Genomic DNA, 116,233 nt, shown 5'->3' with positions numbered 1-116,233 from the left:
GGATGGTAGCCTCAGATGGGAGCCACATTGTGGATGGTAGTCTCAGATGGGAGCCACATTGTGGATGGTAGTCTCAGATGGGAGCCACATTGTGGATGGTAGTCTCAGACAGGAGCCACATTGTGGATGGTAGCCTCAGACGGGAGCCACATTGTGGATGGTAGCCTCAGATGGGAGCCACATTGTGGATGGTAGTCTCAGATGGGAGCCACATTGTGGATGGTAGCCTCAGACGGGAGCCACATTGTGGTTAGTAGCCTCAGACGGGAGCCACATTGTGGATGGTAGCCTCAGATGGGAGCCACATTGTGGATGGTAGTCTCAGATGGGAGCCACATTGTGGATGGTAGTCTCAGACGGGAGCCACATTGAGGTTGGTAGCCTCAGACGGGAGCCACATTGTGGTTAGTAGCCTCAGACGGGAGCCACATTGTGGATGGTAGTCTCAGACAGGAGCCACATTGTGGTTAGTAGCCTCAGGCGGGAGCCACATTGTGGATGGTAGTGTGACGCCCAAGAGACCGGGGTACCCAGCACCGGACCAATGGGGTCTGTCTCTTAAGGGGGATGTCACGGGTGGCTTGACCCGGTGCTGTGGCCTCAGGCAATGCACAGTGTAAGGGGTATCGTGAGGGGACAGGCACTTACTTGATCAGCAGCAGGTTCTCCCAGCGGCGATGATCCCGATCCTGGATAGATGGCTATTGTCCAAATGAAAGACTGAGGCACTGAAACGTTTAACCAGTTTACTTTAACATAAAAGGATTTACAACCAGTCCTGTCACCGGAGTCTGTATGGGAACTCTGAGTTACTTTGACCCTGCCGGGGTCTTCGCCTCTTATTGTGCGCAATTTCTGTGTGGCCCTGCTGCTGTATGTGAACTGGCTGCCGGCCCAATCTGTCCCCTCCGGGTCCTGGTTCGACGGGCAACCCGAGTCCTTTTATCGGCTTACCCCCTCCGGGAGTACCGCTGAACCCTGTGTCTGTTGCTGCGTCCGACCCTAGTGAAGCTGATATCACCTCACGTTTTTCCGGTTGCTGTATTATATATAATGAATACAGCCACGGATCCGGTATCCGTCTTTGCGCCTGTTCTGGGTAGTCATTAATGCTACCCGGTTCTCACAATGTCCCTTTTCTCTGTCCCTCTTCTCCTCAGGCCGGTGATTTGGGCCTGGAAACCGTCATAGGGCTGTTAGAAATTCAGCTGTATGACCTCTCACTATCAGCTCCTTAGCCCAACTGCCATTTCTTCTCTCAGACCAGAATGGATTAAGGGGAGTCTCTGGAGCTCCCCCTTCTGGCCGGAGGTGGTAGTGCAGTTTTGCTATTTTAGTATTTGTGTCTAGTGTCAGTAACTATTTTTGTGGCAAATACCCCTAGGGGTGCCACAGTAGTCTCAGACGGGAGCCACATTGTGGTTAGTAGCCTCAGATGGGAGCCACATTGTGGATGGTAGCCTCAGATGGGAGCCACATTGTGGATGGTAGTCTCAGATGAGAGCCACATTGTGGATGGTAGTCTCAGACAGGAGCCACATTGTGGTTGGTAGCCTCAGACGGGAGCCACATTGTGGTTAGTAGCCTCAGACGGGAGCCACATTGTGGATGGTAGTCTCAGACAGGAGCCACATTGTGGATGGTAGTCTCAGACGGGAGCCACATTGTGGATGGTAGTCTCAGACGGGAGCCACATCGTGGATGGTAGTCTCAGATGGGAGCCACATTGTGGATGGTAGTCTCAGATGGGAGCCACATTGTGGATGGTAGCCTCAGATGGGAGCCACATTGTGAATGGTAGTCTCAGACGGGAGCCACATTGTGGATGGTAGTCTCAGATGGGAGCCACATTGTGGTTGGTAGCCTCAGACGGGAGCCACATTGTGGTTGGTAGCCTCAGACGGAGTCACATTGTGGTTAGTAGCCACAGACGGGAGCCACATTGTGGATGGTAGTCTCAGACGGGAGCCACATTGTGCTTGGCAGCCTCAGACGGGAGCCACATTCAGGTTGGTAGCCTCAGACGGGAGCCACATTGTTGATGGTAGTCTCAGACGGGAGCCACATTGTGGTTGGTAGCTTCAGACAGGAGCCACATTGTGGATGGTAATCTCAGACGGGAGCCACATTGTGCTTGGTAGCTTCAGACGGGAGCCACATTGTGGATGGTAGTCTCAGACAGGAGCCACATTGTGGTTGGTAGCCTCAGACGGGAGCCACACTGTGCTTGGTAGCCTCAGACGGAGTCACATTGTGGTTAGTAGCCACAGACGGGAGCCACATTGTGGTTGGTAGCCTCAGACGGGAGCCACATTGTGGTTGGTAGCCTCAGACGGGAGCCACATTGCGATTGGTAGCCTCAGACGGGAGCCACATTGTGGTTGGTAGCCTCAGACGGGATCCACATTGTGGTTGGTAGCCTCAGACGGGAGCCACATTGTGGTTAGTAGCCTCAGAAGGGAGCCACATTGTGGTTGGTAGCCTCAGACAGGAGCCACATTGTGGTTGGTAGCCTCAGACGGGAGCCACATTGTGGTTGGTAGCCTCAGATGGGAGCCACATTGTGGTTGGTAACCTCAGACAGGAGCCACATTGTGGTTGGTAGCCTCCGATGGTTGGTGTACCGTCACAATTAGCTGCTTCCTAGACCTCTGAGCAGATTTCCGCTGTCTTTTTATAGATTCTGTGCATAGTGCTGGCATTTTGATCATGGTGATCAGCTTTGCACATTATCTTGGTTATTGTTAACAGCCATATGTTCTGCAGAACAATAACTACATGGACCCCAGCCTGGGGAATACAGTGGGCTCTGGAGCAGCTAGAGAAGTGATCATCAAGTGACACCAAATAGAGGATACCTGACAATAGTGCTGGCACAAGTAATTCTCTGCTAACACTGTGTAATGGCTGACCCTCGGGGTATGGAGGAGATATAAGCTGACGGGTGGCGAGAAACTAATCTTATTCTAGGTTTGTGGCACTGCGGGACAACTGTGAACGATTGTGACTCCAAGTCTGATTGTACATGAGCTGTGTGTGCTGAGAAGAGGTGTATAAAGAGGGTGCGGATTAGTAACGTCCGCCATTAGTTTTCCATTTGCTGCATTTCCATTTTTACCACATTCACACATCCATGTGACACGGTTTAAGCATAGACCACAATACACGGATCGGCTGGGGGTCTCCTGTCCCAAATACGAAAGCCTTGTATTTGCCTTGGTTCAGTTTGGGTGTGAAGACCCTCGGCAGGTCCCTGCAATGTGATCCGTATTTGGACCGCAACACATGGATGTGTGAATGTTACCCAATGTAACAGTCTGTGTTAGAGCAAGGTCATATTAGGTCTTCTTCACACGTTCATTTTTTGTGCCTGTATGTGTTCTTTTTTTAAGGCCCACAAACACTGACACACACACACACCCATTGTATTCAATGGTGATGCGCACGTCAGGTTTTTCACATGGACCGAGTGTCTGTGTGAAAAAAACATCGGCATGTCAAGTTGTTTTGCGCAGAACAGCAAAATGCGTTCCATACATGTGCACACTGATGACACATGGATGACATCCGTGTGTCATCAGCGTGACACATACCGGTGCCTGAGAAAAAGCAGTACAGTTCACACTGTTCTCTGGCACCGGCAGCTGAAGGCACCTATCATCATTGTCTCCAGATCGCACTGAGAACAGTCAGACCAGGAGACAATGATGAGAGTTGTATTCAACCACCGCTGCCTGGGAAAAGCAGTACAGTTCGTGCTGTTCCCCGGCTCCTGCTGCAGAAGGCAGCTCTCATCATTGTCGCCTGGTCTCCCTGTGATCAGCGTGACCATGCGACAATGATGAGAGCTGTATTCAGCACCCGCTGTGTAACTCCTGTGTAAAATAAAGAATTAAATTTAAAAAGGCGTGGGCTCCAGCTCAATTTTCATAACCAGCAGAGGAAAAGCCCGCAGCTGGGCACTGATAATCTGGGACAGGGGAACAATACCCTATAATGTTCCAAAGCTACAAATAACAGCTCACAGCTGTTTTCTTAGCCTTTCCTGGTGAATTTATGGGGACCCTAGAAAAAAATGACAGAGCCCCCTTATAAATTCAAACCAACAAAGGTTAAACAAATCGCTGTGGGTTGATAATAATAGCCTGGGATATGGCTTTTTATTATTATTGCAGTTTTTTTTTACAGGAGACGAGGGCTTCAATGGATTAGGCATAAGGTGAGTATAATGGATGTTTATTATTTTCTGTCTTTTACAGGGGACAAGGGCTTCAATTGAATAAGCATAAGGTGAGAATAACTTTGTTTTTAAATAAATGTATAAAACAAAGCGTGCATTTTTATTTCAAACAAAGGACTTGATTCTGGCTGTGTGTTTATTTCCAAACTTACTATGGGGCTAGTAATGGGGGCGTCTTATAGATACTTCTCCATTACTAACCTCTGGACAATACAAAGGTGATATCAACCTCTCAACCTTATTACCCCACTTGCTACCTCCACGGTGCAAGTGGGAAGAGAAAGGCTAAGCGCCAGATTTGGTTCATCTTATGCATGTGCCTCTTCTGAGGCAGCTGGGGACTGATATTGGTAGCCTGGGGGGGGGGGCAATGTTTCTGACCCCTTCCCAGGCTATTAATATCTATCCACAGCTATCTGTTTAGCCTTTGCTGGTTTTAAGTGATAGGATCCCCCGTAAATTCACTAGTAAAGGCTAAGTAAACAGCTGTGAGCTGTTATTAATAGCCTGGGAACATTTTGGGATGTTGTCCCTTGTCCCAGATTATTAACTCAGTCCCCAGTCATGTGCTTTCTCTCTGCTGGTTATGAAAATTACGAGGGAGCCCACACAGTTTTTTTTATTTAATTCTTTATTTTACACAGGAGTTACAAAACTGCTTCTGAATACAACTCCCATTATTGTCACCTGGTCGGGCTGATCACAGGGAGACTAGGTGACAATGATGAGAGCTGCCTTCAGCAGCCGGCGCCTGGGATCAGCATGAACTGTACTGCTTTTCCCAGATGCCGGGACGTGTCACACTGACAGCATATGGATGTGAAACACGGATACATGGATGTCACACATGTACATACGGACGGCACACGGGCACGGACCACGTAGCTCACCAGTACTGGCTTTTCCTGTACAGAAATCATCAGGATATGTGTGAGGGAGGCCTTACAGAGATATTTTTTTCTTATGACGTATTTAATAAACTACATAATAATTCTGTGCATTGCTATATAACAGGACAACAGTGCCCCAATGGCCACCTTTACAAGCTGACATTATATTGTGCATGTAAATTTATGTACCTTTAAATGGTTACCGTACATTTCGATAACCTGATGTAATTAATAGGTAATGTGCTAAATAGGTAATCCACAAATCACCTGAAAATAATGTTATCTATCCTCAAAAGAAATCATTTGAAAGTGCTCAAAATAAATCATTAAGGGATTACGGGGAGGAACATTTTCAGTTTCGGGGCAGGGAAGTCATTTGAAAGACATTTAGGGTAAAGTAAGTACCAGCCTCTATAGTGCTGTCAGAATGCCATACTTTTCTAAATCTTTTGCAATAAAAAGCCAGTTATGCCCTGTAATATGCTTTCGTACCAATGCCGGAAATATTCCTTCTTATGCTTCTGGCTGACAATATTTGAATCTACTGAACATGCAGTACAATAGCGATGGGCCTGGTGAACAGGAGTAAGACTGCACAAGGTTTGTTGTCCGTTACCATGGAGACACATAGGTCTGTTTAGGAGCTGAATGCTTAAAATGAAAATTTTTAATCAGGATAGATGATAAATGTATGACTGCTGGGAGTCCGGCTTTCATCACCGATCCTGGCAGAGGGTCCAAAGTCCCCTGTGTGAATGAGGAGGTGTTACACGGGCTCAACCTCAGCTCCAATAACTTCAATAGGATTTATAGACCGCTACCTCCCTCAGTCCTATTGGAGGTTGAGTATGAGGACCCCCACTCCATTTTTACAGGGAACTGTGTGACTTTCCTTCTCAGGAATGAATGTTGGATTAATGATATTCCATGGCGACGCATACAATATGGCACAGAGTGATCACTAATTCAAGGCATGTAAATGAGACATTATTACACACAGGATGAGCATAGAAAGCGCAGCTCAATAAAGTGGGCCAGTGCCGACACTGCGCAGGGAGCCCATACGTGCTGCGAATGGATCGTTATAAAAAATCATTGTTTTCTTTTTATGGCAAATCTGACAGCGAATCCATAATATGAGCTCACAAGGGATTTTTTTTGTTAGAAGTAAATATTTGAGAGAAACGAGGATCTTGAATTCGCAGTATTGGGGCAGGCTGCTGTTTTCTGACAGCCCAGGTGATGAGCGTCGTCTGACACAGACTGCAGACACAGGTAAGGGCTGATCTATATCATCGTCTGGCAGCCATGATGGAAGCACAGTACGCCCGCAGCTTTACAGTCCCTCAGCTATTCTCTGTTACTCCTACGTCCAGGGAATCTGCACTGTGTCACTGATGAACACCATAAGGGCTTGTTCACATGACAGTATTTTAGGTCCCAGTGATGTCCGTGAAGAAAGACGGAGCACAGCCAGACCAAGGTTATTCACTGGGGCAGAGGAATGGGCTGAATCTGCATGTGAAAAACATCATAGCATGCGCTAGATTCTTCTGTAAGTCGGTCATTCAAGTCTATGGCGGAGCAAAAAAAATCTGATTCCATATGGAGCCACATAGCATCCGATTTTTACAAATACATTGCAATTCTGTAACATAGAAAACAGTAAATGATTATTGGCTTCTGTGAGAAAAAAAGCATTGTATAGAGTTGACAAGTGAAAAAAAAATTGTCCCACAATATTTTTATACGCTGGTATGAACCTACCCTTACGCCAGCACAGAGCCGAAACACAATGCACAACTTCCATGTCGGGTGTGTCACGCTGTGTCGGTATTCGGTAAGGAAACTGTCCCTGGAACTTGGACCCTAACTATCCCAGTCCCGGGGGTACTCTTGAAGGTAGAGAGCCCCGGGTCCCTGACCCCACTACGCTCCAGATAAACCCTTATCTGTCCCCTCCCCCACCCCATGAGGCCTGGGACAGAAATATATGGTAAATAAGACACAAAGACAAAATAGGGATAACAGCAAGCAACAAACATACAAACACTCTCCAAAGGTAAAGAGGTGTATAGGGAAGGATAGGAATGTACCAACAAAATAGGAATAGGACAATGAGGAAAGCATACACCCAAAAACAGCAATTAAGAATTTCCAGTAGCAACAACGATCTCCTATTCAGCACAGCATCTCCAAGGAGCTAGGAAGCAAAGCTTTCACTGGCAAGACAGATAAGGTCTGGCCAGGTTTTATAGGGAAAGGTAATGACCAGATCAGAAGCAGCTGAAAATGGAGCTGCAAGTTTCTGACAGCATAGAAAGGGACGCTAACCTCTTCAGCACCAAAGGAAACTAAATCCATTTAATATGGGACACAACCAAACTAAATGTAAGATCTGCGATTCAGAATACGTAGTGATCTCCAAACCCCAGAGCTCCCAGGAGGACGTGACACACTTGTGACAGGATGACTGTACACTGACCAACCCAAGACCGAAGCGGGGGGGGGGGGTAGTGTTCTTTATTCTGCAAAAGAGAAGACCAAGTGGTCTGCAGATACCGCTGTATACAGAGGACATACACATTTTTAGAATCATCACTCCCCTATTAATTTTCTCACAGATTGTCAGTTATGAGGGCACAGGCAATAAATACACAGTGATTTTACAGGCATGGAACTATTAAATATCATATCACATAATAGAAGTAAAGAATTCTCTGTGAACTTTCCTCATCACTTCCTACAGCACTATGCAGAATTAATTACAGGTGATAGTGGAGCTGTCCTAATTGTGGAGATATGACCCAACATACAGATATACAGGTGCTTCTAACAAAATTAGAATATCATCAAAAAGTTAATTTATTTCAGTTCAATACAAAAAGTGAAACTCATCATATTAGATAGTCATTACACAGTGATCTATTTCAAGTGTTTATTTCTGTTAATGTTGATGATTATGGCTTACAGCCAATGAAAACCCAAAAGTCATTATCTCAGTAAATTAGAATAATTAACAAAACACCTGCAAAGGCTTCCTAAGCATTTAAAAAGGTCCCTTAGTCTCAGTAGGCTCCACAATCATGGGGAAGACTGCTGACCAGACAGATGTCCAGAAGGCAGTCACTGACACACTCCACAAGGAGAGTAAGCCACAAAAGGTCATTGATAAAGAAGATGGCTGTTCACAGAGTGCTGTATCCAAGCATATTAATGGAAAGATGAGTGAAAGGAAAAAGTGTGGTAGAAAAAGGTGCACAAGCAACCGGGATAACCGCAGCCTTGAAAGGATTGTTAAGAAAAGGCCATTCAAAAATTTAGGGGAAATTCACAAGGAGTGGACTGTTGCTGGAGTCATTGCTTCATGAGCCACCACACACAGACGTATCCAGGACATGAGCTACAATGTCGCATTCCTGGTGTCAGGCCACTCATGACCAATAGACAAAGGCAGAAGCCTTTTACCTCGGCCAAGGAGAAAAAGAACTGGACTGTTGCTCTTTTCAGATTTAAGTAAATTTTGCATTTCATTTGGAAAGATCCCAAAGTCTGGAGGAAGAGTGGAGAGGCCACAATCCAACTGCTTGAGGTTTAGTGTGAAGTTTCCACAATCAGTGATGTTTTGGGGAGCCATGTCATCTGCTGGTGTAGGTCCACTGTGTTTTATCAAAACCAAAGTCAGTGCAGCCGTCTACCAGGAAATGTTAGAGCACTTCATGCTTCCCTCTGCCGACAAGCTTTTTGGAGATGGAAATTTCATTCTCCTGCAGGACTTGGCACCTGTCCACATTGCCAAAATTACCAATACCTGGTTTACAAACAACAGTATCACTGTGCTTGATTGGCAGCAAACTCACCTGACCTTATCCCCATAGAGATTCTATGGAGTATTGTGAAGAGGAAGATGAGAGACATCAGACGCAACAATGCAGACGAGCTGAACGCTACTACCTGGGTTTCCATAACACCTCAGCAGTGCCACACACTGATCACCTCCATGCCACGTCACATTGATGGAGTAAATGATGTAAAAGGCGCCCCGACCAAGTATTGAGTGCATTTACTGAATCTCAGTAAATTAGAATAACTAACAAAAACACCCGAACATACATTTCAGTAGGCTAACATTTTTTATTTTAAAATCATTTTTCAAGCTGGTGTTATACAGTATTCTAATTTACTGAGATAATGACTTTTGGGTTTTCATTAGCTGTAAGCCATAATCATCAACATTAACAGAAATAAACACTTGAGATAGAGCACTTTGTTTGGAATGACTCTATATTGAAGAACTGAAATAAATTACGGTAACTATTTGATGATATTCTAATTTGTGAGAAGCCCCTGTACACAGTTATTCTTATAAGTACAGCTTTAGGACTGCCATACAATAAATTCACTTTGTCTAAACTAAAAACATAATATTCACACTACACTTACTGCAGATCTATACAAAAGTGGTAACATTTCTAAATCTTTCCAACATGTCTAATACGACTTCTTCCTTACTGGATAAAACAAAAAGGTAAAAAAGCAATGTAAACTTCCTAAAACTCTGGGGCGATTTACCATTGCTGTGTAACATTTACATGGAATAAACGTACATCAGGCAGCCAATATAACGGCGACGCACACTGTCGGTGCGCTTGGCACACACCGGGGGTGTACTTTACACCAGAATTTGGCACCCAACAACTGGCACACACAACCTGGTGCATTTTAGGGTTAGACTAAATTGAACCCCTTTAGGGTTTACTAAGGTGCAAACATCCGTTCTTTTAGTCCGGATCCTCATTAATAATTGTGTATTGATTGATTTGTGCCAACACATTGGCCCAACAACAATAGTACATCTGCCCCACTTTGTTCACAGTAGTGAGCTCATCAAAAATCGGGGTGGTTTGTGATTTCACATTTATACATTATAAATCTACCATCCATGCACATATACACACACCCAGGGGCACATGATGGATGGAAACTTTACTACTGCACCCTTACGACAATTATATATATATATATATATATATATATATATATATATATATATATATATATATATATATATCATTATTAGAGATGAGAAAAAGGTTCACAGGACCCTGGTCCAGCAGCCACTCTGGAAGTCCGTGGCTGCCAGATCAGAGCCCTGCAACCATCCTTTTGCGTGCCGGCACACCCAGCACCTCTTCCGATCAGTAGGCCTGGCACAAAGTCATGTGTTCAGAGGAAGCGATGAGGCTGCATTGGGCCAAGAGGTGAGAAGAGGTAAACTGGGCTCCAGTTTGGCGGCCATGGCTGCTGGACCAGGCTGCTGCGTTACTTTCTGCTCAGCTCTTTTACAGGCATTTTTGGTAAAGATGTGTTTACCCCACTCAATAGTATGAGTGAAATCTGCAGTAGAAGCGCTGAAAGAATTGACGCGGAGCAGATTTAAATCTGCACCAAATCTGCAAGTCAAGAATAAGCCAAACGTGCATGAGGCTTCGGGATACCCATTCACTTTTCTGGCATCAGGAAACCCTTCAAGTTTTGTGACAGATGTGTGCATAAAAAAGCGACAAAACACAACAAATGTGCAACTTGTGCACAGGCCCAAAAACTAATAAAAAGATTGATAAAACTAGATTTAAAAAGAATACTCGTTTGCTTGCCTGTCTGTTTTAGTAAGCACTTCCCAGAAATCAACAGCAATTTTTTGAATTTAAATAATTATTTAAAAGTCTTTTCAGAGGATAAAAATAAAAAAAAATAAAAATGAAAATAGTATTAACTGTAACTGTAGTACGTCAAATTGGTTGTTGTCCTGTTACACTGACAAAAACCATCCTAAAATGTTAATAGGATAAGGGCCTGTGAGAATGTGCAGTAGGAAGCTGTGACCTGGAGATAGCTTGACAATACATGGTACGGGTTATCTTCAGACAGCAGTGTGAGCAGCCTCTTCTTACTCCAGCAATCCTGGTACCTCCAGTATTAAATCAGATATACAGGATGGACAGCAGTGTGAGCAGCCTCTTACCTCAGTACTACTTATATTTCAGGTATTAGATAAGATAGACAGGGGGGACAGCAGTGTGAGCAGCCTCTTCTCATATCAGCACTCCTGTACCTACAGTATTAGATGAGATAGAAAGGGTGGACAGCAGTGTGAACAACCTCTTCTTACCTCAGCAATCCTTGTAACTCCAGTATTAGATGTATACAGTTTACACAGCAGTGTGAGCAGCCTTTTCTTATCTCTGCACTCCTGGTATCTCCAATATTAGATCAGATATACAGGGTGAACAGCGGAGTGAACAACATCTTCTTAGCTCAGCACCTCTGGTATCTCCAGTATTAGACCAGAGTGGACAGCAGTGTGAGCAGTCTCTTCTTACTTAAGCACCCCTGGTATCCCCAGTTTAACATCAGATGGACAAGGAGGACAGCAGTGTGAGCAGTTTCTTCTTACCTCAGCACCACTGGTATCTCCACTTTTAGACCAGACAGGGTGGACAGCAGTGTGAGCAGCCTCTTCTTACTTCAGCACTCCTGGTATCTCCAGTTTAAGATCAAATAGGCAGGTTAGACAGTAGTGTGAGCAGCCTCTTCATGCCTCTGGACCACTGGTTTCTCCAGTATCAGATTAGATACATCGGGTGGACAGCAATGTGAGTAGCCTCTTCTTACCTCAGCACCACTGGTATCTCCAGTATTAGATCAGATAGATAGGGTGGACAGCAGTGTGAGCAGCTTCTTTTTACATTAGCACTCCTGGTATCTCCAGTGTTAGATCAGATAGACAGGGTGGACAGCAATGTGAGTAGCCTCTTCTTACCTCAGCACCACTGGTTTCTCCAGTATTAGATTAGATAGACAGGGTGGACAGCAGTGTGAGCAGCCTCCTCTTACCACAGCACCACTGGTTTCTCCAGTATCAGATCAGATACATCGGATGGACAGCAATGTGAGCAACCCCGTCTTACCTCATTACTCCTGGTATCTCCAGTATTAGATCAGATAGGGTGGACAGCAGTGTGAGCAGCCTCTTCTTACCTCAGCACTCCTGGTATCTCCAGTATTAGATCAGATAGATAGGGTGGACAGCAATATGAGCAGCCTCTTCTTACCTCAGCACTCCTGGTATCTCCAGTATTAGATCAGATAGATAGGGTGGACAGCAATATGAGCAGCCTCTTCTTACCTCAGCACTCCTGGTATCTCCAGTATTAGATCAGATAGATAGGGTGGACAGCAATATGAGCAGCCTCTTCTTACCTCAGCACTCCTGGTATCTCCAGTATTAGATCAGATAGATAGGGTGGACAGCAATATGAGCAGCCTCTTTTTACCTCAGCACTCCTGGTATCTCCAGTATTAGATCAGATAGATAGGGTGGGCAGCAGTGTGAGCAGTCTTTTCTTACCTCACTACTCCTTATATCTCCAGTATTAGATCAGTTTATCCACTGAGAGCACATCTTCTTGCACATAAAGGTACGGGTGGAGCTTCTACTGCACATGCTCACAGGCAGCTAACCTGTTAGCATTCTAGGACAGGTTTCTGTCAATGTAACAAGATGGGGCCATTTTGATGTAGTAATTACCTCCCTGCAAAAAGTTATTTCCTTTCTCAATTTTTCGATTCCTCTTTAATAATAATATCCAGCAGTTCTCTGCTGACACTTCATCCAGCATTGTGCTAAAAGAAGCCCCATTACCTCTAGCATGAAGCCCCCAATTCTCCATAGAGAACAATAGCAGAAATCCCAGAACCTTCGGCCTCCAGGCTTGTGACACAGAATGCTAATGTAGGACACTTTTCTCATGCTTATGTGAACGCTCAGATCTCTTTGCTTTAAAATCTGAATGACATAAAATATTAAAATTGGAGGTTTCGGTTGTTCCTTACAATACACAGCAGTGTAGTGGACATATCCATTTCCAGCAAACAGGATATAACACAAGTTCTCAGCCTGAACTTCAGTAAAAAGCTTGTAATCCAGAGACTGGCGTAGTCCGTCAGACCTAGAATGTGAAACGTCCCCTCAATATGGAGTAGTGTACACCTGTTGTGCGTGGGTGTGAGCAGTGAAGGACACGGCACTACTGAAGCGTTACTACACACGACATATATATGGACACGTAGGAATACATATTCTCATCACTCCCGATCTCGAGGTCCTTAGTGTAAGTTGTGCTTCTACGATTCTAGACAGTCCACAGTAAGGGGAAGAGAAAGATGGAGAAATAATTGGCTTCAACATCTGGAAGAGTTTGGTCCTTTCACAATTTCAATACCTGGAAGACAGCAGTAGACCATCTTGTTAAGACCTAAGTAAGGATAACGTGGAATATTTTTGTAAGTATAGGTAAAAAATGCAGAAAAAGAGTTAGAGCTTCTGTGGCGGTGCCCCACCTCGAGGACTCGCCATAGTAAATGAATACCATATTGCCCCAATCAGCAAAAGTCACAATACCAATCTATATATATAATTGTCTAAGGGTTTTTCCATCTGTCTGTCTGTCTGTCTGTCCTGGAAATCCCGGCTCTCTGATTGGTCGAGGCCGCCAGGCCTCGACCAATCAGAGACCGGCACAGCATCGACGTAGAAATCCCGCGTCTCTGATTGGTCGAGGCCGCCAGGCCTCGACCAATCAGCAACGGGCACAGCGACGATGAAGTCATAATGGTTGCCATGGCGACGATGATGTCATAAAGGCATAGTCTGCCGCGAATTCTGGAATCATCATTGTCCATATACTACGGCAGTGTTCCCCAACTCTGGTCCTCAAGAGCCACCAACAGGTCGTGTTTTCAAGATTTCCTTAGTATTGCACAGGTGATGGAATTATTGCCTGTGCAGGTGATGCAATTATCACCTGTGCAATACTAAGGAAATCCTGAAAACATGACCTGTTGGTGGCTCTTGAGGACCGGAGTTGGGGAACACTGTACTACGGGGACATGCATATTCTAGGATACCCGATGCGTTAGAATCGGGCCACAATCTAGTCTATATATATAATTGTCTAAGGGTTTTTCCGTCTGTCTGTCTGTCTGTCTGTCTGTCTGTCCAGGAAATCCCGCGTCTCTGATTGGTCGAGGCCGCCAGGCCTCGACCAATCAGCAACGGGCACAGCGACGATGATGTCATAAAGGATGTAGAAATCCCACGTTTCTGATTCAGCGACGGGCACAGTATCGACGTAGATGTCATAATGGTTGCCATGGTGACGATGATGTCATAAAGGTTGCCTCGACCAATCAGCGACGGGCACAGTCTGCCGCGAATTCTGGAATCATCATTGTCCATATACTACGGGGACATGCATATTCTAGAATACCCGATGCGTTAGAATCGGGCCACAATCTAGTTCAGAATAAATGGTCAGCATGCCTCCATGATTACTATGCCAGAACATAGAGGAACACAAAAGCGCTCATAGGGTAATAGCGTCTTTGTATAGAACAGCAGATACTGATTAAAGGGAATCTTTCAGCAGGTTTTTGATACCTCATCTGAGAACAGCATGAAGTAAGCAAAGAGACCCTGATTCCAACGATGTATCACTTAGATTACTGGGTGCAGCTGTTCTGACTAGTGATGAGCGAACGTGCTCGGATAATGTCTTATCCCAGCATGCTCAGATGTTATCCGAGCATCTGGGTGTGCTCATACATTATGTTCGAGTTCCCACGAGTGCCTGCCTCGCCGCTGTTAGGCTACGTTCACATTAGCGTCGCGTCGCTGTTGCGTCGGCGACGCAGCGGCGACGCGCCCCTATGTTTAACATAGGGGACGCGTGCGTCTTTTTGCACGCGTTTTCCGACACGTGCGTCGTTTTAGACGCTAGCGTCGGACGCAAGAAAACGCTACAAGTTGCATTTTTCTTGCGTCCGATTTCGGCAAAAAACGACGCACGCGTCGCAAAACGCGCGCGTTTTTGCGCGCGTTTTTCCGTGCGTCGCCGACGCAACAGCGACGCGACGCTAATGTGAACGTAGCCTTAGACAGCCTCAACACATGTAGGGCGTCCCTAAAAAACAGGCATTCCCCACGTGTTGAGGCTAACAGCTGCAAATCATGCAGCCGCAGGGACTTGAACATAACATATGAGCATGCCCAGATGGTCAGGTAACTCGTTATCCAAGCACGTCCACTCATCACTATTTCTGACACAATCAGCGCTCTTAGATTGAGAAATGCAGCAGAGCTGAGAAAGCTAACCCCGCCCACACCAGGCTATATATATATATATATATATATATATATATATATATATATATACTAGATTGTGGCCCGATTCTAACACATCGGGCATTCTAGAATATGCATGTCCCCGTAGTATATGGACAATGATGATTCCAGAATTCGCGGCAGACTGCCCGTCGCTGATTAGGCGAGGCAACCTTTATGACATCATCGTCGCCATGGCAACCATTATGACATCATCGTCGCTGTGCCCGTTGCTGATTGGTCGAGGCAACCTTTATGACATCATCGTCACCATGGCAACCATTATGACATCATCATCGCTGTGCCCGTCGCTGATTGGTCGAGGCAACCTTTATGACATCATCGTCGCCATGGCAACCATTATGACATCATCATTGTCACGATTCCCCTGACCGCTGTCACCAATGGGTCAGGATTCACACCGTGACCGTCACCCCTACGTCACGGATTGAGGTGACTTTAGGCCAACAGACGGCTATCACATGTGCAGGGGGGCTTATCTTAGTTATCCCTCCACTCCACGATGTGATGAAAAACCACACACAAGGCTATTGACCTCTTGCTTACAGCAGGGGCTTATTCTAGGTATCCCACTGCTTTCAATATACCACAAACTGCAGGGATTTATGTATATCCCGCTTACAGTTCCACTTAACACTTGCAGCTCTCTGGCGCCCCCTTACTTTCAGGTCAGATTAGGTACTGCACCCTGGGTAATTAGTCGCCAGGAAGGCTGCCTGCTATGTACTGGCTATTGGGCACGCTGCAGCGACGCGGTAAACTACTCCCACTCAGGCAGGAACAATAATTATCAAACCCGCAGTTGCTTCAGCATAATCCAACAGTCAGCGCACTTTCGCTGCCACCAGCTTCGATTAAACGGGTCCGAAGCTAACCCAACACAACAGTAACAGTAGCGTTTTCCCTTCAGAAGACTTAGGGTACGGTTTTTAGAGCATGGAGAAGAACTAACATATAATAGTATATCCCATTAAAAATTAGGCAGTGCGTTATCAAAAATATTTTATAAAAAAGTTACAAATGAGACAATTGCAAATATCTACATGGGTAATTATAACATAAAGGGAATAAAAGAGAAAAGATAACACTCACATGTTAAAAGCATTGCAGGCAACCCAGGCTAGTGCAGTTTCCATACATCCCAGTCCATGGGATGTACTCAGCTCTTCCAGGACAATAGGACAAAAAGTCCAGAAGAAGAAATCAAGCAGAACCGACAGCTGGGGAGCCTGCCACAAACTTAATACCTTAAGGCTTTGACATCACAGAAGGGCTGGCTTATCCAGACCCTCCTCTCTCTACATTCTGCCTAAACTTTAAACTATTTTCTCTGATTTCTATAACTTCACTACAAAACATGTCAGAGTCCTAACATACTCCTCATTCATCTCGGATTAACGTGAGCATTCTAATGAGATCAAATATGTCCTATCTGGGGTACATATTTACAGAGAAATCCCTACTTCTTTACCAGATGGAGTTAGAAGCCCGAGTCTCATGGGATGTGTAGATACACCGAGTGAGACTAAGAATATATATTTTCGTATTTCTAGCTTAAATCGTTTGCCTAATATCTAACAAAAACTAAACAAAGAATCTTTCATGAATTTTTGGAGCCACTTTTCCTTATAGCTGAACAAGAGCTTACACAGGAAATGCCAGTCGTAAATTCCATTCGGCAATAAAACCTCTCTTCCCCCATACTCTCAGAGAAGGAAAGCCAGGAGTTTGCAGCTACAAACTGTTGCTCCAAGAAGGGGGGCTTAGCCCACGCAGGCTAGCAAGAGAACTACTTATGATATTTCATACCATATCGTGACAATCATCACTGTGCCCGTCGCTGATTGGTCGAGGCCTGGCGGCCTCGACCAATCAGAGTCGTGGGATGTCTACGTCCTTTATGACATCATCGTCGCTGTGCCCGTCACTGATTGGTCGAGGCCGCCAGGCCTAACGCATCGGGTATTCTAGAATATGCATGTCCCCGTAGTATATGGACAATGATGATTCCAGAATTCATGGCAGACTCTGCCCGTGCTGATTGGTCGAGGCAACCTTTATGACATCATCGTCGCCATGGCAACCATTATGACATCTACGTCGATACTGTGCCCATCGCTGAATCAGAAACGTGAGATGTCTACGTCCTTTATGACATCATCGTCGCTGTGCCCGTTGCTGATTGGTCGAGGCCTGGCGGCCTCGACCAATCAGAGACGCGGGATTTCTACGTCGATGCTGTGCCGGTCTCTGATACCAATCAGAGAGCCGGGATTTCCAGGACAGACAGACAGACAGACGGAAAAACCCTTAGACAATTATATATATAGATATACACAATGTCTATAGACAGTGAGCTGCTACTCACAGGAGGCGGAGTCTGGCAAGCGTCCATGTGCCACCTAGTCATGGCAATGATAATCTCCCGGTGATAAAACCTTCAGGCTAAGTAGACAACATCATACAGCCTGACATCTGACACATCATTGAAATCTGTGTTTAATCCCTACCTCGTGCTGTCCTCAGATTACATAGCAAAAACCTGCTGACAGATTCCCTTTAACACTCTCACCTTCTTGTGTGGAGACACAACACATGTCAAAGTTTAAGGGGTCCCCGGCTGCTGCTGCCAATCCTGCAGAAGTAGGGAGTCAGCGTAGTCTGTACATGGACTGGATGGAGAATTGCATGGAGGGCGGCTGGATGTGCTGCTGGGTTAAGGAGATTTCACAGTTCGGGAGTAGTGATAAGTTTTTATTGGAATGTAAAAGCTATGCGTTTTTGGGTTGGACCATCCCCTTCATCAGGTGATTTACATATCAGGGGTCGGTCCAACCCAGAGACATGTCATTTTTACATTCCAATAACTACTTCTGACTGCTCCCAGATTCAGGCTCCTTATGCCAGTAGCGCAGCCGTTCCATTCAGCACCCCCCACTCCATGCCATCCATCAGTAGTACTCCACGGGGCCCCCACAGAAGAGGACTAACCACAATGGCCTCATAGACGCCATGCTACGATTGTTCTCAGCCCCATAAAGTTCAGAAGTTTCACAAGAGCAGACATCAAAGGTCACTCATAAGTAACTAACAGCGTACAAAATGGGTGTTGTGCCGACTCTGTTCTCTGCATCCAGAAAGCGGTGAATGTTACTGTATGGTCAGCAGGAAAGCTGTGACCACTGTGTATTATCGAACTGTGAGCCATGAAACTCGTTATCTCACCTACATGCAATCATAGGAGGTCCCAGTACCACCACCAGCTTCATACTGTCTACTGGACCCCTGTGCAGCTGCCACAGGAACTACACCGTGGGGTGCGGAGACGTACCCCGGCCTGCTTCAAACCCACTAAGAGCACAGTCAGCATTCAGCAAAGCATTAAAAAATACATTCATGATCAGCTTTAACCTCAATCTTGGCTATTGTAGTGGGGGTGGACATATCATTGGTGCAGCCACACAGGGGCCCAAGAGGTAAGGGTGCCACCTCTACATCAGCAGGCAGCTTCTGTCATACACACAAATAGGGGCCGATATGCTGCTATTGCACAGTAGTCCTCTTCCTTCCGCCACTGGTAGTGAGACATTGGTAGCGGGATACTGGTAGCGGGATATTGGTAGCAGGATACTGGTAGCGGGATACTGGTAGCGGGACATTGGTAGTGGGATATTGGTAGTGGGATACTGGTAGTGGGACATTGGTAGCGGGACACTGGTAGCGAGACATTGGTAGCAGGATATTGGTAGTGGGATATTGGTAGCGGGATATTGGTAGTGGGATACTGGTAGTGGGACATTGGTAGCGGGATATGGTAGCGGGATACTGGTAGCGGGACACTGGTAGCGAGACATTGGTAGCGGGATATTGGTAGTGGGATATTGGTAGTGGGATATTGGTAGCGGGACATTGGTAGCGGGACATTGGTAGCAGGATATTGGTAGCGGGATATTGGTAGCGGGATATTGGTAGTGGGATATTGGTAGCAGGATATTGGTAGCGGGATATTGGTAGCGGGATATTGGTAGCGGGACATTGGTAGCAGGATATTGGTAGCGGGATATTGGTAGCGGGATATTGGTAGTGGGATATTGGTAGCAGGATATTGGTAGCGGGATATTGGTAGTGGGATATTGGTAGCGGGACATTGGTAGCGGGACATTGGTAGCAGGATATTGGTAGTGGGATATTGGTAGCGGGATATTGGTAGCGGGATATTGGTAGTGGGATATTGGTAGTGGGATATTGGTAGCGGGATATTGGTAGTGGGATATTGGTAGCAGGATATTGGTAGCGGGATATTGGTAGCGGGATATTGGTAGCGGGATATTGGTAGTGGGATATTGGTAGCAGGATATTGGTAGCGGGATATTGGTAGCGGGATATTGGTAGTGGGATATTGGTAGCGGGACATTGGTAGTGGGATATTGGTAGCGGGACATTGGTAGCGGGATACTAGTAGCGGGACACTGGTAGCGAGACATTGGTAGCAGGACATTGGTAGCGGGATACTGGTAGCGGGACACTGGTAGCGAGACATTGGTAGCAGGACATTGGTAGTGGGATATTGGTAGTGGGATATTGGTAGCGGGATATTGGTAGTGGGATACTGGTAGTGGGACATTGGTAGCGGGATACTGGTAGCGGGACACTGGTAGCGAGACATTGGTAGCAGGATATTGGTAGTGGGATATTGGTAGCGGGATATTGGTAGCGGGATATTGGTAGTGGGATATTGGTAGCGGGACATTGGTAGCGGGATACTAGTAGCAGGACATTGGTAGCGGGATACTGGTAGCGGGACACTGGTAGCGAGACATTGGTAGTGGGATATTGGTAGTGGGATATTGGTAGCGGGATATTGGTAGCGGGATATTGGTAGCGGGATACTAGTAGCGGGACATTGGTAGCGGGATACTGGTAGCGGGACACTGGTAGCGGGACATTGGTAGCAGGACATTGGTAGTGGGATATTGGTAGTGGGATATTGGTAGTGGGATATTGGTAGCGGGATATTGGTAGTGGGATATTGGTAGCGGGATATTGGTAGTGGGATATTGGTAGCGGGACATTGGTAGCGGGATATTGGTAGTGGGATATTGGTAGCGAGACATTGGTAGCGGGATATTGGTAGCGGGACATTGGTAGCGGGATATTGGTAGTGGGATATTGGTAGCGGGACATTGGTAGCGGGATATTGGTAGCGGGACATTGGTAGCGGGATATTGGTAGTGGGATATTGGTAGCGGGACATTGGTAGCGAGACATTGGTAGCAGGATATTGGTAGTGGGATATTGGTAGCGGGATATTGGTAGCGGGATATTGGTAGTGGGATATTGGTAGCGGGACATTGGTAGCGGGATACTAGTAGCAGGACATTGGTAGCGGGATACTGGTAGCGGGACACTGGTAGCGAGACATTGGTAGTGGGATATTGGTAGTGGGATATTGGTAGCGGGATATTGGTAGCGGGATATTGGTAGCGGGATACTAGTAGCGGGACATTGGTAGCGGGATACTGGTAGCGGGACACTGGTAGCGGGACATTGGTAGCAGGACATTGGTAGTGGGATATTGGTAGTGGGATATTGGTAGTGGGATATTGGTAGCGGGATATTGGTAGTGGGATATTGGTAGCGGGATATTGGTAGTGGGATATTGGTAGCGGGACATTGGTAGCAGGACATTGGTAGTGGGATATTGGTAGTGGGATATTGGTAGTGGGATATTGGTAGTGGGATATTGGTAGCGGGACATTGGTAGCGGGATATTGGTAGCGGGACATTGGTAGCGGGATATTGGTAGTGGGATATTGGTAGCGGGACATTGGTAGCAGGACATTGGTAGCGGGATATTGGTAGTGGGATATTGGTAGCGGGATATTGGTAGTGGGATATTGGTAGCGGGATATTGGTAGCGGGATATTGGTAGTGGGATATTGGTAGCGGGATATTGGTAGTGGGACATTGGTAGCGGGATATTGGTAGTGGGATATTGGTAGCGGGATATTGGTAGTGGGATATTGGTAGCGGGATATTGGTAGCGGGATATTGGTAGTGGGATATTGGTAGCGGGACATTGGTAGCGGGATACTGGTAGCGGGACATTGGTAGCGGGATACTGGTAGCGGGACACTGGTAGTGAGACATTGGTAGCAGGACATTGGTAGCAGGACATTGGTAGTGGGATATTGGTAGCGGGATATTGGTAGTGGGATATTGGTAGCGGGACATTGGTAGCGGGATACTGGTAGCGGGACACTGGTAGCGGGATATTGGTAGTGGGATATTGGTAGCGGGATATTGGTAGCGGGATATTGGTAGTGGGATATTGGTAGCGGGACATTGGTAGCGGGATACTGGTAGCGGGATACTGGTAGCGGGACATTGGTAGTGGGATACTGGTAGCGGGATATTGGTAGCGGGACATTGGTAGCGGGATACTGGTAGCGGGATACTGGTAGCGGGACATTGGTAGTGGGATACTGGTAGTGGGATATTGGTAGTGGGATACTGGTAGCGGGATATTGGTAGCGGGACATTGGTAGCAGGATACTGGTAGCGGGATACTGGTAGCGGGACACTGGTAGCGAGACATTGGTAGCAGGATATTGGAAGTGGGATATTGGTAGCGGGATATTGGTAGCGGGACATTGGTAGCGGGATACTGGTAGCGGGACATTGGTAGCGGGATACTGGTAGCGGGACACTGGTAGCGAGACATTGGTAGTGGGATATTGGTAGTGGGATATTGGTAGTGGGACATTGGTAGCGGGACATTGGTAGCAGGATATTGGAAGTGGGATATTGGTATCGGGACATTGGTAGCGGGACATTGGTAGAGGGACATTGGTAGCGGGATATTGGTGGCGGGATATTGGCGGCGGGATATTGGTAGCGGGACATTGGTAGTGGGATATTGGTAGCGGGATATTGGTAGCGGGATATTGATAGCGGGACATTGGTAGCGGGATATTGGTAGCAGGACATTGGTAGCGGGATATTGGAAGTGGGATATTGGTATCGGGACATTGGTAGCGGGACATTGGTAGAGGGACATTGGTGGCGGGATATTGGCAGCGGGATATTGGTAGCGAGATATTGGCAGCGGGACATTGGTAGCGGGACATTGGTAGTGGGATATTGGTAGCAGTATATTGGTAGCGGGACATTGGTAGTGGGATATTGGTAGCGGGATATTGATAGCGGGACATTGGTAGCGGGATATTGGTAGCGGGACACTGGTAGCGGGATATTGGTAGCGGGACATTGGTAGCGGGACATTGGTAGAGGGACATTGGTAGCGGGACATTGGTAGTGGGATATTGGTAGCGGGATATTGGTAGCGGGACATTGGTAGAGGGACATTGGTAGAGGGACATTGGTAGCGGGACATTGGTAGCGGGACATTGGTAGCGGGATATTGGAAGTGGGATATTGGTAGTGGGATATTGGTAGCGGGACATTGGTAGCGGGACATTGGTAGCGGGATATTGGTAGCAGCATATTGGTATCGGGACATTGGTAGCGGGACATTGGTGGCGGGATATTGGCAGTGGGATATTGGTAGCGAGATATTGGCAGCGGGACATTGGTAGCGGGACATTGGTAGTGGGATATTGGTAGCAGTATATTGGTAGTGGGATATTGGTAGCGGGATATTGATAGCGGGACATTGGTAGCGGGATATTGGTAGCGGGATATTGGTAGCGGGACATTGGTAGCGGGACATTGGTAGCGGGACATTGGAAGAGGGACATTGGTAGCGGGACATTGGTAGCGGGACATTGGTAGCGGGACATTGATAGAGGGACATTGGTAGCGGGATATTGGTAGCGGGACATTGGTAGCGGGACATTGATAGAGGGACATTGGTAGCGGGACATTGGTAGCGGGATATTAGCAGCGGGATATTGGTAGCAGGACATTGGTAGCGGGACATTGGTAGGGGGATATTGGTAGAGGGACATTGGTAGCGGGACATTGGTAGCGGGACATTGTTAGGGGGATATTGGTAGCGGGATAATGGTAGCGGGATATTGGTAGCGGGACATTGGTAGCGGGACATTGGTAGCGGGACCCCCTGGAAGAAGCTACGTTGCGAAACGCGCGTCGGGGTTCATCCTGTCCCACGGCAAGTCCTCCCCTCAGCAGGTATGCACACTATGGTGATAATATGCGTATGACCCGCCTGATTTGGCTTCCACATGGATGTATATGGCCCTTAACGTTATTTGCACTAAGCACTGACACTTTATTTGCTATCCTCTGGCCACTTTGGCACCGTGCATAGATTTAACCATATGGTTCCTACTCAGTTTACTTCAATAATTTTTAGGAGACATGTTTCCCCTCATTTGTCATTCATAGACATATAATTACATACACTATATATGACTCCTTGAGATCAATCCCATTGGCTTTTATTGCACTACTTTGTGGTCATTTTTTTCTCTGTAGTCCAGAGCCTGCTGATGCATGTGTATTGAGTTGGTGGATTTTCCTCATTCCGTTATATATATTCAACTGTACGGATTGCTGTGGGTTCATTCTGCCATGTTTCCCCTTAGTTTATGTTTAAAATTATATTTGAATTGCATTTTTGTCTTTTAATAACATTTAATAAAATTTCTGATATTTTAATTTTTGGTCTGTTACTTCCCTTCTTTTTTGGATATATAGTGGGATATTGGTAGCAGGATATCGCGGCTGCCACCTGCAGCACATGATGCAGACACAGCTTCTAAGCCCAAGCCAGCACAGTGTTTGCGGTGCAAGAAATAGGACAGTGCTGCAAACTTACCTGCTGAGGGAGGGAGCTGAACTTTAATCTAGTAAGAATTCTTTTTATGTCTTCTACTTTGGGTCTTAGGTTTGCACCTCTCAGAGACACAGCACGACTGCTGGAAAGAGCCCACCTCATGCCCACTTTGGTCACAGTCAGCTTTCGGGACACAGTCCCTGATGAGCTCTGCTCCCGTTCTGCAGTCATGATAGCAAGAAGGGCATCCTTCTCCAACTCCCTGATCCCCGCTGACAACACAGAAACAAAGTTGTCAAAACATTGTAAATTCCAGAAAAACATAAGATCAATCACTCTAGTCACAAATGACTATTCTGATTTTTCGTTAATCATCCAAACTTACCCGCGGAAGCAACAATACTAGAAGAGACGTTGAAGAGATCCAGAACAACTCCTTGGTAGGTAGGACAGAGCAAATAAAGATGTCGCATCTGTGGAATGTGAGATTTTCTATATGGCATCTGCTGTGCATAAAAGAAGAAAACAATACAATGAAGGAAACTTACAGGAACAGCCACCACTGACTCCTCCACATAATGACAAAGGTCCAATAGATGGCACATTCACCCCAGAACGTACAGAGCCGTTACCAGAAACCACTCCTTCACCCCAGAAAAGGAACACAGATTTCCCATCAGCAGTTAGAAGCGACATAGCCTCGGTCTCTTTCTCATGTTCATGCCACGGGATCTCCCACTCCCACAGTGATCCACTGGTGACTCCATCAATAACGATCACCTAACGTAATAAGCAGAAGATAAAACAAAACAGCACAAGCTACTTATCTGCACGTAAAGAGGATGTTTTACAATACGTTTTATCCAGTAGAGATGCCGATTAATTCAATTCTTTGCAAATCATATAGAAACAGATGGACGGCACCACAGCTCTCGTAAATAGTGTGAACCACTCACCTGCAATGGAAGTCCAGACTTCTGATCACGGGTGCCTTGGCTGAAGCAGTAGACAGACGATGCGGTAATAGGAAGAAAAGAGCCGGCACTCACCGATCATCCAGGACAGGTAACTTTATTAAAGTGCGGTTAAAACATCTTCACGGCCGGGGGTGCTAGATAAGGAGAGCGGCAAGCATGACGACGGCCGTTTCGCGCCTAGTATGCGCTTCTACGGGTCAATTGACCCGTAGAAGCGCATACTAGGCGTGAAACGGCCGTCGTCATGCTTGCCGCTCTCCTTACCTAGCACCCCCGGCCGTGAAGATGTTTTAACCGCACTTTAATAAAGTTACCTGTCCTGGATGATCGGTGAGTGCCGACTCTTTTCTTCCTATTACTGCTAATTCAATTCATTGCCCTTTCTCTTCGTCACAATTCTGATTATTAATATGTGAAATTGATATTAGCTCTGCCCCATCGGGCGGGGGTAACAACAGCAGCAAAGGGGTAGAGGAGGCCAGGGAGCAGCACACAGCACTGGTGAGGGACAGTGAGAAGACATGATGTGGCTGGGGAGGACAGAAAAGGGGGTGAAGCCACAGGACGCCGGTGCCAATTGTGAATTGTAGGGGTAACGGGGGCGCAGCTGAAGATCAGTGTGACTTATTCAAGAAGTTTGATCTTTCATGCAGATCGGGTCACGCTGTCAGTGTGAGTTCATCAGCTTCAGCTATATCAATCTGTGTGAAAGATCAAGCTGCTGCAGTAACTTACCATGAAACCTATCAGAGTGAGCGCAGCCCTGACAATACAGAGTCCTGCATTGGATTAATCCTGCAACAACTACAGGACATCACAGATCGTATACAGGAGAAACTGGTATAATATCTGCTGTTCCCTACTGTCCAGGACATGTCATCGCAAGTCAGTGATGTGGACACTGCACTTGGGCTTTGTTGGTTAGGATTAGTGTGCTGCATGTTTATATTGTACTAGATGGTGGCCTGATTCTAATGCATCGGGTATTCTAGAATATATATGTAGTTTATTTATGAAGATTTTAGAATAATACGATGAATACACAGAATTCGGCTGGCCAGGCGCGACCAATTAGCGAAGCGTGGTTCAAATCGCACGTCAATTCGCGGCCGGAGTGCGCCTGTAGCTGATTGTTCGCGACCGGCCACGTAGTATATAGCACAGCCATGTAGTATATAACACAGCCATGTAGTATATAGCAGCCACCATAGCATATAACACAGCCACATAGTATATAAGAGCCCACATAGCATATAAAACAGCCATGTAGTATAAAACACAGCCCACGCAGTATATAACACAGCCCACGTAGTGTATAACACAGCCAAGTAGTGTATATAACACAGCCCACGTAGTATATTGCACAGCCCACGTAGTATATTGCACAGCCCACATAGTATATAGCACAGCCCACGTAGTATATAGTGTTATGACCTGGTGGTTAGGAGCACCCGGAATGACCTGATAGTTAAACCTCATACAGGACGAGCTCTGGAATGTGGGAACTCTGCTGACCGCAAGCCCTAATCCTATCACACACACTAGAAATAGCCGTGGAGCGCTCCTGACCAGACCTAGGCGCCTCGTCACAGCCTAAGAACTATCTAGCCCTAGATATGGAAAATAAAGCCTACCTTGCCTCTGAGAAATTCCCCAAAGGTAAAGGAAGCCCCCCACATATATTGACTGTGAGTAAAGATGAAAGTCACAAACGCAGAAATGAAACAGGTTTCAGCAAAGGGAGACCAGACTTACTAAATAGACAGAGGATAGGAAAGGTAACTTTGCGATCAGCACAAAAACCTACAAAAGACCACGCAGAGTGTGCAAAAAAGACCTCCGCGCCGACTCACGGAACGGAGGAGCCACTCTGCATCCCAGAGCTTCCAGCTAGCAAGACAAAATCATGATAACCAGCTGGACAAGAAAACAGTGAACAAATAAAGACTATCAGGAACTTAGCTTCTGCAGGAGAAGGCAGGTCACCAGAGAGATCCAGGAGCGAACTGAACAAATGCAAAAACATTGACAGCTGGCATGGAGTAACGATCTGAGAGGAGTTAAATAGACCAGCCAACCAAAGGATAAACCACGTCACCTGTGCAAGGAACCTCAGAAGCCGCAGCTTCACTCATAGCCACCAGAAGGAGCCCATAGACAGAAGTCGCCGAAGTACCATTCACGACCACAGGAGGGAGCTCGACAACAGAATTCACAACAGTACCCCCCCCCCCTTGAGGAGGGGTCACCGAACCCTCACCAGAGCCCCCAGGCCGATCAGGATGAGCCAGATGAAAGGCACGAACAAGATCGGCAGCATGAACATCAGAGGCAAAAACCCAGGAATTATCTTCCTGACCATAACCCTTCCACTTGACCAGGTACTGAAGTTTCCGTCTCGAAACACGAGAATCCAAAATCTTCTCCACCACATACTCCAACTCCCCCTCAACCAACACCGGGGCAGGGGGATCAACGGAGGGAACCATAGGCGCCACGTATCTCTGCAACAACGACCTATGGAACACATTATGGATGGCAAAAGAAGCTGGAAGGTCCAAACGAAATGACACAGGATTAAGAACTTCAGAAATCTTATAAGGCCCAATGAAACGAGGCTTAAACTTAGGAGAGGAAACCTTCATAGGAACGTGACGAGATGACAACCAAACCAAATCCCCAACACGAAGTCGGGGACCAACACAACGCCGGCGGTTAGCGAAACGCTGAGCCTTCTCCTGGGACAATGTCAAATTCTCCACCACATGAGTCCAAATCTGCTGCAACCAGTCCACCACCGCATCCACACCAGGACAGTCCGAAGGCTCAACCTGCCCTGAAGAGAAACGAGGATGGAAACCAGAATTACAGAAAAAAGGAGAAACTAAAGTAGCCGAGCTGGCCCGATTATTGAGGGCGAACTCAGCCAAAGGCAAGAAGGACACCCAATCATCCTGATCAGCAGAAACAAAGCACCTCAGATATGTCTCCAAAGTCTGATTAGTTCGTTCGGTTTGGCCATTAGTCTGAGAATGGAAAGCCGAAGAAAAAGACAAATCAATGCCCATCTTAGCGCAAAAGGACCGCCAAAACCTCGAAACAAACTGGGAACCTCTGTCCGAGACGATGTTCTCCGGAATGCCATGCAAACGAACCACATGCTGGAAAAACAATGGCACCAAATCAGAGGAGGAAGGCAATTTAGACAAGGGTACCAAATGGACCATCTTAGAGAAGCGATCACAAACCACCCAAATGACCGACATCCTTTGAGAAACAGGGAGATCTGAAATAAAATCCATGGAAATATGCGTCCAGGGCCTCTTCGGGATCTGTTATGACCTGGTGGTCAGGACAATAATGGACCTGGTGGTTAAGAGCACACGGAATGACTTGATAGTAACTGATAATAAAGGATGAGCTCTGGGACGTGGGAACTCTGCTGACCGCAATCCCTAATCCTATCAGACACACTAGAAATAGCCGTGGATTGCGCCTAACGTTCCCTATGCAACTCGGCACAGCCTAAGAAACTAGCTAGCCCTAAAGAAGGAAAATAAAGCCTACCTTGCCTCAGAGAAATTCCCCAAAGGAAAAGGCAGCCCCCCACATATAATGACTGTGAGTAAAGATGAAAATACAAACACAGAGATGAAATAGATTTAGCACAGTGAGGCCCGACTTACTGAACAGACCGAGGATAGGAAAGGTTACTTTGCGGTCAGCACAAAAAACTACAAAAAGACCACGCAGAGGGCGCAAAAAGACCCTCCGCACCGACTCACGGTGCGGAGGCGCTCCCTCTGCGTCCCAGAGCTTCCAGCAAGCAAGACAACAATAATAATAGCAAGCTGGACAGAAAAATAGCAAACCAAAGAAATACAAGCTGGAACTTAGCTTCTGCTGGGAAGACAGGTCAGAAGAACGATCCAGGAGAGAACTAGACCAATATTGGAACATTGACAGGTGGCATGGAGCAAAGATCTAAGTGGAGTTAAATAGAGCAGCAGCTAACGAATTAACCTCGTCACCTGTGGAAGGAAACTCAGAAACACCCACCAGAGGAAGTCCATGGACAGAACCAGCCGAAGTACCATTCATGACCACAGGAGGGAGCCCGACAACAGAATTCACAACAGGGATCGGCAAGGGCAAAAGCAACCCACTGGCACGAGAACAGCAGGGCTTAGCCCGAGCACAAGTCCCACAGGACTGCACAAAAGAACGCACATCCCGTGACAAAGAAGGCAACCAAAAGGATCTAGCCACCAAATCTCTGGTACCAAAGATTCCAGAATGACCAGCCAACACTGAACAATGAATCTCAGAGATAACTCTATTAGTCCATCTATCAGGGACAAACAGTTTCTCCGTAGGACAGCGGTCAGGTCTATCAGCCTGAAACTTTTGCAGCACACGCCGCAAATCAGGGGAAATGGCAGACAAAATTGCCCCTTCTTTAAGAATACCCGCCGGCTCCGGAACACCCAGAGAGTCAGGCACAAAACTCCTTGACAGGGTGTCAGCCTTCACATTCTTAGATCCCGGAAGGTATGAAACCACAAAATCAAAACGGGAGAAAAAGAGCGACCATCGAGCCTGTCTAGGATTCAACCGTTTGGCAGACTCGAGACAAGTTAAATTCTTGTGATCCGTCAAGACCACCACGCGATGTTTAGCTCCTTCAAGCCAATGTCGCCACTCCTCGAATGCCCACTTCATGGCCAACAACTCCCGATTGCCCACATCATAATTGCGCTCAGCAGGCGAGAATTTTCTAGAAAATAAGGCACAGGGTTTCATCACCGAGCCATCAGAACTTCTTTGCGACAACACAGCCCCTGCTCCAATTTCAGAAGCATCAACCTCAACCTGAAAAGGGAGCGAAACATCTGGCTGGCACAACACAGGGGCAGAAGCAAAACGTCGCTTCAACTCCTGAAAAGCCTCTACAGCCGCAGAGGACCAATTGACGACATCAGCACCTTTCTTGGTCAAATCAGTCAACGGTTTAGCAATACTGGAAAAATTAGCGATGAAGCGACGATAAAAATTAGCAAAGCCCAGGAACTTCTGCAAGCTCTTCACAGATGTCGGCTGAGTCCAATCGTAAATGGCCTGAACTTTAACAGGGTCCATCTCGATAGTAGAAGGGGAAAAAATGAAACCCAAAAATGAAACCTTCTGAACTCCAAAGAGACACTTTGACCCCTTCACAAACAAGGAATTCGCACGAAGGACCTGGAACACCATTCTGACCTGCTTCACATGAGACTCCCAATCATCCGAAAAGACCAAAATGTCATCCAAGTACACAATCAGGAATTTATCCAGGTACTCTCGGAAGATGTCATGCATAAAGGACTGAAACACAGATGGAGCATTAGAAAGCCCGAATGGCATAACCATGTACTCAAAATGGCCCTCGGGCGTATTAAATGCCGTTTTCCATTCATCACCCTGTTTAATTCGCACAAGATTATACGCACCACGCAGATCTATCCTGGTGAACCAACTAGCCCCGTTAATCCGAGCAAATAAATCAGACAGCAGCGGCAAAGGATACTGAAATTTGACTGTGATCTTATTAAGAAGGCGGTAATCAATACAAGGTCTCAAAGAACCATCCTTCTTGGCCACAAAAAAGAACCCTGCTCCCAATGGTGACGACGACGGACGAATATGACCCTTCTCTAAGGATTCCTTTATATAACTCCGCATAGCGGCGTGCTCTGGCACAGATAAATTAAACAGACGGCCCTTAGGAAACTTACTACCAGGAATCAAATTAATAGCACAGTCGCAATCCCTATGAGGAGGTAGGGCACCGGATTTGGGCTCTTCAAATACATCCCGGTAATCTGATAAAAACTCAGGGACTTCAGAAGGAGTGGAAGGCGAAATTGACAGCAATGGAACATCACCATGTACCCCCTGACAACCCCAGCTGGACACAGACATAGATTTCCAATCCAACACTGGATTATGGACCTGTAGCCATGGCAACCCCAAAACGACCACATCATGCAGATTATGCAACACCAAAAAGCGAATATCCTCCTGATGTGCAGGAGCCATGCACATGGTCAATTGAGTCCAGTACTGAGGCTTATTCTTGGCCAAAGGCGTAGCATCAATTCCTCTCAATGGAATAGGATACTGCAAGGGCTTCAAGAAAAAACCACAGCGCCTGGCAAACTCCAAGCCCATCAAATTCAGGGCAGCGCCTGAATCCACAAATGCCATTACAGAATAGGACGACAGAGAGCAAATCAGAGTAACGGACAAAAGAAATTTAGACTGTACCGTACCAATGGTGGCAGACCTAGCGAACCGCTTAGTGCGCTTAGGACAATCGGAGATAGCATGAGTGGATTCACCACAGTAAAAACACAGCCCATTCCGACGTCTGTGTTCTTGCCGTTCAGCTCTGGTCAAAGTCCTATCACACTGCATAGGCTCAGGCCTATGCTCAGAGAACACCGCCAGATGGTGCACAGCTTTGCGCTCACGCATGCGCCGATCGATCTGAATGGCCAAAGACATAGACTCATTCAGACCAGCAGGCGTGGGAAATCCCACCATGACATCCTTAAGGGCTTCAGAAAGACCCTTTCTGAAAATTGCCGCCAGGGCACATTCATCCCACTGAGTAAGCACAGACCACTTTCCAAACCTCTGACAGTACACCTCCGCTTCATCCTGACCCTGACACAAAGCCAGCAAGATTTTCTCTGCCTGATCCACTGAATTTGGTTCATCATAAAGCAATCCAAGCGCCAGAAAAAACGCATCAACATCACGCAATGCAGGATCTCCTGGCGCAAGGGAAAATGCCTAGTCTTGAGGGTCACCACGTAACAAAGAAATAATGATTTTTACTTGTTGAACGGGGTCACCAGAGGAGCGGGGTTTCAAAGCTAGAAACAGTTTACAATTATTTTTGAAATTCAAGAACCTAGATCTATCCCCAGAAAATAAGTCAGGAGTAGGAATTCTAGGCTCTAACATAGGATTCTGAACCACAAAATCTTGAATGTTTTGTACCCTTGCAGTGAGATGATCCACACAAGAGGACAGACCTTGAATGTCCATATCTACACCTGTGTCCTGAACCACCCAAAGGTCTAGGGGAAAAGAAAGACAAAACACAGTGCAAAGAAAAAAAAATGGTCTCAGAAGTTCTCTTATCCCTCTATTGAGATGCATTAACCCCTTACCGGCATCGGACGTACTATACCGTCCGATGCCGGCTCCCCTGCTTTGATGCAGGGCTCCGCGGTGAGCCCGCACCAAAGCCGGGACATGTCAGCTGTTTTGAACAGCTGACATGTGCCCGTAATAGGCGCGGGCAGAATCGCGATCTGCCCGCACCTATTAACTAGTTAAATGCCGCTGTCAAACGCAGACAGCGGCATTTAACTACCGCTTCCGGCCGGGCGGCCGGAAATGACGTCATCGCCGACCCCCGTCACATGTCCGGGGGTCGGCGATGCGTCTCCATTGTAGCCATAGAGGTCCTTGAGACCTCTATGGTTACTGATTGCCCGTCGCTGTGAGCGCCACCCTGTGGTCGGCGCTCACAGCACACGTGCAATTCTGCTACATAGCAGCGATCAGCAGATCGCTGCTATGTAGCAGAGCCGATCGTGCTGTCCCTGCTTCTAGCCTCCCATGGAGGCTATTGAAGCATGGCAAAAGTTAAAAAAAAAAGTTTAAAAAAATGTGAAAAAAATAAAAAAAACATAAAAGTTTAAATCACCCCCCTTTCGCCCCAATCAAAATAAATCAATAAAAAAAATATCAAATCTACGCATATTTGGTATCGCCGCGCTCAGAATTGCCCGATCTATCAAATAAAAAAAGTATTAACCTGATCGCTAAACAGCGTAGCGGGAAAAAAACTCGAAACGCCAGAATTACGTTTTTTTGGTCGCCGCGACATTGCATTAAAATGCAATAACGGGCGATCAAAAGAACGTATCTGCACCGAAATGCTATCATTAAAAACGTCATCTCGGCACGCAAAAAATAAGCCCTCAACCGACCCCAGATCACGAAAAATGGAGACGCTACGAGTATCGGAAAATGGCGCAATTTTTTTTTTTTTTTTTTTTTTTTTTTTAGCAAAGTTTGGAATTTTTTTTCACCACTTAGATAAAAAATAACCTAGTCATGTTTGGTGTCTATGAACTCGTAATGACCTGGAGAATCATAATGGCAGGTCATTTTTAGCATTTAGTGAACCTAGCAAAAAAGCCAAACAAAAAACCAATGTGGGATTGCACTTTTTTTGCAATTTCACCGCACTTGGAATTTTTTTCCCGTTTTCTAGTACACGACATGCTAAAACCAATGATGTCGTTCAAAAGTACAACTCGTCCCGCAAAAAATAAGCCCTCACATGGCCAAATTGACGGAAAAATAAAAAAGTTATGGCTCTGGGAAGGAGGGGAGCGAAAAACGAACACGGAAAAACGAAAAATCCCCTGGTCATGAAGGGGTTAATACTTTTGGCCAGCTGTACTGTTATGACCTGGTGGTTAGGAGCACCCGGAATGACCCGATAGTTAAACCACATACAGGACAAGCTCTGGGATGTGGGAACTCTGCTGACCGCAAGCCCTAATCCTATCACACACACTAGAAATAGCCGTGGAGCGCTCCTGACCAGACCTAGGCGCCTCGTCACAGCCTAAGAGCTATCTAGCCCTAGAGATGGAAAATAAAGCCTACCTTGCCTCAGAGAAATTCCCCAAAGGTAAAGGAAGCCCCCCACATATATTGACTGTGAGTAAAGATGAAAGTCACAAACGCAGAAATGAAACAGGTTTCAGCAAAGGGAGGCCAGACTTACTAAATAGACAGAGGATAGGAAAGGTAACTTTGCAGTCAGCACAAAAACCTACAAAAGACCATGCAGAGTGTGCAAAAAAGACCTCCGCACCGACTCACGGTGCGGAGGGGCCACTCTGCATCCCAGAGCTTCCAGCTAGCAAGACAAAATCATGATAACCAGCTGGACAAGAAAACAGTGAACAAATAATGACTATCAGGAACTTAGCTTCTGCAGGAGAAGGCAGGTCACCAGAGAGATCCAGGAGCGAACTGAACAAATGCAAAAATATTGACAGCTGGCATGGAGTAACGATCTGAGAGGAGTGAAATAGAACAGCCAACCAAAGGATAAACCACGTCACCTGTGTAAGGAACCTCAGAAGCCGCAGCCTCACTCATAGCCACCAGAGGGAGCCCACAGACAGAACTCGCCGAAGTACCATTCACGACCACAGGAGGGAGTTCGACAACAGAATTCACAACAGTATATAGCACAGCGACGTAGTATATAACACAGCCCATGCAGTATATAACACAGCCACATAGTCCCACATAGTATGTAGCACAGCCAAGTAGTATATAGTACAGCCACGTAGTATACTGCACAGCCACATAGTATATTGCATAGTCCACGTAGTATATTGCACAGTCCACGTAGTGTATTGCACAGCCCACGTAGTATATAACACAGCCGACGCAGTATATAACACAGCCCACGCAGTATATAGCACAGCCCATGCAGTATATTACAGCCACGTAATATATTACACAGCCCACGTAGTATGTTGCACAGCCGACGTAGTATATAGCACAGCAACGGAGTATATAACACAGCCCATGCAGTATATAGCACAGCCCACGTAGTCCCACGTAGTATATAGCACAGCCAAGTAGTATATTGCACAGCCACGTAGTATATAGCACAGCCATGTAGTCTATTGCACAGTCCACGTAGTATATAGCACAGCCCATGTAGTATATAGCACAGCCACGTAGTATATTGCAGAGCCGACACAGTATATTGCAGAGCCCACGCAGTATATAACAGTCCACGTAGTATACAACACAGCCCACTTAGTATACAACACAGCCCACGCAGTATATAGCAATGTGGGCACCATATCCCTGTTAAAAAAAAAAGAATTAAAATAAAAAATAGTTATATACTCACCCTCCGATGGCCCCCGGATCCAGCCCAGGCCTTTCTCGCTCCTCGCGCGCCGCTCCGGTCCCAAGCGGCAATAACACGTGAAGATGTAGCGGTCTCGCGAGACCGCTATGTCATCTCCGGTCATTGCCGCAATGCATTCTGGGGACTGGAGCGGCGCGCGAGGAGTGGGAAAGGCCTGGGCTGGATCCAGGGGCTGTCAGAGGATGAGTATATAATGATTTTTTTATTTTTTTAACATTATATGTTTTACTTTTGATGCTGCATAGGCAGCATCATTAGTAAAAAGTTGGTCACACAGAGGGTTAATGGCAGCGTTAACGAACTGCGTTACACCGCGTTATGCGCGGTGTAAGGCAGTCCGGTTAACGCTATGTGGGCGCTGACTGGGGGGGAGTAGGGAGGGGGTACTGACTGCAGGGGAGGAGGGAGGGGCCAATTCGCGGCCAGACTGTGCCCGTCGCTGATTGGTCACAGCCTCGGGCCGCGACCAATCAGCGACACGGGATTTCCGTGACAGACAGACAGACAGACGGAAGTGACCCTTAGACAATTATATAGTAGATTGTTCTGATGTATGCTGTGTATATTCTGTATAGCGGTACAGACACAGATGTATGTGGTGTTAGGTGGGTTCTTCTTGTGGGACACTGGGATACTGGGGTTCTTGGGTTACAAACTGGCACTGACCTGATCTGGCCTATGGACATGGACTGGGCATGAGACCCAGGACCAGTTCTTGGGTCAGAGTGAGGCTAGGTACTGTGGGTTCAGGTGTGGAGTTTTTCATTCATAGTATATAGTTTTCATCATGTATATACATTTATATTTACATAGTCCGTCGTTAATTATCTACTGCTCTGTAAATGTGGCATGTTACAAATACAGATCAATGTTCCTAGTAACCAAAAGGCATAAAAAATATTGCTCCTTCTGGCTACTATCAGCACTAAAACAATACATGATACACTTACTCTGCTGTACTGGCACATTCATCACTCTGAGATCAGTGAAGGTACGACTACTGATCAGCTGTTACAAGCTCCGGCGGTGACCGGATGTGAACACCTTGACTTGAGACGAACTGGACTGATACAATCAATGTGTAAAGGTCGCTGCCGGGTGCTGCAGAACAGCTGTCACATGTTCACATCCAGCCACCAAGGGAGCCTGTAGAAGCTGATCAGTGGGGTGGTGCGAGTTGGACCTCTGCCTACTTCATGTTGATGACCTATCCTTTAGGACTGGTCATCCATACATCATAAGCGCACAACCCTTCTAATATTTTGGTAGTACTGCCCCACTTCACCCGCTACTCTATGACAGGCTGCTGTATATGACTGCATACACAGCAGCCTGAAGAAGCAGGGGAGCACTCTGCCCATTAACACCCCGGACTCAAGCTACGTGTTCCCTGAGGCCATACAGCACCCTTTTCGTTATATGACACGGACCCGTAGCTGTAATAAGCTGCCTTTACACAGGGCAATATATTAAGCTGACAGAATGAGTGTAGAGACAATGATGTCCTAAATCAGAACCATGGTGAAGCCAGCCATGCGTTCATGTACAGGTCCTTCTCAAAAAATTAGCATATAGTGTTAAATTTCATTATTTACCATAAAGTAATGATTACAATTAAACTTTCATATATTATAGATTCATTATCCACCAACTGAAATTTGTCAGGTCTTTTATTGTTTTAATACTGATGATTTTGGCATACAACTCCTGATAACCCAAAAAACCTGTCTCAATAAATTAGCATATCAAGAAAAGGTTCTCTAAACCACCTATTACCCTAATCTTCTGAATCAACTAATTAACTCTAAACACATGCAAAAGATACCTGAGGCTTTTATAAACTCCCTGCCTGGTTCATTACTCAAAACCCCCATCATGGGTAAGACTAGCGACCTGACAGATGTCAAGAAGGCCATCATTGACACCCTCAAGCAAGAGGGTAAGACCCAGAAAGAAATTTCTCAACAAATAGGCTGTTCCCAGAGTGCTGTATCAAGGCACCTCAATGGTAAGTCTGTTGGAAGGAAACAATGTGGCAGAAAACGCTGTACAACGAGAAGAGGAGACCGGACCCTGAGGAAGATTGTGGAGAAGGACCGATTCCAGACCTTGGGGAACCTGAGGAAGCAGTGGACTGAGTCTGGTGTGGAAACATCCAGAGCCACCGTGCACAGGCGTGTGCAGGAAATGGGCTACAGGTGCCGCATTCCCCAGGTAAAGCCACTTTTGAACCATAAGCAGCGGCAGAGGCGCCTGACCTGGGCTACAGAGAAGCAGCACTGGACTGTTGCTAAGTGGTCCCAAGTACTTTTTTCTGATGAAAGCAAATTTTGCATGTCATTCGGAAATCAAGGTGCCAGAGTCTGGAGGAAGACTGGGGAGAAGGAAATGCCAAAATGCCTGAAGTCCAGTGTCAAGTACCGACAGTCAGTGATGGTGTGGGGTGCCATGTCAGCTGCTGGTGTTGGTCCACTGTGTTTCATCAAGGGCAGGGTCAATGCAGCTAGCTATCAGGAGATTTTGGAGCACTTCATGCTTCCATCGGCTGAAATGCTTTATGGAGATGAAGATTTCATTTTTCAGCACGACCTGGCACCTGCTCACAGTGCCAAAACCACTGGTAAATGGTTTACTGACCATGGTATTACTGTGCTCAATTGGCCTGCCAACTCTCCTGACCTGAACCCCATAGAGAATCTGTGGGATATTGTGAAGAGAAAGTTGAGAGACGCAAGACCCAACACTCTGGATGAGCTTAAGGCCGCTATTGAAGCATCCTGGGCCTCCATAACATCTCAGCAGTGTCACAGGCTGATTGCCTCCATGCCACGCCGCATTGAAGCAGTCATTTCTGCCAAAGGATTCCCGACCAAGTATTGAGTGCATAACTGAACATTATTATTTGATGGTTTTTTTGTTTGTTATTAAAAAACACTTTTATTTGATTGGATGGGTGAAATATGCTAATTTATTGAGACAGGTTTTTTGGGTTATCAGGAGTTGTATGCCAAAATCATCAGTATTAAAACAATAAAAGACCTGACAAATTTCAGTTGGTGGATAATGAATCTATAATATATGAAAGTTTAATTGTAATCATTACATTATGGTAAATAATGAAATTTAACACTATATGCTAATTTTTTGAGAAGGACCTGTATGTGGTCATTTCTAGGAGTCTCACTCACCTTTTTCTCAGTGGTGTTGCTCTGGATCTGTATGAAGAAATCCAAGTTTCCATCACTGTTGAAGTACCCAAGCTTGGGATGGCTGTCGGAGGATGTAAGACTTTACTTTACACTGTACAATACACATATAATATATAACACTACTCATCAGACCCAGATTCCACTAACACCATTCTGCTGGCGGAGGATGAGCTCCGAGCTTTATGTCACTCACAGAAAAATGAATGAGAGATAGGATTCATTTAGAAAAACACATCTTTGGTCCATGTGCTGCCCGTGTGGAGAACGGACACACAAGGACTCAATGATGGCCTCTGTCCTAGTACACAGGACTTGAGGAGAGAACATCTCCACAGAAGGTACCACCAACCCTCATCAGAAGCGTCTGGCAGGGACTTACTCTGCTCACCCTATTAACCCCTTCCCGACATATGACATATGCTAGTATGTCATATGCAGGGTCCCTGTCTAAGGCCGCATTCACAGCATCAGTATTTGGTCAGTTTTTTTACCTCAGTATTTATAAGCCAAAACCAGGAGAGGAACCATCAGAGGAAAAGTAGAATAGAAACACGTCACCACTTCTGTATTTATCACCCACTCCTGGTTTTGGCTTACAAATACTGAGGTAAAAAACTCACCAAATACTGAACGTGTGAACATGGCCTTAGAAGCAGGCTCATTACTGGCACATGATTACTGTCAGATGATGGCTATCTTAGGCTAAGAGTATACAGTAATAATATAATAATAATCTTTATTTATATAGCGCCAACATATTCCGCAGCGCTTTACAGTTTAACAGTTTCAATGTCTTTGTCAGGCTGATTACGAGCAGAACCCTCCTAAAAAAGTGCAGGAAAAGCGCCCCTTAAAATCAACATAATGCACAGCAATGTCAAAACGCCATTGTTCATTGTTGTGCACAGGATCAGTCTTTTGGCACTTATTTTAACAAAACATTTGTGCAGACCTATTCCTTCTCGCATCTATAAATCTGTGGTAAAACGTAATTCTACAATGGGTTCACATTAAACCCAATAATCAAACAAAAACTGTATAGATAAGTCAAAATATTATAAAGTGTGAAAGCAAAATTGGAGAAAACTGTAAATGATCTACTACAGACCTGTACACATTGTTCAGGTTGATGCTCCATCTCTGCTCCAGATCTTGTCCACTCACCAGGGCTATGGCGTCTTTCGTTGTGACAAGGAGATCACTGAAGTTACTGAGATAGACTGGGACTGTCTGCAGAAACTCCACTCCGGCACTGTGGGGTAACACGGACATGTCATCCACAGGGCAGCATGTTGGGCCAGATACGTCCAGCCTGATATCGTCAGTCCGGGCTTATACTAGATCCCAAATATACGAGAAATAACGTCGGGATGGTTTCCCCCAAGGAAGAAGAAGTGCCAGAGATGACACACTGAGAATGGGGAGCAGCACAAGATATTTTACCAAGATGCACTATTTTTTTTTTTATATAAGTCATTTTCACGTATGAAATGGTGAAAAGGAAAATTCTTCCTTAACTTATGTGATGGAATGGTGCAAATGTGAATATTCCATTATGTAAGTAGGTACCTGTACACATTGATGAGTTTAGAATGATTGACTGATCTTTTCTTTTCCCAGTCTGGATCGATCCTCTGAAGGGGACTTGGGAAATTACCTCCAGTTTTGGCCTGTGCATATATATCCCTTAATGCAAACGCCTGGATGTTCCCTAATGGGAAAATCAAAGGTTATTAATGCCACAATGGATATAGTTGTGTCCGGCAATATATCTGAAGCTCACACAAAGAATAACCGGTGTGGAAACCCTAATAAATAACCAGGGTAAAAATGATAGAACAGAGCTAACAGGAACAATCCGTGGAATCTACAGCTATATGACACTAATCCAGAACACAGAAATAACTATAACAACATTAACAATCCGTGGAATCTACAGATATATGACACTAATCCAGAACACAGAAATAACTATAACAACATTAACAATCCGTGGAATCTACAGATATATGACACTAATCCAGAACACAGAAATAACTATAACAACATTAACAATATGTGAAATCTACAGATATATGACATTAATCCAGAACACAGAAATAACTATAACAACATTAACAATCTGTGGAATCTACAGATATATGACACTAATCCAGAACACAGAAATAACTATAACAACATTAACAATCCGTGGAATCTACAGATATATGACACTAATCCAGAACACAGAAATAACTATAACAACATTAACAATCCGTGGAATCTACAGATATATGACACTAATCCAGAACACAGAAATAACTATAACAACATTAACAATCCGTGGAATCTACAGATATATGACACTAATCCAGAACACAGAAATAACTATAACAACATTAACAATCCGTGGAATCTACAGATATATGACACTAATCCAGAACACAGAAATAACTATAACAACATTAAAAATCCGTGGAATCTACAGATATATGACACTAATCCAGAACACAGAAATAACTATAACAACATTAACAATCTGTGGAATCTACAGATATATGACACTAATCCAGAACACAGAAATAACTATAACAACATTAACAATCCGTGGAATCTACAGATATATGACACTAATCCAGAACACAGAAATAACTATAACAACATTAACAATCTGTGAAATCTACAGATATATGACATTAATCCAGAACACAGAAATAACTATAAAAACATTAACAATCTGTGGAATCTACAGATATATGACACTAATCCAGAACACAGAAATAACTATAACAACATTAACAATCCGTGGAATCTACAGATATATGACACTAATCCAGAACACAGAAATAACTATAACAACATTAACAATCCGTGGAATCTACAGATATATGACACTAATCCAGAACACAGAAATAACTATAACAACATTAACAATCCGTGGAATCTACAGATATATGACACTAATCCAGAACACAGAAATAACTATAACAACATTAACAATCCGTGGAATCTACAGATATATGACACTAATCCAGAACACAGAAATAACTATAACAACATTAACAATCCGTGGAATCTACAGATATATGACACTAATCCAGAACACAGAAATAACTATAACAACATTAACAATCCGTGGAATCTACAGATATATGACACTAATCCAGAACACAGAAATAACTATAACAACATTAACAATCCGTGGAATCTACAGATATATGACACTAATCCAGAACACAGAAATAACTATAACAACATTAACAATCCGTGGAATCTACAGATATATGACACTAATCCAGAACACAGAAATAACTATAACAACATTAACAATCCGTGGAATCTACAGATATATGACACTAATCCAGAACACAGAAATAACTATAACAACATTAACAATCCGTGGAATCTACAGATATAGGACACTAATCCAGAACACAGAAATAACTATAACAACATTAACAATCCGTGGAATCTACAGATGTATGACACTAATCCAGAACACAGAAATAACTATAACAACATTAACAATCCGTGGAATCTACAGATATATGACACTAATCCAGAACACAGAAATAACTATAACAACATTAACAATCCGTGGAATCTACAGATATATGACACTAATCCAGAACACAGAAATAACTATAACAACATTAACAATCCGTGGAATCTACAGATGTATGACACTAATCCAGAACACAGAAATAACTATAACAACATTAACAATCCGTGGAATCTACAGATATATGACACTAATCCAGAACACAGAAATAACTATAACAACATTAACAATCCGTGGAATCTACAGATATATGACACTAATCCAGAACACAGAAATAACTATAACAACATTAACAATCTGTGGAATCTACAGATATATGACACTAATCCAGAACACAGAAATAACTATAACAACATTAACAATCTGTGGAATCTACAGATATATGACACTAATCCAGAACACAGAAATAACTATAACAACATTAACAATCCGTGGAATCTACAGATATATGACACTAATCCAGAACACAGAAATAACTATAACAACATTAACAATCTGTGGAATCTACAGATATATGACACTAATCCAGAACACAGAAATAACTATAACAACATTAACAATCCGTGGAATCTACAGATATATGACACTAATCCAGAACATAGAAATAACTATAACAACATTAACAATCCGTGGAATCTACAGATATATGACACTAATCCAGAACACAGAAATAACTATAACAACATTAACAATCTGTGGAATCTACAGATATATGACACTAATCCAGAACACAGAAATAACTATAACAACATTAACAATCCGTGGAATCTACAGATATATGACACTAATCCAGAACATAGAAATAACTATAACAACATTAACAATCCGTGGAATCTACAGATATATGACACTAATCCAGAACAGAGAAATAACTATAACAACATTAACAATCCGTGGAGTCTACAGATATATGACACTAATCCAGAACACAGAAATAACTATAACAACATTAACAATCCGTGGAGTCTACAGATATATGACACTAATCTAGAACACAGCTTCTAATGCAAACAGTAATTTTAATGATTTATATATAATATACAGTATACCGATCACCTGATGTATCTCTAATGTGTGCTGTGCAGAAGGATAGGCTGAATATTCCCAACCTAACTAAAGGCATCAACTAAACAGAACACAGCCACAATATTCCTATAGACAAAAACCGCTCTGAAGATCAGGGATGCTAAGGCATCTTCCATCATCAGTTATTTCCCCCAGAAGTGACACGGGACGCCAAGATGCAAAATACATTACAGGAGCGCTTTAATGAAGAGTTAACAGGAGGAAGAGCGCCACCGGATGTTTGCTGCCGGTACTACTCCGCATGTCTTAATGCATTTTTTCATACGAGGTAGTAAGTTATTTTGTCTACATCATAGACATCGCTTTGGGCTTCTTTGCAGATTGCCCGCTGCACCATCCAACACTCCTGGACAGCAAGCCATATTACTGCTATTACTCCACACTTACCATTAGCATCTAGCAGACTATAGGATTATACTACTAAAGGGAATCTGTCACCAGGTTTGCTCCATGTATGAGGTTAGGACTATCCCGACTTTGGGTACACCTTGATGCTTTTTTTTGCATCAAAAACAGTGTTCACTAAGTACCCAATGTTATTTTTATGCACCATTGTTTTTATATATTTACTTACCGCAGGCTATATGTTTATTTTGTTTCTATCTTAGGCTTTGTCTGGGTAACAGCCAGTGTGAACATGCTCCTATCTTGCATGCATACCAACATATACTCCAGTTCATTTTTTGGGTTATTTCTCCTATGTAATATGTAGATGCAGAGACTGATTTTATTTAAATAGCAGCACGCAGCCCAGTAAATGACACATCGCTGGGATCAGGTTCTCTGCCTCTACATTATGCAGCTCTCAAATTACATAGCAAACACCTGCTATTCCCTTAAACAATTTTACGGATTCCCAGATCAACCTTTTTTCTTTTGGATAATGAAATGTGTTGGCATCCCAGCTTTTCATAATGGTTTTGTCTGACACCTGTATATGATTCTTCGTTATTATGTGGAACACTGACCGATCTGTGAATTTGAACCATTCGTTGTTGCATGCAAGCAATTGTTGCTGCTAGTAGCTCAATATTATGGCTTTGCTATGTTTCTTGATGCTCTGTTAACCTCTTCAGTTAAATTGGGATTATGGGCCATTTCTTTGAGAATTTAGCTTACACTGTCTGCATTACACCCATGAAACAGACATTGGATGATCGATAGGGAAAGACCAGCCCTGGTTCTCTGCAAGTCACAACCTTAAGATGTTGTGTGGCACTGTGGGAGGTGAAATGTACAGGAAAGTTTTGTGCAGATTGGGGTTTGCAGATTATAGCCTTGTAAGCAGGGCTGTGGAGTCTGTAAGCCAAACCTCCGACTCAGACTTTTCACTTTCCATGACGCCGACTCCGACTCCACCAAAATGGGCTCCGACTCCACAGCCCTGCTTGTAAGCCCACATAAACGTCAGGTGGCCTGGGGACGGCATGTGGCTTCCCAGCAGGAGGACAGCCACAATTAAAAAGGTGTAGTGAAGGTAGCCATACACGTATCTCCTATACACAAGCCCACTTGGCCCCGCCGAGCCTGCGCGTGTTCTGTATGGTGTGCTCCTGCCACATCCCTCCTCCGGAGAATTATCTCCAAGAAGAACTGGTATCTAAGAGGTAACGTTTCCTCTTGTGGAGAAAGCCATATCCAAGCACAAAAGGGTTGGACATGTAAACTCATCGTGCCCAATCCTGCCATCATGCCTGTGGCTAAATTTAATTAATATTTATGGGAAGATGGGGGGCTTAAGTTTGTAGTAGCCATTTTACAGAATTTTATTATGGTTACTTTTAGTATCATGTGACAATTCAGTCCTAAGACATGCACAGCTCTAAAATACCGCCTCATCATGGGTCAGATTGAAACTAACATTCAGTCCATCTTCATCTTTAAATGTCATAAACCGGGAACTATCATATAAAGTAATGATGACCCTTACCAAAGCCAAAAAGAATATAAATGGCCCCCTGGCTGGTGTAGTACGCCTGAGGTCCTAAAAGTTTTCCTTCTCCCATGATGCTGTATTTTACAATAGCACCCAGCGGATTCCCAGTACGACCCGAGATCAAGAGAAATCCAAGATCTGGCTGCAGAGGAAACATAGTCAAATTAGACATGGACTTAGTTATATCATACGACTTCAATTTAGTTCTGCAATGCACAAGGCTGCACATGTGTGAAGAGGACGATACCATCGGGACCGAAGCTGAGGCTATATTCACACGCGGCAGCGATGTAACACTTTTTCAGTGCATTTTTTACCAACCTGTGAATGACATGTGAATGGATCCTAACGGTGACGATATACCTTAGATAACTGTTGCATGAACGCTTTATCTGCCGACAGTTACAGTTGTGCTCAAAAGTTTACATACCACGGCAGAATTTTTGCTTTCTTGGTCCTTTTTAAGAGAATATAAATAATAACACCAAAACTTTTTCTCCACTCATGGTTAGTGGTTGGGTGAAGCCATTTATTGCCAAACTACTGTGTTTTCTCTTTTTAAATCATAATTACAACCCAAAACATCCAAATGATCCTGATCAAAAGTTCACATACCCCATTTATTAATTCCGTGTATTGCCGCCTCTAACATCAATGACAGGTTTAAAGTCTTTTGTCGTACGTAGTTGTGGACAAGGTTATTTTCTCAGATGGTAAAGCTGCCCACTCTTCTTGGCAAAAAGCCTCCAGTTCCTGTAAATTCCTGGGCTGTCTAGCATGAACTGCACACTTGAGATCTCCCCAGAGTAGCTCAATGATATTGAGGTCAGGAGACTGAGATGGCCTCTCCAGAACCTTCACTTTCTTCTGCTGTAGCCAATGACAGGTAGACTTGGCCTTGTGTTTTGGATCTTTGTCATGTTGGAACGTCCAAGTACGTCCCATGCATACTGATGAGTGAAAATTTGCCTCCAGTATTTACCGATAACGTGCGGCATTCATCTTTCCTTCAACTTTGACCAAGTTTCCTGTGCCTCTGTAGCTCATAGATCCCTAAAACATCAGCGATCCACCATCGTGCTTTACAGTAGGAATGGTGTTCCTTTCATCATAGGCCTTGTTGACCTCTCTCCAAGTGTAATGTTTATGGTTGTGGCCAAAAAGTTCAATTTTGGTCTCATCACTCCATATTACCTTGTTCAGGAAGTTTTAAGGCTTGTCAATGTGCTGTTTTGCGTATTATAGGTGAGATACTTTGTGGCATTTGTGCCATAATGGCTTTCGTCTGGCGACTCAACCATGTAGCCCATTTTTCTTCAAGTGCCTCCTTATTGTGCATCTTGAAACAGCCACACCGCTAGTTTTCAGAGAGTCCTGTATTTCAGCTGATGTTATTTGTGGGTTTTTCTTTGCATCCTGAATAATTTTCCTGGCAGTTGTGGGTGACATTTTTATTGGTCTACCTGACCGTGGTTTTGTTTCTACAGAGCCCCTGATTTTCCATTTGTTAATCACAGTTTGAACGCTGCTAACTGGCATTATCATTTCTTTGGATATCTTTTTGTATACCTTTCCTGTTTTATACAGTTCAACTATCTTTTCCCGTAGATCCATTGACAATTATTTTGCTTTCCCCATGACTCACCATCCAGAAAAGTCAGTGGCTGGGTGAAAGATGCAAGAGTCTGTCTGGATCGCAGAAATTCACTCAGCTTTTATGCACACACTGATTACAAGCAAATAGGTCACAAGTGAGGATGTTACCTTTAGTAGCCATTCAAACCCATTTGTGTCAACTTCTGTGCATGTTATCAGGCCAAAAATATAAGGGTATGTGAACTTTTGATCAGGATCATTTGGATGTTTTGGGTTGTCATTATGATTTAAAAAGAGAAAACACAGTAGTTTGACAATAAATGGCTTCACCCAACCACTAACCATGAGTGGAGAAAAAGTTTTGGTGTTATCATTCATATTCTCTGAAATAGGCCAAGAAAGCAAAAATTCTGCCGGGGTATGTAAACTTTTGAGCACAACTGTATGTCTTCCAACTCCACCATACACATGAACGTTGGTCTCGGCTGAGAGTTCATGTGTACTCTATGGGGGAAGTGCAGTAAGGCGCTGACAAACTCTAGAAGATCAGAAGGACGGATTCTTCCCTCCACTGATGTAATCTGTAAAGGGAGTTGGGAGCCCTCCATACACATTAGATTGTAATCTAGTCCCACAGAAGTCAACTGTTTTCCAATCTGTATGAACTATAAAGGGAATCTGTCAGCAGGTCTTTGCTCTGTAATCTAAAGGGCAGCACGAGGTAGGGGTTGAGATACGGATTCCAGTGGTGTGTCACTTACTAGGTTGTGTGCTACAGGAAAGAAATATATCTTGGTACCGTGTTAGCCAATGGATAGAAAAATATTTAGAATTGAGAGTCCTCAGTGGTTGATACCTTTTAATGGCTAACTGAAAAGATGGTAACAAATTGCAAGCTTTCGAGACTACACAGGTCTCTTGTCTTTGCCTGATGAAGAGACCTGTGTAGTCTGGAAAGCTTGCAATTTGTTACCATCTTTTCAGTTAGCCATTAAAAGGTATCAACCACTGAGGACTCTCAATTCTAAATATTTTTCTAGGTTGTGTGCTGTAATTTCAAAACAATCCTGGTCCAACCATGTCCAAAGCACAGATTAGCAGCTTACTGTCAACAAACAATGTATATAGAAAGGTGCTAACCAGTGGGGTGGGCGCGATTAGCTTTCTGAGCTCTGCTACATGTACAGCAGAGAAAGCTCGGATTTTACCACAACTGCTGCACCTAGTAAATTAAGTGACACGTCACTGGAATCAGGGTCTCTTTCTCTACATTATGCTGCTCTCAGATGAAATAGCAAATACCTGGTGACAGATTCCCTTTAATAGTGATTCTGCCATCATCAAAAGCTCAGGGTTTATGCCACATTGTGGCTCAGCTCTGAGAGGATGGAACTACAGACCTCAGCGCACCCCAGCCACCCAACCTCTTCTCCAGAATTTTGCCGCTAGCCACTTGGGTCAACTAATTGGATACTAAGGAAAAAATAAACAATGACAATGTGATTTGACTCTACCACAGTTTGAGAAGAAATTGGACAAAATGTAAAAATTAATGGAGAATTTTGGAAATGACGTAGCACCAAGTCCCCTACTAGTTTACGCACTTACCTGACTTTCTCCAATGGTAAGAACAAGCAAGTCATTTATAAAGTCGTCATCCAGATCTGGCAGAATCACAGCCGGGGCGGCTATTGTTCCACTTGACACATGGTTAAGACTCATGGTCCATAAAGATTCCCCTTGAGAACAGGCAGAAAATAGAAAGCATTATTTCTGGGCACAAGTCTCCTCATTCACTAGACTGGGTGCTGTGTTCATTATGCCATCACACTGGCACAAAATCCCATTGTTTGCACAGAATATCCCAGGGAGGATTGTTCATCGTGCAAACTACAATAGGAAACGACGCAGGATGTGTGTATTACTTGGAAGGTCCGGACTGTTCATTTTCCTACCAGTTTGCCCTTGCACTGGATACTTGTACTCAGTACAAGCCAAGATCTGAGCTCTTAGTCTTTCCTAACAGCAGCACAGCAACGGGGCCAGCTTTACACCTGTGAACTAACAGGACAGGCAAAATTATTAATGAAACTAATAGAGATGGGCGAACCTGAACAGTAAAGTTCGGCGTCCATACCGAACACCTACTGTGCGGGCACGGACACCGAACACGGAATTCACCAGAAAGTCCTTGTTACTGTTTGGGATCGGGCCCCCGAACACCGGGTGTTTGCACACTGTCATGTGCATGACAGCGCGGCAAACACAGCTTCAGATCAGCGGTAATATCATCACCTCCAGTCTTACAGCCGTGGTTCCCACGTTGTCAAATGACAGCGTGAGAGTGCCGCTACGATCAGAGGTATAAAGTTTACCTCCAGTCACTGGTGTCGGCTGATGGGACTACTGCTCCCATCAGTCGACGTCTGCTGCCGCTAATAACAGCAAGAACATAATTCCGACCCTCAGCTGTCAGCTATATCATGGCTGGTTATCAAGAATAGAGGGGTCCTCAAGTCCCCCCATTTTTGACAATCAGCCAAGCTAAAGCAGACAGCTGGGGGCTAGTATTCTCAGGCTGGTGAGGGGCCATGGATATTCCCCCCCCCCCCTCCAGCCTAAAAATAGCAGCCCGCAGCTGACCAGAAAAGGTGCATCTATTAGATGCAACAATTCTGGCACTTTGCCCAACTCTTCCCACTTGCCCTGGTGCAGTGGCAAATGGGTTTCATATATGTGGGGTTGATGTCACCTTTGTGTTGTCCGGTGACATCAAGCCCACGGATTAGTAATGGAGTAACAACCATATACCTTACTTGTCTGTCGCTCTGTTCCACACTGTAATCCATATCTGGGGATAAACAATTTTTAACCTGGACGGTGTCAAGATGCGACCATCCAGGCTAAGAACCACTGGGGAATGAGCTGCGAGCTCAGCCTCAGTGACTAGCGGTGACGTCATCGAGGTTACCGCAGGTCACTGAGACTGCGTTCCCAGCTGGGATTCTGAACTGCGAAGACCTCAGTGAGATCACCGCTAGCACAGTGAGAAAAAGTCTTACGATGCAGCTGTGAGCTCACCGGGAGAAATTTCTTTTCACCCAGTGAACTCTCTGTGCTCAGCACTGCATTGTCAGACTTTTTCTCACTGTGCTAGCGGTGATCTCACTGAGGTCTTCGCAGTTCAGAAGCCCAGCTGGGAACGCAGTCTCAGTGACCTGCGGTAACCTTGATGACGTCACCGCTAGTCAGTAAGGCAGCAATCAGAGCAGCTCATTCCTCAGTGGTTCTCAGCCTGGATGGTCGCATCTTGGCACCGTCCAGGTTAAAAATTGTTTATCCCCAGATATGGATTACGGTGTGGGACAGAGTGACGGACAAGAGAGGTATATGGTTGTTTTTTATTTTTGTTTTTTTTTACAGGAGACAATGGCTTCAGTTGAATGGGCTTTAGGTGAGTTTAACTGTGTTTGTTAATTCTTAAATAAAAAAAGAAAAAGTGTTTTTTTTTATATCAAATAAAAGACTTTATTCAAATGATAGCGTGGGAACCGTGGCTATCTGACCGGCGGTATTGATTTTACCGCCAATCAGAGGCAGTGTTTGCTGTGCTGTCATGCACATGATAGCACGAGAAACACCTGGTGTTTGGGGTGCCGAACCCGAGCAGTAACACAGACTTCCTGGTGAAGTTCCTGCTCGCGGTCCGTGCCAGAACGGTAGGTGTTTGGTACAGACCCCAAACTTTACTGTTCAGGTTTGGTCATCTCTACATGTAACCTGTGCCATCCTGCGCTCATTATAAAGTAATCACCAGGGTGAGACAATTGTGCTGATGTTCAGACTAACGGAAAACAGATTAATATTACCAATCTACACTTCTCTTATTTTGTAACCAGCCAAGAAACAATGGAGAACTAGCAAGAAACCACATACTCTTGAATGTATGAGAGCGGTCTCCACCGATCACCAATATTTTAGCCTGTATAGGTTGATAAATATACTGTAGAGTTTAAGCTCAACTGTTCAGTAAATCTGAAGTAGCAGGATTAAGACTTCCTTGAATTAAAGAGGGCGCTGCTCTAGTGTGGGCAGTAGAAGAATAAGGGGAATCAGAAATCTGGACAATAAGGCTACGGCTAAATAGCGACACGATATCACACCTACTCATTTCTCATGTGTAGCATTGCCCCCTACTGCAACTACAACACAGAGCTGGTTCTAAATGAGTTGGACTTTCTGTTGCTGGCCACAAGTCAGACACGTCGCACTTGCCATAGACATGTTACTTGCCTGCGACTTGTCTACAACTTGGCTGTTCTATTTACAGCAGATTTCCAGCGCTAACATAGCCGAACGACAGCAAGTCACCGAGAAGTCGCACAGATGTTTCTGTCACGCAACATGGCGCTATGTATCCCGAATAGTCTCACACCATATTTAATCCACTAAGGTTACTTGGGAGAATCCTTACACCATATCTAGGAATCAGTATAAAGCCTATATACACCTATATACACCTTAGATAGCCGTCAGCTATCTCTCCCGACTCTCCCAAACACAGGAGCACTTGTGTAGCCGAGCAGTGTTGTTCTTTAGAGAGAGCTGTACCTTTACACGGCCAGTTCTTTCCTCCTTTACCGAGAAATCAACATTTGAATTGATATGTAAATGAGCATGAAGGACTATGGTCAATCTGTAGAATCCGTCACTCCAGCTCTATTCCCTGATCGGCGCCACCTCCTCCTACTTGGCCGACATTTACTTTGCCTAAAGTCACACAGCATACAGGCTGTCACTCAAGCGAGAGGAGGAATAGAGCTGGAGTGACAGAAGAATCAGATATACAGATAGATCTTCAGCCTCATTTGCATATTAATTCAAATGCTGATTTCTCAGTAATGGAGGAGCGGACTAGCCATGTAAACATATTGCTGGACTTGTCTTTGAAAGAGCTACATGCACATATAAATAGTTTGAGGTATAAAATCCAACTGAGAGATTCCCTCTAAGGCCGGGATCACACACAGCGAGATACGGCCGAGTCTCGCAGGTTAAAACCAAACTCTGGCACCGGCACTCCGGAGCGGAGCGTGCGGCCGCACAGCAATACATGGAGCCGCACGCTCTGCTCCGGAGTGCTGGTGCCAGAGCTTGGGTTTAACCTGCGAGACTCGGCCGTATCTCGCTGTAGTGGGACTCCGGCCTAAATGTTATGTACATACTCTGCACATCTGGGATCTTCATTTCTAGTTTCTAAGACTCTTCTTTAGGTAAGATTTCAGTCACAGACAAAAATATTTCTCCAGTTTTCACCCAAAATTCCACTTACAAGTAAAAATCACATCAAGGTCAAGGAGTCCTGAGTGTCATTTACACAATGAGCTGAGTGTGTAATTTAAAAAGAAATAAATCAATATAATTCAAAGTTTTTACGTGTGAACAGTGTCCTGTCTACCAAGTGTACACTGCCCTGAACCCTGTATTACTAAGAGTGTTAATACATTTCCTATGGAGGATAGTATCAGAATTATAAACTATGCTTTACCCTGGTCTCAGTGCAGACGCACCTCACTAGGATACGCCATTAACGCCTGGTCAGCGGCTGCACCATTACCGTGACCACCACTGATGGCTAGAACGAAGCGCCAAGGCTACATGACCACCCCTGCTGTCAGACGCTCAGTGGAAGTATTGGGGTACCACACTGACAACCTATTTTCATTTCTATGAAGTTTGAGTCAGTAAAGATAATTCAGGTGTTGTGAGACAGCGACATTACCTGTAGATGCAGTGATCAAGCTCAGCAGCTTGTACGTTCCAGTAAGAAGACACGTGTCGTTCTGTTTTATGACCAGCTGTCCGCACTGAATACTCCGGAGATTCTCCTGAGTGTGTCTCCTCCACAGGATGCTCCCACTAACACCAGAGAGGACAGAGAGGAAGGGGCGCTGCTTCACAACACCTGCAAGGTACATAGAAGAAAAAGGACGTCCGCTGAAACAAGCGCTCAGACGCTAGGAAACACTGCCAATATGGCCGCTTAGGGCATTGTCCAACACGGAGAAAAAGGCACTGCTCACTAGGGTGGTTGGCAAACACAAAAGGCCAGAGATCAGCACATAATGGTGCTCCGTAATTAAATAGAAGGACGGCAAAAGTCCACAGATAAAAACCAGGCAGCTACTGTTTCGCATTCAGACATGCTTCTTCTGGGGTCAAAAGTAGTGTGACTGAATGCAAAATGGCCGATGCCTGGTTTTTATCTCTTGATACATACACACTTACACTCTCCTTTGCATATGCACTTTTTTCAATAAGGCAGTACTTTTTAATAGATTGGTGAGTACTGTATTATTAATTATCATTATATATTATTATAGCGCAATTTATTCCATGGTGTTTTACATATGAAAGGGGCATACATAATAAAAGACAAGTACAATAATTATGAGCAATACAAGTCACCGGCTGGTATCGAAGGAGAGAGGACCCTGCCCGTGAGGGCACAAAGTCTACAAGGGATGCGTGAGGACACCGTAGGTGAGGGCAGAGCTGGTCTTGGTGACGGCATGTTGTAGGCTTGTCGGAAGAGGTGGGCCTTCAGGTTCCTTTTGAAAGTTTCCACAATAGGCGAGAGTCTGATATGTTGGGGTAGAAAGTTTCAGAGTAGGGGGGATGCACAGAAGAAATCTTGTATGCGATTGTGGAAAGAGGACATAAGAGGGGACTATGGACTGCTTGGGGCACATTCATGTCAGCCAGGGCCCCTCACCTATCAGCCACTACAAATAGATGCCCCCATTATAGCAGGCTGGGTGTAGCCATGTATTACACTAGTCTGCCATTTATTTTATGTAAGGGGTCATCTAACAAACACCATTTTCGTCTCTTCACAGGGTGATAAATGTATGATTGATGAGAGGAACGAGAATATGCACCTCATAATCTAAATTCCCTATCAGTATGTCTTTGGATTGTGGGAGGAAACTGGAGAACCTGGAGGAAACCCACGCAAACACAGGGAGAACATACAAACTCCTTATGACCTATTTTCTGAATAGGTAAAACTATGTTGGTTGGATAATCCTAATATGGCATTTTACCTTCCAGCAAAGGTCATTTTGTTGGGAAAATAACACATTATTGTGAAGGCCGGTATCATCTTACCCTGCGATGCATTTATCCTGGAAGACAAGAATGTCAGCAGTATGTCGGGAACACCATCCTGATCTACATCAAAAAGCTCCAGAGGCGAGGAAAATTCTAGGAAACACAACAGCAAATATCAAGTAATGACTAGAAAAACAAAGTGGGAAATGTTTAGATTGACCTAACAATATAAATGTTCTATGATTATACAGATTACTCTAATCTATCACTATTGTGGAAAATTAAAGTCACCCCCCAGGAAAAAAAGAAGAAATTGCAGCTTTAGCCAGAAGGAAAGATGCTCATCTCGCCTCTAATTGTACACTAACCTGTTCTCCATCATTCCACACCTGTGGGGACAAGGTAAAAATAACTGGTCCACAGCTGCATTTTCGGCATTTTCAGAGGGGAGGGGGTCAGTCCTGATTCCCCCCCATCGGCCTACACTGGTAACTATAGGAAACCCTGCCGAATATTTTCCTCCTGCACCTGTTACTTCAGCCTCATCACATACAGCACACACAATTTATTCTCCCATTGACAGTGTTATTTTAGGTGCAGGAGGCTGATAGACAGGTCTCGTCACATTCTCCTCCTTCAGCAGCCATTACAATCGCTTTATATAAGCATTGTTTTTAAATGTTAAAAAGCATTAAATCCTAAGAGTATATGCACATGATGTCTTATACATAAGAAAAAAAATTGAGCAGTCTTTAAGGCCTTTTCTGGCTTGATCATTAAGGAGTTACGCTCATGTTATAAAATGGTACATGACTTCTCTATATAAAGTCACAGGCAAAGTGTTGGAGGGGAGATACGTTTCACTGAGGCTATTGGCATCAGTGATTTGAAACCTAGAAGTTTTCTCCCGCACACTATGTGCTGAGAGGGGTTAATTAGCCATTTAAAGGGCTGGGTTTTTGTGGACAACCATAGAGCAGGTGAGAGGTTGTCCACCTTATCTCCACCCAAGGGTGTGGCCTGGGGTTTTAATAGTCGGTCTTTAAAGGCATTCAGTGATGAGTGTGCCTGGAGAGCCTAACAGCAGGGAGGTGCTCGTGTTGGTGCTAAACTGAACAGTGTGGTTTGCTAACCCCGAGTGGGTGGATCACTGCAGACGTTTGGACTGTGATATACCACTTTTGTTATGTTTCCCTGTTTTGCCCAGAGGGCCTTGTTTATATCTACTTCACCAAGGTTAATGCCTCTTGTATATAAAAAAAAACAGTGAAGGACTTAAAGGGACACTGTCACCCCCTCCAGCCGTTATAAACTAAAAGAGCCACCTAGTGCAGCAGCAATGCTGCATTCTAACAAGGTGGCTCTTTTAGTTTTTGCTTCTGTTATTCCCTCAATAAAGCGTTTCCCCAAATACCTATCTTTAGACCTGGAGGCAGGTCTGAAGCCCCCTCTTTGAAGCGCCCAACTGCCGTCAGTCATCTCTTCTGGGGTGCTGGTTGCCGCCCCCTCAGCACTGTTTTTCGTCTGAAATCTGGCGCCTGCGCTGTGCGTGCCTGCCAGGGGCAGGCGCATTGAGTATTGGCCGTCATAGCTCAGATGTTCCTGCCTGCGCCTGTGCGGGCAGTGAGGCCACCCTGTTACTGAATCCCCGCCCCGCACTGTGTTATGCATTATGGGGGTCTTCCATTCTCATCTGGTTCCAGTCCGGTGTGTTCTACTGCCCCTCATTTTAGCGGTAAGCGTCGCATTATATGCACTTTGTACCAGGGATCCTCTTTTACCCCATTATAGTGGCTATCATGGCGGCGACTTGCCGCAAGTAGCAATACCAGCACACTGATTATTTCAGAGTGGTTTATGGTTTTTAGGGCATTACAAACCGGTGGATACCTGTCCCTTCCTATCATCCTTATGCACCTACGTTGTTCTTCTAACTTTGTGTATTTTTTGATACTTGTGTAAGATTTTTGTGGTAATTAATAAATAAATCAATTGACTTTTATACCCGTGATACTCCTTGTCCTCTTCATCTCTATTATTACTATGGAGTGGGTTGTTTTCTTCCATGGTTGAGGGTCTCTTACCACTATTTAGTGCGCATAGGCCCCTCCTTTAGCTTAATATGTTGTCTGGTTCTGTTGCTATGATAGTATAAGGCTTCTTTCACACTAGCGTCGGAATCTCCCCGTCGCAATGCGTCGGGGAGAGATTCCGACACTAGCGTTTAACGCTTTGCACAATGGGTGCAGCGGATGCATTTTTCCGGCGCATCCGCTGCCCCATTGTAAGGTGCGGGGAGGTGGGGGCGGAGTTCCGGCCGCGCATGCGCGGTCGGAAAAAGCGGTCCGTCAGGAGAAAAAAACGTTACATGTAGGGGGTTTTTTTCCCGACGGTCCGCCAAAGCACGACGCATTCGTCGCAAGACGGATGCGAAGTGTGCAAATCCGTCGCAAATGCGTCGCCAATAGAAGTCTATGGGGAAAAAACGCATCCTGCAAGCACTTTTGCAGGATGCGTTTTTTCTGCAAAACGACGCATTGTGACGGATTTACAAAAAACGCTAGTGTGAAAGTACCCTAAGGCCCGATTTATTCGGGAATTTGTGCCATTTTTGGTTTAGTATTTGGTGTGCTTTGTCTGTTTTTCTTTTACTTGTGCCTAATTCTTCTTTCAGTTTGTGCCTTTTCTAAAGTCTATATTACATTTTTAATATTTGTCATTGTGGATGGTTTTTGGGGTTTCCAGATGTTCTCAGCTGATTTATCAGTTGCGACTCTTTAAAAAGTTGCTAAATTTTTAGGCAAATTTACCCCTGTTCTCCCCTGGAGTGAGTTTATGTACTCCTGATAATTTGGCACAATTTTTGTAATGTAATGAGTATTGTACGACATAAATAGAATACTGTATATCGAATAGAAATAAAGAGCAGTTTTGAATTTGCGCACAATTCATGAACCACGTAAGTCAGCAATACCACAAGCTAAAATGATGTAAAAAAAAAGGCAAATGATCGATCAATCCCATAGTATTTTATCAATGGACAATTACTTAAAGCCACCATACATTTCTGCCTATTATATAACCTGGAACATTTATCATTGTGGTGTCCTGGAAACAACTGGATGGGAACAGCGGTGATACTGATCACAAGATTCCCAAAAATACATTTACTAAAAATGGATCAATTAACATGATTTCCAGACAAATCTAGGACAATTTGGGCCTGGTCTATTATTGCATTTGTGCTGTTTTTTTGGCTAGTTTTTGGTGGGGTTGTTTTACTTTACTTTTTACTTTACTTTTTAAAGCACCACTTCAGCATTTTTTTTATTTCAGTGCTGGAGTAGTATGACTAATCCGTGTTCCATGCCCTTAGCAATATACTTACCTCCGGCCATCTTAAGATAAGTTGCGCCATTCCAGCGCTGAAATAAAAGAAAACCGCTAGAGTGGTGCTTTAGTGTCAGGTAACGGCTTACAGACAGGAATATTAAAGCTACAGCTGATAAAAAACACTGATCCCGAATCCCAGCGCTTACCTGTGTCATAGCCGACATGGAGCGTCCACATGTTGTGCTGACCGTTCATAGGGCAAGGGATGAGGAAAGCACAGACAAGCACCATGACCATCGAGACGACAACAGTCAGAAGAAAAACGGTGGTCCGCACATAAGATATTAAAGATGAAGGTGGCTTTAGCTCTGGATCCAGGGATCCCGCGTTAGACAGCCCATCCTGTTTACTGTCTACTGGTCGCTGCTGGACCCTCTTAGATATTCCTTCCACGTCCGAGTCACGATCCTGGGACGAACCTCGATTGCCCTTCCCATTCTGAACTCCATTTTGCTGGATGTTAATAACGAGGTCATCTTCACTCTCATCGCTATCCGCCTGTGTCAGAGGATCATATTCCCTGGGGTCATGAGACTTCTTCCCTGAAAAACAGACTCACATTATACCACCGACTGCCACCGATAGTCCCCATTCCTGGATGCTCACTCAATTTTGGCAACCAAGACATGGAGAGAAGATTTTGCCTTGTTTCCTCTCTAAATCGTGGGTCATCCAGAAGTCCGAAGATCACGACTTACACAAAGTATAGAAGACTTTCAGCACATGTAAGTAAGCCTTATAAACCATTGCTGGTCGGCAGCACATCCGCTTCTGTAAACAGATGTGCTGCTGACAATAATAATAGTGAGGGGTATGAGGGACCACCAACCCCCTTTATGATCATTAGTGAAAATGAAAGCTAAAGAGCTCCAGGCCGCTCCCTAGATGGCGGATCGCTGCCCCCTGCATGCGGTGAACAGGAGGTTACAGTGGAAACCACCAGGCTGCGGATGTGACACCGAGCGCCTCTCAGCTCTGTCTGGCGGTGATATATATTCAAGGGATTAATCATTTTCTCCAGATTTCATGAAGTTCAGCACAGATAGCTGCCTTTACATCTGAAGACATAAAAACACCAACTGTGCACATCAAATACAAACCTCCGCCTGCACCGGGTGCACTGGGAAATACTAACCAGAAAAAGCTGCTCCAAAAACCACACTTTCATAAATTACTGAAGACAAAGCGGATTCTTCACATTTCCTACATCCACCCTAGAGGTGACGTATGTAGGAAGCAGCAGGGTAGGCCGCACTGTTGGGGCCAGACCCCGATTGTGGAGGCACAACCTTAGGTGGAGACCCCCGGACCTCCTATTCAAGCACAGTCTAATACCGCTCAATGATGCCTTGTGTTACAGACGTGGATGAAAATCACACAGCCCGGGAGCTTACGGACTGTCCCTAAAGGTGATAAATTCATCCATGGCTTTTATTAATGGGTGAATAAATCTAGGCCACCTTTTCATGATGTCCTGTCTATGGCTTTGTAGAATTAAAGAGCAAAAAGTCAAATTTGAGCATCTAAGCGGACACTGTAAGAGCATACTGCCTCCCCTGCCTTGTAAATTCACCAGATGATCATGTCCCTGTGGGATTAGTAAGGTTCATCCGGCTATGCTGAATATTACTGGTGGTAACAGGGATAATTCATATCTAGGTGGAGATGCAGATGCGAGGCTGTCAGTATCCCTAAGAGCACGTTCACACTGTGGCCATTTCACACACAAAACCCCCAAAAAACAAACTGAGCATAGACCCTATAGTAAGTAAATAGTAATAGTGCATGTAAATAACATAGGGGACTAGCACTATTTCCATCATAAGAGTCATCCTACCGCGACAAGGTGCATCCATCGGGACAGTCCTAGCCTGTGTCTAGTATTAAAACCTCACCTTGTGTCAGCCCACCTCAATGTGAACAAGGGCAGAGCAAGACAGGGGCCCGACTGTTCAGCTACCTGTCCATGGGAAGCTATACAGGTAAATGTCTAGCTCATAAAGGGGGGATAATACTAGAAATGTCCCCGTATTACTGTTTGCTCATTATAGGGTATATGCTCAATTTATTTTTTTTCTTGGGTTTTCTCTGTGAAATCGCCACAGTGTGAATGTGCACCTACACGGAGCTCATATACCACTCATTTTTTTAAGTATGCCTACTAAGGGTGGGCTCAAAGGGTTTATGTAATGGTCTGTACCTAGACCTGCAATGCCCAGACTGGCCATGGGTTTCCTGACCCAAATTTATGGGGCTGTTAGCTTGGGTGGGGATACCCGCAGTCAGTCCAGGGATCGCGTGCTGTACAGTTAGGTCCATATATATTTGGACAGAGACAACATTTTTCTAATTTTGGTTATAGACATTACCACAATGAATTTTAAACAAAACAAGTCAGATGCAGTTGAAGTTCAGACTTTCAGCTTTCATTTGAGGGTATCCACATTAAAATTGGATGAAGGGTTTAGAAGTTTCAGCTCCTTAACATGTGCCACCCTGTTTTTAAAGGGACCAAAAGTAATTGGACAATTGACTCCAAGGCTATTTCATGGACAGGTGTGGGCAATCCCTTCTTTATGTCATTCTCAATTAAGCAGATAAAAGGCCTGGAGTTGATTTGAGGTGTGGTGTTTGCATTTGGAAGGTTTTGCTGTTTAGTAAACATGCGGTCAAAGGAGCTCTCCATGAAGTTGAAACAAGCCATCCTTAAGCTGCGAAAACAGAAAAAAAACCATCCGAGAAATTGCTACAATATTAGGAGTGGCAAAATCTACAGTTTGGTACATCTTGAGAAAGAAAGAAAGCACTGGTGAACTCATTAATACAGAAAGACCTGGGTGCCCACGGAAGACAACAGTGGTGGATGATTGCAGAATAATCTCCATGGTGAAGAGAAACCCCTTCACAACAGCCAACCAAGTGAACAACACTCTCCAGGAGGTCGGCGTATCAATATCCAAATCTACCATAAAGAGAAGACTGCATGAAAGTAAATACAGAGGGTTCACTGCACGGTGCGGCCACTCATAAGCATCAAGAATAAAAAGGTTAGACTGGACTTTGCTAAAAAACATCTAAAAAAGCCAGCACAGTTCTGGAAGAACATTCTTTGGACGGATGAAACCAAGATCAACCTCTACCAGAATGATGGAAAGAGAAAAGTATGGCGAAGGTGTGGTACAGCTCATGATCCAAAGCATACCACATCATCTGTAAAACACAGTGGAGGCAGTGTGATGCAGAGGCGTAGCTAGAGCTTTTGCCGCCCGGGGCTGTTCCCGAGTTTGGCGCCCACCCCCCCCCTCCCCCTCCCCCGGCTCAATACACACAAAGGTTACCAAAAATGGTTTTCCTGTTTTGTAGAACTTAAACTGGGCCTAATGGTGTCACCCCCACATGCCAAACCTGTGACTTAATACCACCACACCGTGACCAGACCACATAGTGACCGAATAATACTACATACAAGGGACAAATACCACAACACCATTTCCAGACCACATATTACCACCACATAGTGACTGAATACTACAATACTGATCAGTAATAAAAAAAAAAACAACACAATACTATCACCATAAGTGCCAGTATTCACAGGAGATCTGTACTTAGTATGCAGTGTCTGTGTAGAGGTAATACAGAGATCACTGGTGACATTATACACAGGACCTCTATATAGTATACAGTGTATAGTGTCAGTGTATAGGTAACACTGACTCACCAGTGACGTCTCTAGGTGAAGTCCTTCATCTTTCATCCAGCACAGACCGCCATCATTCCTTCCAGCCAGGACTCGTTTCTGCAGGAAATAACACAGTTATCTCGAGCTCCGCTTGCAGAACACATTACTTAATTTTTCACAACTTCTACATTACACCACATGAAGACAAAAAGGTGATATAGTGTCACTCTGCACAGTAACAGGACCGCCCCCCCATTTAAAACAGTATACTCAAAAAATAAAATAAATACATCACTGCAGTAATAATATCCCTTAATTATCCCCTATGGTAACACTATTCCCCACCCTGGCCCCGTTTATCTCATTCCTGGCTCCAGCCATATGTTCTCGTATCCTGCCCTCATGACTATCCATTCTACACCATATGATCTCCCCATCCTGCCCCACCAGCCTCCATCGTATCCATCCTGCCCCATGATCCAATCCTGCCCCGTGTCTCCAATCATGCCCCAAGTCCTGCCCCCAGTGTGTCCAGCATATTACCCCCATTGTGTCCAGCATATTACCCCCAGTGTGTCCAGCATATTACCCCCAGTGTGTCCAGCAATCTGCCCCATGGTCTCCAGTATTGCCCCGATGTGTCCAGCATTCTGCCCCATGGTCTCCAGTATTGCCCCAGTGTGTCCAGCATTCTGCCCCATGGTCTCCAGTATTGCCCCAGTGTGTCCAGCAATCTGCCCCATGGTCTCCAGTATTGCCCCAGTGTGTCCAGCAATCTGCCCCATGGTCTCCAGTATTGCCCCAGTGTGTCCAGCAATCTGCCCCATGGTCTCCAGTATTGCCCCAGTGTGTCCAGCAATCTGCCCCATGGTCTCCAGTATTGCCCCAGTGTGTCCAGCAATCTGCCCCATGGTCTCCAGTATTGCCCCAGTGTGTCCAGCATTCTGCCCCATGGTCTCCAGTATTGCCCCAGTGTGTCCAGCATTCTGCCCCATGGTCTCCAGTATTGCCCCAGTGTGTCCAGCAATCTGCCCCATGGTCTCCAGTATTGCCCCAGTGTGTCCAGCAATCTGCCCCATGGTCTCCAGTATTGCCCCAGTGTGTCCAGCAATCTGCCCCATGGTCTCCAGTATTGCCCCAGTGTGTCCAGCAATCTGCCCCATGGTCTCCAGTATTGCCCCAGTGTGTCCAGCAATCTGCCCCATGGTCTCCTGTATTGCCCCGATGTGTCCAGCAATCTGCCCCATGGTCTCCAGTATTGCCCCAGTGTGTCCAGCAATCTGCCCCATGGTCTCCAGTATTGCCCCGGTGTGTCCAGCAATCTGCCCCATGGTCTCCAGTATTGCCCCGGTGTGTCCAGCAATCTGCCCCATGGTCTCCAGTATTGCCCCAGTGTGTCCAGCAATCTGCCCCATGGTCTCCAGTATTGCCCCAGTGTGTCCAGCAATCTGCCCCATGGTCTCCAGTATTGCCCCAGTGTGTCCAGCAATCTGCCCCATGGTCTCCAGTATTGCCCCAGTGTGTCCAGCAATCTGCCCCATGGTCTCCAGTATTGTCCCGGTGTGTCCAGCAATCTGCCCCATGGTCTCCAGTATTGCCCCAGTGTGTCCAGCATTCTGCCCCATGGTCTCCAGTATTGCCCCAGTGTGTCCAGCAATCTGCCCCATGGTCTCCAGTATTGCCCCAGTGTGTCCAGCAATCTGCCCCATGGTCTCCAGTATTGCCCCAGTGTGTCCTGCAATCTGCCCCATGGTCTCCAGTATTGCCCCAGTGTGTCCTGCAATCTGCCCCATGGTCTCCAGTATTGCCCCAGTGTGTCCTGCAATCTGCCCCATGGTCTCCAGTATTGCCCCAGTGTGTCCAGCAATCTGCCCCATGGTCTCCAGTATTGCCCCGGTGTGTCCAGCAATCTGCCCCATGGTCTCCAGTATTGCCCCGGTGTGTCCAGCAATCTGCCCCATGGTCTCCAGTATTGCCCCAGTGTGTCCAGCAATCTGCCCCATGGTCTCCAGTATTGCCCCAGTGTGTCCAGCAATCTGCCCCATGGTCTCCAGTATTGCCCCAGTGTGTCCAGCAATCTGCCCCATGGTCTCCAGTATTGCCCCAGTGTGTCCAGCAATCTGCCCCATGGTCTCCAGTATTGTCCCGGTGTGTCCAGCAATCTGCCCCATGGTCTCCAGTATTGCCCCAGTGTGTCCAGCATTCTGCCCCATGGTCTCCAGTATTGCCCCAGTGTGTCCAGCAATCTGCCCCATGGTCTCCAGTATTGCCCCAGTGTGTCCTGCAATCTGCCCCATGGTCTCCAGTATTGCCCCAGTGTGTCCAGCAATCTGCCCCATGGTCTCCAGTATTGTCCCGGTGTGTCCAGCAATCTGCCCCATGGTCTCCAGTATTGCCCCAGTGTGTCCAGCATTCTGCCCCATGGTCTCCAGTATTGCCCCAGTGTGTCCAGCAATCTGCCCCATGGTCTCCAGTATTGCCCCAGTGTGTCCAGCAATCTGCCCCATGGTCTCCAGTATTGCCCCAGTGTGTCCTGCAATCTGCCCCATGGTCTCCAGTATTGCCCCAGTGTGTCCTGCAATCTGCCCCATGGTCTCCAGTATTGCCCCAGTGTGTCCAGCAATCTGCCCCATGGTCTCCAGTATTGCCCCGGTGTGTCCAGCAATCTGCCCCATGGTCTCCAGTATTGCCCCAGTGTGTCCAGCATTGCCCCCAGAGTCAGACATAAAGAAAAAAAAAAAAGTAAAATCCTCACCTCTCCCGTTCCCAGCGCAGGTCCGGTGCAGCCAGCGTCTCTCCGGCTCTGCGACGCTCAGGACAGAGAGGCTGAGCGGCGCGCACAGTGATTACGTCATCGCGCCCTCTGCTCTGAGACATCGCAGAATCAGAGGACGCTGCAGCTGCCGGCGCCGCAGGAACCAGGAGAGGTGAGTATAGAGCGGGGGGCGGGGGCCCAGGGGCGGGGGGAGCCTGGTTGTGGCGGCGGAAGATTTAAAGGGGCGTCTTTTTTTTTTTTTTCCCCTTTCTCCTGCAGCGCCGGCCGCCCCCCGCATTGTGCCGCCCGGGGCGGACCGCCCCCCCCCCGCACCCCCCCTTCCTACGCCACTGGTGTGATGGCTTGGGCATGCATGGCTGCCAGTGGCACTGGGTCACTAGTGTTTATTGATGATGTGACACAGGACAGAAGCAGCCGAATGAATTCTGAGGTATTCAGAGCCATACTGTGTGCTCAGATCCAGCCAAATGCAGCCAAACTGATTGGTCGTCGTTTCATACTACAGATGGACAATTACCCAAGACATAAAGCCAAAGCAACCAGGAGTTTATTAAAGCAAAGAAGTGGAATATTCTTGAATGGCCAAGTCAGTCACCTGATCTCAACCCAATTGAGCATGCATTTCACTTGTTAAAGACTAAACTTCAGACAGAAAGGCCCAAAACAAACAGCAACTGAAAGCCACCGCAGTGAAGGCCTGGCAGAGCATCAAAAAGGAGGAAACACAGCGTCTGGTGATGTCCATGAGTTCAAGACTTCAGGCAGTCATTGCCGACAAAGGTTTTTCAACCAAGTACTAAAAATGAACATTTTATTTAAAATTATTTAATCTGACCAATTACTTTTGGTCCCTTTAAAAACAGGGTGGCACATGTTAAGGAGCTGAAACTCCTAAACTCTTCATCCAATTTTAGGGTATGTTCACACGTTCAGGATTTCCATCCTTTTTTTTTCAGGACAGTTTTTTTAAAAAACTGCAGCTCTTGGCAGAAAACGCAGGTCCTTTTTTTGGTCCTTTTTTTGTCCTTTTTTGATGCGTTTTTTTATCCTTTTTTTATGCAGTTTTCTATGCAGAGACTGTGTGTTTCCTAGGAAGCTTTTTAGGGCTAAAATGGCTGAAAATACCCTAACCCTACCCCTAACCCTACCCCTAACCCTACCCCTAACCCTACCCCTAACCCTACCCCTAACCCTAACCCTACCCCTAACCCTAACCCTACCCCTAACCCTAACCCTAACCCTACCCCTACCCCTATTCTAACCTTAGTGAAAAAAAAAAAAAAAAATTCTTAATTTTTTTATTGTCCCTACCAATGGGGGTGACAAAGTGGGGGGGGTGTCATTTACTATTTTTTTATTTTGATCACTGAGATAGGTTATATCTCAGTGATCAAAATGCACTTTGGAGCAAATCTGCCGGCCGGCAGATTCGGCGGGCGCACTGCGCATTCGCCCGCCATTTTGCAAGATGGCGGCACCCAGGGAGAAGACGGCCGGACGGACACCGGGACGCCGGGTAAGTATAAGGGGGGGAGATTAGGGCACGGGGGGGGCATCGGAGCACTGGGGGGGGGCATCGGAGCACGGGGGGGGCATCGGAGCACGGGGGGCGGGATCGGAGCACGGGGGGCGGGATCGGAGCACGGGGGGCAGCCACACTCCGCCCACGCACTTCCGCCCGCTCCCCCGCACTTCCTGCTGCAGCGGTTCTGCACATCAAATCGCAGTAAAACCCGCAGATATATTTTTGATCTGCGGGTTTTACTGCGATTTTGACCTCACAATGGAGGTCTATGGGTGCAGAACCGCTGCGGTTCAGGAAAAAGAAGTGACATGCTCCTTCTTTTTTGCCGCAGCTATTCTGCGCGGCTTTTTAAACGAAATTACGGACCATGTGCACAGCAGTGACTGTTTTCCATAGGGTTACATTGTTATGTACCCTGCATGGAAAACTGCTGCGGAACCGCAGCGGCAATACCGCTGCGGTTCCGCAGTAAAAAACGCACTGTGTGAACATGGCCTTAATGTGGATACCCTCAAATGAAAGCTGAAAGTCTGATCTTCAACTGCATCTGAATAGTTTTGTTTAAAATTCATTGTGGTAATGTCTATAACCAAAATTAGAAAAATGTTGTCTCTGTCCAAATATATATGGACCTAACTGTATATGGACTGTGAAATACGCCCATCTAAACATGGCCCAAGGAAGCATTTAGACCACCCAATTTTGTTGTGTTAGGCTACTTTCACACTAGCGTTGTTTGCTGTACATCGCAATGCGTCATTTTGGAGAAAAAAACGCATCCTGCAAATGTGCTTGCAAAATGCGTTTTTCTCCATAGACTTGCATTAGCGACGCATTGCGACGTATGGCCACACGGCGCATCCGTCGTGTGATGGATGCGTTGTGTTTTGGTGCACCGTTGGCACAAAAAAGTTACATGTAACTTTTTTTGGTGCGTCGAGTCCTCCATTTCCGACCGCGCATGCGCAGCCAGAACTCCGCCCCTCCTCCCCGGACCTTACAATGGGGCAGCGGATGCGTTGTAAAACTGCATCCGCTGCCCCCGTTGTTCATTATTTTCGCAGCTTTCGTCGGTACGACGGGCCGACGCATGGCAACGGCCCCGTACCGACGCTAGTGTAAAAGTAGCCTTAATTGACCACCGATCAGAAAATATTTACCGATCGGTAACTGGTTACGCAGGAAGATCGCACCTAATGATCTGCACTGAGCCTTCTGTAATAGATCGCCGAGTACACATAGGCTGCGGTTGTTCTCGGCAGCATGAGTCCAGATACACAGGACTATGAGTCCGGTTTACACAGGACTATGCGCTGCTGAGAATGACGATTGTTTGGGCAGCATAGATACTTGCTCATCAGGCGATCGGCAGCCTGTTTACACTACAGGATTATCAAGGAACAAGTGTTCCCCAGATCACTCCGTAATGCCAATGTAAATGATCCTGTATGAGGAACCTGTCGGGTCCCTACAGCCTCAGTAACTGATCCAGCACAAATGTGAGCATGAATCCAATTTCCCAATAATTTCTCTGATCCCTGAGACAATAGATCTTATTATCACAAAAATAAACTTTCAATGTTGTGTTTGGCATATCCAAATGAATCGGACTAATCAAAAGGGGCGATTCTTCACTGAGCGCAGGCCGACTTTACACGCTGTAATCACTCCCCCGGGGCATGACTGACATCCTCCTGATTCTCTGCCTCATCTTTTCTGTCATTCAAGTCTCATGCGACTACATGATGTCCTTCCTTCCTATACACTGGAGAAAAGACGCAGCAAATCAAGAGGATGTCAGTCATGCCCGCAGTGGTGTGACTGGCTGTGGAGTCGGTAAGTCAAACCACCGACTCCGACTCATCAATTTCCCTGATTCTGACCCACAGCACTGGTCACTACTGAGCATGTACATAATCGTAACTAAAAGCCGAGATCCTAAGATCAGGAACAGAACAGACATTTATAGGACATTTTATAAGCTTGCCAAATTCTTAAGAAAACATTTACAGCCCATCCTGCACTGAACCACTGAGGCCAATTTATTATAGATTTTAGGAGTCAGTGCCGGTCCGTTTTATACCTACTCCACCAAAATGGACACTGACTCCGACTCCACCAAAATGGACACTGACTCTGACTCCACCAAAATGGACACCGACTTCACAGCCTGGGGTGTGAGTACAGCATGTAAAGCTGGAATGCTACAGCGAAAAAACGCCCCCGCACTAGTAAGAAGGATGTCAGTCATGTCCGTAGGGAGTGAGCACAGCATGGAAAGCCGGACTGTAAAGGCCGGGGTCACAATACCGCAGAATACGGGCGAGTACTATGTGAGAAAACATCGCATGGCACTTGGACCAGTGTTACTCTATGGGGCAGGTCACATCACGGTATTTATTCTCATGCTGTGATTGTACGCGTATATCGTCCGAGACTCGCCACGGCAAGCCTATTGTGTGAGAGAAGCTCGGACACCACACTGTTGTGAATTCTGTGGTCAAGCTCCCTCCTGTGGTCATGAGTGGTACTTCGGCTGGTTCTGTCCATGGGCTTCCTCTGGTGGATGTGAGTGGGGCTGCAGCTTCTGAGTTTCCTTCCTCAGGTGATGAGGTTAAGTCGTTAGGTGCTGCTCTATTTAACTCCACCTAGTTCTTTGTTCCTGGCCTCCAGTCAATGTTCCAGTATTGGTCTTGCTCTCTCCTGGATCGTTCTTGTGGCCTGTCTTCCCTGCATAAGCTAAGTTTCACTTGTGTTTCTTTTGTTTGCTATTTTTTCTGTCCAGCTTGCTATTTTGGTTTGTCTTGCTTGCTGGAAGCTCTGGGACGCAGAGGGAGCACCTCCGTACCGTTAGTCGGTGCGGAGGGTCTTTTTGCGCCCTCTGCGTGGTTGTTTGTAGGTTTTTGTGCTGACCGCAAAGCTATCTTTCCTATCCTCGGTCTATTCAGTAAGTCGGGCCTCACTTTGCTAAAATCTATTTCATCTCTGTGTTTGTATTTTCATCTTTACTCACAGTCATTATATGTGGGGGGCTGCCTTTTCCTTTGGGAAATTTCTCTGAGGCAAGGTAGGCTTATTTTTCTATCTTCAGGGCTAGCTAGTTTCTTAGGCTGTGCCGAGGCGCCTAGGTCTGGTCAGGAGCGCTCCACGGCTACCTCTAGTGTGGTATGATAGGATTAGGGATTGCGGTCAGCAGAGTTCCCACGTCTCAGAGCTCGTCCTATGTTATTAGTAACTATCAGGTCATTTTGTGTGCTCTTAACCACCTGGTCCATTGTGGTTCTAAACCACCAGTTCATAACACCACACGGACCACCTGTTTAGCTTGTGAGAAATACGCACACATTTTCCTCATTTCAGCCCATTGAGCCATTAAATTCAATGGGGAAAATCAGTGAAAAATGTAAAGCCATACGGATGTCATATGGATACATGGGTGTGAGAAAATCGCATCATCGCATTGCAAACGCATTACACACGGATGACCATACGGAGAACACTTGTGCGATCCTCAGCAGGGGGACTCGGACCGATTTCCATACACTTAGTGTGACTCCACCATTACAGTGATGACACAGGTCAGGATGACTGACATATGCTGAGCATGGTAATAACAGATTCATTTTCTGATGATAACATCTATTGTGTCAGGAGTCAGAGACATTACTGGGAAGCGGGGGTCACACTCTCTGCTGTAGGGTGGGACAGATTCTGAGACCTCACAGGTTCCCTTTAAAGTATGATCTTATAAATCTCCCCTAATACAGCCCCGTTAGTCCTTCATTTGTCCAGCAGTTATGACAATCAAGTGACTGCTGTGGCCAATTAAATGCCTTATGGTCTGCAGCCACCATCGCACAGGACAGTGATTGTCTGCAGTGGTCATGTGTGGGAAATTAGAAAGTCATTGCAGCAAGACAAGTAAAAAACATATAGGACCACTGGAGTGGATGGGGAATTAGAATGCACTTGTGAGGTACCCGTTTTCTTCAGCACATCACCTGCCTTTAGTAATTAATTTATTAACATATAAAACAATGCCTTTAAGTTATTGGTAAGAAAAATGATGTAATATAAGGACAGATATGCAGCACCTGAAAGTGCAGAGTTTAGACATCACAAAGTGTAACACGGGGTCCCACTGATATATTGTGACATACCGTACATCTATTTTTATCTATTTTTTGGTGCTGGCACCCGAACTCCTTGAGTCTGAACATAATGAACAAGTAAAGAGCAATGATGGCAGGTGCAATGAAGTGGATTACTCTTATCATGCTGATAGGCTATGGGGTCTAAGAAGATGTAATCTCTTCTATTCCTGCTGTCAAATAAGGGGGCAAAAAGAGAAGAAATCAGACCCTGCAGAGATGACAGCTGGGGACAGGAATAGGGGGTTCAGACCCTGCAGAGATGACAGCTGGGGACAGGAATAGGGAGATCAGACCCTGCAGAAATGACAGCTGAGGACAGGAATAGGGAGATCAGACCCTGCAGAGATGACAGCTGAGGACAGGAATAAGGGAGATCAGACCCTGCAGAGATGACAGCTGAGGACAGGAATAGGGAGATCAGACCCTACAGAGATGACAGCTGAGGACAGGAATAGGAGAGATCAGACCCTGCAGAGATGACAGCTGAGGACAGGAATAGGGAGATCAGACCCTGCAGAGATGACAGCTGGGGACAGGAATAGGAGAGATCAGACCCTGCAGAGATGACAGCTGGGGACAGGAATAGGGAGATCAGACCCTGCAGAGATGACAGCTGGGGACAGGAATAGGGGGATCAGACCCTGCAGAGATGACAGCTGGGGACAGGAATAGGGAGATCAGACCCTGCAGAGATGACAGCTGGGGACAGGAATAGGAGAGATCAGACCCTGCAGACATGACAGCTGAGGACAGGAATAGGGAGATCAGACCCTGCAGAGATGACAGCTGAGGACAGGAATAAGGGAGATCAGATCCTGCAGAGATGACAGCTGAGGACAGGAATAAGGGAGATCAGATCCTGCAGAGATGACAGCTGAGGACAGGAATAAGGAGATCAGACCCTGCAGAGATGACAGCTGAGGACAGGAATAAGGGAGATCAGACCCTGCAGAGATGACAGCTGGGGACAGGAATAAGGGAGATCAGATCCTGCAGAGATGACAGCTGAGGACAGGAATAGGGAGATCAGACCCTACAGAGATGACAGCTGAGGACAGGAATAGGGATATCAGACCCTACAGAGATGACAGCTGAGGACAGGAATAGGGAGATCAGACCCTGCAGAGATGACAGCTGAGGACAGGAATAGGGAGATCAGACCCTACAGAGATGACAGCTGAGGACAGGAATAGGGATATCAGACCCTACAGAGATGACAGCTGGGGACAGGAATAGGAGAGATCAGACCCTGCAGAGATGACAGCTGAGGACAGGAATAGGGAGATCAGACCCTGCAGAGATGACAGCTGAGGACAGGAATAGGAGAGATCAGACCCTGCAGAGATGACAGCTGAGGACAGGAATAGGAGAGATCAGACCCTACAGAGATGACAGCTGAGGACAGGAATAGGGAGATCAGACCCTGCAGAGATGACAGCTGAGGACAGGAATAGGGAGATCAGACCCTACAGAGATGACAGCTGAGGACAGGAATAGGAGAGATCAGACCCTGCAGAGATGACAGCTGAGGACAGGAATAGGGAGATCAGACCCAGCAGAGATGACAGCTGAGGACAGGAATAGGGAGATCAGACCCTGCAGAGATGACAGCTGAGGACAGGAATAGGGAGATCAGACCCTACAGAGATGACAGCTGAGGACAGGAATAAGGGAGATCAGATCCTGCAGAGATGACAGCTGAGGACAGGAATAGGGAGATCAGACCCTACAGAGATGACAGCTGAGGACAGGAATAGGGATATCAGACCCTACAGAGATGACAGCTGGGGACAGGAATAGGAGAGATCAGACCCTGCAGAGATGACAGCTGGGGACAGGAATAGGGAGATCAGACCCTGCAGAGATGACAGCTGGGGACAGGAATAGGAGAGATCAGACCCTGCAGACATGACAGCTGAGGACAGGAATAGGGAGATCAGACCCTGCAGAGATGACAGCTGAGGACAGGAATAAGGGAGATCAGATCCTGCAGAGATGACAGCTGAGGACAGGAATAAGGGAGATCAGATCCTGCAGAGATGACAGCTGAGGACAGGAATAAGGAGATCAGACCCTGCAGAGATGACAGCTGAGGACAGGAATAAGGGAGATCAGACCCTGCAGAGATGACAGCTGGGGACAGGAATAGGGAGATCAGACCCTGCAGAGATGACAGCTGGGGACAGGAATAGGGGGATCAGACCCTGCAGAGATGACAGCTGGGGACAGGAATAGGGAGATCAGACCCTGCAGAGATGACAGCTGGGGACAGGAATAGGAGAGATCAGACCCTGCAGACATGACAGCTGAGGACAGGAATAGGGAGATCAGACCCTGCAGAGATGACAGCTGAGGACAGGAATAAGGGAGATCAGATCCTGCAGAGATGACAGCTGAGGACAGGAATAAGGGAGATCAGATCCTGCAGAGATGACAGCTGAGGACAGGAATAAGGAGATCAGACCCTGCAGAGATGACAGCTGAGGACAGGAATAAGGGAGATCAGACCCTGCAGAGATGACAGCTGGGGACAGGAATAAGGGAGATCAGATCCTGCAGAGATGACAGCTGAGGACAGGAATAGGGAGATCAGACCCTACAGAGATGACAGCTGAGGACAGGAATAGGGATATCAGACCCTACAGAGATGACAGCTGAGGACAGGAATAGGGAGATCAGACCCTGCAGAGATGACAGCTGAGGACAGGAATAGGGAGATCAGACCCTACAGAGATGACAGCTGAGGACAGGAATAGGGATATCAGACCCTACAGAGATGACAGCTGGGGACAGGAATAGGAGAGATCAGACCCTGCAGAGATGACAGCTGAGGACAGGAATAGGGAGATCAGACCCTGCAGAGATGACAGCTGAGGACAGGAATAGGAGAGATCAGACCCTGCAGAGATGACAGCTGAGGACAGGAATAGGAGAGATCAGACCCTACAGAGATGACAGCTGAGGACAGGAATAGGGAGATCAGACCCTGCAGAGATGACAGCTGAGGACAGGAATAGGGAGATCAGACCCTACAGAGATGACAGCTGAGGACAGGAATAGGAGAGATCAGACCCTGCAGAGATGACAGCTGAGGACAGGAATAGGGAGATCAGACCCAGCAGAGATGACAGCTGAGGACAGGAATAGGGAGATCAGACCCTGCAGAGATGACAGCTGAGGACAGGAATAGGGAGATCAGACCCTACAGAGATGACAGCTGAGGACAGGAATAAGGGAGATCAGATCCTGCAGAGATGACAGCTGAGGACAGGAATAGGGAGATCAGACCCTACAGAGATGACAGCTGAGGACAGGAATAGGGATATCAGACCCTACAGAGATGACAGCTGGGGACAGGAATAGGAGAGATCAGACCCTGCAGAGATGACAGCTGGGGACAGGAATAGGGAGATCAGACCCTGCAGAGATGACAGCTGGGGACAGGAATAGGAGAGATCAGACCCTGCAGACATGACAGCTGAGGACAGGAATAGGGAGATCAGACCCTGCAGAGATGACAGCTGAGGACAGGAATAAGGGAGATCAGATCCTGCAGAGATGACAGCTGAGGACAGGAATAAGGGAGATCAGATCCTGCAGAGATGACAGCTGAGGACAGGAATAAGGAGATCAGACCCTGCAGAGATGACAGCTGAGGACAGGAATAAGGGAGATCAGACCCTGCAGAGATGACAGCTGGGGACAGGAATAAGGGAGATCAGATCCTGCAGAGATGACAGCTGAGGACAGGAATAGGGAGATCAGACCCTACAGAGATGACAGCTGAGGACAGGAATAGGGAGATCAGACCCTACAGAGATGACAGCTGAGGACAGGAATAGGGAGATCAGACCCTGCAGAGATGACAGCTGAGGACAGGAATAGGGAGATCAGACCCTACAGAGATGACAGCTGAGGACAGGAATAGGGATATCAGACCCTACAGAGATGACAGCTGGGGACAGGAATAGGAGAGATCAGACCCTGCAGAGATGACAGCTGAGGACAGGAATAGGGAGATCAGACCCTGCAGAGATGACAGCTGAGGACAGGAATAGGAGAGATCAGACCCTGCAGAGATGACAGCTGAGGACAGGAATAGGAGAGATCAGACCCTACAGAGATGACAGCTGAGGACAGGAATAGGGAGATCAGACCCTGCAGAGATGACAGCTGAGGACAGGAATAGGGAGATCAGACCCTACAGAGATGACAGCTGAGGACAGGAATAGGAGAGATCAGACCCTGCAGAGATGACAGCTGAGGACAGGAATAGGGAGATCAGACCCAGCAGAGATGACAGCTGAGGACAGGAATAGGGAGATCAGACCCTGCAGAGATGACAGCTGAGGACAGGAATAGGGAGATCAGACCCTACAGAGATGACAGCTGAGGACAGGAATAGGAGAGATCAGACCCTGCAGAGATGACAGCTGAGGACAGGAATAGGAGAGATCAGACCCTGCAGAGATGACAGCTGAGGACAGGAATAGGGAGATCAGATCCTGCAGAGATGACAGCTGAGGACAGGAATAGGGAGATCAGAACCTGCAGAGATGACAGCTGAGGACAGGAATAGGAGAGATCAGACCCTACAGAGATGACAGCTGAGGACAGGAATAGGAGAGATCAGACCCTGCAGAAATGACAGCTGAGGACAGGAATAGGGAGATCAGACCCTACAGAGATGACAGCTGAGGACAGGAATAGGAGAGATCAGACCCTGCAGAGATGACAGCTGAGGACAGGAATAGGGAGATCAGACCCTGCAGAGATGACAGCTGAGGACAGGAATAGGGAGATCAGACCCTACAGAGATGACAGCTGAGGACAGGAATAGGAGAGATCAGACCCTGCAGAGATGACAGCTGAGGACAGGAATAGAGAGATCAGACCCTGCAGAGATGACAGCTGAGGACAGGAATAGGGAGATCAGACCCTACAGAGATGACAGCTGAGGACAGGAATAGGAGAGATCAGACCCTGCAGAGATGACAGCTGAGGACAGGAATAGGGATATCAGACCCTACAGAGATGACAGCTGAGGACAGGAATAGGAGAGATCAGACCCTGCAGAGATGACAGCTGAGGACAGGAATAGGGAGATCAGACCCTGCAGAGATGACAGCTGAGGACAGGAATAGGGAGATCAGACCCTACAGAGATGACAGCTGAGGACAGGAATAGGAGAGATCAGACCCTGCAGAGATGACAGCTGAGGACAGGAATAGAGAGATCAGACCCTGCAGAGATGACAGCTGAGGACAGGAATAGGGAGATCAGACCCTACAGAGATGACAGCTGAGGACAGGAATAGGAGAGATCAGACCCTGCAGAGATGACAGCTGAGGACAGGAATAGGGAGATCAGACCCAGCAGAGATGACAGCTGAGGACAGGAATAGGGAGATCAGACCCTGCAGAGATGACAGCTGAGGACAGGAATAGGAGAGATCAGACCCTACAGAGATGACAGCTGAGGACAGGAATAGGAGAGATCAGACCCTACAGAGATGACAGCTGAGGACAGGAATAGGAGAGATCAGACCCTGCAGAGATGACAGCTGAGGACAGGAATAGGGAGATCAGACCCTGCAGAGATGACAGCTGAGGACAGGAATAGGGAGATCAGACCCTACAGAGATGACAGCTGAGGACAGGAATAGGAGAGATCAGACCCTGCAGAGATGACAGCTGAGGACAGGAATAGAGAGATCAGACCCTGCAGAGATGACAGCTGAGGACAGGAATAGGGAGATCAGACCCTACAGAGATGACAGCTGAGGACAGGAATAGGAGAGATCAGACCCTGCAGAGATGACAGCTGAGGACAGGAATAGGGAGATCAGACCCAGCAGAGATGACAGCTGAGGACAGGAATAGGAGAGATCAGACCCTGCAGAGATGACAGCTGAGGACAGGAATAGGGAGATCAGACCCTACAGACATGACAGCTGAGGACAGGAATAGGGAGATCAGACCCTGCAGAGATGACAGCTGAGGACAGGAATAGGAGAGATCAGACCCTGCAGAGATGACAGCTGAGGACAGGAATAGGGATATCAGACCCTGCAGAGATGACAGCTGGGGACAGGAATAGGGAGATCAGACCCTACAGAGATGACAGCTGAGGGCAGGAATAGGAGAGATCAGACCCAGCAGAGATGACAGCTGAGGACAGGAATAGGAGAGATCAGACCCTGCAGAGATGACAGCTGAGGACAGGAATAGGGAGATCAGACCCTACAGACATGACAGCTGAGGACAGGAATAGGGAGATCAGACCCTGCAGAGATGACAGCTGAGGACAGGAATAGGAGAGATCAGACCCTGCAGAGATGACAGCTGAGGACAGGAATAGGGAGATCAGACCCTGCAGAGATGACAGCTGAGGACAGGAATAGGGAGATCAGACCCAGCAGAGATGACAGCTGAGGACAGGAATAGGAGAGATCAGACCCTGCAGATGACAGCTGAGGACAGGAATAGGGAGATCAGACCCTGCAGAGATGACAGCTGAGGACAGGAATAGGGAGATCAGACCCAGCAGAGATGACAGCTGAGGACAGGAATAGGGAGATCAGACCCTACAGAGATGACAGCTGAGGACAGGAATAGGGAGATCAGACCCTGCAGAGATGACAGCTGAGGACAGGAATAGGGAGATCAGACCCAGCAGAGATGACAGCTGAGGACAGGAATAGGGAGATCAGACCCAGCAGAGATGACAGCTGAGGACAGGAATAGGAGAGATCAGACCCTGCAGAGATGACAGCTGAGGACAGGAATAGGGAGATCAGACCCTGCAGAGATGACAGCTGAGGACAGGAATAGGGAGATCAGACCCTGCAGAGATGACAGCTGAGGACAGGAATAGGGAGATCAGACCCTGCAGAGATGACAGCTGAGGACAGGAATAGGGAGATCAGACCCTGCAGAGATGACAGCTGAGGGCAGGAATAGGGAGATCAGACCCAGCAGAGATGACAGCTGAGGACAGGAATAGGGAGATCAGACCCTGCAGAGATGACAGCTGAGGACAGGAATAGGGAGATCAGACCCAGCAGAGATGACAGCTGAGGACAGGAATAGGGAGATCAGATCCTGCAGAGATGACAGCTGAGGACAGGAATAGGAGAGATCAGACCCTGCAGAGATGACAGCTGAGGACAGGAATAGGGAGATCAGACCCTGCAGAGATGACAGCTGAGGACAGGAATAGGGAGATCAGACCCAGCAGAGATGACAGCTGAGGACAGGAATAGGAGAGATCAGACCCTGCAGAGATGACAGCTGAGGACAGGAATAGGAGAGATCAGACCCTGCAGAGATGACAGCTGAGGACAGGAATAGGAGAGATCAGACCCTACAGAGACAACAGCTGGGGACAGGAATAGGGAGATCAGACCCTGCAGAGATGACAGCTGAGGACAGGAATAGGGAGATCAGACCCTGCAGAGATGACAGCTGAGGACAGGAATAGGGGGATCAGACCCTGCAGAGACAACAGCTGGGGACAGGCATAGGGAGATCAGACCCTGCAGAGATGACAGCTGAGGACAGGAATAGGAGAGATCAGACCCTGCAGATGACAGCTGAGGACAGGAATAGGGAGATCAGACCCAGCAGAGATGACAGCTGAGGACAGGAATAGGAGAGATCAGACCCTGCAGAGATGACAGCTGAGGACAGGAATAGGGAGATCAGACCCTACAGAGATGACAGCTGAGGACAGGAATAGGAGAGATCAGACCCTGCAGAGATGACAGCTGAGGACAGGAATAGGGAGATCAGACCCAGCAGAGATGACAGCTGAGGACAGGAATAGGAGAGATCAGACCCTGCAGAGATGACAGCTGAGGACAGGAATAGGGAGATCAGACCCTACAGAGATGACAGCTGAGGACAGGAATAGGGAGATCAGACCCTACAGAGATGACAGCTGAGGACAGGAATAGGGAGATCAGACCCTGCAGAGATGACAGCTGAGGACAGGAATAGGGAGATCACACCCTGCCACATTACACATACGCCATTCTCCTGTACAGTAATGCTTTGTCTCCATCATCCCTCTGCAGCTCATACATTACACACTAATACCCGCAGCCATACTGTACAGGATGCAGCCGTCCATACACGGCCCCGTCCCCGGTGAGCCGCTGTATAGTGAGATGATGACCGGGCACACAGCTCTCTGCGGGGAACACTCACCTGGCAGCTTCAGGGCTCTGGACAGCACCGTAGCCATACTGTATGGAGTGACACCGCGCATGCGTGCCGCGGGTGATGTAGTCTGACGATAGAGACAGGAAGCACAGTGAGAGGTTTTGTGCCGCAAGCCATGCCGGGTCACAGAGAGCCGCACAGTACACTGAGCACAGTGCCCCCCGGTCCTCGGCTGCTGGGACCTACTGGTGCAGAGCACGGGGCTGTGCCGGGCGGTGTCGGGGGGATCATCCTCTGACATCCCCGTTTGGCCCCCTGCTCCCGGCCTAGTTCTGGATGGGCGCGTTCCGTCATGGCGCCCTGTGAGGCTCCTACATTGGTTCCCATCAGATCTCGTCTGTTGCACGAACCCTAGTTGTTAGGGAGGAATTTTTGGGATTGTTTTTTACGCCGTCCCTTGTGGTAAGAGTAACGTTACCCCTGACCCCGGGGTCCGTGCAATAAGGCCGCGTGCCCGCGATCAGAAAGCGGCAGCACGTTGGCGCGAGGCTTGTTCGCTACCGTCTAAGGCCGGCGTCACACATGCGAGTTTTACGGACGTAAGAGAGGTGCTGAAACTACGGATTGCATACGGCACAATTATTCTCTATGCCCCTGCTCCTATCTGCCGTATTTTACTGATCAGTATTATACGGCTTTCTACGGCCGTACAAAATCGCAGCATGCTGCGTTTGTTACCGTACTGCGCAAGAAATACGCCAATGAAAGTCTATGGAAGCGTGAAAAATACGGATTACACACGGACAAGCAGTGTGACTTGCGAGAAATACGCAGCGCTGTTAGAGAGAAAAGCCGGTAATTCAGTGCGGTGTACAGTAAAATCACACTGACAGCTTACAGTAGAATAGGTAGAATAAATGTGTACACATAGAATAGGTATATATATATATATGTCAGTGAGACACATATATGTATATATATTAATATTTATTCCAGCGCTAGACAGCTTGAAAGCCGGTAATTCAATTACCGGCTTTTTCCTTCTCCTTCCTAAAACCCGACATGATTTGAGACATGGTTTACATACAGTAAACCATGTCTTCTCTCCATTTTTTTGCAGATTCCACACTACTAATGTCAGTAGTGTGTATCTGCAAAATTTGGCCGTTCTAGCTCTTAAAATAAAGGGTTAAATGGCGGAAAAAATTGGCGTGGGCTCCCGCGCAATTTTCTCCGCCAGAGTAGTAAAGCCAGTGACTGAGGACAGATATTAATAGCCTGGAGAGGGTCCATGGTTATTGGCCCCCCCCCCCTGGCTAAAAATATCTGCCCCCAGCCACCCCAGAACAGGCACATCTGGAAGATGCGCCTATTCTGGCACTTGGCCACTCTCCTCCCATTCCCGTGTAGCGGTGGGATATGGGGTAATGAAGGGTTAATGCCACCTTGCTATTGTAAGGTGACATTAAGCCTAATTAATAATGGAGACGCGTCAATTATGACACCTATCCATTATTAATCCAATACTAGTAAAGGGTTAAATAAAACACAAACACATTTTTTAAAATTATTTTAATGAAATAAAAACAATGGGTGTTGCAGTATTTTATTCAACGCCCAATCCAGTCACTGAAGACCCTCGTTCTGTGAGTAAAAAAACATAATAAACCAACAATATACTTACCCTCCGCAGATCTGTAACGTCCAACGATGTAAATCCTTCTGAAGGGGTTAAAGCTCCCTGGCTTTCTAGGTAATTTCCCACGATCTATGAACAGCCAGCAGAGGGCGCCTCACCGCAAATAAACCTAAATATAGCTCATTGATCTATTTTTAGCCTCATTCCCTGGGGTTTTGCAGCGAGGAGCAGCCTGCATTAGCACAGCTCCTTGCTGCAAAATGTTTTAACCCCTTCAGAAGGATTTACATCGTTGGACGTTACAGATCTGCGGAGGGTAAGTATATTGTTGGTTTATTATGTTTTTTTACTCACAGAACGAGGGTCTTCAGTGACTGGATTGGGCGTTGAATAAAATACTGCAACAACCATTGTTTTTATTTCATTAAAATAATTTTAAAAAATGTGTTTGTGTTTTATTTAACCCTTTACTAGTATTGGATTAATAATGGATAGGTGTCATAATTGACGCCTCTCCATTATTAATTAGGCTTAATGTCACCTTACAATAGCAAGGTGGCATTAACCCTTCATTACCCCATATCCCACCGCTACACGGGAATGGGAAGAGAGTGGCCAAGTGCCAGAATAGGCGCATCTTCCAGATGTGCCTTTTCTGGGGTGGCTGGGGGCAGGTGTTTTTAGCCAGGGGGGGGGGGCAATAACCGTGGACCCTCTCCAGGCTATTAATATCTGCCCTCAGTCACTGGCTTTACTACTCTGGCGGAGAAAATTGCGCGGGAGCCCACGCCAATTTTTTCCGCCATTTAACCCTTTATTTTAAGAGCTAGAACGGCCAAATTTTGCAGATACACACTACTGACATTAGTAGTGTGGAATCTGCAAAAAAAATGGAGAGAAGACATGGTTTACTGTATGTAAACCATGTCTCAAATCATGTCGGGTTTTAGGAAGGAGAAGGAAAAAGCCGGTAATTGAATTACCGGCTTTCAAGCTGTATAGCGCTGGAATAAATATTAATATATATACATATATGTGTCTCACTGACATATATATATATATATACCTATTCTATGTGTACACATTTATTCTACCTATTCTACTGTAAGCTGTCAGTGTGATTTTACTGTACACCGCACTGAATTACCGGCTTTTCTCTCTAATATATGTGTCTACTGACATATATATATATATATATATAGACAGTATATATATATTTTCTTTTCTTTTTGGGACACATGGATCACTTCTATAGCGGTATGTTGGTTTTGCTAGCCTGCGAGAAAACCACGCAGTACGGATGCCATACGGATTACATACGGAGGATGCCATGCGCAAAAAACACTGACATACCCTGCCTACGGAGGAGCTACGGACCACTTTTTTCGGGACTTTTCAGCGTATTACGGCCGTAATATACGGACCGTATTGTTTTACGCTGTGTGTGACGCCGGCCTGAGGCCGGCGTCACACTAGCGTGTATTACGGACGTAAGAGAGGTGCTGAAACTACGGATTGCATACGGCACAATTATTCTCTATGCCCCTGCTCCTATCTGCCGTATTTTACTGATCCGTATTATACGGTCTTCTACGGCCGTAGAAAATCGCAGCATGCTGCGTTTGTCACCGTATTGCGCAAAAAATATACCAATGAAAGTCTATGGGGGCCCAAAAAATACGGATTACACACGGACCAGCAGTGTGACTTGCGAGAAATACGCAGCGGTGTTAGAGAGAAAAGCCGGTAATTCAGTGCGGTGTACAGTAAAATCACACTGACAGCTTACAATAGAATAGGTAGAATAAATGTGTACACATAGAATAGGTATATATAGATGTCAGTGAGACACATATATGTATATATATTTAATGCAGCGCGAGATAGCTTAAAAGCCGGTAATTCAGTTGCCGGCTTTTCATTTCTCCTTCCTAAACCCGACATGATATGAGACCTGGTTTACATACAGTAAACCATCTCGTATCACCTTTTTTTTTGCATATTCCACACTACTAATGTTAGTGTGTATGTGCAAAATTTGGCCGTTCTAGCTATTAAAGGGTTAAATCGCGGAAAAAATTGGCGTGGGCTCCTGCGCAATTTTCTCCGCCAGAGTAGTAAAGCCAGTGACTGAGGGCAGATATTAATAGCCTGCAGAGGGTCCACGGTTATTGCCCCCCCCCCCCCTGGCTAAAAACATCTGCCCCCAGCCACCCCAGAAAAGGCACATCTGGAAGATGCGCCTATTCTGGCACTTGGCCACTCTCTTCCCATTCCCATGTAGCGGTGGGATATGGGGTAATGAAGGGTTAATGTCACCTTGCTATTGTAAGGTGACATTAAGCCAGGTTAATAATGGAGAGGCTTCAATTATGACACCTATCCATTATTAATCCAATTGTATGAAATGGTTAAAAAACACATTATTACAAAGTATTTTAATGAAATAAACACACAGGTTGTTGTAATATTTTATTATACTCGTAATCCACCTGAAGACCCTCGTTCTGTAAAAAAGGTAAAATAAAAAAACAACAATATCCCATACCTTCCGTCGTTCTGTCAACGTCCAACGATGTAAATCCATCTGAAGGGGTTAACTAATTTTACAAGCAGAAGCTCTGCTAATGCAGCTGTGCTCCTGCCTGTAAAACCCTGGGGAATGAATGGAATGTAGGTCAATGACCTGTAGTTACCTTCAGTTGCGGTGAGGCGCCCTCTACTGGATGTCCTCATATGAACTCGAGAGTGGGAAAATATTCTGGAAAGTTTCCAGGCTCGAGTTCATGTCTGGACCAATTGTGAGTCTCCTGACCCCGAATCAACATCATTATGCCTATGAGGCTGTTGAGTGTGGGTCAGGAGACGCAGCTGGTCCGGACATCATGGAGAGCACATGGACCGTGAATGTCTATCACACTGAAGCTTTCATTTTTCTACAGCAGCTTAAAAGGAACCTGTCAAGTCAAATAATGCTGCTAATCTGCAAATATAGGGTTAATCTGCAGTCTAACCCTGGATCGGATCAGGTGCAATAGGCCTGACAGGCACAGCTCACATCTTTGTTTCCCCTCCTCTCCGAGGGGATCCCACCCCTCCCAGTACCTTCCTATCTTTAGGTGTTGCTTGAAACCCCCCACTCAGTTATACCACCGACCTTGTGGAGATCAGGTGTGACCTCCGTAGCCTTTCAGGGTCACTGCGCCCGAAGGGTCTCACTTTTGAAGGTTCTTGCTTTCTGGGGGGGGTTCATTGCAATTGTTTATTTTGCTCGTTTTACGGATTAATAATGCAACGTTTATGGATATTTTGTAGAAATAAGTAGGATTTTCTTACAAATGACAGAGTTTTGGTGGTAGTTGTTAAATGTGGGTACTTTTTGTTTCATTACCTTTATGGTTATTAAATGTTTATTTTTTCATCTGATTGTGTACTCTTTTAATACATCCCTATAAAGCACACTGATCACTTTTAGAGCCCAGAAATGAGATAATTAGATATTCTAGCCGGTTTTCTAACCTGTTCCTGTCAGACGCACTGCGCCTGAGCTTGGGAGTGCCAGGGATGTCCCTGACCCAGGGTTAGTTACAGAAGGAAGGTGCTGGAAAGTGCAGCACCTGAGAGAACATGAACTTTATGTCCCCAGAAAGCTGCCGGCTTTCAGTCATACAGGCGTGCCGGCCGGCCTACAGTCACCGCTCTTTATATCGTGTGTATAGAATTGTCAAGCTGCAGATATGAAACTGTTTCAAGTATGCACAAAAAAAAATAAGTATCTAGGGCATGAGATTTCAGAAACCTCATTCACTTTGCTGGGACAGAAAAATGCTGTGTTTTGTGGCAAACTTACATAAAAACGCGGCCTGTGAACATAACCTTAGGCAGTTCTGATACATCTACCCCACTGTCTGTTATTTACGTGGACACCACATGACATCCTATATTTGGGGGCTGCATGGGACGCTCATATAGGTGCGGGTGGCACTGTTTATCTTGGCATTGTACATCTAGTACCATTTGTCTAGCCCCCATGTGCCCATATGTCGTCTCAGGACTTTAGAGATTTATTTTTAGACTCTGAAGAAGAGATTTGGAGATTCCAGTATTTTACCCTGAGGTGGACATGGTGACTCTGACTCTTTGGACTCCAGTATGCTGCAGTGCGGGGTCCTCCTTGGATGTTGTTGTGGACAGGGGGCAACAAACGCCTGGAGCGACACCTGGAAACACATATCTCTGATTACTTACTATGGCATTTCTTCTAGAATTAGGCAGGATACTATAATCAGGGTCGGACTGGCCTGGTGGGGTATTGGGGAAATCCCCGGTGGGCCTGTGTCTCTGAAAGGAGAAGAAGAAAGAAAGAAGAAAAAAAAAGTCTGCAGTGTTTAGGGGCACGGGCTCTTTACAAGTGCAGACAGAGAAAGTGCAGGGGCACGGGCGCACGCACGCAGCACTCATTACTGAACCCCTGCGGCGTGTGTCCCGATAGTAGCTGTCAATTGTGCACCCGGCATATGACGTCAGTGTCATGCGCCGCATGCGACAGGCGCACATCAACCGCCGGCCTCTGCTATGTCGGTGGCAATTTTACTATGTGCGCGCCGACCTGCAGAGGAGGAGTACGCCGTCACCGGGAGTGCAGGAAGGTAGGAGGAATCGTCTGTCTGTCTGTGTCTCTCTCTCTCCATGAAGCCAGGATAAGGGGCCAGGATGGATAAATGGTGGGGAGCAGAAAAAAAGACAAGGATGGATATAAGGGGGGCAGCAGGATGGATATATGGGGGGCAGGATGGATATAAGGACCAGGATGCATATAAGGGGGGCAGCAGAATGAGCACCAGGATGGATATAAAGGGGGGGGGCGCGGCAGGATGGATATATGGGGGGCAGGAAATAAGGACCAGGATGGATATAAGGGGGCAGCAGGATGGATAAATGGGGAGCAGGAAAAAAGACCAGGATGGATATAAGGGGGCGGCAGGAAAAAAGGACCAAGATGGATATAAGGAGGCAGCAGGATAGATTTATGGGGGCAGGAATAAAGACCAGGATGGATATAAGGGGGGCGGCAGGATGGATATATGGCCTATGTGGGGCAGGAAATAAGGACCAGGATGGATATAAAGGGGTGTCAGGATTTATATATGGGGGGCAGGAATAAAAGACCAGGATGGATATAAGGGGACCGGCAGGATGGATATATGGGGGCGTCAGGAAAAAAGGACCAGGATGGATATATGAGGGGGTCAGGAAAAATGGACCAGGATGGATATGAGAGGCGGCAGGACAAAGGACTAGGATGGATACATGTGAGGGGCCAGGATGAATACATACAGTGGGGCAAAAAAGTATTTAGTCAGTCAGCAATAGTGCAAGTTCCACCACTTAAAAAGATGAGAGGTGTCTGTAATTTACATCATAGGTAGACCTCAACTATGGGAGACAAACTGAGAAAAAAAAATCCAGAAAATCAGATTGTCTGTTTTTTTTAACATTTTATTTGCATATTATGGTGGAAAATAAGTATTTGGTCAGAAACAAACAATCAAGATTTCTGGCTCTCACAGACCTGTAACTTCTTCTTTAAGAGTCTCCTCTTTCCTCCACTCATTACCTGTAGTAATGGCACCTGTTTAAACTTGTTATCAGTATAAAAAGACACCTGTGCACACCCTCAAACAGTCTGACTCCAAACTCCACTATGGTGAAGACCAAAGAGCTGTCAAAGGACACCAGAAACAAAATTGTAGCCCTGCACCAGGCTGGGAAGACTGAATCTGCAATAGCCAACCAGCTCGGAGTGAAGAAATCAACAGTGGGAGCAATAATTAGAAAATGGAAGACATACAAGACCACTGATAATCTCCCTCGATCTGGGGCTCCACGCAAAATCCCACCCCGTGGGGTCAGAATGATCACAAGAACGGTGAGCAAAAATCCCAGAACCACACGGGGGGACCTAGTGAATGAACTGCAGAGAGCTGGGACCAATGTAACAAGGCCTACCATAAGTAACACACTACGCCACCATGGACTCAGATCCTGCAGTGCCAGACGTGTCCCACTGCTTAAGCCAGTACATGTCCGGGCCCGTCTGAAGTTTGCCAGAGAGCATTTGGATGATCCAGAGGAGTTTGGGGAGAATGTCCTATGGTCTGATGAAACCAAACTGGAACTGTTTGGTAGAAACACAACTTGTCGTGTTTGGAGGAAAAAGAATACTCAGTTGCATCCATCAAACACCATACCTACTGTAAAGCATGGTGGTGGAAACATCATGCTTTGGGGCTGTTTCTCTGCAAAGGGGCCAGGACGACTGATACGGGTACATGAAAGAATGAATGGGGCCATGTATCGTGAGATTTTGAGTGCAAAACTTCTTCCATCAGCAAGGGCATTGAAGATGAAACGTGGCTGGGTCTTTCAACATGACAATGATCCAAAGCACACCGCCAGGGCAACGAAGGAGTGGCTTCGTAAGAAGCATTTCAAGGTCCTGGAGTGGCCTAGCCAGTCTCCAGATCTCAACCCTATAGAAAACTTTTGGAGGGAGTTGAAAGTCCGTGTTGCCAAGCGAAAAGCCAAAAACATCACTGCTCTAGAGGAGATCTGCATGGAGGAATGGGCCAACATACCAACAACAGTGTGTGGCAACCTTGTGAAGACTTACAGAAAACGTTTGACCTCTGTCATTGCCAACAAAGGATATATTACAAAGTATTGAGATGAAATTTTGTTTCTGACCAAATACTTATTTTCCACCATAATATACAAATAAAATGTTAAAAAAACAGACAATGTGATTTTCTGGATTTTTTTTTCTCAGTTTGTCTCCCATAGTTGAGGTCTACCTATGATGTAAATTACAGACGCCTCTCATCTTTTTAAGTGGTGGAACTTGCACTATTGCTGACTGACTAAATACTTTTTTGCCCCACTGTATAACATCAAGTACTAATCAAAACTAAAAGAAGTGAACCGGAGTATAACGTGGTATAAATGCAATGTGTAGGAACATAATCACACTGGCCATTTAACAGGCAAAGCCTAAGATAGAAACAAAATGAACATATACCTGCTGTAAGTAAGTAAAAAGCAATAGTGCATATAAATTCTCCCACATATGGAATACCAGTGTACTCAGGACAAATTGGACAACAACCTTTGGGGTCCAATTTCTCCTGTTACCCTTGGGAAAATTAAAAATTGGGGACTGAAAAATAATTTTTGTGGGAAAAAAATTGAATTTTTTTATTTTCACTCTGGGCGTCATTAACTTTAGTGAAGCACTTGGGGGTTCAAAATTCTAGCCACACACCTAGATAAGTTCCTTATGGGGTCAGGTTTCCAAAATGGGGTCACTTGTGGGGAGTTTCTACTGTTTAGGCACATCAAGGGCTCACCACATGGAACATGATGCCTGCAGACCATTCCATCAAAGTCTGCATTCCAAAACGTCAATACTTCCCTTCTGAGCCCCGAAGTGTGCCCAAACAGTAGTTTTCTCCCACATAAGGGGTGCCAGCATACTCAGGACAAATTGGACAACAATTTTGGGGTCCAATTTCTCCTGTTACCCTTGGGAAAATAAAAAATTGGGGATTGAAAGATCATTTTTGTGGGAAAAAAATAGAATTTTTTATTTTCACGCCCGGGCATTATAAACTTCTGTGAAGCACTTGGAGGTTCAAAGTGCTCAACACACACCCAGATAAGTTCCTCAGGGTGTCTAGTTTCCAAAATGGGGTCACTTGTGGGGGGTCTTTACTGTTTAGACACATCAGGGGCTAGTCAAACACGACATGGCGTCCGATCTCAATTCCTGCCAATTTTAGCTTGAAAATGTCAAACGGCGCTCCTTTCCTTCTGAGCCCTGCCATGCGCCCAAACAGTAGTTCCCCCCACATATGGGGTATCAGCGTACTCAGGACAAATTGTATAACAACTTTTGGTGTCCAATTTCTCCTGTTACCCTTGAGAAAATAAAAAATTGGGGACCAAACGATCATGTTTGTGGAAAAAATTTCAACAACTTTTGAGGTCCATTTTCTCTTTTTACCCTTGGGAAAATAAACAAATTATTGCTGAAAGATAATTTCTGTGACTAAAAATTAAAATGTTAATTTTTTCCTTCATGTTGCTTCTGCTGCTGTGAAACACCTGAAGGGTTAATAAACTTCTTGAATGTGGTTTTGAGCACCTTGAGGGGTGCCGTTTTCAGAATGGTGTCACTTTTGGGTATTTTCTGCCATATAGACCCCTCAAAGTGACTTCAAATGTAAGGTGGTCCCTAACAAAAATGGTTTTGTAAATTTTGTTGTAAAAATGAGAAATTGCTGGTCAAATTTTAACCCTTATAACTTCCTAGCAAAAAAAAAATGTTTCCAAAATTGTGCTGATGTAAAGTATACATGTGGGAAATGTTATTCATTAACTATTTTGTGTCACACAACTCTCTGGTTTAACAGAATAAAAATTCAAATTTTGAAAATTGTGAAATTTTCTAAATTTTCGCCAAATTTCCATTTTTTTCACAAATAAACGCAAGTTATATCGAAGACATTTTACCCCTATCATGAAGTACAATTTGTCACAAGAAAACAATCTCAGAATCACTGGGATCCGTTGAAGCGTTTCAGAGTTATAACCTCATAAAGGGACAGTGGTCAGAAATGTGAAAATTGGCCCGGTCATTAATGTGCAAACCACCCTTGGGGGTAAAGGGGTTAATGAAAACACAAAACACTTAGGCCTGATTTTTAATTTGTGATTTATTGTAGTCAGTTTTTTCGTCTTGTTATTTATTGACATTGTTTTGCACCAAATTCTACAAAATAGGGCACGCGGTTTATGGATTTGCTTGAAAATTAAAAAATGTTCTTTATTTTTGTCTTAAACCGTTCTTTTAGTGTAAATTCTTTAAAAAGTTTTTCTAATAATTTGACAAAATTTAAAAACTTCGTTTGAAACCTTACACTAGGCAGGGACTGCATTGAGATGTGTCAAAAATATGGGACACTTGGCAAAAGTTGCATTTCATGAATCCGTCTACAACACCCCCCTGACGAAGGCAGATGGCAAAATGCACGTCAGGGCAGGGCGCATCCAGGGGACGTCTCTCACAATAGTGACAGGTAATTATCATGCGGCCTTATTTGGGACTTATTATAAGTCTGCAGCACACAATTGTGTTCACTTATGTTTGGTTATGAAGTGGCTGCCCTGGCCATTAGCATGTCTGCACTAGCACTTTATTTATCTATCTACCTCTACATATGAATATACCTGTTACACTACTTTTCCATTGATTTTTATTTCGGCTGTGGGAATAATATATGTGAATAATTATTCGGCTATATGAATTTGCCATTGCTCAAATATTTCATACAATTCTCATGTGTTACCACATTATTTTGTAACTAACTTTATCGTCCCGTGGCACAGTGCCCTTTCTTTGGTATTTTGTTCCCCCTCTACCCCATGTTGTTGCATATAGTTAATAAATACTATTATTTAGCAAATTATTGGACATTATTTCGGTTTTTTTTTTCGTTTTTTTTTTTAACATATCCAAAGTTGTGGTAAAATTAAATTATATAAGATTATATAAGAAAATGTCACAAACTTATCGAGAACAAAGTACAAATACTAGAGACATTAAAAAAGTGTTCCCATCAAGTTTTTATTCTCTTAACAATATATTGCAATCATCATATATAACATTGTGAACTTACAATTGCTCATTTTGCCTTTCTACCAAGATAATTCTTCTCTTTTCCATTAGATCTATTACATCACATAATTAAACACTCACTAGCTGAATCTTTCTAAGCTCTATGTAGAAACAGGAGGTACATTTTCCCTGTAAACTCATAAGTCACTGCAAAAATTCCTGTCAGGGAGAGGAGGTAGCAGCTGGGCAAGGAAATGAAGAGGGGAATGATAAAAGCAGGGAAAAGAGACTTCCTGTCTCTACATAGAGCAGAGAAAAGGTAGAAGGGCAAAATGAGCAATTGTAAGTACACAGTGCCATATAATATGATGATTGCAATATATTAAGAGGATCAATACTTTGATGGGAGGAGGAGTACTTCTTTAATAAAAAGCAAATTAGTACATAAAACTGGCAAAACAGCAGTAATGAATCAGAGCATTGTAGTATATATGACCACAGCCTCAGCTCGTATGTGAGCTCTAGGTGCAAATGTACATTGAAAAAAATATTTGTCATAAAGTTACGTGAAGGCAACCACAGTCATTTTTTAAAATATGTAATGCTATAATCTGTGTCTTTCTCGGCAGTCCTACATGGCTAATAGCCTTTAAACCTTTCTTGTCACATTACAATAGTTTAGTAAAGCCTATAAATCCTATTGAACAGTGAGCAATAGTCCATCATGAAGCCTACGTTAAACAGTAACCTGTGTGACTTCTTAGAGGAGATCAAGGCTTTTCTCTAAAAAATCAATTGGATAATTTATGCTTTGTATACGCCAGCATTTGCTCCATCTGTTTTTGGCACTTTGTTTTACAGAAAAGAACAGAACATAAATCAATGTTATTATAATCTTTGCATTTCATAATCAGTCTCAGGAGTTATATTGAACATGAAAAGGAAACACGTAGGAGACTCAACTATTTTTGAGATTATCTTTGGTAGATTAAAGGGCTCTACACAACTTGTGCTTCGGGTACTAAGTCACAGTTCAGAATGGCTACAGCTGTGTGAAATACCTATGTTCTAGATTTCTAAAGTAGGAGTATTATGCAGATATTTAACTTTGTATTAGTGCTATTGCGTGAGTTGGTTTTGACTGTGTGTTCAAAAATAGCATAAAAAACAACTCGTGTAATTACTCCTTTACTACTTCCGGATTGCCCATAGACTTTTAACATCTGAGCAGACCACTTTTTACCTTTTTTTTCTAATATATCAATGCAGAGCAACCAGCTTGCGTGAGATAATGTAGATATGAAGGCAGAGGTTGCTAGATGGAGCCAAACCTCCCAGAGAGAAGACAAACATAGTTTATTACCATTTTTACCTTCTCAATTTGTGTATACACAACACTGAACTAACGCTTGTATATATAGATTAAGTAGCCGTATCACTGACAGTGCTTCCTCCTCTGGACCCAGTGGTCATGTGATTGCTGGCAGCAGGGAAGGAATAAGAACTGCTCTTTCCTAGGAATCCCAATCAGCTCTAATAATGCAGGTCGGAGGCCAAAATTTCCTTGTTGCTTAGTATAACATACAGGGTCCAGTTACAGGGGAAATTAGCAATAAAGGAATGTATTACATTGAACTGTGATTTAAAGAGAACCTGTCAGCAGCATTTTACTAAGTAAAGTGCAGATAGGGCCATGTTAGTGATGTCATACTGACTAAAATAATAACTCAGGTGAAGAAATCCTTTTCGTACATTTTCTATAATCTTTGTTTGAAGTTTCCTGCAGAAACAAAGGGATAGGCATTAGCATTAAAACAGTTTAATCTTCTCTCCCCCGACATCATATCTCATATGCAATAAATGGTCAACCCTGTAGCTATTGTCAGGTTTGGTCATTTACATGGTACTTAAAAGAGTTTTCCATTTATAGTTTTTGATGGTATGTTCACACAGAGTTTTTATAATGTTGATTTTTGTGGATGAAAAAATCAACATATAAAACCACTTAAAAACTGTTTTATATCATGAATTTTACTTAATGTTTTATTTGTGTGTAGGATGGTTTTATGACTGTAATTCAAATTGAGTGTTTCCTCTCAAGCAGAAACAACATGTTGCTTCTATGTGAAAAAAAAAAAAACAAATGGGAAAAAGATCACCATGTGCAGTATAGACATGTTTTTCTGTAGAAATATATTGAAAATGTATTTACCAAAGAGCATTTGAAGCAGTTTTTATGTAAATTGTGGAGCAGGAACTGTTTCAAAATCCACTGAGAAAAAATCTGCGTCAACATTCCATTAAACCCTATTGGCTTGCTCACCTTGAAAATAGCAAACACAGTTGGGGACCGATGAGTAAAGCTTTGTTATTTTGAAGAAGACCAATGCAATAGGCTCTAAAAAGTGATAAATGGGAACAGAGGCTGTAGAATAGTTATTGTGTAAAGAATATGAGTATTCACTAAAATAGATGTCAGTGGTGGGGATGGGTCTTTTCTACTTGCACAGCTTCTCAGTTTTGAAAAAAAGAAATGTTGTGGGGTAGAGTAGGAATTGAACTATTTACCGTCCTTTTTTCTCAGTATAATTTGGAGTTCTCCAGGCACTTTGGCTACAGAGGGAAAGCCAGCAGCCAGAAGGAGTGAAATGACTGTAATGGTTGGACATCATGAACCAATGGCACAGACAGATGTTTGCAGAACAATTCAAAGTCAGAGCCAGGAAAACTTTGTGTAAGTGCAGAGGTGGCCTTCACAGCATATGTGCTGTTACCTCACACACTTCGCTGTGAGATTCTTGTAGAAGTGTAGAATGAAACAGTTTGTGTTAAGTTAGTAAAATTGCAAAGCGTTTGTAAAAACAAGCAATTTACCTCTTATGAAAAATCCTTTGCATTTTCAAGAACGGAGGGATTTAACATTCTACTGCGTTTACTGCGTGTTGCCTAGGTTACCAACCACCTCCATAGTGTATCAAAGGTGGCCAGTTTCCTAGGCAAGTGCTGTTAGATCCAGGCGATTTCATTTCCCTGTGCCCCCCCCAATGCTGCAGAGGCAAAGCTGCCTCAGCTCAGAGTATGAGAGAGCGCACAGGACCATGCTGCTGGTCACAACTGTCAACCTTTAGGCTGTTTTGATTTTTTGTCTCATTATCATCAGATTAATTTACTTTATATTTTGATAGATCAGATATTTCTGCACAGAGCAATAGCAAATATGTGTTTTTAATTTTTTTTAATTGTTTTATTTTTAAGGGGTTGATTTGAACTTTTGTGTTTTATTTTTTCAATATTTTTTAAAACTTTTTTTTATTTTTTACTGTATTTATGGTCTTTTTAGGAGACTTGAAGCTGCAATCATTTGATCGCCTGTTCTATACACTATACATAGCAGGGATTCAGCACTGCTATATATAGCATAAATCACAATCTCCTATGAACGCCGGCCATAGGACAGCGTTCACTGAAGGATTGTGATGACAGGCACCGGGGTCTTCAACAGACCTCTGGCAGTCATGGCAACCCATCAGCGACCCACAATCACGTGATGGGTGTACCAGTGGAATGGATCAATGACACGCTTCCTGTCTGCACGTGTAAAATCCCACTCTCAGTGATTGACAGTGGTATTTAATGGATTAACAGCCACGGGTGGATCTCGGATTGACCAGCAGCAGTTAGGCCGGTTTCACATTTGCGGTTGTGTCCGCAGCGTTTCTTCCGCAATTATCAGCATGTGTTGTGTATTCCTATATTTAACAGGGACGTATATGTCCTCGGTGGGTAGGGGTATAAATTAATCCCGGAAAATGTTCCACAAAGCACGGCAGGTGTCCGCAACTATTCAGGGTGGAAATTCCAAGCCGGTATTGGAAGTGGAGGGATGATAAGCTCTCTCCGGTTGCCAGAAATCTGTAATAAAATAAATAAAAAATAAATTACAATCAATTCTATTTATGGTGTGATTCTGCTAAAGACATAAAGGAAAATACAAAGAATACATGTCAGACCAACAATAATTATGACTGGCATTTGATTAGAATTGTTACGTACCTTAATGTAACCAGCAGACGTTCCTCTGCTGGAATCGCTCTACGGACCTGGGTGTCCTGTCTCCGTATGGCTCCTTGGACATGACCAAGCAAATCCCAAAAAGAGTCTTGCGACAATTGGGTATATTTTGGGAATTTCTCCGTGTTGGCATTAAGCTCGCCATATAACGTGTGGTAGGCTCCACGGCTCTCACGGAGTTCGATAATGGGGTGTCGCCAAAAACGCCTACACCGTGTCCTTCTCCGTCTTTCACGATTTCTGTGTTGCTCCCAAGCAAACAAACAGGCAAGAAACAGCTTGATGCTTAAATCCAGGTTGAAATAAAAGCTCTCCGTGCGAACATTCATCATGACACCGGATACAGTAGCACACTGTTAAGATTTCAGCAGTCCTAGGGTCTATATATAGATATCCCATAATACACGCCCTCTTTAGTCCCATTGGTGGTGTCTGATTATCTAGATTTTTCTCCTGTAAAATTTTCCACCATGCGCACAAAACACGCAAACTCATGCAAAACGCATGGAAAAGCGTGAAAACGCGGTGTTTTATAAACTGCATGTGTCTAAAAAACGCTGCATTTGTACGTGTTTCTATGCGTTTTTTCGAACGCAAATGTGAAACTAGCCTTAATGACATTTGATGGCTGATTAAATCAGCCATCATGTGCGGGGAAAGATGCGAGCTCAAACACCGAGCTACATAGCCCCTGAGCTTGTCCCAACACTTAACTATGTCTTACCCTGCTCACTGTCTGTTGCTGGGCAGAAGTCAGTTTCCTAACAGTACAATGGAAAACACTACAATGCATTGCAACACAATTCACATTACACCTCACACTCACACCTTACACTTTACATTGTCTTCAAGGGGGAACAGGGCAATATGTCCATCTTCTTACAAACGCACCCAGTACTGTTTTTTTCAAGGTATTTTGAACATTTGACAGTAAAATTATTAGGAAGCTTATTCAATGAGTATTTCAAGCAATATTTATGTGGATTTGCAGTAAAATTTGCTTACCAATCCTCGTAAAAAAAAGCCCTGTAAGTGAGTTCTCATGGCTCTCTAAAATAAATCACCATTTTTATGCCTACTGCCTAATGATTCAGGACTCCCATATACTATAGTGGAGCCACAGACACGGACACCACCTCTCTAATTCACATACTGCTTTCTTTATTGCCAAATGGGTGGTGAGACCCCATTCTCCTCATGTATGAGGCATCCAAATATGTCTACACCATTAGTAATTGCCATTCCCTGCTCTTCAGCTGCTGCCACTACTCTTCTGTGTGTGGCTGCCCACATATAGTTAATCTGTCAGACAGGCATTATGCTGCAGGTTGTGCACCCCTGCCCTACAGTAAAGATCCCTATAGTACAGTACAGTATATTAAAATTACCCCCCCCCCCCCTCCCCCCCCAAAAAAAAAAAAATTAACTGGAGTATAAATGTAGCAGAGTTGGGGATTGTTGTGGGACGGATTTACGGCTGACCCCTTTAGTTAATTTGATTTTTTATTGGTAATAAATGTGTAAAAGAGTGTCAGGGAGTGTTTTGCACAATTAGAGGACTTTTCTGTGTGCTTGTTTATTACTTTTCACCCCAGGGTTATTAATGGGGATGTCTTATAGATGCCTCTCCATTACTACCCACTGTGCGTGATGTCTGCTGACATTACAAACCTGATATAAACCCGAAAATAGTACCCCTCTTTCCAATGCATGAGGGCTTGAGGGAAGAGCTGAGGTTAAGCACCAGAATTTGCTCATCTAATGGTTGCACCATTTTTGTGATGGTTGAGGGCTGGTGTTATTAGTCAGGGAGGGGGCCAATAATCATGGCCCCTTTCCAGGATATGCACATCAGCCCATAGCTCTCCGTTTTTCCTTTGCTGGTTAATAAAAAATAGGGGGGACCCCACATCATTTTTTGGAGGGGCTCTCCTTTTTAATAACCAGTAAAGGCTACACAGACAGTTGTGAGCTGTTATTAATAGGCTAGGAAGAACCATGGATATTGACCCCTTCCCAGAATAATAACATCAGCTCACAGCTGTCTGCTTTCCCTCAGTTGGTTATTAAAAATAAGTGTGCCGACTTTTTTTTAAATAAATTTAAAAAAGCGTGGGGACCCTTTATTTTTAACTAGATTGTGGCCCGATTCTAACGCATCGGGTATTCTAGAATATGCATGTCCCCGTAGTATATGGACAATGATGATTCCAGAATTCGCGGCAGACTGTGCCCGTCGCTGATTGGTCGAGGCAACCTTTATGACATCATCGTCGCCATGGCAACCATTATGACATCTACGTCGATACTGTGCCCGTTGCTGATTGGTCGAGGCCTGGCGGCCTCGACCAATCAGACGCGGGATGTCTACGTCCTTTATGACATCATCGTCACTGTGCCCGTCGCTGATTGGTCGAGGCCTGGCGGCCTCGACCAATCAGAGACGTGGGACTTCCAGGACAGACAGACAGACAGACAGACAGACAGACAGACAGACGGAAAAACCCTTAGGCAATTATATATATAGATAACCAGATAAGGTAAAGCAGACAGCGAAGGGCTGCAGACCCAGCCCAAAAATGGAGGCAATGACATGCTGATTTTTATTATTTAGTTGAATACATTTCAAAAAACAGTGTGGGGGCACATATATTTTTGGTAACCAGCCAAGTTAAAGCTGACAGCTGAGGGCCACCGGTATGGATAAGTGCTGTGTGTTCCACGCCTGATTCATTTTGATGAATGTTAGTTTCCCCATGTTGGCTGTGGACAGACTGATGTGCCTGTCTGTGATCACACCACTTGCAGTGCTAAAGACATGCTCTAACAGTACACTTGCTGCAGGGCAGGCCAGCACCTCCAAGGCATGCAGGGCTCGTTCTTGTCATGTGTCCAATTTGAACACCCAAAAGTTAAATGGGGTTGATCCATCAATTATTATGTGTATATGTGTAGACACATACTCTTCTACCATGTTGTGGAAACGCTGCCATGTTGTGGCTACACGCAGTATCACATGGTGGTGCCAGAAGTTGTGGCATGCTCATGAAGTTCTCCAAAATTGTGACCAGACTAACCCTTCCTTTCGAGGTGGTGGCAGTGCCTCAGCTGTGTTGGCAACTTCCTCCTCCACCTTGTTCTTCCACTGAGCCACCGCTGTTAGGTGGGAAAGTTGTCAGTAGTTTCTCTACCAGCATGTGCTTATATACATGCATTTTGTGATCCCGCTCTAGTGACAGAAGTAATGATGGTACATTGTTCTTGTAGAGGGGATCGAGCAGGGTGGCCACCAGTTAATCTGCACTGGCAGGATCGGACTGGGGTGTCTGGGGCCCACAGGGGGGAATGGACTCTAGGGGCCCACTCTACAGCTATATGTAAATATCTGTTGTGCGCACACCATAACTGGGATGTGCAATTACAGTAGCTTGCGTTAAAGGGTTCTTTGATGAAAATAAGTTATCACCAATCCACAGGTTAGATAGGTGATAACTTATTGATCGGTGGAATGCAACCATTGGAAGCTACAATGATCGGAAGAACGGGGAACTTTTATCCCTGACAGGCCACTTTTATCTCCATTTTATCCCTATTTTAAAATGGAGCAGCAGGTGGGATGTCTGACTGCAGCTCCATTCATCCTCTTTGAGGGCTTCCAGAAAAAGCCAAGTGCAGCCCCTTACAGAATTAATGGATCAGTGGTCGAGTCGTTCATGGTTTTCCACACTAATGGGGATAAAAGCTACACACTCTGCAGATCGGTGTAGGTCCCAGCAGTCGGACTTCCAACAATCAATAACTTATTTTCACTTATCCCTTGGCCACTTTCACACGTTCCATATTTGGTCAGTATTTTACCTTGATATTTGTAAGGCAAAACCAGGAGTGGAACAATCAAAGGAAATGTATTATTAAAAACACGTTACCACTTGTAAATTTATCGCTCACTACTGATTTTGACATACTAATACTGAGACAAAATGCTGACCAAATACTAAATGAGTGAATATGGCCTTAGGATAGGTGATTACCCCTGTAAGCGCACTTTTGCTGCTATGTAATATTCACAGGACAGGGAGGGGTTAAACATGCAAGCATTTTATCTCTATTGAAAATCAAGAATCTTCCCCTGATAGATATGAGAGAGAACAAGTGACCTCCATACACAAAACAATCCACTATACCAAGACCAGTAATACCACATACAAAGGATAAATACCATCACACCATGACCAGATCACCTATTACTACCACATAGTAACAGAATAATACCACAAAGACAGAATAAATACCACCACACTATGACCAGATCACATATTACCACCACATAGGAGGAGAGATCTGGGAGCTACCACGGAACATCCAAGTACGTTTAAGTTGAAATATCACTGGAGGGTGCCGATCCTGCTGGTGAGCACAGCCATAGTAGAGAGGAAGAGGATTTGTTCTGGCACAGCCATCCAGGTATAAAAAGCAATTTTTAGGATTAGGATGGTCTAATCCTATGACTAAGGGTGCTACTATTGCACGAGAAACGCATCAGGTTTCTTTTTAACTCTTTTAAACTCTGCTAATAAAAATTGTTATTTTTACCGGGTGGGTTGTGCCGGAACAAATCCTTTTCCTCTCCATTACCACAGCACAGTGACCCAATAATACCGCAAACAAGGAACAAATACCACCACACCATGACCACATCACATATTACTACCACATGCTGACTGAAAAATATCACATACAGGGGAAAAATACCGCCACACCATGACCAGACCACATAGTGACTGAATAATACCACATACAGGGGATTAATACATTCACATGAACAGACCACATTTTACCACCACATAGTTACCAAATACTACAATGCTGATCATTAACAAAAATCACAATACTAATAGCACTAATGTTGCCACTGGTGACATTATGAATAGGAGCTCTGCATATACTGCCAATGTACAGGTAATACAGTGATAAGCAGTTACACACGTGTTCAAAATTGTTGGTACCCCTCATTTAATGACAGAAAAACCCACAATGGTCACAGATAATAATAAATAAATAAAAGATCCATGAAAATGAACAAATGAAAGTCACTCTCCACAAGGAAAAACCTTACCCCTTAGACCTCAGTCCAGAGGCTCTCACCTAAGAAGACTCGTTTAAGGGTTGATTGTGACTTGTAGGATCGCTACTTCCAACAGGCTATAGAGTTCAAGTCCTCTTTTTCTCTGAAGAGGTCATTTGCATATTAAATTTCCCAGAGGAGCATTGCATGGCAAATAAGCCTCCGTACCTTGACAAGCCAGATATGGTATGTCACTCTCCACAAGGAAAAACGTTACCCCTTAGACCTCAGTCCAGAGCCTCTCACCTAGTAAACCAGTTCTCATGCTTCGCATTGACGAGGGCCAACAGCCTGAAACACCGTGTCTGCGAATTGAGTTACTGATTTGGCTCTTATCCTAAGTCATATTGCACGACTCATTAAAGGGCCACTGTCACCCCCTCCAGCCGTTATAAACTACAAGAGCCACCTTGTGCAGCAGTAATGCTGCATTCTAACAAGGTGGCTCTTTTAGTTTTAGGTTCAAGTATACCCCAAATAAAGCGTTTTTATACTTAGCCACATTTCCTGTCTCTAGCCAGGGAGGCGGGTCCTCACTCCCCAGCTCTAACCGCTTCTCCGCCGTCACTCAACTCTTCCTGCGCTTTCGGCGCCGCCCCCTCAACGCTGTGTACGTTTCAAAACCGGCGCCTGCGCAGTGTACTGCTGTGCTGCGCAGACGCAGTAAGCTATGGCCGTGTGACGTCCCAGCCAGGCTTGCAAACTGCGCCTGCGCGGGCACTGCGGCCACAGCTGCAGCCTGCGTTCATCTTGATGTGCGTCGTTGACAGGGCCAGCTCCAGGTTTTCATGGGCCCTGAGCGAAGGATTCTCAGTGGGTCCCTTTAACACATACCCCGATTCCTGATGCACAAATAAGAAATCTAGGTATAGTACAATGCCAAAGATTTCACTTACTTCTTACATTACATGAGTGATATCTATTGTAAATCTCTATATATAATCGTCTAAGGGGCACTTCCGTCTGTTTATCTGTTTGTCTATCTGCCTGTCTGTCATGGAAATCCCAAGCGACGGGCACAGTCCGGCCGCGAAATGGCCGCTCCCTACTCCCCTGCAGTCAGTGCCCCCTCCATACTCCCCCCCAGTCAGTGCCCGCCGCTTACATAGCATTTTAGCAGTCCGTTAAACCGACTGCGTTACACCGCGGCATAACGCGGTGTAACGCAGTCTGTTAACGCTGCTATTAACACTGTGTGGCGAACTTTTTATTATTAATGCTGCCTATGCAGCATCAAAAGTAAAAAGATATAATGTTAAAAATAATTTAAAAAAATAAAAAATGGTGCTATTCTCACCTTCCGTCGTCCACCGATGCGTGCAAACGGTGAGGCTGCCGCCAGCTTCCGTTCCCAGAGATGCATTACGAAATTACCCAAATGACTTAGTGGTCTCAGCTATTTGAGATTCAAAAAACAGGATTCTTTTGATGTGTAAGACAAAAACACTGAAATACTGTGTAGTAAGTACCCGTTGCGAATGTTGTGGCGGTGTTTGTTAAGGCGGGCATGCATTGTTTGAATTGTGCAACCCACATACTGTAAGCTACAGGTACAGTACTGTTATAAGATAATTCAGTACCACAATGGACATAGAGGTCAGAGCACATACAGTGACCTGACAATAACCCAAAAACATAGAACGAGCTCTGAGACGTGGGAACTCTGCTGACCGCAATCCCTAATCCTCTCCAACAACACTAGAGGCAGCCGTGGATTGCGCCTAACGCTCCCTATGCAACTCGGCACAGCCTGAGAAACTAGCTAGCCTGAAGATAGAAAATAAGCCTACCTTGCCTCAGAGAAATACCCCAAAGGAAAAGGCAGCTCCCACATATAATGACTGTGAGTTAAGATGAAAAGACAAACGTAGAGATGAAATAGATTTAGCAAAGTGAGGCCCGACTTTCTGAACAGAGCGAGGATAGGAAAGGTAACTTTGCGGTCAACACAAAACCCTACAAAAACCACGCAAAGGGGGCAAAAAGACCCTCCGTACCGAACTAACGGCACGGAGGTGCACCCTCTGCGTCCCAGAGCTTCCAGCAAGCAGGAAAAAACAAATAGACAAGCTGGACAGAAAAAAACAGCAAACAAAATAGCAAAGCGGAACTTAGCTATGCAGAGCAGCAGGCCACAGGAACGATCCAGGAGGAAACAGGTCCAATACTAGAACATTGACTGGAGGCCAGGATCAAAGCACTAGGTGGAGTTAAATAGAGCAGCACCTAATGACTTCACCACATCACCTGAGGAAGGAAACTCAGAAGCCGCAGTACCACTTTCCTCCACCAACGGAAGCTCACAGAGAGAATCAGCCGAAGTACCACTTGTGACCACAGGAGGGAGCTCTGCCACAGAATTCACAACAGTACCCCCCCCTTGAGGAGGGGTCACCGAACCCTCACCAGAGCCCCCAGGACGACCAGGATGAGCCATATGAAAGGCACGAACAAGATCGGGAGCATGGACATCAGAGGCAAAAACCCAGGAATTATCTTCCTGAGCATAACCCTTCCACTTAACCAGATACTGGAGTTTCCGTCTTGAAACACGAGAATCCAAAATCTTCTCCACAATATACTCCAACTCCCCCTCCACCAAAACCGGGGCAGGAGGATCAACAGATGGAACCATAGGTGCCACGTATCTCCGCAACAATGACCTATGGAATACGTTATGTATGGAAAAAGAATCTGGAAGGGTCAGACGAAAAGACACAGGATTAAGAACCTCAGAAATCCTATACGGACCAATGAAACGAGGTTTAAACTTAGGAGAGGAAACCTTCATAGGAATATGACGAGAAGATAACCAAACCAAATCCCCAACACGAAGTCGGGGACCCACACGGCGTCTGCGATTAGCGAAACGTTGAGCCTTCTCCTGGGAAAAGGTCAAATTGTCCACCACATGAGTCCAAATCTGCTGCAACCTGTCCACCACAGTATCCACACCAGGACAGTCCGAAGACTCAACCTGCCCTGAAGAGAAACGAGGATGGAACCCAGAGTTGCAGAAAAACGGCGAAACCAAGGTAGCCGAGCTGGCCAGATTATTAAGGGCGAACTCAGCCAAAGGCAAAAAGGACACCCAGTCATCCTGATCAGCAGAAACAAAGCATCTCAGATATGTTTCCAAGGTCTGATTGGTTCGTTCGGTCTGGCCATTAGTCTGAGGATGGAAAGCCGAGGAAAAAGACAAGTCAATGCCCATCCTACCACAAAAGGCTCGCCAAAACCTCGAAACAAACTGGGAACCTCTGTCAGAAACGATATTCTCTGGAATGCCATGTAAACGAACCACATGCTGGAAGAACAATGGCACCAAATCAGAGGAGGAAGGTAATTTAGACAAGGGTACCAAATGGACCATCTTAGAGAAGCGATCACAGACCACCCAAATGACTGACATCTTTTGAGAGACGGGAAGATCTGAAATAAAATCCATAGAGATATGTGTCCAAGGCCTCTTCGGGATCGGCAAGGGCAAAAGCAACCCACTGGCACGAGAACAGCAGGGCTTAGCCGAGCACAAATCCCACAGGACTGCACAAAAGTATGCACATCCCGCGACAGAGATGGCCACCAAAAGGATCTAGCCACTAACTCTCTGGTACCAAAGATTCCAGGATGACCAGCCAACACCGAACAATGAACCTCAGAGATAACTTTATTCGTCCACCTATCAGGGACAAACAGTTTCTCCGCTGGGCAACGATCAGGCTTATTAGCCTGAAATTTTTGCAGCACCCGCCGCAAATCAGGGGAGATGGCAGACACAATAACTCCCTCTTTGAGGATACCCGCCGGCTCAGATAAACCCGGAGAGTCGGGCACAAAACTCCTAGACAGAGCATCCGCCTTCACATTTTTAGAGCCCGGAAGGTACGAAATCACAAAGTCAAAACGGGCAAAAAACAGCGACCAACGAGCCTGTCTAGGATTCAACCGCTTGGCGGACTCGAGATAAGTCAAGTTCTTATGATCAGTCAAGACCACCACGCGATGCTTAGCTCCTTCAAGCCAATGATGCCACTCCTCGAATGCCCACTTCATGGCCAGCAACTCTCGATTGCCCACATCATAATTTCGCTCAGCAGGCGAAAACTTCCTGGAAAAGAAGGCGCATGGTTTCATCACCGAGCAATCAGAACTTCTCTGCGACAAAACAGCCCCTGCTCCAATCTCAGAAGCATCAACCTCGACCTGGAACGGAAGCGAAACATCTGGTTGACACAACACAGGGGCAGAAGAAAAACGACGCTTCAACTCTTGAAAAGCTTCCACAGAAGCAGAAGACCAATTGACCACATCAGCACCCTTCTTGGTCAAATCGGTCAATGGTTTAGCAATACTAGAAAAATTGCAGATGAAGCGACGATAAAAATTAGCAAAGCCCAGGAACTTTTGCAGACTTTTCAGAGATGTCGGCTGAGTCCAATCATGGATGGCTTGGACCTTAACAGGGTCCATCTCGATAGTAGAAGAGGAAAAGATGAACCCCAAAAATGAAACCTTCTGAACACCAAAGAGACACTTTGATCCCTTCACAAACAAAGAATTAGCATGCAGGATCTGAAACACCGTTCTGACCTGCTTCACATGAGACTCCCAATCATCCGAGAAGATCAAAATGTCATCCAAGTACACAATCAGGAATTTATCCAGGTACTCTCGGAAGATGTCATGCATAAAGGACTGAAATACTGATGGAGCATTGGCAAGTCCGAATGGCATTACTAGATACTCAAAATGGCCCTCGGGCGTAATAAATGCAGTTTTCCATTCATCGCCTCGCTTAATACGCACAAGATTATACGCACCACGAAGATCTATCTTGGTGAACCAACTAGCCCCCTTAATCCGAGCAAACAAATCAGATAACAACGGCAAGGGGTACTGAAATTTAACCGTGATCTTATTTAGAAGGCGGTAATCTATACAAGGTCTCAGTGAACCATCCTTCTTGGCTACAAAAAAGAACCCTGCTCCTAATGGCGACGATGACGGGCGAATATGCCCCTTCTCCAAGGACTCCTTCACATAACTCCACAAAGCGGCGTGCTCAGGCACAGATAAATTAAACAGTCGACCTTTTGGGAATTTACTACCAGGAATCAAATCGATAGCACAATCACAATCCCTATGCGGAGGTAGGGTATCGGACTTGGGCTCATCAAATACATCCCGGTAATCAGACAAGAACTCTGGAACCTCAGAAGGGGTGGATGACGAAATAGTCAGAAATGGGACATCACCATGTACCCTCTGACAACCCCAGCTGGACACAGACATGGATTTCCAATCTAATACTGGATTATGGACTTGTAGCCATGGCAACCCCAACACGACCACATCATGCAGATTATGCAACACCAGAAAGCGAATAACCTCCTGATGTGCAGGAGCCATGCACATGGTCAGCTGGGTCCAGTACTGAGGCTTATTCTTGGCCAAAGGCGTAGCAGCAATTCCTCTCAATGGAATAGGACACTGCAAGGGCTCCAAGAAAAACCCACAACGCCTAGCATACTCCAAGTCCATCAAATTCAGGGCAGCGCCTGAATCCACAAATGCCATGACAGAATACGATGACAAAGAGCAGATCAAGGTAACGGACAGAAGAAATTTTGACTGTACCGTACCAATGGTGGCAGACCTAGCGAACCGCTTAGTGCGCTTAGGACAATCAGAGATAGCATGAGTGGAATCACCACAGTAGAAACACAGCCCATTCAGACGTCTGTGTTCTTGCCGTTCAACTCTGGTCAAAGTCCTATCGCACTGCATAGGCTCAGGTTTAACCCTGCTGTTCTGTTCGGTCTGGGGAGACCTATTTAGAACTTTGGTATTTTTGGGGGTGTTCAAGATGCGGTTCTGAAACTTGTGGTTGATTGACTTAAATGAGGATGGGTCGGTCGGCCACGGGTTTCAGAGCCGCATCTTGAATATTTTAAAGAATATTGAAGTTCAAAGTCGGTCATTTTTGACCAACAGAACAGCAGGGTTAAGCTCAGGTAATACCGCCAAATGGTGCACAGATTTACGCTCACGCAAGCGTCGACCGATCTGAATGGCCAAAGACATAGACTCATTCAGACCAGCAGGCATAGGAAATCCCACCATGACATCCTTAAGGGCTTCAGAGAGACCTTTTCTGAAAATAGCTGCGAGCGCACATTCATTCCACTGAGTGAGTGCGGACCACGTTCTAAATTTCTGACAATATACCTCTATCTCATCCTGACCCTGACACAGAGCCAGCAAATTCTTCTCTGCCTGATCCACTGAATTAGGCTCATCGTACAGCAATCCGAGCGCCAGGAAAAACGCATCGATATTACTTAATGCAGGATCTCCTGACGCAAGAGAAAATGCCCAGTCCTGAGGGTCGCCACGTAAAAAAGAAATAATGATCCTAACTTGTTGAACTGGGTCACCAGAGGAGCGAGGTTTCAAAGAAGAAATAGTTTACAATTATTTTTGAAACTCAGAAATTTAGTTCTATCTCCAAAAAACAAATCAGGAATAGGAATTCTCGGTTCTAACATAGAATTCTGAACCACAAAGTCTTGAATATTTTGTATTCTTGCCGTGAGCTGATCCACACATGAAGACAGACCTTTAATGTCCATCGCTACACCTGTGTCCTGAACCACCCAAATGTCTAGGGGAAAAAATAGGCAAAACACAGTGCAGAGAAAAAAAAATGGTCTCAGAACTTCTTTTTTCCCTCTATTGAGAATCATTAGTACTTTGGGCTTCCAGTACTGTTATGATAAGATAATTCAGTACCACAATGGACATAGAGGTCAGAGCACATACAGTGACCTGACAATAACCCAAAAGCATAGAACGAGCTCTGAGACGTGGGAACTCTGCTGACCGCAATCCCTAATCCTCTCCAACAACACTAGAGGCAGCCGTGGATTGCGCCTAACGCTCCCTATGCAACTCGGCACAGCCTGAGAAACTAGCTAGCCTGAAGATAGAAAATAAGCCTACCTTGCCTCAGAGAAATACCCCAAAGGAAAAGGCAGCCCCCACATATAATGACTGTGAGTTAAGATGAAAAGACAAACGTAGAGATGAAATAGATTTAGCAAAGTGAGGCCCGACTTTCTGAACAGAGCGAGGATAGGAAAGGTAACTTTGCGGTCAACACAAAACCCTACAAAAACCACGCAAAGGGGGCAAAAAGACCCTCCGTACCGAACTAACGGCACGGAGGTGCACCCTCTGCGTCCCAGAGCTTCCAGCAAGCAGGAAAAAACAAATAGACAAGCTGGACAGAAAAAAACAGCAAACAAAATAGCAAAGCGGAACTTAGCTATGCAGAGCAGCAGGCCACAGGAACGATCCAGGAGGAAACAGGTCCAATACTAGAACATTGACTGGAGGCTAGGATCAAAGCACTAGGTGGAGTTAAATAGAGCAGCACCTAACGACTTCACCACATCACCTGAGGAAGGAAACTCAGAAGCCGCAGTACCACTTTCCTCCACCAACGGAAGCTCACAGAGAGAATCAGCCGAAGTACCACTTGTGACCACAGGAGGGAGCTCTGCCACAGAATTCACAACACAGTACATTGCAACAGATAACTGACAAAGGTAGACTGACAACCCACCTGGCACTTAATAGTATAGTTGATGCCTGTTGTGTTCGATGTGAAAGATTATGCTCCATTGATGATGGAAGAGCAACATAAGCATTTGGGGGTTTTGTGTTGTGAATTCTGTGGCAGAGCTCCCTCCTGTGGTCACAAGTGGTACTTCGGCTGATTCTCTCTGTGAGCTTCTGTTGGTGGAGGGAAGTGGTACTGCGGCTTCTGAGTTTCCTCCCTCAGGTGATCTGGTGAGGTCGTTAGGTGCTTCTCTACTTAACTCCACCTAATGCGTTGATCCTGGCTTCCTGTCAATGTTCCAGTGTTGAACTTGCTTTTCCCTGGATCATTCCTGTGGCCTGCTGCTCTGCATAGCTAAGTTCTTCTTTGCTATTTGTTTGCTATTTTTTCTGTCCAGCTTGTCTAATTTGTTGCTGGAAGCTCTGGGACGCAAAGGGTGTACCTCCGTGCCGTTAGTTCGGTACGGAGGGTCTTTTTGCCCCCTTTGCGTGGTTTTCTTTAGGGTTTTGTGTAGACCGCAAAGTTACCTTTTCTATCCTCTATCTGTTAAGAAAGTCGGGCCTCACTTTGCTGAATCTATTTCATCTCTACGTTTGTCTTTTCATCTTAACTCACAGTCATTATATGTGGGAGCTGCCTTTTCCTTTGGGGTATTTCTCTGAGGCAAGGTAGGCTTACTTTCTATCTTCAGGCTAGTTAGTTTCTCAGGCTGTGCCGAGTTGCATAGGCAGAGTTAGGCGCAATCCACGGCTGCCTTTAGTGTTGTTTGGAGAGGATTAGGGATTGCGGTCTGCAGAGTTCCCACGTCTCAGAGCTCGTTCTATGATTTTGGGTTATTGTCAGATCACTGTATGTGCTCTGACCGCTATGTCCATTGTAGTACTGAATTGCCTTTCATAACAGTACAGGAAGCCCAAAGTACTAATGATTCTCAATAGAGGGAAAAAAGAAGTTCTGAGGCCATTTTTTTTTCTTTGCACTGTGTTTTGCCTTTTTTTTCCCCTAGACATTTGGGTGGTTCAGTACACAGGTGTAGCGATGGACATTAGAAGTCTGTCTTCATTTGTGGATCAGCTCTCGGCAAGAGTACAAAAGATTCAAGACACTATTGATCAGAAAGCTATGTTGGAACCAAGAATTCCTATTCCTGATTTGTTTTTTGGAGATAGAACTAAGTTTCTGAGTTTCAAAAATAATTGTAAATTATTTCTGGCCTTGAAACCTCGCTCCTCTGGTGATCCAGTTCAACAGGTTTTGATTGTTATTTCTTTTTTGCGCGGCGACCCTCAGGACTGGGCATTTTCTCTTGCGCCAGGAGATCCTGCATTGAGTAATATCGATGCGTTTTTCCTGGCGCCCGGATTGCTGTACGATGAACCTAATTCAGTGGATCAGGCAGAGAAAAATTTGCTGGCTCTTTGTCAGGGTCAGGATGAGATATAGGTATATTGAAATTTAGAAAGTGGTCCGTGCTCACTCAATGGAATGAATCTGCGCTGGCAGCTATGTTCAGAAAGGGTCTCTCTGAAGCCCTTAAGGATGTCATGTTGGGATTTCCTATGCCTGCTGGTTTGAATGAGTCTATGTCTTTGGCCATTCAGATCGGTCGACGCTTGCGTGAGCGTAAATCTGTGCACCATTTGGCGGTATTACCTGAGCTTAAACCTGAGCCTATGCAGTGCGATAGGACTTTGACCAGAGTTAAACGGCAAGAACACAGACGTCTGAATGGGCTGTGTTTCTACTGTGATGATTCCACTCATGCTATCTCTGATTGTCCTAAGCACTCTAAGCGGTTCGCTAGGTCTGCCACCATTGGTACGGTACAGTCAAAATTTCTTCTGTCCGTTACCTTGATCTGCTCTTTGTCATCGTATTCTGTCATGGCATTTGTGGATTCAGGCGCTGCCCTGAATTTGATGGACTTGGAGTATGCTAAGCGTTGTGGGTTTCTCTTAGAGCACTTGCAGTGTCCTATTCCATTGAGAGGAATTGATGCCACGCCTTTGGCCAAGAATAAGCCTCAATACTGGACCCAGCTGACCATGTGCATGGCTCCTGCACATCAGGAGGTTATTCGCTTTCTGGTGTTGCATAATCTGCATGATGTGGTCGTGTTGGGGTTGCCATGGCTACAAACCCATAATCCAGTATTAGATTGGAAATCCATGTCGGTGTCCAGCTGGGGTTGTCAGGGGGTACATGGTGATGTTCCATTTCTGTCAATTTCGTCATCCACCCCTTCTGAGGTTCCAGAGTTCTTGTCTGATTACCGGGATGTATTTGATGAGCCCAAGTCCGATGCCCTACCTCCGCATAGGGATTGTGATTGTGCTATCAATTTGATTCCTTGTAGTAAATTCCCAAAAGGTCGACTGTTTAATTTATCCGTGCCTGAGCACGCCGCTATGCGCAGTTATGTAAAGGAATCCCTGGAGAAGGGGCATATTCGCCCGTCATCGTCACCATTAGGAGCAGGGTTCTTTTTTGTAGCCAAGAAGGATGGTTCGCTGAGACCTTGTATAGATTACCGCCTTCTAAATAAGATCACGGTTAAATTTCAGTACCCCTTGCCATTGTTATCTGATTTGTTTGCTCGGATTAAGGGGGCTAGTTGGTTCACCAAGATAGATCTTCGTGGTGCGTATAATCTGGTGCGAATCAGGCGAGGAGATGAATGGAAAACTGCATTTAATACGCCCGAGGGTCATTTTGAGTATCTGGTGATGCCATTCGGACTTGCCAGTGCTCCATCAGTGTTTCAGTCCTTTATGCATGACATCTTCCGAGAGTACCTGGATAAATTCCTGATTGTGTACTTGGATGACATTTTGATCTTCTCGGATGATTGGGAGTCTCATGTGAAGCAGGTCAGAACAGTTTTTCAGGTCCTGCGTGCTAATTCTTTGTTTGTGAAGGGATCAAAGTGTCTCTTTGGTGTGCAGAAGGTTTCATTTTTGGGGTTCATCTTTTCCCCTTCTACTATCGAGATGGATCCTGTTAAGGTCCAAGCCATCCATGATTGGACTCAGCCGACATCTCTGAAAAGTCTGCAAAAGTTCCTGGGCTTTGCTAATTTTTATCGTCGCTTCATCTGCAATTTTTCTAGTATTGCCAAACCATTGACCGATTTGACCAAGAAGGGTGCTGATTTGGTCAATTGGTCTTCTGCTGCTGTGGAAGCTTTTCAAGAGTTGAAGCGTCGTTTTTCTTCTGCCCCTGTGTTGTGTCAACCAGATGTTTCTCTTCCGTTCCAGGTCGAGGTTGATGCTTCTGAGATTGGAGCAGGGGCTGTTTTGTCGCAGAGAGGTTCTGATTGCTCAGTGATGAAACCATGCGCTTTTTTTTCCAGGAAGTTTTCGCCTGCTGAGCGAAATTATGATGTGGGCAACCGAGAGTTGCTGGACATGAAGTGGGCATTCGAGGAGTGGCGTCATTGGCAGGGGCTGGCTGGCACTTTTCAGCCTGGGGGGCAATCACAAGGCAGTGGCCCTTCAGTTGCGGTGGCCCTCCTTTTTCCTGCTTACCTCTGGCCATTGCATTAAAGCAGCAGACATAACAGGCTTTAAAAACATGCTGGTACAGAGATATGGAAACAGAACTGAGCTTGCTGCATAGATATGGGAGCAGAACTGAGCTTTCTCCAGAGATAAGGGAGCAGAACAGAGCTTACTACAGAGATATGGGAGCAGAACGGAGCTTACTACAGAGATATGGGAGCAGAACGGAGCTTACTACAGACATATGGGAGCAGAACAGAGCTTACTACAGAGATATGGGAGCAGAACGGAGCTTACTACAGACATATGGGAGCAGAACAGAGCTTACAACAGAGATATGGGAGCAGAACGGAGCTTACTACAGAGATATGGGAGCAGAACGGAGCTTACTATGAGATATGGGAGCAGAACTGATCTTACTCCAGAGATAAGGGAGCAGAACAGAGCTTACTACAGAGATATGGGAGCAGAACAGAGCTTACTACAGAGATATGGGAGCAGAACAGAGCTTACTATGAGATATGAGAGCAGAACAGAGCTTACTATGAGATATGGGAGCAGAACAGAGCTTACTACAGAGATATGGGAGCAGAACAGAGCTTACTATGAGATATGGGAGCAGAACTGATCTTAATCCAGAGATAAGGGAGCAGAACAGAGCTTACTACAGACATATGGGAGCAGAACAGAGCTTACTACAGAGATATGGGAGCAGAACAGAGCTTACTACAGAGATATGGGAGCAGAACAGAGCTTACTAGAAAGATGTGGGAGCAGAACAGAGCTTACTACAGACATATGGGAGCAGAACCGAGTTTACTCCAGAGATAAGGGAGCAGAACAGAGCTTACTACAGAGATATTGGAGCAGAACGGAGCTTACTACAGACATATGGGAGCAGAACAGAGGTTACTACAGAGATATGGGAGCAGAACAGAGCTTACTATGAGATATGGGAGCAGAACAGAGCTTACTACAGAGATATGGGAGCAGAACAGAGCTTACTATGAGATATGGAAGCAGAACTGATCTTACTACAGACATATGGGAGCAGAACAGAGCTTACTACAGATATATGGGAGCAGAACAGAGCTTACTATGAGATATGGGAGCAGAACTGATCTTACTCCAGAGATATGGGAGCAGAACAGAGCTTACTACAGAGATATGGGAGCAGAACTGATCTTACTCCAGAGATATGGGAGCAGAACAGAGCTTACTACAGACATATGGGAACAGAACGGAGCTTACTACAGAGCAGTGGCGTAACTACAAAAGTTATGGGCCCCGCTGCGAACTGTCAAATGGGGTCCCCCCATGCCAAAATATATAGATGAATTAGAAATGGCGACACACGCAAACGTCATCTGCATTAGTAATACATGCACCATTACATAATTAGTTGTAGGCTGGGTTCACAAGAGTGAAGTTTACATTCTGTATACACACCACAACCTACAGCCTAGCGGAGGGTATCCCTCCTGTAAACCCAGCATGACGGGGTCAACCCCTTATAAATGGAAGTGTGCTCCTCTAAACCATGTAATCACTGCCAATCCTCCAACCGTAAGTGGTGAATTTCCAGAGCTGGGAAATGGGTGCTCAATATTAGAACACGTCAACTTTAGTTCCCATCCCGCCTCAAGGAAGTATGGCAGACAGGTGTGATAAGACTATTAGAAAAACTACTGCCACACACACGGCAGTACATACTGGCAGAAGTGTGAGGGCATTAGTGCCCGTGTATGGACATGTTAGTGCCTCTTAGCTTCTGGCAATGTTTTACCTCAGCTCACATTTGGGCCATACCATTGTAAAACAGGTAGACACATTTACCCACTGACCCTACTATTCATAAGGAACTGCTGTCTACCCCTTAGTTGCCACTGTATATAGTCAGGGTGGGAATGTGGGCTATAGAACAACACAGGGCGATGACACTGCTACCTGAACCCTTCAGCTGCCCTACTATGTGCAGGGAATAAAACCAGTACAAAGTATGGCGGCCTCCCTGCAGAGCTGTCCAGGGCCGTACTGGAACAAAAAAGGAGCAATGCCACACAAACCCCACCAGCCCACAGACTATAACACTCCCCGACACCCGATCAGTGGATTTTCCTATACTGTGTTGTGTTCTTCAACGCTCCTCTTAAAGGCGTTATTGGAAGAGCTATGTTTGAATGCCGTCGCAGTGCGCACGATTGATCGCTTCTTTAGAGCGCCGGTTCTCGAGATCATGGGGGTCCCAGCGTTCGGACCCCAGCAACTACAAAGTTCTCGGGAAAGGGAATTACTTGGTATAATCCATTTAAATGTGTTTTCCAATATATATATTTTTTATTTTCCCATAGTATTCCTGAAAATGATAAACCAATATTAACCCTCCCAAAGACCAATGTCGCCTATCCGAGAACAGGACAGGAGGAGTGGTACTGTGCAGTGTATATATACAGGACAGGAGGAGTGGTACTGTGCATTGTATATATACAGGACAGGAGAAGTGGTACTGTGCAGTGTATATATACAGGACAGGAGGAGTGGTACTGTGCAGTGTATATATACAGGACAGGAGAAGTGGTACTGTGCAGTGTATATATACAGGAGGAGTGGTACTGTGCAGTGTATATATACAGGACAGGAGGAGTGGTACTGTGCAGTGTATATATACAGGAGGAGTGGTACTGTGCAGTGTATATATACAGGACAGGAGGAGTGGTACTGTGCATTGTATATATACAGGACAGGAGGAGTGGTACTGTGCAGTGTATATATACAGGAGGAGTGGTACTGTGCAGTGTATATATACAGGACAGGAGGAGTGGTACTGTGCAGTGTATATATACAGGAGGAGTGGTACTGTGCAGTGTATATATACAGGAGGAGTGGTACTGTGCAGTGTATATATACAGGACAGGAGGAGTGGTACTGTGCATTGTATATATACAGGACAGGAGGAGTGGTACTGTGCAGTGTATATATACAGGAGGAGTGGTACTGTGCAGTGTATATATACAGGACAGGAGGAGTGGTACTGTGCAGTGTATATATACAGGAGGAGTGGTACTGTGCATTGTATATATACAGGACAGGAGGAGTGGTACTGTGCATTGTATATATACAGGACAGGAGGAGTGGTACTGTGCATTGTATATATACAGGACAGGAGAAGTGGTACTGTGCAGTGTATATATACAGGAGGAGTGGTACTGTGCAGTGTATATATACAGAAGTGGTACTGTGCAGTGTATATATACAGGAGGAGTGGTACTGTGCATTGTATATATACAGGACAGGAGGAGTGGTACTGTGCAGTGTATATATACAGGAGGAGTGGTACTGTGCAGTGTATATATACAGGACAGGAGGAGTGGTACTGTGCAGTGTATATATACAGGACAGGAGGAGCGGTACTGTGCAGTGTATATATACAGAAGTGGTACTGCGCAGTGTATATATACAGCAGGAGTGGTACTGTGCAGTGTATATATACAGGACAGGAGGAGTGGCACTGTGCAGTGTATATATACAGGACAGGAGGAGTGGTACTGTGCAGTGTATATATACAGGACAGGAGGAGCGGTACTGTGCAGTGTATATATACAGAACAGGAGGAGCGGTACTGTGCAGTGTATATATACAGAAGTGGTACTGCGCAGTGTAGATATACAGCAGGAGTGGTACTGTGCAGTGTATATATACAGGACAGGAGGAGTGGCACTGTGCGGTGTATATATACAGGACAGGAGAAGTGGTACTGTGCAGTGTATATATACAGGAGGAGTGGTACTGTGCAGTGTATATATACAGAAGTGGTACTGTGCAGTGTATATATACAGGAGGAGTGGTACTGTGCAGTGTATATATACAGGACAGGAGGAGTGGTACTGTGCAGTGTATATATACAGGACAGGAGGAGCGGTACTGTGCAGTGTATATATACAGAAGTGGTACTGCGCAGTGTATATATACAGCAGGAGTGGTACTGTGCAGTGTATATATACAGGACAGGAGGAGTGGCACTGTGCGGTATATATATACAGGACAGGAGGAGTGGCACTGTGCGGTATATATATACAGGACAGGAGGAGTGGCACTGTGTGGTGTATATATACAGGACAGGAGGAGTGGCACTGTGCGGTATATATATACAGGACAGGAGGAGTGGCACTGTGCGGTATATATATACAGGACAGGAGGAGTGGTACTGTGCGGTGTATATATACAGGACAGGAGGAGTGGTACTGTGCAGTGTATATATACAGGACAGGAGGAGTGGCACTGTGCGGTGTATATATACAGGACAGGAGGAGTGGTACTGTGCAGTGTATATATACAGGACAGGAGGAGTGGTACTGTGCGGTGTATATATACAGGACAGGAGGAGTGGTACTGTGCAGTGTATATATACAGGACAGGAGGAGTGGTACTGTGCGGTGTATATATACAGGACAGGAGGAGTGGTACTGTGCAGTGTATATATACAGGAGGAGTGGTACTGTGCAGTGTATATATACAGGACAGGAGGAGTGGTACTGTGCAGTGTATATATACAGGAGGAGTGGTACTGTGCAGTGTATATATACAGGACAGGAGGAGTGGCACTGTGTGGTGTATATATACAGGACAGGAGGAGTGGTATGTGCGGTGTACATACACAGATACTTAGATTTACACCACGCAGGCTATATACAGTATATAAAACTGAGCAGCACCAAATATTTAAGGGCTTGTCCACTACTAGGACAACCCCTAAATGTTCGGCCCCGATAAATTAATAAAGCCTATACTCACCTCCTGTGCCAGCGCCGTTCCCACAGAGGCTGTGATGTGGTGTTGTGACACGTGATGCCCGGCACCAATCAGTGCTAGTGTCACTGTCTCAATCTTCGCACAATCTGAACATGAAGAGGACGTCCGGGATCAAGCAGCTCACCCTGCACGTCCTCTTCATGTTCAGTTTGTCTGAAGGCGAAGACAGTGACACCAGCACTGATTGGTTCCGGGCATCACGTGTCATAACACCACATAACAGCCTCTGTGGGAACGGCGCTGGCACGGCAGGTGAGTATAGGTTTTATTAATTTATCGCGGCCGAACATTTAGTTTAAGACAAGGTTGTCCTAGTGGAAGACAATCCCTTTAAGCAGTGGACTCTTTATTAGCCCATATTCTCGGCCATATTCTCGGAGTCCACCGCACACACACATGGAACCGTGGAATTACTGGGGCTCTGGCCTGTTGCAAAATGGCAGCGCCGGACACCCACGCAGCACTGCTGGGCACTGGAGACACCCGCAGCACCGGCCAGCAACCGCCAGGCATCCAGAGACACCCAGCAGCAGCACCAGACATGCACCAGCACAAGACCCCCCACACCATCACGCCGCACATCAGTGCCCCCCTCATCCCGGCCTGCAGCATCACCCCACTCCTGCCTCCTCCAGCAGCGACCCTGAGACCCCCCTTCACTGCACCCAGTAAGCAATAAGACGCATGGATTATAAGAAGCACCACCATTTTATTAAAAAATATTTTTTTCTTATTTTTCTCCTCAAAATTTGGGGTGCGTCTTATAATCCGGAGCTTCTTATAATCCAACAATTACGTGTATATATATATATATGTATCCAAAAACGAGGCAGCACTCCATAGTTCAATATAAAAACGTGCAGGGTTTAATTTACCCACATATTCTGGCAACGTTTCAGCTCACAATGAGCTTTTCTCATACATGCACGCACACACGTAGACACACACACACACATACACACACATACAGACACTCACACACATATCTATATATACACATACATAGACACACATACATACATGCACGCACACACACACACATAGACACACACACACATACGGTATATATATACATACATACACTCATAGCCATGAGTCTGACCAGACGTGTCTGACCATCTTAGAAATTGCATTTTTAAATTGCAGTTTTTTAATTGCTATGAATTAGACTAGAATTCCATGGGGCATTTGAGCATTCATCACTGCTGTACTTTCATCATCCTCATCACCACCTGTATCCTCTAATCAAGCTGTTTTGTCTACCCACAGGTATGCTGCTGTCCATCTACTCTGCCTTTCCTGCAATGTGTGTTTATGTGAACTGCATATAATTCCCACCTGGTATGCTGCTGTCCATCTACTCTGCCTTTCCTGCAATGTGTGTTTATGTGAACTGCATATAATTCCCACCTGGTATGCTGCTGTCCATCTACTCTGCCTTTCCTGCAATGTGTGTTTATGTGAACTGCATATAATTCCCACCTGGTATGCTGCTGTCCATCTACTCTGCCTTTCCTGCAATGTGTGTTTATGTGAACTGCATATAATTCCCACCTGGTATGCTGCTGTCCATCTACTCTGCCTTTCCTGCAATGTGTGTTTATGTGAACTGCATATAATTCCCACCTGGTATGCTGCTGTCCATCTACTCTGCCTTTCCTGCAATGTGTGTTTATGTGAACTGCATATAATTCCCACCTGGTATGCTGCTGTCCATCTACTCTGCCTTTCCTGCAATGTGTGTTTATGTGAACTGCATATAATTCCCACCTGGTATGCTGCTGTCCATCTACTCTGCCTTTCCTGCAATGTGTGTTTATGTGAACTGCATATAATTCCCACCTGGTATGCTGCTGTCCATCTACTCTGCCTTTCCTGCAATGTGTGTTTATGTGAACTGCATATAATTCCCACCTGGTATGCTGCTGTCCATCTACTCTGCCTTTCCTGCAATGTGTGTTTATGTGAACTGCATATAATTCCCACCTGGTATGCTGCTGTCCATCTACTCTGCCTTTCCTGCAATGTGTGTTTATGTGAACTGCATATAATTCCCACCTGGTATGCTTTGCTTACCCATTGTTTTCTATCCATTCGTATTTCACTTCCCTTGCTTCTTGCTTGCATACCTGAGTGGCCATCTACCCCACCCCCTCTTTATGACCTGGCTTAACTGTGAACATGTGCTCTAGACACACACGCCCACATCCTCCCTCTCAGCTGTGAGCCCTTAGGTGCCCATAAATTCATAGCCATGAGTCTGACCAGACGTGTCTGACCATCTTAGAAATTGCATTTTTAAATTGCAGTTTTTTAATTGCTATGAATTAGACTAGAATTGGACTGGAATTGACTGGAAGGTAAAGGAATAGAAAACCACTATAATGTTTCGGTTTCTCTTCACATTCACCCCCATACTACTTTATTTCTTCCTAACTCCTGTAGTCCCTCCACCCAGTAAAGAAC

General features: G+C 45.5%; 1 protein-coding gene across 2 annotated transcripts; it reads right to left on the bottom strand.

The window, feature by feature from the left end:
• Nucleotides 1–10,781: 10,781 nt before the first annotated feature.
• FAM234B (family with sequence similarity 234 member B) lies at nucleotides 10,782–77,427 on the bottom strand. 2 transcript variants are annotated; one of them, XM_069737056.1, is made up of 13 exons: nucleotides 77,366–77,427; nucleotides 57,165–57,560; nucleotides 53,683–53,778; nucleotides 52,295–52,477; nucleotides 48,121–48,251; nucleotides 44,911–45,058; nucleotides 39,923–40,064; nucleotides 39,462–39,605; nucleotides 38,333–38,414; nucleotides 24,759–24,917; nucleotides 24,523–24,640; nucleotides 24,180–24,409; nucleotides 10,782–13,415 (listed from the first exon to the last, which is right to left on the bottom strand). In XM_069737056.1, exons 1-13 carry the CDS (start codon nucleotides 77,424–77,426, stop codon nucleotides 13,401–13,403), a joined length of 1,905 nt encoding a protein of 634 aa, XP_069593157.1. In that variant the 5' UTR covers nucleotide 77,427; the 3' UTR covers nucleotides 10,782–13,400. The 2 variants fall into 2 exon arrangements, with proteins under 2 accessions (XP_069593157.1, XP_069593156.1); XM_069737055.1 differs by having other exon boundaries at nucleotides 12,941–13,415; nucleotides 24,523–24,643; nucleotides 77,366–77,414.
• Between the last annotated feature and the right edge of the window lie 38,806 nt (nucleotides 77,428–116,233).

This window comes from Ranitomeya imitator, chromosome 8, assembly GCF_032444005.1.
Source record: "Ranitomeya imitator isolate aRanImi1 chromosome 8, aRanImi1.pri, whole genome shotgun sequence".
Taxonomy (NCBI): Eukaryota; Metazoa; Chordata; class Amphibia; order Anura; family Dendrobatidae; genus Ranitomeya; species Ranitomeya imitator.
Note: the sequence above shows the minus strand (reverse complement) of the source record. Positions and strands in the feature narration are given on the sequence as shown.

Bases quoted from the DNA above. Each gene is read 5' to 3' on its own strand.
- FAM234B (XM_069737056.1), bottom strand. From the start codon at position 77,426: ATGCGCGGTGTCACTCCATACAGTATGGCTACGGTGCTGTCCAGAGCC. The intron at 48,252-52,294 runs GTAATGTCGCTG...CCTGTTCTCAAG, and splicing joins CTTGATCACTGCATCTACAG to GGGAATCTTTATGGACCATG. The intron at 24,641-24,758 runs GTACGTTCTGGG...TATGCACAGCAG, and splicing joins TGGTTTCTGGTAACGGCTCT to ATGCCATATAGAAAATCTCA.